We start from the raw sequence: 110860 nt of genomic DNA, 5'->3' as shown, positions 1-110860 counted from the left end.
TATTGTTTTCCAGAAGTAGAAAGAAGAGGAAAATGATGTAGGCCAGAAGAGTTTCTGCAGTAATGACCCCCACTGCTGCCAAGATGAAGGGTGTGTTTCATTTAAAAAACCGGGTCAGACTCCAGCAATATTTAGTTCATGAATTAATGTGGAACTCCAGTTAGTTTCGGCTAATAAAGCCATGACGGCGTTGCATTTGGCCTTTGTGTCGAACACATGATAGAACGCGGTCACACTTAGGACTGCCGCTTTTATGACCAGTGCAAAGAATACAAAAAAATATACATTGTACTGCAGTTACAATATATCTTCTGCTCGTGCCTCACACTACCAGAAGCAGCCTGACAAGTCAGGTGAAACACTCAACTCAACTCATAATATGCTGGCTTTGATTCACGTGTCCGTTTTGGGGGGGGGGGAGCTCGGTGATGACATTTTGCAAGAGGGGGAGACAATTCGACAAAGAGCCGTCCGTCAGCCGTAGTCGGAGCAGATGCATCCGTTTCTCAAGCTGCAATGGATGAGCTTGGAACGAGCACGGGGCTCCGTTTGACTCATTTCATTTTGCATTGATGAGCGTGATTTCACCCAACACCTCTGCCATACGCAGCGACTATATCGCAGTGGTGGAGCTCATCCAAATCTCTGTATTCTCAACAGACCCTTCTATATATATATATAAATATATAAAATGTGTTTTAGAGTGGACACATTTGAAACTTTGTATAATATGGCACTTGCATGTAAATCTGTGCGGTGGTAAAGTATGGCCAAGATTCAGTTTCAAATTTACAAGACCTTCAAAAACTCAGACGTGAAATTGAGGTCTTCAAAGTCACACATTTACGACATCACCGATGCATTGCAGTAATAAATCACTGCCCATTCTTCGCATTGCTGTGTTTTCTCGCTTTTGCGCAAAGCTTCTTTTAAGGCCAGCGCTCATGTAATGTCCTTTTCCTTAAAATCACAGCACGAATGACGTTTAAAATCAAGCACACTGCATTCCAAACATTTCACAAAAAAAAGAGGCAATTTTTTACATTTTGAAGAAAACATAAGAATACAATTTAATCTTAAAACAAAAATAATTATTTGCACAGAGCAAAACAAACAATCAAGTGTAGCACAACGCAGCTGATTTCTAGGCTGCAATTGAGAATGGTTCGCTCTGACGGTCGCTGACAGTAGAGGGCGCTCTAAACTGCTGCAACGTCTCGCGCGGATCTGGAGAGCTCCTTCCTGAATCCCCCTCACAACTGACTGAAAGGCATCAGACAGCCACGCGTTCGAGTGTTTTTTTTTTTTTTTTTTTTTTTTTTTTTTAATATTAGTTTTACTGTTTTGCTGCCACCAACACTTGAGCAACACGAACACGAACGCGCACAAAAATAAATCGCAACATTACAGCCACGTTCTTACAAAAAAGACCGCATCGAGAATAATCAGAATTGCAATAACGCAACGTCTGATCATAATTACCGAGTCGGAATCAGTCTTGCTCTTCAGATGCCAAATTACGTTCTCATTTATTCGTTAAAAAAACAAACAAACAAAAAAAAATTTACCGGCGATGATATAATATCAATAAATAAAGGCAAAAAGAGTCGATCAGATTCGCCGCAAGTAAACGCAGTAATTAAATCCCAGACGGCGCCGATGGCTTCGCGGGACGTACAGTGATACGTCACGTTTATCTGTTAATTAAAGTCAAACCCCTCCGCTTTTGTCTGCGTGTTGTAATGAGACCGAACACCGACGGCTCGATTCAAGTTTAATTTATTTATTTTTTTGGTGGTGGTGGTTGGGGGGGAGAGGAGGAGGAGGAGGAGGAGGAGGATTCGGCGTGATGTGTGCGTAAAGGAGGAGAAAAGAGGAGGAGGGGGGGGGGGGGGGGGGGGAGGTGGCTGGGCGAGGGGGGCGGGGTTTACTCTACTATTGCCCCCCACCCCCCACCCCCCGCCCCCTCCTCGCTCTCCACCCTCCTCCCTCCCTTCACTCCGGTTGGCTCGGAAGGCAGCCCGCAGGCCAATCTCCGACTGGTCCGCGCAGCTGCCAATCAAAAGGCGCCGTCCTCTCCGCTCCGCTCCTCGGGCTGTGTGTGTGTGGCTACCGGGAAGCGTCTCACTTCAGTCGCCGTGTGGAGGGATTTGACGGAGGAACGGCTCCCTGCGTGTGGACCCCATCACTGCGCCTTGCAATCAACGCGCACACACACACACGCACACAAGGCACGCACGCATGTAACCGCCTCGGCGAAATCTTGGATGCACACGCCGGAGAGGGAGAGAGCGCACGCACGTGAATTATTTTGATTATTTTATTCTTATTTTTTTTTTATACATACCCCCCCCCCCCTTTTTTTTTATTATTATATATATATATATATATATTTTTTACGTTTTGCATGTCTGGAGAGGAGGAACTAGTCGCCGGCTCCGCGGCTCCGTTTGTCGTTTCGCAGAGCTTCGCCCCCCCTCTATGTCACTCTAATTAATCGGAGGCATGTGGAATCGCACCAGGATTAGGACTCGCTTCCCGATAGTGTGCCTGCTGTTGACGTTATGGACGAAGGTGAGCAAGCTCTTTATTCACCCCCCTCCCCATTCTTCTCTCTCTTTCTTTTCCTTCGTTCTTTCTTGAAATCTCGAAATGAATTTTCACCCCCCCCCCCCCACCCCTCCTCCTCCTCTTCACCCTCTTTTCCCCAATTGAGCCGCGTCAAAAGTTGGCGGACGCGCAACATTGTGTAGTGCATTTTTTTTTAGCCTCGGTTGCATCACATTGATTGATTAATGAACGGCGTTGCCCGATTTGAATGAATCGAATCCGGGAGGGGGTTTCTAGTCGTTATTCGGGAAGGGTGGTGGTTGGGTTGAGGTGGTGGCGGCTCACATCTACGACTGTTTGTGTCGCCTATTTCTTATTTTTTCTTCTTCAAATAATTAATTTCCCTGAGGCCTAAACGAAGTAGTTGGAAGTTGCATTGCATCAACTGCCTGCAGCGGCGGCGGGTTGATTCGCACCTTTCTCTCTGTGTGTGTGTGTGTGTGTGTGTGTGTGTGTGTGTGTGTGTGTGTGTGTGTGTGTGTGTGTGTGTGTGTGTGTGTCAGCCCGGGCAGCTGTGTTCACGTGTTCCGCTCCTCATGCGCAACAAATCATTTTTGCCTACCGGATCTGCGCAAAATCTAACGACCCCCCCCCCCCCCCCCGCGCGATTGAGACCCCCATTAGCCCCCGCCTGGTTACGCCCCTGATTTTTGGAGCATCCCCGAGGATCCCCCCCCTCCCTCCTTCACCCCCCGGTAACCGAGGGAGGCCCCGTGTTGTGCGCCCGTGTGTGTGTGTCTGTGTCTCTCTCTCTCTCTGTGTATGACGCCGCTGTTTTTGTGTGTTTGTTTTGCTGCGCCAGGTGTCCCAGTCGAGCGGCTACTTCGAGCTGCAGCTCGTCTCCGTGGTGAACGAAAACGGCGAGCGGGCGGACGGCGAGTGCTGCGACGGCCCGCGCAACCCGCAGGACCGCCGCTGCACGCGCGACGAGTGCGACACCTACCTCCGCGCGTGCCTCAAGGAGTACCAGACCGAGGTGGCCCCCCGCGGCGACTGCAACTTCGGCAGCGGAACTACGCCAGTTCTCGGTGGGAATACCCTCTCTTTCCAGGGCGCCAAGGGCGGCAAGATAGTCATCCCCTTCAAGTTCGCCTGGCCGGTGAGTGTCCCGGTTCCGGTTTTCGTGCGTGTGGTTTCCGGTCAAGGCAACGGGGCTTCGGTTTTAATCGTTCACGAAAGACCGGTGGCGGAGCTGGAAATACTTCCTTTTGGGGGGGGCACACAGGTTCAGGTATTGACTCATAATAGGTGAGGGGAAGTAAGTAGATACCCGACATGTCTACAGGACTTGGTGGGCAAACTTTTTGACTGGTAGGGGCCACGATGGGTTGTAAAATATGGATGGAGTGTGTCTCGGTGAGCCACCTCACAGGAGAAAACATACATCGTAGCACGGTAGCTAGCCCTTCATTGAAATGACTCTTAAAACACTGAACAAATGGATGAAATACAGCTATCTTATGACTTACTATTAATAGAATTTCTTCAAGTTTGACAGGCCGGACTTATCGGGCCGTAGTTTGCCTAGTGTGCTTGCACTCATTGTTACTGTAGCAGTTAGTATCTGTGAAATATTTTCATAAATACAGTCGCCCTATGAGTTGGAGAACGTTGCTCTTATTGATAAACCTACACCAGCTCGTTTCTTCTGTCCTTGGGTCAGGGTTAGTACAACGTTAGAGTTTTGCCTTGATTGTCTCGTTTCCACCGACAGCGTAATCCGGGCCAACCGTCAAGTCAGAAATACATGTGAAAAAATATCACTTGAGATGCTGTAAAGGGGGAAGTCTAAGCCGCTGGCCACCGTGTAGCTCCGCTCGTTGCCCGTCGCGCCGCACTCGCACCGCTGCTGGATGCAAGGTGGAACTCTCGGAAAGCTCTTTTCCTTTCCAACCTCACAAGATGATCTAAATCTATGTTCATCTCATTCTCTTGGAAAAAACAGAACCCCCCCCCCAAAATCATCAAACCAGCCTAAAAAGCAGATGGAACTACCTTTTGTTGGGGGGGGGGCACCTGTGCTCTAACACAGTGCCAGACGGTCGTCCAATCACGTTGTGATACACTCCCTCGCTAATAAATCCATTGATGTCTCAATGACTTGCTGCTTAAAGGCTCAGGTCAGGTGGTCCTTCCTCTCGCCGCCCCCTCCCCAAGCGGACACGCAGCCCGGCTAAACGGTGGCGTGCTCCTGGAGGATCCGGTTGCGGCGGCGCCCGGCGGTGCCATCTGGGCCGCCGTTTAAAGTCAGTTCACATATACGAGGCCTGGCTTTGTTCCAGTGGACCTCGGCTCTCGCACCTGCCCAGGCCGTGATGGGGTAATTAGACCGGGTGGAAACGCTTTGATATGTAGACCCCCCCCCCTCTCACAGCTCCAGGGAGGAGGGAAGCCTCTCATATGGGGGTGGGGGATTGAGGGGGCTTTTTTTTTTTTTTTTTTTGCTGACTCAGCGAGATGCTCGGAGGCGTTTGACTGAGAGCAGAGTGAAAACTCTCAGGATTCCTCTTCCACCACCTCCTCCTCCTCCTCCTTCCTGCCGGTCGGGTGGAAGTGGGCGGGAGCAGCTGGCGGTGGGGTACTCTGAATGCGACGCGAGGAAACGGCACCTGCATGTTGGGCAGGATGGGCCAGTGGTCGCCACCGCCGCGACGGTGAATGGGTGAGGTCAGGCCGTGCCGCGCTGCTGTTTTTCTTCTAACACCTCCCGCTGTGGGTGCCAGGTGGTCCCTTGGGGGCAGCTGAGGTCGGCTGGCTGTGCTGAGCCATACCTGATGGATTAGTCGCGAGGAATGAGGTGCGTTTGCTGTAAAAAGGAAAAGAGAACCTTGAACCCGGCAGGGCAGTTTTGTTTCATTTGTTCTATTTGATTTGGACGGGACAGTGAGCATTAATGCCCAGTACAGACAGTACAGACAAGATGTAGACAAGATGCCGTAAGTAGCAAGGATGCTAAATTTCACCCGTAGTCCCCTCATAAAATTACTAACACAAACAGATTTATAGGGTTCGAGTCATGCAGTGGCGTGTTCCTGGAAATGAGGCTCATTTTAGTGCGCTGATCAGTACGGTGCTGTGCCAACAGTTGTAATGTTGCATCTTGAGGAGCTCGGGTGGAGCGACAGAAGGAAAGTCGGAAATGCTAGATATCTGGTGTTTTTGTCAGTTGGCTAACTTAGCCGTACCTTTTTACCTTTTATCTGTTCTTTTTAGTCCAACCGTAAAATAAGACAAGTCTGTGTATGACTCGGGCAAAATCCATTCACGAAAGCACGGGTGTAGAAAATGTGTCGAATGGACAGGTTCACGCTGTTCTCTTGCTTTCATACGTAGCCTTTAGCTCATATTTTTACGCTAAAGGAGGGAAGTTTTTATTTTGCTCGGCCCGTCCACATCGTCCCCCTCGCGTCGAGCGTGCTCGCCTTCACTTCCACACTCTCAAGACGGCCCACTCTTCACCCTGGTGGGCCGACACCTCCAGGCAGTAGGTTGAAGAGGGCTATTCTGGTTGCGCCGCCCCCCCCTGCTCGCTAAGTGGCGGCGGGGCTGATAGGGCCGCGCTATTCCTGCGCCAGATGTCACGGTGGAGCCCAGCGCGGGTCAGTCGCGGCGCGGCCTCGTCTCTCTTCCTCCCCTGTGGGAAACAAAGATGCGCAGTGTGCCGTCGTCGGCTGTGTCATCTTGGCCGGCCGCCTTGTCCCTTGGAAGGAGAAAAAAAATAAATAATGTGGCGTCTTGAACGCAGCGTCTCGGGGCGGAGCGCTCAGAGAATAGCCTCCTTTTTTTTTTTTTAGATTGAAATGATGGCTAATTTTTTCTGACTCCCGAGGGATCAGTGGCTCCTTGTACGAGCAGGAAGTCGGCAGCAGTGTCGGAACTAAGAGACGCTTCATTTTTATACCAGTAACCCAGTATGTATAATTTTTAAGGAAGCCCGGTAGTTAAGGAAGCACCACCTGACCGCACGTTTCGTAATGAGGGCGCCTTCAAGATGGCAGCTAACTGGAAGCGAGAGACTTTCTCTGTGTATATTCCTATATATACAGTATACATATGTATATATGAGAAATGTTCTGAGGGTAGGAAAACCAGACGGCAGCCCGTTAAGCTTTTAACACAAATATAAAAATCATATCAATCATATCATATCAAGCCAAATTTCTTTTACACACTGGACCTTTAAACGCTCAGAAACTACCTGACTGACTTTTTTCAGCTCTCGGTTTCTTTAAGGTGCCTTCTTCAAAATGTCCTCAGAGCTCCGTATTCATCATCTCGCGGTCGTGTGCATCGCTGTCAAGCTTTGATAGTTTAAAAAAAGAAAAAAAAGAAAAAAAACTCACGCTGCGTTTCTGGGAAAGGCTTCTCCTTCTGTGACGAGTCTGAGACGGTGCTGCCACCGCAGCCTCCTCTCCTCCTGGCACACTTATCACACCAGTGTGATACAGTAGCTAATGGCTGATTTTTCTTTTCTTTTTTTTTTTTTTTCCGTGCTCAGATTGCGCGATGCTTATCCGTCCTTTTGGAAGCGTTCCAGCGATTGTCCAGCCCTGGCTTGCATTTGCCTGCCTGCCAAAAAGCGAGGATGGCAGTGCTGTTGATGTGTCTCCCACCTTCTTTGGGCTCCGGCCGACGCTCGGTGTTCCCCTGCACGTTTGCAATTCACAGTGAAAAAAAACCCCCAAAAAACACACCCTGCTTCTCCCGTATCTCTGTTCTCGTATTTTCTCGACGTCTTTCCCGCTGTGTCGCCGCAAGCCTCGGTAGCTTCAGCAGCTGTTTGACCCTGTGGAAGGCTGCTGCTGGGCCTCTCGGTGTCTGTAGCAGGATCTGAGGCTAAAGCTCCACGTTGGGTTTCTGTTTTTTTGTAGTTTTTCCAAGTCTTTGATGCGTGGAATTGTCGCCGACTGCAATGGCTGAAGACATGTTTCTCAATGCTATACGATGTCTTTACCTCGATGTGGAGGGAAGTCAAGCCAGCGGGACAGTCGAGCTGCATTGGTTTCGTAGCCATTCTGCATGTTCGTAATGGTGCCTAAGACAACTGAGTCGCTCATGTTGTGTTTGTCTGTGTTGACTTGCCTCCTCGCTTTGCAGGAACGTAGTCTAGAGTGTGGCATGAGCCAAAGCAAAGGGGTAACTATTTTACGCGCAAGATAAAAATCATGGGTGTTCCTCCTTTCTTTCCTAACCCAGTCGAGAAGAAAGTGCAAATGCCCTGCGGCGCTGCTACTTGTTCCGCTTTTAATGCTTTAAATGCCACCCAGTCATGAGAAAACCTCGGCTCTGTTGGTGAGCGCCGCTTCCTGCTTTCGTTCAAACGGCGATGGCCGACGTTTCAGAACGGAAACGGCTCCACTGGCTAGGATAGATCAGCGTGTGTGGGACCGAGGCGCGGGAAACGGGGCCGATGCCAAAGAAGCAACAGCTTTATTTTTGCCCCCAAAAAAGTACACTCTTAGTTAGGTTAAAGTTAATGGATCGGTGTCGGCGGGACGCGGACGCCACTGCTCCTCAATGAAATTAGCAGCATGGTCCGAGGGTCAGCTGACGACGACGACGAGACCTGGTTTGGCCTGATTGAGTTTCCATTTTGCCGTGCCGCACAAGCGCTTCTCGGGAGTAGAGAGGGAGGGAGGGAGCGAGGAAGTGAGACCCGTCTTACTTCCATTTGATCTGTAATGAGATTGCCGGTGAAATTTCTCTGCCTCTCTGACCAACCCACCCCACCCCCACGCCCCGGCCCGGCCCGGCTTGTACGTCCGTCTGACGCGATCCTCCTGCCCGTAACTGGATCTCCTCCGACCTCAGATGGCCGTCGGACGATCCACGAAGCCCCAGACTGCAACAGTGGATACGCACTCTGGCAAATAGTCTCATGAACGTGAGGTCGTCGGCGCTCGTCAAAGACAGCTCTGTGGCTGCAGGCTCCAGCGTATATGATTGCATGAGTGACCTGACTGGCAAAGGACCATTTGGGACTTGGTCATTTAACTTCATTTGAAACAAAAAGGCACATATATAACCTTTAACACACCTGCTAAGGAATACCTTCCCGCGTCACATGCCCAACCTGTTTGACTGTGTCCGTGAACCACCCGGGCTCCAGGTCGGACTTACCGCGGCCCCCCCCCCCCGCCAAAGCCGTCTCGAAGAAACGTTGTTGAAAGGCGAATCGCGTTTGAGTTTAACGTCCCGACGCGTTGACGGCACCTCTGCTTTAAAGGTCCTGGCCGCGTTCGTGTTGCCGTGCAGACAAGTGGACAAGGAATCCCTTGGCAGTTTAACCCCAAAGTAATGAATCTCATTCCAGAATGTCTCCATTTCATTTTATAAATGGCTCAGTCGATATAGGGTTGCACCACGTATCCTCGCCCCCCCCCCGCCCCCCCATTACACCCAATACTATTCTTTGGGATCCCAGCCAAGAACGAATTGCAAGAAGGTTGGGGTTCTGTCTACTCTGAAGTGAATCTGCGACTGTGGACTCTAGCAAAGAATCATTTGGCTTTTGATTTGACTCGGTTTGACTTGCTGCTCCCGTGCAGGTTGGGTGGGAAATCTGTCATGACCTCCTCTCTGTCGTACCAGTTTCGATCAAAACAGTTGATTAAGGGAGCTGGTGTTGAAGGAGGTCACATTTCAGGTTGTCTCCACTGTCGCTGATGAGAGGTTCACTGCGAACCTGGGCCTGTTTCTCCAAGTCCCCCGTGGTTGTGTTTTGGCTTTGCTGTGAGATTCTGATGTTCAACACACACACACACACACACACACACACACACACACACACACACACACACACTACAGCCTCACCTGATGCAAGCCTTGTCAGCAGCTGTTGCTAGGAGACGGCCGCATAGGCCTCCGGTAAACAATTACCTTTTCATGCTGCGACCCCTCCCCTCCGGTCCCAACCCCTCCACCACCACCCACTCCTCCCCTGGTCCCAGGGCTGCTGCGTGGAGAGACTCTTGCACCAGCCTCACCTGTGAGTCAGCTCGGGTCGCTGCTGGATGCGCAGTGAGCAAGTCAGATAGAAGAGAGACTGACTGCACTCTTCAAGACTGCCGTTTTCCCTCCCATGTTTTTATTTATTTATTCATTCTACAACATAGATGATGCCAGGGTTGATAATCAGTTCTGTATCTACATTTTAAGATATTTGATATATTTTATGCTCGGTAGAGGTTTGACATCTGGCCAAAAGGTCTATTATCTGTGCATTTCCAAAATGGCTAATTTAGATCCAACTTTTGAAACTTTTCGACCCATTATTGCTAGCAACTGTGTTTACCCCGCTCGTTATGGAAACATCCGGGACCCGGTCATGTGAGCTCCGAGTTCATTCAAGTTTGTCCGACAAACCTGTTTCCACAAAGCGTATTGCGTGTTAGCCCTGACTCAAATCCAGCGTGAAACTTTACCACGAGTTAAAAGCAGTACAAGAATTGTGCTCGTTTCCCAAATGTGCATTAAAAGTTTTATCGGAAATACGCTAAATATCTCGACTTGGTGTTCCAACTTTCGTGTGTATGTATGTGTGCATGCATGTATGCGTGTATGTATCTGTGTGTGTGTGTGTGTACATATGCTAAATGCTTTTGTTGTGCCTTCCGCACATGTGAGGTGGACTCTGAAGGTGGGATGAACACCTGGCCTTGGGTGTGGCCACTAACCTGGAGGAGGCATCAGGGAGGTATTAGTCACTAAGGGTATGATTCCTGGAACTGCATTCTTCAGCAAACACTCTTAAGTGGGGCAAGCGATAGAAAAATGCTTTTACTTTTCTATAGAAAGGTTGGGTAGGTTGGGTTTACCCACGTGGGTAAAGTGCATTTTGCACAAAGTGGAAAGTGTGAGAACATCGTGTCTTAAACCAACCTGCAGATGAGCATTTATTTCGAACCTAATAGTCTTTTTTTTTTTTTATTATTGTGTATTCCCCGGAGGAATGGATTTTCTCACCATCACTGGCTGCTCTGGGTGTCACTTGAGTTTACACTTCTGAGAGAGGTCAGCCAAGTGTCATTATCCAATATAATGATGTTTCATCTGATGTTGGATTTGGCTCGGCGCTGTCGTCTTGGCATTCGGGCTTGGATTTGCAGCGTGCAGAAGTGCTGCCGACAGCATCCGGCCTGTTTAAAGTGCCCACTCACTTTTCACAGTCGAGGAAACCCATGTCTTTGCTCCCTCTGCGTCCTGCATAACTCATATCGTATGCATTTTTTTTTCCTGGTCGTCTGCCATCAGCTTGTCAGACGTGCACTGCAGCCTGGAGTTCAGTCTTCAATGATTGGATCTGCTTTAATTCTTCCCCCTTGGTCGTGTTGGTGTTCATTTTATTTTCTCACTCCGTGATTTTAACTTTCCTGGTGCATGGACAACTCGTCTTCCTTTTTCCTCGTTCTAGACTTTTCTGCCTGAGTATAGATGCGCGACCTCCCCCCGGCCCTGTCCTCCTTACCCAGTTACCTGACAAAGCAGCCGCTGCAAACTCTGTTGAGAAGTTGAGCGGCTGTCCTGGCTGTGAGCATCTAATGCCTCCACCATGCGACTTTAATCTGCCCACTTTTGTTTACTTATTCATATTCTGCTGAATTGCCAATTCTTATACAAAAAAAAAATATATATCCATATAATTGTTTTAATTTTAAATATGTTTTCGGCTTCCCTACGTGGTTTCCTGGTTCTGACTTCCCTGATTGGCTCTACATGACTTGACAAGTCTTCTGTCACAAGTCGAGTGGAATAGAGTATTATCTTCAGTGCCCAGTGAAGTGACGCTCCAGGGACTCCTCTGGCACTTGCCTCTCCTTGTGGAATCAGAATCATCGTCCCGACTGGCTGCGTTCCGCTCTTGTGGCACTGCAGAGTTTTTTGAATGCACAAATAAGACGTGGTTGGATTTTGCCAGCTTGCAGCACGGCCACACTGTCTTTTTGTGTTGTTTTTTCACAAAGCAGGCCCCTGCAGCTGCCTCCATAGACTTTGTGAGTTGTGAGTTAGCTCACTAAAAATGAAAAAAAGTGATCCCTTAAAGTGCTGAAGCCCAGTTTCCAGCGCCATGACGTAACGGCAAGATGATCTCCAATCATGTCCATCGTGTCTGTGCCTGGTTTCCGAAACCTGGCTCTCCGAGGCAAGTAGGTTGCAATGCAATCTTTGGTCACAGTGTATACTGATACCTCCTGTTGAGGTCAGTGTCTCACGGCAAGCCTCTCACATGTGTTTTGCACCTGCAGCAGGTTCAGCATACGGATAAACCACTGTTGTACAATAGCAAGGCTCAAGATTGTACAAGTGTTTCTCGTAAGCGTCTTTACGGTTGGCAACAGTCATTGTTGTTTGCTTGTTGGCGTCAGTCACATGAATCATGACCTGTGTGTTTTATTTAATTTCAACTTGGTCGTGCTCTTGCGTTTTGACTTCCATTGCTTGCGCTCAAAGCATCATGCGTGGCTACATTGCCTTGTTCCTTTGTTTCGGGTGCTGGTGGTTAATTGGAAAAAAAAGTGCTGAACTTCACTGAACACAAAGCATTTTTTTTTAACTGTAAAACATAAATCTACCTGAAAACAGATTTTTTTTTTTTTTTTTTTAAACTGAATTTATTTTTTAATTTATTTTAATTGGGCTTAGGTAGCGTATGGCTCTAGTCTCAGCGGTAGCAGTATGGCAAATAATCATCAGACCAATTAGCCGGTTGGTCCTCGGGTGCTGTTTAATGCTGTCGACAAACTTTTCTACGTCGCACCCAAAAAGTCTAAGTTCTGCAGGTTTTGATTGTGTTCAGTGTGCCCCGCACTCCCCTTTTCTTCTTGTTAAAATGAATGTGGTGCAGGTGCTCGGGGCTCCTTGTGGGGCTAATTAAAGTGCGTCATTACACGGGCAGTTAAGTTGTCGCCGCGCAGTGGAACCCGTTTGAAATGGTAATGGCGCTTGGCTGAAGGCAGAGCTGTAGTGCACTCCAGTCGAGGCACCCTGTTGCTTTGGATCAGGAATTAGCCTGTTAATGTGTCTGAACCGTGTCAATGGCCTCGGGAGGTTTGGCTGACCCCAGGACCTTAGCAAACTGATATCTATAATAAATGCACCTTAAATGCTAGCCACATTTTTTTTTCTCCCCCAACTACCAAATATGTCTTCTTTGACCTTTGTTCCTTTGTTAATTGTCCATGTTGAGTGTTCAATGCAGAGTATTTGAACAGTGGTGCTAATGAATCTTTGAATTATGGCGTTGCATTCCGCACTTGTGGGACAAAATCTCACAAAGCAAATTTTGAGAAGCCCAACTGAAAGACTAGTCCGACCCTCATTGAAGGCAAAGCAATGCGGCCTTGCGTCCCGCTCTCCAATGAGGTGTCCGTCCAATCAGTCGCTGGCTACGATCCGCCCTCGTCTCCATTCAGACGTGCATGTGTTTTGCTCGCTTCACGTCAGCCTGCAACATGCTGCTGAACGGTGCCAGTAGGGGAGGGGTTTGTTGTGTTGGAAGCGCATGGGTAATGACCCTGTTGGCATAGTAGCCCTATGCTCAATGGGCCGTGTGTGTGTGTGTGTGTGTTTGTGTGCAACGCAGCTTGCCCAGCACAAGCCCGCCAAATGTCTTGCCTTTCAGTGGGACACCTCTTGGCCTGCTTTGGTGAAATGACTGCTGGGACAGGCTACTGCCTTCCTCCTCTACACCACTGCACTGCATTAGCGAACTGTTTTTCACTACTTTGATCGCGTGTCCCGTCACCTGGGTTTTTTTTAAATTTGAAATAAACATCAGAGTCGCAATTTTCCATGCTAGTTGTCTTGTGTCTTTTTGCTCATTATTTTGGCGGTTTGACATTTTGTGTCGACAGCTGATGTAAATGAGGTACTGTTCTGATAAACCAGCATAAATAGATTGTGAATCCAATAGTTGTTGTCGGCTTCGCCCTGATGCTTGTAACACAGCTCAGAAAACATTTGAAATTGCATTTTTTTTTTTTTCAAATATCTGGATTTGTTTCATCTTGTTTCCAAAAGCTCTTGCAGAAGTATTAAGTTGCAATATAACACATTGTTGGAAAAAAAAAAAAAATCATCAGACTGGATTAAAGCATATCTGTTCCATGATCTCTCCTGCTTTGAGGATATCAAGGTTCTCAGCGAGGTGTCTGTCAGTAGACTAAATGGGTAATGGTCCTTTCCTTGCACGCTGTCTAGGAGCCTTATCAGGGTCTGGTCAAGTTCTACTATCGAGGGGTGAACATGTAGGTTCTATGCTGACGTGGGTCACAACTGTTTCATGTGCATGGGTCTGCAGCCGACAGGTCCCATTGAGAGTTCAATTCATGTACAGTTGACTACACTGAAAAGTGGAGCTGCAGCCATTGATTACGTTTGCAATTGATTAATCTCATGATTATTTTATTTTATTTTTTAGAAAATGAGAAACGTGTTGTCCTTCACTCCAGAACTAGCTTAACAACTGCAGAAAGTGTACATCTGAGAGATCAATATTTTTACATTGCAACCAACTTTTCAAGCAGAAGATGTGAGGAGAAGGTAATTAACAGCTTGGACCTTCGCAAGCTCTGAACAAACCCCTTGCAAAATATTTCTCAGACAGCGCTTTTGAGGAGGGACTTACTTCAGTTCTTAGTCTCAGTGTGCTGACGGTGAACTTAAATGGAAATTGTTGAGACTTCTTGTGACTCTGCTCTTCATTCAAACTTTGAAGATTGATCCAATGATTGATTTCTGAAGAATATAGAAAATGCCTTCGATATCCATCCCTGCTTTGCATCCATTCCGGCTCAGCATCGCCCTTGCTCAAAGAGTGTAAACTCAAACCCTACTAAAAACCAAAAGCTGGGATTGACATCACAGATTAATAAAGATTACATGCAGCGATTACAGGCCACGGGGATGAATCATGATGACCTCATGTCCCACCAGAAGGCAATAAATCAGGAGACGTAAGTGGAACCACGAGCGGGGCAACTTGTCAGAAAATGAGAAGTGGGCATTTTGGTCACCCTCTTGATGACATGAGAAGTGAAAGAGGCGCATATTTCAAGGATCACACAGCTGTGACTGATTTTATTTCATGATGGCTGCAAAAAGCGAAGAAAACCCCTCCCAAAAAAAAACACTTTGAATAATTCCAAATACACCCTCAGCACTTTTCCCAAAGAGGCAGTAATGAGTCAATCAAACATCCCATCAAGAATGGACACATCACGACACACACCCCACCATTGACACTGGATTGCTGGCAGACTAGGGTCTTGCATGGGATTACGCACCATTGCTGGATCTCACATTCTTAGTATTCTTCGAATGCAAATACACGGACCGACCCACATGCAATGGGCCTGACCCCTCCTTTGAAATGGAAGCGTGTAGATCCCATGCTTAGTGACCCTAACCTGCCCCAGCTTCCACTTCCCACTGCCACCTCTCTCTGTTCTTTCGCTTCTTCATTTCAATGGCCACCTTCTACTTATCCATTCACCCAGCATGTGGCGTGGGAAACTATACCTTAGACTCTTTCCAGACAGCAGTTATGCATTCTGCACCAAAATGTAGCCTCCAAGATTTATCCTAAATCCACAAAAAAAAAAAGAGGTTTTTGGAGCATTTTGAGCCGTGCAATGCAGAGACGGCACTTCAGCGCTGTATCATTTGTACAAGGACTTATTTACTAAGTGCATGACACATAAACATCCAATTCTCAGTGCCCCCCTTCTTGACTTGAAAACTAGGATTTCTCTGAGTAAATCCTCTAATCCATTAGGGGAAGGGCTGCGTAGCGTTTTGGAGATTGGACAGACAGAGGAGTCTTCATGCTCGCAGACAAAAGTATTCCGAGCCGTCAAATGCACTCGCGGTGTAGTTGCAAGTGAACATAAATGTCAGATAAAGTCATCTGTAAATTTGGTTTACTCTTCTATGGTATAATAGTTTGCCGATTGGCGGAGATGATGTCCTTGCCAAGGACCGCAGGCGCCTTATTTTTTGACTTTGCAAATGTATCTGCTTCGCTTGGTTTGCACACATGCTGACACTAATTGTCCTCGTGCTGACTGCGTCTCTCCGTGGACAATGGTTTTGATTGGAATGGGGGTGAGTTATGGTGTTGGGACAAGGGTCTTTGTTCAGTAGTTCCCCCGCCACACACACACACACACACACACACACACACACACGCACGCACACACACACACACACACACACACTCCTCCCCTTTATCCCCCTGCCCATCCATCTATCTTGTTCCAACCATTTTAGGCAGCTGTCACTTAATCCAGCTAATCACAGACTGGGATGGTCTGTGGGAAACCAGACTAGGCTCTAGTCAACCCCACTGTGCACTTGCTCAAGGAGCTATTCCCCCCCAGCATTGACACTCTTTAAGCACATAAGCAAGACCCACTACTTTGGTATGCTTTACTGGTTTACCAAAACTGGCTAAGAAAGTAAGGCGCAGTATTGGCTCTTCGTACCGTATGATTTGGATCTTTTGCGATGCCTAAATTCAAATATCTAAAACTTGCAATACCTAAATTCAGTGCCAACTGGCCATGGATTAATTTTGCCTTGCTTCCCACACCTACTCTGTGTATGCACACGCCCACCAACCCACTTGGCTGTCCGCTGGTACGGCGAGCCCTTTTGAGGGTGGGGGGAGGGGCAACGGGAACGGGTGGAAAGGTCAGAAGCCGAGCGGCATGTCGCGGGATGATCCACGTTCATGTCTAATAATCCATCTTTGAGGGCTGCATCTGTTATGCGTCTGAGGTTGGCAAGAGCTTCTAGGAGTGTCGAGTGTTGCCCTTCAGCCGCGAACTCCTTTTCCCACCGTGCTGCTACGACCACTCCGTCGCCCCCTCGCTTTGAGCTCTTCTTCTCACCGCTCACCCGGCGGGGTTTTTCGGGGGTCCCTCACAGCTGTACCGCTGCTCGTGCCCAAACTCTGACCCGAGCCCTTTAGCTCACCCCTGTCCCTTCATCTTTCGTCCCCTTCGCCCGTCACCCGTGGTCTTTCACAATAACACTCCCTCCCCTTCCTCTCGCCACCACCCACAGCCAGACAAGCTTACTTAATCCCACAGCCCCGCTGTAACCAGCCTACCAGCTTGCTGGTTCCCCCCAGATCAACAACACAGGCAGACGCGCACACACACACGCACTCACACTCACACACACACACTCCTCTCTCTTTCCCGCTTCAGTGAAGCCCACTGCATGTACCTCGAATGCATGCCGTCTGCTTTTTTTTTTTTTTTTTTTTTACTGTGCCGTCCCTCCCACCGACGTCCTGACAGTGACATTACAGTAGAGGTCACAGCAGTCACACTGTGGCTTCTACAACTGTCACCAGTGGTGACGTAATGAATGTTATTTAGGTCAGCTGGTTGCCTAGCAGTGTGGCCCTGCAACACACCAGCCAGATTACTCGAGTGTTGCTGGTTTGCACGGTTATTGTGCGAGTGTCTGCGCGCGTTTGTGCGCTTGTTTGGATCCCGCTTTGCTCAATATTGGCCACGCAGTGCACTTTTGAATGTTACAGTGGCTGCTTGTTTCAGATCAATGCAGCAAATATCCATTGTGTTTGTTTCAAAGTGATTATAAAAGTGACAAAAAATTCAATTTCTACATTCAAATGGTTAAATTTGGGAAACTAAGTCCTTCGCAAAAGGTTTTTTTTTTTTTTTTTTTTTAAGGTAAAACTGAACACATTTGACCGCAAGACCAGTATTAAAAGCAAAATGCGTATAATTCTATCAGCTTTAAATATAAATAATAATTATATAATGATGTTTAAAAAGGTTAAAGCTTCCAATTATCTATACAACTAGTCCACTAGTACTCCTAGCTGTAAACCATAACTTAGTGTTCAACAAGTTAATCCCCTTAGCTGCTGATTTGCCTCACTGTCTGACATCCAAGGACAAAGCTAGGCAGATTTTGTCTCGCACAAGCTAATATTGGCAAAGTGACCTTCTTATTGGACATCACACCCACTCGGGCTTTAATTTTGCTGAAAACAGGGTGGACCCCCCCTGCGTTGTCTAATACTTCTTATTTGATGAATAAATTAGGATAAGATGAGGTCGGAAATCATGTATTTAAAATGTGGCTTTTTGAAACTATGAGGTATAGTCAGTGAATCCGGGGTAAGCCAATATGTCTGGGTTTTAGCTCGCTTTAGGGTGTCTACTGATATACTATACTACCACTATACTATACTTTTACAGTAGGACAGTAGTTAGCATTCAATGTCTCCGCAATCCCTGGGTAAATTGCTATTGATTAGTTTATTGATCCCATTATGAATTCATTAATAATTTAGCAACTCTCAAAAGTTGAATAAATAACATACTATTCAGGTGAACAATATGTCGTATGTCCACCTGATCTCCAACAAAGGCGCAAGTAGGTCTTTTTTATATTGTTAGCTAATAGTCTTAATCCTAATGGGCACCCTAGATCTCTCATAGTCCGTGGTCTGAAATCTGTTTTTGCTGATCCATTAGTGGTGTGCAATATTGCAAGATTTGCAAGAAGAGAGTAGCTGGAAATGAGGAAGGAGAGAGATGAAGAGAAGAGAAGCAAAAATTAGGAAGTGAGGAGGGGTTCAAAGTTGCTCTGATAGGACTCTGATAATATCACAGACTTGGTTGGGAATCAATAAGGAGTGTTTTAAAAAAAATACGCTGCCAGAGTTTTGAAGTTTTTTGGTTTTATTCAGTTTTTATCATTGTTCCCGTATTTGGCGTCGGCAGAGACGCTGAATTTGTGAATTGTGTGAAGGAAAACCTACCACATAAGCTGTTACGCAGACTCTATTTTTTTGTTTTGTTTTAATTGAACCAGTGTTGTTGTTACTCTCATAAAGTATTGAAATTGTAAGGCTGAGTAAATTCATGTTGGAAAGGGAGCTTTTTGTCTTTCTTTTTTTTTCTTTTACTTGCCTTCTAGTACCTGCAGGGGGATATCTTGTGTTCTGGTATCTATTATTTCATATTGTCTAATCACCTGAAGCAAATTGCAGACTCATTCACTTAATGCTCGTGGTCTCTGGTCTATTTTATTCTTGCTTCCCCACTCTGTGAAGCCTAGAACTGTTCCATTGATGTTGTTCGACACTAGCGCTACAAACTTCTTCTTGCTGCACAGTTTGTTGCCAGCTTCCCCCCCCGGCCCCCTCTACCTGCGCTGTGAAGCGAAGCCAACGGGGTTACATCCGGGTTCAAACAATCACATTTCGCAGCCAGCCAGAAGACTTTTGCTGCGGTTGTTGTTGCTCCCTTTGCCTTCTTTGCCTCCCCGCCTCTCGCTGCTCCGCGTCTTCATATTTCTTTTATCTTTGAATCATTGGGTTTCTTTGGCAGCCTGACTCCATCTCTCCTCCGGGCAACTGAGCCGAGCCGTGGACGCACAGCTGTGTAGTAGCAGTGGAATTGATTTTTGGATCATATGTCTGTATTTTACTGCGCGTTTGTGTGCGTGGAAAAATTGCCCAAGCCTTGTAAAAGCCTTGCGTGCCCATGGCTGTAATGATCCAGCTACATTACTATCTGATGAACTCATGGTGTCTTTCAGTAACACGTAACAAGTATAATGAAAGAAAAAAAAATCTTGTAAATGTTTTTTTTTTTTTTTTTGTGACGAGCAATACATAGGGCAAAACTTAAAATAAAATACACTTGGACCATTAATATGCGGAATAGAACATCATTGACTTTCTGCAGCCTAATATGAAAATGTTGAAATGAAAGTGTCCAGTCATATCTTCTCTCTGCTCATGATTGACAGCACTCTCATTGACCATGTCAACTTGTGGAATTAGAAATTAAATTCCTATCACTATTACTAGTATTTTTTTCTTATCTTTAATCTTCTTTTCGTTCCTTACAGCGAACCTACTCGTTGGTGGTGGAAGCCTGGGACTGGGACAATGGCACACGCAACAGCAGTAAGTTCTTCTTTATATTTCCAAAGCACAGTTCAAAGTCTTTTCTGTGGTGTACTGCTTCTCCAATTTGTTTAAATTTGTAAAGCATCTGAAGCCTCTGGGGCTTGTGCAGGCAAGCTACCTCAAGGTAGAGCACCTGGCATCTTGCACATTCATCTTGGAAAAAGTTCCGGAATGATTCATTTTCAAGTGGTTAGAATGTGATGCAAAACAACGAGCAGCCGAATGGACGGAAGCCACAGCGCCGCAAGAATGTACACCATATACACTACTGGTTTGTTTTTTACATTCAAAAGAAGAGGGAAAATGGTGCTAAATGCTTTTCTGCGCTTTTCTCCAACTGCTTTGGCAAAGGGCAGGCAAAGATTAACATGTGCTACTTGTGTCAGGTGTCGTCCCTCGCATTAGTTAATGGAGCTGAGCGGCTACTTTTGATATGATGTGTCGCATCAAGTTGGGTCTCCAAATGATTTTCTGTTTGGTCTATAAAGGAGATGTTGGGCTGGGTACCGAACTTTGACTGAAATGCTCTGATCCTATTGGATAACGAAAAAATGAATCCTCTTTCAGTGCCAAATTCTGAGATGATCTGATTTGATTCGATGGCCTCGTATCGACATTTTTGAAAAAAGACCAATCAATCAAATTGTTTTTGATTGTATTAAAGTATCAATTGGTATTGATTGGTATAAATGATGGGTATCATTTTGGATTGGATCAGAAATGACACCCAACTATAATGGTAAGTGCAATAAGTGTGAATGTGTAAAACATTCAAGGAAGAGCGTCTTGGTTACATCCACAAATGAGTGAATCATCATAATGATTATCAGCAACTAGGGATATTAACAATTAATCGATTATCGATTAAATGTTGATTAAGAATTTAATCGATTAAATTGAATTAGTAAGTGCAGTAAGTGTGAATGTGTAAAACGTTCAAGGAAGAGCGTCTTGGTTACATCCACAAATAAGTGAATCATCGTAATAATTATCAGCAACTTGGGATGTTAACAATTAATCGATTATCAATTAATTGTCGATTAAATGAAATTAGTCGCAATTAATTGAGCATTTTCTACATGGGTCGTTAATATTATAACAATTCACCTGTGGATACTGTGATGGCCATAATATACCTAGAACAAGTTAGTTTTAAACAACTTTTTTTTTTTTTTTTTTTAATTAAACAGTTGAAATGTGACCCATTAGAAGTCAACTTAAAGTCAGAGGATGAATGTTTAGGGCGTTTTTACTGTTCTCTAATGTAAAAATGGGTCACCCTGGTTAAATAATGTGTTCCTTGCACATTTTTCATTGTGAAATTTAGGTTCTCAGGAAAAATCGCCTCATATCAATTAATCGTTAATCGATCGATAAGGTCAATCAACTAACGATTAATGAATGAATCGATAATTTGCAGTCCTATCAGCAACCGTTCTGGGTTTAGTGTAACCATAACTACCGTGCCCAGTGAGCCAGGTTGTCGTGCTTCCTATTAGCTGAGGTTTTATCGCACAATCAGAAGCTTTTCGTTCATCGCTCTCCCGCTTTAATATTCAATGATTGTCGTGTATGCAGTCCTCAGAGCGTTCCCCTAAAAGATGCTTTGTGCAACCTGCGAGCCGCCGTTGTTCTTCGCCCGTGTTGCCTTTGGTAGTCACTCCGGACCAGCTGTATCCTGTTTTCCTTCAGTTGCGTCCGCTGGGTGGACTTCTGTACTGCCCTCCCCCCACCCCTCTTTTCCCGTCTGAGCAGTAGTCCAGTCTGGGAGGAAAAGGACCCATTGAGGGCGATTAACGTCTGCGTGTGAGGCGGCTTTGATCCGTGAAGCCTGTGGCAATTTCATGGGTCCCCAACACAATTTTTTTTGGCGCGTTACGGGACCGTTACGGCCCTATTTGTTGTTTTTAATGCTCGCTGCTCCCCCCCAGTCTAAACTCCGCGCCACTCATATAAATGAGTCGCTCACATCCTGTTTTGTCCATAACTTCAAATGCCCTTCCACTGGTGAATGCAAACAATGGAGAAGAAATAGATTTTGACATCATGCTGCTTTGATTGGGCTGCGCCGTCTTTGTCGCAGCATGTGGCGCTTACCAGTGATTGTGTACATGTTCGGCAATTAGTCCCCATGTTTCTGATGGACGGGATGCCCCGGCATACATACTGGAAATTCATATTTCTTCTCTTTTCTATTTTTTTGATCGCCAGCTGCTCCCATCGATGACTCAACCAAACTGCGTTACCGAAATAGATGTTTTTCCGGAGTGTGAGGGGTTTGCAGGACATGTGAAACGCATTGAGGCACTTCAAAATTTGCAGCTGAGGGCAGGAAGTGTTCTCTCGTCCCGTTCGGAGCCAAATGTAATTCAATAAAGGGGGAAGCCAAGCGCAGGTTTGTTTCACTTGGCCCGTGGTCGGGTGCGCGTTGTCGCAGATTTGTCAGCTGACTCCGGCCTTGGTGTCACGGGGTCCGAGCGCAAAAGCGTCTGAAACAAGGTTTCCATTGAAGATCACAAGGAGGGTCTGCCCACGGCGGCAAACTGCGGCGAGGTCACCGAGTTGTGTCGGCGATGGGCCGCTTCTCAGGGACGGTGCAGCAGGAAGACCTCACACGTCAGCCTCACCGTGGGCTAAATTTAAACCGCTGCTGCAATGCACTTGTCTCATTTTTAAAGGTCTATTTTTATTCCTCCCGATCTACACCTTATCACCAGGAAATTCAACCTGTGCTGTGTTTTTGTTTTTTGTTTTTTGAAGTGCAAAAAAAAAAAAAGTTTGACATTAATCACAATCGCACTTTGCCGAAGTTTTTGAAATACCGTTTTTATTTTGTGACAAAATGTAATGGAAAACGCTAAAACTGCTAATAATCCGGGCTAACGTGTCACTTAGTCTCTTGTTTTAGCTTCACTCTGAGCCAAAGAGCCAAAGCCTGATCCTCCTGCTCGGGTTGTGCCACGTCTAGATGTTTAGCTACTGGTCAAGCGGTGCTGAACGTCTGATTGTTGACGGAGCAGCTGTGTGTCAGTGTGTCCTGAACAATACGACTCGACCTGCGGATACTCCAGAGACATTTCACTAGTATGCCATCAGATCTCTTTTGAAGGATTTTACTAAGAGGGAAAGCTCCGGCCGGGGGAGACTGAGGGTTCTCACTGTGGTGATTTTTAGTGAGTGACGTAGCAGGAAGTGCATAGCGAGTTACCACTTTGTTATTTTACCGTTAATGTTGCATTTTCCATGAAGCCACGTTCACACTGCCGGCCAAAATCCGATTTTCAGCCCATCCAGATTGAAACCGGATGGCTCTTTTGGAGTCCGAACAGTCACAAATCACATGAAATCTGATTTTTGCTAAACGGATTGAAAACGCACCAATCAATTCTGACTGTCCGTGACGTCACTCTACGCGACGCAGGGCCCAGTGCGCCAGACCAGAGAGCGCCATTGGAGGTGCGGAGCTGTAACGTAATGGAGCAGGAAACTCATTGGCTAAAAAGCTCCATTCAAGCCAAGCTCCAGGGCATGTTTTGCAACAAGTCCATTCAGTTTTTGCCGCTGTCGCAATTACATGACGTCACACACACTGCACGCACTGGACGACGCCTCCGCTCCAATGTCGTTGCTTCAGCACCCTGTCGGATCGGCCAATAATGTGGCCAAGTCTGAACAGATCCAGATTCCATTTGGACACTTGCTAAAAACAGTGTTGGCCCTAAAAATCGGATGTGAGAAGGAATCTGATTTGAATCGGCTTCACCTGCAGTCTGAACGCAGCCTTTGATTCAGGATACTTTATTAACACGAAAGACCAGTTCACTTCTACAGCCTGTCCCATCGATGTAAATGAGTACACTGAACTGAACTAAGTAACTAACATCAGGATAGCAACGACGCTGCACGGAGGGGGAAAAAAAAACAAAACGATGGAGAATAATCGGTAAAAGAAAATTCTGGATGCGAGTACAGCTAGCACGGGTGAGACGCTGGACGTTGCCCTCAGCCTGAGTCAGCAGTCGGCCTCACGTCTGGGCCCCGATGTGCGCGTGGGCCCATCAGCCCGTCGCAGTGGTCCCTTCTCCTGCGAGCGGCCCGCCCGTCCCCCCCCCACCCGCCCCTGTGCCGTCAGGAAAGGCAGTCGGGCTGTTTTCCTTGTGTTTATCGAGCAGGAAGTGAAGTGGACTGGACGGCCGGGCCCAGTGTTTAGACACCGACGTGAGCAGAGCCCGGCCTGGGCCCACGGCCCATTGTTCTCTATCTGGCAACTACCGGGGGTTATTTCTGTTTTCGTTGCTTAATTCTGTGCGACATTGTGTCAGTTCCCCCAGCAGAGGAAGGTGTGCGTGGGCGTGCGTGCGTGTGTGTGTTTTCCCTGCTTATTCACTTGACAATATCTGTGGCGCATTGCAGCCGTGTGAAGCAGAGGAAATCGCAGAGGCCCCCCCCACCCCCCTTCTTTTTTTTTTTTATACCCGTGGAGATTGTTTGCCAGGTTCGATCCCACCGTGATAAAGATTGCTTTCTTTTCTGGAGGCTGGCGCTACGCACGCAGCCAGACGGAGACAAACATATTTAATGTGAGCGCTGCAGGCTTTAATGGAACCTGCGGACCACAGGCCCGTATTAAAGTTCGAGGGGGCCTTGATGTAGCTTGTTTTCATGCCCGATGGCCAAGGAGACTCTGGTTTGATTGGCGTTTGCAACATTCAGCTGGCTCGAGTTTTGGCCTTTTTGAATGGCACATTCTCCTCCGGGCCTGTGGTGGCGCTGCAAGCAAGGAATCACCGAAGGAGAAGACAAGTCACACCAGGACCAAGAGATGTTCTTTTATTTGGTTATTGGGGTAATGCAAAGGAACGCGCATGGATATATTATAAGAACTGGATACCAGACTGGCGATATCGTGGCACAGCGGGTTTTTTTCCCACTGGACACTTGAGGTACTGCAGCATAGCAGCCCATGCTGCCCGAAAAGCAATACAAAAAGAAGTACCTGCCCTAAAACGCTTTTCTGAACAAATCTTTGCATTTAAGATTTTGAAGTCAAAAAAAAAAAAATGTATAAAGGCCAGAAAAAAAGTTTACCTGCGTGACATCACAGTGCCGTACGTGCTGTGTCTCTGCTCATTCTCATTGGCCGGTGTATTGCGTGAGTCTCGGAAGCGTGATGGAAAGTGACACTACTGCACATGCTCTGTGGAACCACTCAATACGAAAGCGATCCGGTCCCACAATGCTCTGCGATGTAGCCCAGAGCTACATTTTGAACCACAGTTCACTTCTTTGACACGCTGCAGCCGCCATTTTTTTTTTTGCAACCAAATTAACCCCTGCCCCCTGTTTGATGGATGCTGATCGGTCCTGTCATGTTCTGATGGCCGACAAACGGTTCCGATTTGCCTGAAAGGAAAGCGGCCCAAAAATAGCGCTACAAACCAGATGCTAATCGAACAATTCATGACCGTAATAGGATTTATTTGTAGTTGCTACAGTTCAGTTCGGCTTCTTTTCACTCAACCATCATCCACTGTAGATCAATGTCAGATTCCACTAACTCCTGACCTCTGAAGATCTGCACGCAAACCTTCTTCGGTCCGATCTCCGCGCCGCTACGTCTTTTAGCAACCGCTGCCGAGCGGCTAACGGCCTCTGCCAAATTTTTTTTTTTCCCCCTCTGCAGACGAGGAGGAGCTGCTGATTGAGCGCAGCGCTCGCACGGGCATGCTGAACCCCGGCGACCCCTGGCAGACCTTCATCCACGACGGGGCGGTGGGCCACATCGTGTACAAAGTGCGGGTGCGCTGCGACGAGCACTACTACAGCAGCAAGTGCAACAAGCTGTGCGTTCCCCGCGACGACTACTTCGGCCACTACCGCTGCGAGGCCTCGGGAGCCCAGGTGTGCCTGGACGGCTGGATGGGCCCCGACTGCAGGACAGGTACGCTGACGACGCCTTCATTTATTTTCTATTCCAATAATCTTGCCTTCAGGATCATCTCCTCTAATTCCCGCACCTCAAAACGCTGGGAAAAAGAACACGTGGTTTCTGTATTCTGAGTTTTCTGAGCAACTTTCTTGTTTCTGTGAAAATGTGCAGGGAAAAGGAAAAAAAGCAACCTCTCAAGCCACGCATGTTATTGGTCGGACAATCCAAACATACTGTCAGCAAAAAGCTTTTTAAAAAAAACGCAACATCAAACAAATAATTTAGAATCAATTATAGTAAAAAAATATATATATATATTGAGAGCCAAAAATGTGATATTCATTTTCTTTTTAATTTGCTTCATTTTGGTTTTTATTTCTTGCAAAAATACGAGCTTGGCTAGACATTAAAAAACATACATTTTTTTCCACTTCGATTTGTTGCACCATCATGTCTTGCTGTTCAGTTCAGTTTTGGGGGCCTTCATCACCTGCCTCCTGCGTCCCGGAGTGTCTCCCCCCCACCCTCTCCCCCTCACTACGGGGGGGCTGGTGCTGTGTGGGTGGTGCGAGGGGTCTCCATAAATCACCCGTCTGACCTCTGAGGGCCCGGGCTGAAAAGACGAGGTGGGAGGGGCGGAGAGTGGCAGGGTTGTTTTTTTTTTTTTTGTTTTGTTTTGTTTTTGAGAAGCCGTGGCAGTCAGTGTTGGACACGCCGGGCCATAAAGTCTCCTCCGCCCCTCCACTCCTCCTCCCCGCCACTTCTTCAGACCCTTGTCTAGTTTCCGTGATTTCTGGCTTTGCGTTGCGCTCGTTAGGAAAGACACAAAACAAACGAACCAGCTCCTCCTCCTCGCCCTTCACTTCTCGCTATTTTCCAGTAATGAAAGCAAAAAAAAAAAAAAAAAAGTGTTCAACAAGTTTTCCTGCTGAATGAGTCTTTATGTTGTTGTGGATATCGGACAGTTAAACCGTCAATCTTCAGTGTTGGTTGGCAGAGCAAAATGAGCCTGAATGGAGCTCCAGGCAGGCGTTGTCCTTCATTCTATGCACCCCAATTGCTTATAATACCTATGCTGAAAACCTGCAACCGAAGCATTGCCACGCTCGCTCAACTTAAAGAAAAAAAAAAAAAAAGAATTTGGGGACTGTCCTCTGTTAGGAGATGTGGCTTCTGTGACGAAGTGAAAACAAAACGGTGCACTGTTGCAAACGTGACACTGGAGGAAACGTTTTGGTGATGTTCAAACGTGTGAACACAACAGTGTTGATGTTCAGCAATAATTCAACGTTTCTCTCTCTTGTCTTTGTGCTTCTGCCCAGCGATCTGCAAGCAAGGCTGCAACCTGTTACACGGCAGCTGCGCCGCGCCGGGGGAGTGCAAGTAAGTCTTCTCCTTCTTCCTCTTCTTCCTCCTCTTCTTCTTCTCCTTCTTCTTCGTCTTCTCCTTCCCCTTCTCCTTCCTCTTCTCCTTCTCCTCCTTCTTCTTCTTCCTCTTCCTCTTGTTCTCCTTCTTCTTCTTCTCCTTCTCCTTCTTCTCCTCCTTCTTCTTCTTCCTCTTCCTCTTGTTCTTCTTCTTCTTCTCCTTCTCCTTCTTCTCCTCCTTCTTCTTCTTCCTCTTCCTCTTGTTCTCCTTCTTCTTCCTCTTCTCCTTCTTCTTCCTCTTCCTCTTGTTCTCCTTCTTCTTCCTCTTCTTCTTCTCCTTCTCCTCCTTCTTCTTCTTCCAGTAAATACAAGGAACATTCAAGTCAATCTATATACGACAAACAAACGTTTGTTGCAGATGTGCAAGGCAGTCAGGTTGTGCAATATTTGCCACTGAGTCCAGATTCTATTCTATTCTATCACGTCCCGAGTCGAGACGGATCTCGGACGCCAAAGCGGCCCTTCCGTCCTCTCCCTTGTTCGTGACATCTGCTCTTTTTCCAAGTCGGCCGTCGCGAATCCGTCCCCTGCCGAACGCCGGCCGCCCACAGCTCGGCCCGGAAGCCGACGCTCGTGGGCGTGGGGTGAATTTTGACCAATGTAAAACGTGCGGGGAATCGCTACATCCCCTCCCCAGCCGCAATGCGGTCCTCCTCGAATCGCTCGCTGCGGGGGGGTGGCGGGTGCGGGGTAGGAAATGAATATCCCACTGTGCTATGTGCGATTCCCAAAGTGGAAATGACGGGGCCGATAAAGTGACGGCCCACGTTTCCAGGATGTGCTGCATCCTGACACGCGCACACACACACACACTCACACACACACACACGCCGGATGGAGGCGCACCGTCGAGCGCAGACAGAATTTAAAAATAAAAAAAGGGGAGTTTTGGCCAGGAGCTGAGGAATTATGGGGGCGGGGGGGTTTGGTTTTAAGAAAACCACCTTTTTTAGTCTTTTCTGCGTCCGCCTGCACCAGTCGAACCCCCCCCCCCCTTCCTCTGCAGCCGGCGGGGATGCGCCTCGCTCCGATCTGATCGCACGTTACGGCGCCGGAGGGCTTCATCTTCCTGCAGGGGCACGAATTCAATAAATCCTCGGCGTTCCGTCCTTCCCCTCCGTCTCCTTTCATTGCCATTATTTCATCACTTTTATTGGCTTCGCCCCGCTTGGCTCCGCCACGGGCTTTTCAGGTCGAACACAAAAGGCGATACGTGCCTGTTGCTACGCAGCTGCATTGAGGAGTTTTTTTTATTATTTTTTTTATTGGTTGTTGTCTGTTTTTTTTTTTTTTTCTTTGGTTGTTTGTTTTTTTTCAATCACGAGGCTTGTTCCGACATATTTGCCAGCGCCTCGCCTGCGTCCTAAGAATCACTTACGTAAGCTATCGAGCGTGACTTGTTTTTTTTTTTTCGCTTTGATAGCCCAACGCGCGTTCCAAACTCGCGCGGCCAACAGCCGCGAGGGGTTTCGCTTGCGATCCGGCTGCGGCGGCGGCGGTGAGGATTTAATTTGCCTGGTTTTCATGCCTCGGAGCGTTGGGGGGGGGGGAAGAAAAAGAAAAAAAAAAACTGAAGCCAAACTCTCCTCGCGAGCAGGTTTCTGTTTCTGCGCCGCCTTCACAAGCAGCCGCAATCCTCCGACTCCAACTACACAAACCCCCACGCCCCCTCCTTTCGCGCCCTTCCGCCTTCTCCCGAAGGCCTCGTCGCTCCCGGGGAGGCAGCGGTGCCGTCTGCAACGCACTCAAAATAGCAGGACAAGACAGCTGGCTGGCAGGACCCTCGGAATAGCCCCCCCCCCCCCCCCCCCCCCCCCCAGCCCAGGGCCAGCGCCGTCGGGAAGTCGCAGGCCTCCTTTTCGCACACAAACACGCCGCCGTCTCCAGCCGGGTGGGAGCACGGGAGCCGCTGGAAGTATTCTTAACCCCTCTTGCCCCCCGGAATGCCACCCGCCCTGCATAGATTAGTCAGCCAGAGAGTGTGTGTGGGGGGGGGGGGGGAGCGCGGGATAGGTTGATGAAAGAGCAGATGGGGGCGGCGCGAGGTGCGTTTCCACATTGGGACGTCTGGAGAGCTCTGCACGGCTCACCTTGGAATTCTTTGGAAGCGAAGGCCGACCGGCCGGACGTCTTGCGTGACCCTTGGCAAGCGGCCTTCCTGAGCAGCCGTCCTCAAAGAGCTCAGCGCTGAGCCTCAAAAGCAGAGGAAAGGTTTTTAGGAAGGCAGCAGCCACCCATTTGTGTACGAATGTCTGTGTGTGTGCATGGGTGAATGAGAGTCAGTTGCTGTAATGCGCTTTTGGGTGAGCGTGAAGGAACTGGAAAGCGCTATCCCAGTATTGTCCATTTACCATACAACAACTGGACGGTCACATTATTTTTGGAAATATTGGAGGAGAAGGTGTGGGAGCAGGTAGATTCAATATTTCAATATCATCTTACTTGGAGGTCTGTTTTACTGAAGCCCCAATTCCACTGGCCAAAAAACGTGGTCTTTTTTGGCAAATAATCTGCATTTGGTGGCGGTGGAATCTGCTCACCGAGCCGCGCTGTTCCGCAACAAAACGGGTCAAACAACCCGGCAATCGACCGTCACCAATCGCCACCACATCCGGCGACGCGTGAATACGAAAATAGTGTTTCGTTGCGCTTTTGCGATATTCTCATATATCGATATGTCTGAAAAACCAACTTCATGAGGTCGTCAAAACCTTTTAGCCATATTTGAGAGGTTTTTCGAAATTCAGCCGTTTACATTACAAGTTGTTTTTTGGTTGTTTTCTTTTGCCGATATTTAGGTTTCGCGCAATTCTAGGGCTAATGGAAACGCACCTAGACATAACTCATTTAAAACACACACGCACTAATAAAACAATACTCTGACACACTAGACAGACTACAGTGCAGGAGCACATTTCTGTAGCCATCACGCCCCTGTTGCTTGTTGTGTCTGTTGCTTGTTGTGTCTGCTGCTGTCGGGAACAACTGGGTTTCCGGCTCGGAGCCTGACGCCGGATGTTTGTGTCTCGTGCGTCACCTGACAGGTGCAGCTACGGCTGGCAGGGCCAGTTCTGCGACGACTGCATGGTCTACCCCGGCTGCGTGCACGGGACCTGCAAGGTCCCCTGGACGTGCAACTGCGAGAGGAACTGGGGAGGCCTGCTGTGCGACAAAGGTTTGTGTTGTTTTCTTTTCTTTCTTTTTTTTTCTGTCCCAGCTGCCTTCGATCTTCAAAGATAATGGATTTTTCTCTTTTTGGTGCTCATGTTTTAATGATGTTTCCTAAAGCTAGGGACGCATCAATACCACTTTTTTACAGAATGAGCGAGTAGAGTACAAGTACTTGCATTTCAATGCTCACCGATACAGATACCTAGTGCTTCATAAGGCCATTATACATTTTAGAGTTGCTTCGATTTTTTTTTCTTCTCCCCCATAGATGTCCTGTTATTAGCACATTCCTCAGCATGTCTTCCTAGAACGAGGCTACCATCACAAGTTTTACTGCAGTACAAACACAAACTTAATAAAATTATCATGTACATAGAAACACAACTGGTATCGGTGTCGTGGTATCGGCACAGATTTTACAAGTAGAGTGCTCAACCCCGGTGGCGGTACCGATACCCAAAATCGGTACCGATTAAAAATTAAACATACAAACGCTATACTTCTTTGCTCTGCTCACCAATCCTTCCACCCCCTCCTACTTCCTCCGAGAGCTCCTCTTCGCTCTTCCTCCAGGCCTCCAGCCTGCCACTCCCAACCTCGGCGTTGCGCGCACAAACGTGTGCCACATTTTACCCTTTTAAAAAGACAATGCCGTGGGGCAATTATTGAATCGGCCAAAGATAATCAATCAAACCATTTTTATTTTCAAAGCGCTAAATCGCGTCTTCGGGCGAGTTGAAATGCTTTGGAAAGAGAACCCGAGTGATCCCTCCAGGGCAGGCATGAAGCAGCGGCGGTGGTGTGAAGGAAGGCAAACCCTAATAAAAATGTCACATTAAAAAAAAGCTTTTCAGTTATGCAAGTTAATATTAATGATTTATCAATTGTAATTATAATGATCAATTATTATCATTTGGAAAAAGCAAACACAACATGGAAACTGGAAATGCTGTGGAACGACAAGGTGCCCAGCGTAATGAAAATAAGTGGCAATGCCAATTTAGGTTTTCATTTTCATACCTGAAGACACATTAAGCATTTTGAAGTAATGAGTTTTTGCTTTTTAAGCATTTTGTCTTCGATTCTTCAAAGTTGAATCGATCAGTCATTCTCTAAATCATAGGTAAAACCACCAGCATAAAACCAATTACGATTACGACTGGAATCAGACGTGGTTCCTGGTACTTTGCCGCTCGGTTGTTGCGTCGGGCCGGGTCTGCCCTTTGTGCGACGTACGTCCGCGTTCCCCGAGCGAGAGGACGGCAGCTGGCTACTTTTACTGGCGGAGAGATCCGAGTGGCGGCGGCGACACCCGATCCCCTCCCGCTCCTCCGTCACGAGGGCTCTTTGGGGGATGAGGACCAGGTCCTAGGATGTCCGGTGGAGACAGATCCTCTGCTCTTTTATTTATTTATTTATCAGCTTTTCGCTCGCCTTGGACGCGCGGGGGAGGGGTTGGTTCACATCGCAGGGGTCGAAAGTGTAGCGGTTGCATCTGTATGACGAATAGAATAGAATAAATCTTTATTGTCGACGAGGCTGGAAAATTATCTTTAACAATGTTAATAAATGATAGTTTATTGTTGACTTTTTTCTTTTTTTTTTTTTAATCTTTATTAGGATTGTGCAAGAGACCAAGTGTGCCACAATCTTCTCAAAGTCAAAAAGTCAAAGTCAATGTATCTTGTATTGTTTCCTATTGGAGAATTTCGTCTTGGATAAAAGGGCAGTGCTGCAGTACGATGAAAAAGCAAACCTATAACATAAGAAACCTAGAACACTCCGAGACGGATGGTAAATACAATGACAACAATGTGACCGATGTGCAAAATCAACACATGTGAAAACACATTTGACGTACACAACATGCACACAAATTAGCTCCACCTCGTTTGCCTCTTTCTTCTCTTTTCCTTCCTCCTGAGCTTCTCATTTCTGAATTGCCTTAATGGGAGTGGAGGTGCATTTACCTGATATAATGGGGGAAAAAATAGATATATAGATATAGATATACTGTAGATATAGATTTATGCCTCTCACAAAAACGACTTATGTTGAAATTTGAGACGTTTACGCTGGTTTTACGTCATAAAATAGGAACATTTAAATAGAAGCACGCACGGGTGAAATTCTTCATTTGAAGTTCATTTCTTAGAAAATGGTCGGGATTATCCGGGCACGTGTGAAGGCAGCGACCGGGAGCTCCTGCGGCGGAAAGCGCGAAGTCAGGTCCGCTGTGGCCGCGCGCTGTCACGTCGCTCGGCGCTAATGCAAAGCAGCATAGCGGCTGAGAAAACACTGTGCGCCTCCCTGTCAAAGCTGACAGCCGGCGCTCTGTACCGACCGACGGTTCCTACGAGCTTTCCTCGCGAAAGGCTCCCGGCGCCGGTCGAGATGAAACGGTGAAGCGGGCGCAGAGGGCCGTCTCGCAGGCGCGAACCACTTAGCGGCGTCTGACGCCGCAGATGTGACTGACAGTGAGAGTCTCCCCCCCCCCCCCCCCCCCCCCCCCGAGGTCTCAGATGTGGAGAATGGAGAAGTTAAACTTGGGGTTGCGCCAAGGAACATTTCCCTTTTGAGGCTAAATAGAACAAAAAATGAAAAAAAAAAAAAAATAGTGGTGATTTGGTCTGTAATACGAAAAAGTCAGTTAAATTTTCCGTTAGATACAAATACTAACTAGTTAGTGATGCTCCGATATCACTTTTTGCAGAACAAGTATTGGACTAGTATTTGCATTTCACTACACACCAATACCAAAAACTAGAAACTTGTAGAATTACTTGGATTTTTTTTTTTTTTTTTCATTTTTCCACAGATGTCCTGTTATTTGATTGACATTCTCAAGATTGTTTTTTTCTAGAACAAGAGGTGAATGTCACAATTTTCACTGCAGTACACACAAATTTAACAAAATTGACATTTATATACGTACCTGTATCGGTGTCGTAGTATCGGTACCGATACCTGATAATGGTATCTGTGTCGGTGCATCCCTAATATTGACAGTAGGCACTTGTTTTTCAGACAACAAAGTACTTTACACTCACTTCCAGGCCGTGTTTTATCCGTTTTCCCAGTGTGGATTTTGCATTTGTTTCGGACGATTCAAAAAGCATGTAATAAGTGGAGACTGTATCGTAAAGCATTTATCCTTGCTGCCTCTCCCTGAACTAATGAATTCCTCCTGCTTCCAGATCTGAACTACTGCGGCCGCCACCAGCCGTGCGTCAATGGTGGAACCTGCATGAACACGGAGCCCGACGAGTACCACTGTGCCTGTCCGCAGGGATACTCCGGCAAGACCTGCCACATTGGTGAGACAGCATTCTTCTTCTTCAGCGTTCTCGGTGCTCGAAAGTCTTTCATTTTTTCCGTTGCCCAGAATGGAGAAACTTCAAACTTCTTACTCAACGGACGGATAATCACTTTAGGCCCGTACCTGCCCTAAATATGCCGGAATTGGTTAATGCTGCCTCCCCCGACTTTAAATGTCAAATTCACAAAAGCCCCTCTGTCTGCATTTCATGGCTCTAAAGTGCTTTTCTGTTTTGGATTTTTTTGGTTTTACCATAAGAATTGACAATCTGTGTATCATTTTTTTCATTCATTTAATTCCCCAAAATAAAACCAAAGCCAATAATACAATATCTTAAATAAAATCCTAAATCCTAAATATAATAATAATAATATATAAAATCCCAATTTTTGTGCTCCGTTGGAAAATGGACAAAACTGAGAATGGCAGCGCAAAATCGGAACTCGGAAAAACAATTTGTTATCCAATTTTTCCGTCTCAGTTGTCCAAACAGACGTTGAAAAAAAGAACAGTCATGTTTTTTTTGTGGTTTTTTTTGTGTTTTTTTTTTAAAAACGAATGAACTGAGGCTGCATGGATTCTTGACCTTCCACGGTTGCCGTGCATTTAATTTAGAGATTGTTATGAAGAGAGATGATTAAAACTTGGGCGCCCTGGGGGCCTCTGCTTTGACAGTCGACCATGCGTGCGTTTCCAACCCGTGCGCCAACGGTGGGACCTGCCACGAGGTTCCTGGAGGGTTCGAGTGCCAGTGTCTGCCAGGCTGGGAGGGTCCGACTTGTGCCGACAGTGAGTCGCTTCACACCACGCTTGTCTTTTGCTGCAGCCGTCAGTCCGATGCCACCCGCACACTATGGTTTCAAAGGTGTGGCTTCACTGACTCCTTTCTGCACTCCATTATAAAAAGCTTGATGAAATAATTTACTGGAATGCTCGAAGAACCTTACTAGTGCAGGAAAATCAGCGAGGATGTGTGAACACATTATGGGATGGCTTTGACGGTTGTTGCCTTGAAGGTCTCGTTGAATAGGATTTTCCAGAATGAATATCAAGCAAAACTTAGTTTTGTGTGCTAAACCATGATGGAGTAGCCAAAGCATCATGGTTTATGTTTTTAGACTCCTTAAAACTACTTTTGGTGTGTTCACACAGAATTTTGCCCACTTGGAGTCACTCGTAATTAGACACTGGAAATGAATTTCTTTAAACACTAAAATGTTCTCACACTTGTTCAACGCATCTTGACTGAATTTCGTGCACTCATGATGATCACACAGCACTCCACATCATTATTGTTTGGATTATGATGGAGTCTGTGGAGATTCATTTATCCAGGTAGAAAGTTCTTCTAAGAAGGATTTCATTCCCATCTTCTCTGGCTTACACATTGGGCTGTCATGTGACCTCAGTCACGTGACCCTTATGGGTCTATGATAGGGGTGGGAATCTTTAAGTCCCTGATGATTCAATTCGATTCTGATTCAGACGGCTACGACGCAATTAATCGGGAATCGCAATTTATCACGATTAAAAAAAATATATATATTTATACATATATATATACATATACATATACATTTGTGAATTGATTCTTAATTGGCAGAGCTACTTCCTGTAGTGTAGACCAAACAGACCAAACTGATGAAGGTGTTTGGACGAACACCGAAACGCCTTCTGGTTTCTTTGTTCTTTACATCCAGTGTTTCAAAAATAAAATAAAATCCTCTTCAGAAGATGGTTACAATGGAGTTCAATGCAGAAATGAGTCAGTGAGCCTATGCACTTTTAAACACTAGTGTGCATCCTAAGATGGGCGCTACGGGAGCTCAGGCGTCTTTTCCTCCCCAGACCTGGACGAGTGCGCCTCCTCCCCCTGCGCCCAGGGTGGGACCTGCCTGGACCTGGAGGGCGGCTTCCAGTGCGTGTGCCCTCCTCAGTGGGAGGGAAAGACCTGCCAGATAGGTACGGCCTTCAGCTTTGGTGTTCGTGAGGGGGAGAGAAATGTTTTCTTTCCTGACTCCTGCTCGGTGTCCTCATTCAAACAAACAGCCCAGAGAGAGAGAGAGAGAGAGAGGCAGAGAGAGCTGGCTGGGCATTAAAAAAAGTTTTGTCAGACTCAAGGCCGCGGCGCGAGGTGTCATTATGCGGGACGCCGTGGCTGCTCAGCGGCTCTTCCTCTTCCCTCCGCCGTCGGTGCCTTAATGAGTCTGCGGCGGCGTGTGTGCGTGCGTGCGTCTATATCCGGCTGTTTATTTGTCGCTCCTTTTGTCGTTTCCGTCCCGAGCCGGGCGGACGTGACCGGCGCGAAGCTGGGTAATGGATTGCAAGCGGTAAACATGCAGCAGGGAGGGGAAGGGAGGAGGAGGGGGGGCAGGGGCGGAGTTCTCTGTCGGAAAGAGATCCTAAGAGTTCGGTGTCGCCTTACCGAGCTCACGTCTCGGCTTACAGGCGGCCACCGGCCTTCTGTCTTACCTGGAGATTGCGTGGGTGTGCGCGGAGGGTTCGGGTTTCACAGAGAAGAGGACAGGTGTGCGTGTGTGAGAGAGATAGAGAGGGGGGGGGGGGAGAGCGCGCTGCGGGATTATTCCAGTGTGGTTGAGAGGCTGCGTTTTCCTTCGTTGCGAGCGTTTGACACCATTATTTGAGACTCGGTATGAACTTTTTTCTTTTTTTTTTAATTGCTCTTTATTGAACCAGATTAAAAAAAGACATTGAAGTCGAGACCTCTTTCGCAAGGGCGACCTGGCCAAGAAAGGCAGCGACACACGTCGAGCTAGACGAGACAGCCAGACGACAACAAACATGAGAAAAAAAAACAAAGTGCAGGAGCAAGTTTTCACAGTAACAGTTTGAGTACATAAGCGCACAGCACACAACTTTGTCGGGGCGGCAGCGACGGCAGCCCGGGGGGGGGGGGCATACAACAATGTAGAAAGAAAACTACACTTTATACACAACAAGCAGTGAGATGAATTTGAAGGCCCTCAGAGTGCAGTGGTGCACATCGTAAATGAAGTGCAGGCTCAACTCAATGGCAACCTGTGCAATGTGGCGCTATCAGGAATAAGGGCTAACAAAAAAATAAAATAATAATAATAATAATAATGTTGCACATGATTTGGCTTTTGGACAGATGTTGCAAAACTGCATTTATTGATCCAGTAAAGTGAACCAGGCTAAAACCAATGTCCACTTCCTGCTCAACACCCCCCCCCCCCCTCCCAAACGAAAGCAACAAAGCGACTGCAGTCATTACAAATCGACAGGTTCTGATCAACGTTTTCCAGGCCGGCCGCGCGTTCAAGAACCGCACGCGGCGCGCCGGCCTGCAAGTGTTTGAAGCTGTGAAGGCCGATCCTGTGCTTGGTTCCAGCGGACTGACGCTCTCAGTCTCCCTCTGCATGCTGCCCTTTTTTCCAGATGCGAACGAGTGCGCGAAAAAGCCCTGCGTGAACGCTCGTGCGTGCAAAAACTTGATTGGTGGATATCACTGCAGCTGTGTCCGGGGATGGGCCGGACGGAACTGTGAACGCAGTCAGTATCCCTTCCCCAAAAAAACGGCCTCCTCCTCTTCTTCCTCCTCCTCCTCCTCCTCCTCCTCCGGCCTCCTCTCACTCCCGGTGGCACGCCAACATCGGTGCACTTTTAGCTTCACTGACTTTTTCCTACATGTGGTAACCCGTTGTTTTTTTTTGTTTTGTTTTGTTTTTTCCACTCTCTCACCTTGGCTGAGATGAAGCTGCGGCACTCCGCCGTCGTGACTCGACTTGCATGAAGCGTTCCGGGTTCGAGCCACCGTTAGCTTGGCCCTCGCTTCTCTTTTTTTCCCAGCCTTAATCCGAGCACACACGCCCCCCCCGCCCCCCCCTGCGTAGACTGCACCTCACCATGGATAGAATCGCTTCGGAATTATTCTCTATGCGTGTCCAAAAAGACGACGATTGAAACTAACCCAATCTTGTCGTCCTCAGACCTCAAACGCTGCCACGGCCAGTGCAAGAACGGAGCCACGTGCAAGGTTGGGATGCCGCCAATCGAAATCCCACCGACTTAGCCAACCGCTGCAGCCGCAGTCTCCCGCTGACTCGTCGCGTGGCTGTTTTCTCTCCGCAGGAGGGCCCGCGGGGCTCCCACTGCCTGTGCCCCGAGGGCTTCGTCGGCACGCACTGCGAGATCCAGAGGAACAAGTGCGCCAGCGGACCCTGCCGGAACGGCGGCCAGTGTCACACGGTGTTGGACGGCTTCGTGTGTCAGTGCCCGCCAGAGTTTGCGGGGCAGCTGTGCGAGGTGAGCTGGTTTTTGTTTTTGTTTTTTCACGGTCGACGCTTGACGCGATGCTCGAAATTGTGTTATCGGGGGGGGCGGGGGGATGGTATCGGCTTCGATAGCTGCGTTTCAAAATAAAAGCGATATTTCTAAAATTTCGACAAAGTACACTTGTGATTTGCAGGTGTTTTCCATTGAATGGTGTGAAGCGCTTAAGCTGCAATTCTCGTAAAATCCCGTCCCGCGGGACGTTCCACACAACGTGCGATTTTCACTTGAAGTGAACTGGTCACGTGACCACCGTACGTCGCGTCCAGCAACGTGTAAATGCGAAAAAAGTGCTTCCATGATCGATACGTCGGAAAAACAACCTCATGAGAGCGTAAAAACCATCTTGCGATGTTTGAGAGGATTTTTGAAGTTTCGGTGTTTCCATTACCCGTTTTTTATTGTGATATTTTAGGTTTTGCGCAATTCTAAGGGTAATGTAAACTCAACTAATGACTCGATTGTACTGTAGTGTGCGATTGTTCGCAGCTTTGACAAGCACCTTGCTGAAGTCTCAGGTCATTTTTCTTCATTACTTTGTACAGCTCTAGAGATGCATTTGGAAAGCAAAGTTCTTGTTTTCACTCGGGTATTGCTGAAGTTGGCTCTGCCCTCTTCTGGGTGAGCAGGTGGATTCTCCAAGTGTGACCCCATGTAATTGGTATCCATTATAACAGGAAATGAAGACCTTTGGTGCAACCTAGTCTAAGGGTCAAATGCCCAAACATAAACCCACCAGCCACTTTACCGTGTCCAACGTTCAGTTGCTCGTTAATGCAAATATCTAATGATCTGCCAACCACCAACTGAAAGCATTTGGCCTTGTGAGGCGTGGTGAAAGCGACTTGCTAAAGTTTCACAGTGAGCATCGTAATGGATTTCAGCCACAGCGCTCGCATCTCTAGGTTTTACAGAGAAGGCTTCCGCTTTGACACTTGTACAGAGGGAATGTCCTTGTTGAAGCATCCCAGAAGCTCAACCTTGCACTAGATCCACACACTGGCCACTTTATTAGGAACCAGGTGCCGGTGAGGCGCACCTTAATGAGCGGCCGGTGCGTGTCTCATCTTGAGGCTGGGCCGTCACGGTTTAGCGCGCATCGGAGGACGTTCCCCGTCACGCGATCTCGAAGGGCTCTCGTCCAGCGAAATTCCTTTCGCCTGAAAGGAATTTTGACTTCAGGGAATGCAAACAAACAAACAACAGTCCGGAGCAGCGTGGGAGGAGCGGGAACGCCGCAGTGAATCTGCATCTTTTCGCCGCGAACCGCAGTCCTCTGGATTCATTATTGGGGCACAGAGTTCCGAGCGGGTCTCCGCAGCCAATGTAGGTTAGTTGTGAGGAAACCGACACTGCGCCGCATCTCTCGGGCCCTGAATGGAGGACATTGCTGGTCAGGAGCCAGTCCGCTTTTAGATTCTACTCTATAAATACGAGCGTCGCTCGATGAGGTGACGCTGGACCTCTGCCTGCATACCTCCAGAGCTCCACCTTTATGCCTGCGAGGGCACGGCGTGCTCGCTGGCCGCGCACGATGTTTGTCAAACTGCAGCATTGCTGTGATTGTTGCCCGGTTTCCCGAGAAGATCTTCGAATCAAAAGGGGTGGAACTGGGCCATTTGCAGGTCAGCACAGCACAGCAAGTTTTGTATGTTTAATAGCCCCCATATGTTCTGACTAAATCAAGCTTGTCGGCTTATCATATTATATTTTCCCTCATCACATTCTCAACCGCTGTGTTTTTCCAACGTTCACTTATTGGCACTCTGATCTGCTTTTGAGAGCCTCAAGTAACGAGAGAAAAAAAACAATCTCACTGCTGGTTTATTTGTAATGGTCATCCAAAAAAACTGAGTTCGCCAAGACGCTGGTGAACAAAAATTAGAACGGCCCGCATGAAAATGCCAAACTCCTGATCCGCGGCTGATGTTGATGAAGTCGTGTGACGCCGGGAGCTCCGTGACGGCCGCTGAAGGGGACGCCAGGGTGCTGCAACAGTCGAAGATTAAAAATTCCGTCTGCGTTTTCCATAGATTGGGTACTTACATACGGTGATTTCCACACTGTCCACGTGACAGCTGAGAAGTGAGCACAAAGGTTCCAAATCCCGAAATTCACTAACTTCACCCAAAATCAGAAGACTACATCCCGTTTGGGAAATTTAAATTAAAAACAAAACAAAACACATCAACATAAATAATTCTGAAATTTCAAATAAATCAAAAATCGGAATATTTTTTAACGGACCGTCAGCCTGTCGCGGTAACGTGCGAGAGGATTGATGGCCTCACTTGCCCTTGGACACTGTTCATTATCAGTATAAAGCAAAATGCGACACTTGTGCCGAAGATTTAGCGGAAGATCTAACTTGATTTGGAGGACAATCATGTTTTGAATCGCCAGCAAAATGGAAAATCAAAGTTTTGTGCTGTGATGGCCGTGCAAAAAATTGGTTATAAAACATCTGGTATTGAAAAAAGGTATTGGACAAAATTGGTACTGTATAAGTACTCCCCTTGATGAGCTTAGTGGGAAGGTTTCTTTGTCCGCTCCACCTTTCAGACTTGTTCCGTGAAGCCCAGACTAAGCCACTCTCCTGCGTGGGCTGGAGGTTCGAGCGTCGACGGTTGTCGGCAAGAGCGTTTTTGTTTTTTCTGCGATCTTCCAGAGATTCGCGAACGATTGCGACGTCAAAATCCTGCCAGCGTCGCTGTGTCATAAGGCGTCATCGTTCCTCATCCGCTACTTCCTGTCTCAGTCCATTGATACAAAGTCAGCTAAAATAATGTACACACACTTTCGAAAAAGAAAAACCTGCATGAATATTCAATTTGTACGACATTGAAAGAAATTGAAAACCACATGTGCAGCAATCCCATTGGACTCTTTGGCCAACGTTACCCAAGCAGTAGTTCACATCAATGTCTGCAGGCCAATGCAATGGAATTCCAATTCCAATGCTTGGAATTAGGGATGTTTACAATTAATCGATAATTGATTAATTGTCGATTAAGAATTTAATCGACTAAATGACATCAGTCACAATAAAAAAAAAATTTAAATTACACTGGGTTTTTTGTTAAATGGCGTGGTGTATACCTGTATACCGAGAACAAGTTACTTTTAAACAACTGAAATGTGACCCATTAGAAGTCAGCTTAGTCAGAGGATAAGTGTTTCGGGTGTTTTTGTGTTCTGTTATGTAAAAAATTGGTCACATTGGATCCTCAACATTATTTAAGGGTTAAATATTGTGTTCCTTGGACATTTTCCATTGTGAAATTTAGGTTCTCAGGTTCTAGGTTCTCCCTACCTGTAATTCTAGAGGCCAAAGGGAACTTGTGTTAATCTTGCGATGAAATGAATTTATGCAGGTTTTTCTTTTCCTCGTGTGTGTACACATTATTTTGGCTGACTCCTTAGTACTGACGCCTTTTAACTTTGGTATGTGTTGTTATTGTTGGTGTTTCGCGTTGTTTCGCACAAGCTTCAGCTTCCAACTGAACTGTAACTGAACCGCAAAGCCGACACACAGAAAAGCAGGAAGCGGTGAGAAGATGCTGAAATGTTCCACAGGGGATTTATTTTTTTTTATTTATTTTTTTTAAACTGGCTCCAACCTACTCAAACTGATCCATTTGATCTGTAATTATCGCCACTCCTCTAAATCCTCTCTCCTCCCTGCAATCTCAGATCTCCAGCTGGTCGCCCTCGGACACTTGCGAGCCGAACCCCTGCGAGAACGGGGCCACGTGCCACGGCATGGAACACGACTTCTACTGCGCCTGCCCCGAAGGCTACAAGGGCAAGACGTGCGAAAGGCTCCGAGTGGACTGCAAAGCCACACCATGCCAAGGTGATTTTTTATTCGGAATAATACACTAGCACTGAGCAAACACACACATTATAGAGTGGTGATTGCTTAAAGTTGCTTTGTTGTTCTGTCTTGCAGTGATCGACAGCTGCACGATCGCGGTGGCAAGCAACGACTCGGCGGAAGTGCGCCACATCTCCTCCAACGTCTGCGGTCCTAGGGGGCGCTGTGTCAGCCTGCCGGACGGCAACTTCAGCTGCGCGTGCGACCCGGGCTTCAGCGGCGTCTACTGTCACGAAAGTACGCATGGATCGAGCCTGTCGCTTCCGTCATGGTCTTTAAGATGAAATAGAAACGGCTGAAACAGAGTTTTATTTTTTTGTGTTAGTGACCCTTTGGAAATTTGTTTTTCACAGTGTTGTTGGAAAATGGAATCTTACTTAGACTACTTTGAGTTTTTTTGTTTTTTGGGGGGGGAGTTTTTGGATTTTGAAATTTCAAATTTCAAATCTTTTTCTGATTTTATGGTATAATAGCAGTTGTAGACTTCACTGACAATGCAGAGGTCACCAGTCAATCTTAAAATCCAGTTAATCTTTCGGCTCGTTGAAAGAAAAGATTATTTTTACATACTTTTGTTCATGTGATAACTATAACTGCCACATATTTAATATTTAATTATGGTATGAAATATCTAAAATTGCAATTTATGATCTAAAGTCTTGCGGTGGGGAGGTTGGTCTTAAATGTTATCTTGATAATCTACTGGTAAAATCTTGGTATGGCTGCATATACACAAGCAATAGAGTTAATATATATGTGTATATGTATATTTTTTTCTTGTTATAGTCAACAAGAAAAGAAATACCCAAACTAAGTTGGTGTACTTGCCCTGAATGAGTCAACGGGTTATTATCTCTCCCTGAGACATCCAGCCCTGACCTGGCAGTGTGGGTTGTGGGTGACTGGACTCAAAGAAAGCATTCAGTGATTCATAATGTGATATATAACAAATAATAAAGTTGTCCACCAACGCATCATTTCTCCAGTTCCCCCAGACAAGCACGTTGTGACTTTGTGCACGTCTCATTTACTCAGTCACTCAAACTCTGCATTGATCCCCACTTTGTCCCCACTAAAGACATCAATGACTGCGCCAGCGACCCCTGCGGCAACGGAGGGACCTGCATCGACGGACTCAACTCCTACCAGTGCATCTGTCCCGACGGCTGGGAGGGCCGACTGTGCCACATCAGTGAGTTCCTGCTCCTCGTCCTCAGAACCCAGCAGAGCCGCCTCCTCACCGGCCCTCGCTCCTGAACCGGGCTTCTGTCTTTAACCTGCCCTCCTCCCTCAGACGTGGACGAGTGCGAACACAACCCCTGCAAGAACGGCGGCCGCTGCATCGACCTGGTCAACGACTTCTACTGCGAGTGCGCCGACAACTGGAAGGGCAAGACCTGCCACTCCCGTGAGTTGTGGCAGCCATTAGCTTAGCACTAAACTTGTCGAAACGGTTGAGAATGTACATCAAAATTTTGGAAAGTAATCAAAATCTAATCAAATCTAATTAGTTACATTACTTTGATAAAGTAACTGGAATTTGAATTGAGTAACTTGTAATTGTAACCCGTTACATTCATAGAGTAATGTTCCCAACACTGCGCTTGCAGTAGCTCTCGGGGAACCAGGGGGCGACGTCGGCGTCATTTCAGGACCTCCATATAATAGCAGAATGTTTTTTCCCGTTTGACAGACATGAGAGGAAACAAAGTACAAATACTTTGTTACCGTACTTGAGTAGATTTTCCAGGCACTTTACTTGAGTATTTATTTTTCTGAGGTTTTACTTTTGCTCCCTGCATTTGATGCAGATGTCTGTACGTTGAAATTCTGTCATTGAAAAACATGCCTGTCACTTTTGCGTTTAAAAGATACAAATTCTGTCAAAAGTAATGTGGTGTTGTTGCTTGAAGTGGAAATATTTGAACTGCTTTTCAACAGAAAAGCGGATCAAATTACATTTATATGTTTAAATAGATGATTCTGACTATTTCGGCTTTGGGATCACTCTGTTCAGTTCAGTTCTGATTATTCTGTCACAACTTTTTCATTTTTGCTAAAATGATCAATGAATGTTTTGTATTTTAGACTATTCCTTTTACACGAGTATCCTTACTTTTACTCTAGTACTGAAAGTGAATACTTTTGCTACCTCTGGCCCCCGCTAGGCGAGAGCCAGTGTGACGCCAACACCTGCAGTAACGGAGGCACCTGCTACGACCACGGCGACGCCTTCCGCTGTGCCTGCCCACCAGGGTGGGGAGGAAACACCTGCAACACGGGTGAGGCCTTGGTTTTTACTTCAGCTGGTGCTAACACAATGAAGTATGTAGATATTCATGGTCATCTATTTTGTTGGCTGTTCGATTCATGTAGACAAAAAACAGAGAAGAACGGGCTTGAGACTGGTTTTCTTGTTCTTTTATATTTCTTTTGTTTACTTGTCAACCTTTTATTTATCATTATTTATCATTTGTTTGTTTGGTTTTGTTCTGATTTCACTGTAGATAAAGATTTATAATAATGATGTTATACGAAAATATACCAACATAAAATCACCAACAAATGAGCTCAGAAATGACAAATATTTTCACATTCGGCTTCCGGAGCCCAACCTCACTTTTGTCCCATTGCAAATATTCGAATGGTCAAACAAAGTGGTTATTTCAGTTTTAACCAGGAAGCTAAAACTCGAGTTTCATTTAAAATAACTAATTCTGCGATGCTGCTCCATCTCCATCCTTCTTCTCCATCCTAAAGCCAAGAACAGCACCTGTGCCTCCAATCCTTGTTCCAATGGCGGGACCTGCGTGGGGGGAGGAGACACCTTCACCTGCATCTGCAAAGAGGGCTGGGAGGGCCCCACCTGCGGACAGAGTCAGTTCACCCGCTTATTCAGTGTAACTTCTAATGGCCAGTGAATGTGTGTTGCAGTGCTACAGTAGGGTCCAGTGGTGACTCTTAACTCGTGACTTGTTAACTGAAAAATCATTAGTTCTGCAGTTTATCAATAAGCAACCTCACGGCAGCGACCTTTCTCTGATTTCCAAACGGTTTGAGGAGGAGAGGATGACCTCTGTTTAAGTGTGACAAGCAAGTAAATACATTGAGCTAACAAAGAAATTAGAATATTTGAACTGCTTGATTTTCAACTTGTGACATACATACATACATACATACAGCATATATATGTACGTATGAATATATATATATATATATACTGATACTCATAACTCGGAAGTGCTTCTTCCTCAGCCTAAACAATACATGTGTATTTATGACAATGATGCCAAACAATGACAAGTGTGGCTCATTACCAACTGAACACCAAAACATCTCTGGTCTTGTTTTTCTCTCCAACAGACGTCAACGACTGCAACCCTCACCCCTGGTATGTTGGCATTTCTACACCCCCACACACCCCACACGCTTTGCGTGGCGAGTTCAAACCTTGCCGTCCTCCTCCCGCCTCCCTGATCCTCACACTTCACACAGAACTTGGAGGCTGGAGGGGGTGATGGGCCTCTTAAAGAAGAAAAAAAAGCGGTGGAAGTTGCCCTTAAATCAAGCCTCAAAGGGGGAATTTCTTAAGGGGAAGGGGGTTTGGATGTTGAATGGCATGAGGGAGGGGTTGGGGAGTGGCGTGGGAGGGGGTCCATTCTTTGTATGCAACCTGGGCAGGCGGGGAGGAAAAGGGCCTTAGGGGGCAGGGACTGAAGAAGAGGCACGGTGAGGAGAGGGAAGGACTGGACACGGCAATTAGCATCTGAAAGGTGAAGGCTTGTATTGATGAGTTGAATCGAGCCCCTGTGACCCCCACCGCCACACACACACACACTAAGCACCGTGTGCTTTGTTGCAGGTGGGAGGGACGCCTCTGCCATGCAGGCCTTGTCTTATTTTTATAATTGTTTGTTTTTTCTTCACCCCTGTCCTCTCCCAGTTACAACGGCGGGATCTGCGTGGACGGGGTCAACTGGTTTCGCTGCGAGTGCGCACCTGGCTTCGCCGGACCTGACTGCAGAATCAGTGAGTGCCGTGGCCGCGACACCCACTGCTTGTTTTTTTTTGTAACAGCAGAATAGAATGAATCCCAATCGTACCACCGGGGATAGGAAGTCACACAGTTACAATGTGAATGTATGTATATGTACGTGTGTGTGTATGTATGTATATGTATGTACGTGTGTGCGCATGTACAGTATGTGCATATATATACATATATGTATGTGTATATATACATACATATACACGTGTATGTCTGTGTATATATATATATATATATACATATATACACACACATATATACATATATACACACACATATATATACATATATACACACACACATATATATATATATATATATATATATATATATATATATATATATATATATATATATATATATATATACACATATATATACACATATATATACATATATATGTGTATATATATGTATATATGTTTTTATATATCCATATTTATTAGAGCTGTCAGTTGATTAAAAAAATTAATCCGATTAATCGCATGGTTTTCCATAGTTAACTCACGATTAATCGCAAATTAATCGCATATTTTTTTATCTGCTCTAAATCTACCGTAAACTGATATTTTTCCCTTTTTTTTAAATAATCATATCAACATGGGAGTAGGCAAATACTTGCTTTCTGCAAATGCAGCATGTTTATTCGTGTTGGAGCAATGACAAGTACTACTAACAAAACAAAAGATGCACAGGTTTGTGTCATTCAGTTGTGTGTGTGTGTATTTGTTTAATCTCTCTCGCACTCTGATACAATGTACTGACAAATATAACATACAAATATGATCGAATTTGTCATTCGGTTTTTATTTTGAAATTAGTTTATTTTGAAAATTCACCAGATCTTCTTCTTGTTGTTGTTTTTTTTTGTTTTTTTTGTAGCGACTTCCTCTACTATTGACGAGGATCGCTCGCGCACAAAATAGAGCAGACGCCGAAACGACAACTGCATGGCGCGAACCGCCGGCTTGTCTAGTGTGAACCACCACATTGATTAACGTGGGCGCCGAATGGAAGCGCTCGGCGGCGCTTCGCTTCCACGTCCTGTGAACTGACGTTAAATGCATGGCGCGATCCGCGAGGGGAGCCGCGCGCCTGTTCGCGTCTGGTGTGAACGACTACATTGATTAACATGGGCGCCGAATGGAAGAGCTCGTTACAGTAAATGCATATCACTGGCAGGGTTTTGAAGTGGAACTTTCCATTTACAATTGACGCCTTAACCATGTTAGTCTACGCTCAGTGTCTTTTTCTTTTTTTGTTGTGTTTACAAGCTGGCTGCAAGCGTGTGACTGTGTGCTGAGTCAATTCATTTCCTGTTTCCACAATCTACGGAGCGGCCAAAGGTTCAAAAAGCACCGTTGTGCGTTAATCCCTTAATATTTATATATATATACATATATGTGTCTATATAGGTGTGCATGTGCATGTCTAAATTCACTTTTGCAAGTGAACCGAGACCTACGTTCAGCAGGGCCAGACTAATTTATTTGCCCATTGGACCAAATTTTCAATAGAACAGAACAGACCTACTTTATTGATTCCAAATTGGGAAGCGGCAACAATCTGCAGACATCAAAACAAACTTCTGATCCGAACCCAAACTGCGACAGCGTGAAAGCGCCTCTTCTCGTACGGGGTTCCGACACAAACACGCGACTGCCTGGGGCTTGCAGCACCAGTGCGGTCCGACGACGACGACAACAACAACAGGCGTCAACACAATAGCGGGAAGCGATGGACAAGGAGCGAGAGGCTTGGCCGCTCATTGACACCTACATGGGAAACCGCAGCTCCGCCCTCTCCCCTTTTTTCTCTCCGTCCTTCAGCCCCTCGGGGGTCAGAGGTCATCCCTCCTCCACACTCTGGCAGCCGCACAGGGCACACACAGGGGAGGCCGATCGCCCAGTGACCCAGAAATTCTCCCCCGCCTCCCCTCCTTTGTTTTGGCCGGATAGCGTTCGCCTTTCCCGTGTCGGGCCCTACTATTTTTTTTAGGGAATTCTCGTCCGAACTGTGTTGATGTGGGATCAGGATGACAAAAGGGTCCGTGGTCCTGGTGTTCTGGGTTTACGAGTGGCGTGTCGCCCATTAGGATTTTTTTCAGTAGCAAACGGGAAAGAAAGAAGCAATTAAATTGTTTCCGCTTAAATGTAATAAATCAAACTATTTCGCTTTATTTAACTTTGATTTGTGTTTTTTTTTTTTCATCCTCCAGTGAGAGGCTGTTTTTCAAGTGAGACTGATGTTGTTTTTCTTTCGCTCTTAACATGCCTCTGCGATAAACTATTCCTAATGAGCAAAGGAACTTTAAGCAATCATTTCGTCATGTTTTTACTTATTTTATTATTGAGTTTATTTGTCACATGAACAAAGCTCGTGGGTTCTCATTCTAGTGGCTGCAAGCTTGATGCAACCTATCATCCGAGTTGGAATTGCGGCAAAGGGACATGCTAGAATCAATTATGTTTAGTTATGCTTTGTAAAAACACATTTAGGAAAGTGTTTGTGAGGCATCTGTGAGCAATAATCTCATTGGATTTAGCCTTCGCAGAGCCATAGGCTTCTTCTTCATGTTTAGAACTGAGACCATTCAAGGTGCTCGACGCCTGCGGAGATCCCACTCGCTGCCATTCAGCTTGAATGGATGTATATTGCAGCTAATAATATCAAGCACCCTTGAAGGTCTCATATTGTCATTAATCAGCTAAGCTAGCGTCTATCCAAAAATGTTCTGTTGAGAAGACAAGGCGTTTAGCCCTCTGTTTACAGCCTCTCTCAGAAACGCTCGGTTTTGGCTTCTGAAATGAAAGAAGTGAGAAGGAGAAGTGAGGCATTGTTGGACCTTCCACGCGTTTGTCAGGGTTTTTGAAGCAACATCTGACTCGTGTCGGTGTTGCTCACTTTGGAGGGCTACCAATGCCCTTTGTGATGTCAGCAAAGGGCTGATTTCCAGAGCTGTGTGGGTTTATTTTTTATTTCGACTTGTCATTTCTCGGAGGTTTTGCTGCAAGTCAAGAGTTCTTTTAACAGGCAAAATGACAACGGGACCTTGAAGATAACGTTCGTCGTCAGAAGTCACATGTTACCTGCACGATAAAGCAGCGTCTGGTGTTCCATTGACCTCCGAGACTTTTTATTTTTCCTCCCCACAGACATCAACGAGTGCCAGTCGTCACCCTGTGCCTACGGCGCCACCTGCGTGGACGAGATCAACGGTTTCCGCTGCGTCTGTCCGACCGGCCGAACGGGGGCGCGATGCCAAGAGTGTAATTGTCGCCTTTGATTTTGTATATCGGTAGTCACCGGAGATAAGACCGCTTTTGACGGTGGCATTTCCGCGGCACGTCTGAAGCTGAGCTGCTCCCTTTTGTCTGTTTTTAGTCGTCGGCGTCGGAAAGACTTGCCACTATTCCGGGCTTCAGTTTCCCCACGGCAGCCGCTGGGAAGAGGAGTGCAACAGCTGCCGCTGCACCGACGGCAAAGTGGAGTGCACAAAGGTAAAACAAGCCGTCTAAAAGTAGTGCCGCCGCATTCCTGCGGCTCCTCACTTTCAAGCGCGGCCGCGTGGCGGAGCTCCGGCCCGGGCCGAAATTTAGAAACGGCAAATATTTCGGTGGCCTTGCGACCGCTCGCTTCCCCCGTTTTGCTTCCGGGAATCTTGGAAAAAGTGACTTTTCGCGGCGCGAAATGCGTTTAAGACGGGTTGGATGCTCCTCCGCTTCCAGGTGGTGTGCGGCCGTCGTCCCTGCCGGCTCCGCCCACCGGGACGGGACCAGAGGTGGCAGTCCTGCCCGGCCGGCAAGGCGTGCCTGGAGCACAACTACCTGCCGTGTTTCTCCCCGCCCTGCGACGACTCGGGGGTGTGCGCCATGGCCGGACCCTCGCCTCGGCAAACCACCGCCACCAAGTGCCAGCCCAACAGCGGCCACCTGGACAACAGCTGCGGCCGCGTGACGCTCGTCTTCAACAGGGACAAAGTGCCACCGGTGAGGCTTCGTCTTCACCTCCAAAGTCCAGGGTGGGAAATTTCTAAAGAAGCTCACCTGACAGCGTAATTTCCTTGTATGGGGCACTGTCAGGTGAGCTTCCTTAAAAATAAAATACGGTGGTGCCAGATGACGGCGAGACTAGAAGCAAGACCAGGGCAAACTTTTTGATTTTTGAATCAAGCCAAATATTCAAGGTTTCTCTATTTGTACCCGACAGGTAAATTTGATGTGCAACACACAGGAAACTCAGCAGTCCCAATCGGTGTACAGCATCGTAGTTCAGAGTCTTCCAATAGAATGACATACAATACAATAACATCAGTAATGGCATCCCTTCAAGTTCTCACTATCAACTAGAATCTTCATCTCGTGGTTTTACCATCCAGCCTTCCGATTGGCTAAGGGTCCAAAGCTGCTTCCTGCACTGCTCCCGGGGTTCTTTCAATCGTGTTTCTCCCCCCTGTGCAGGGAACCACGGTGGAGAACATCTGTTTTGAGCTGAGGTATCTCAACGACACGCGCGGCCTGGCCAAGGACCACGCGCTCCTCCTGCTCTGCGACCTCTCCCACTCCAACCCGGACGCTGTGGATGTGGCAATTGTAAGTTTGAAGGTCCACGAACCGAGGCGAGACAACTGGTTCCACTGACGCGGCGTATTTTTGGTTTCATCATGAGTCCTTTCACAAAGAATGCAGCGATAAGAATTAATTTTTTTCCCTTTTGGCTTAATGCAAAAATGTCATGTTGCACGGAAACAAACTCATTTGCATGGAACGACATGGAGTAACCCTGTCTCTCACCGCTCTGTTGTTGACCAACGATGGGAAGGCAATCAAATGACGGACAAACGAGTTAATGCGAGTTAATCCAAAGCATTAACTGGGCTATCAGGACAGTGAGGTACATGTTTTCAATGCAGTAGAGTTGGTAATAAGACGACAGTGGCGCAGCAGTGTTGACCACTACTGCTCATATAATACCTAAACTATGATGTGTACTATGTCTTTGTTCAAAAAGAAAGACAACAAAAAAATTGTACGCTTCATCTCCACAAAAAATGGAAAACCTTTAGTAAATATATTCGTTCTTGCTAAAATGCAAGTGCATGACGACTTGAGTGTTTCAATCTCCTCGACAGGAAGCAAATGTGGAAACTGTCTTTCCCATTTCCCAGTTTATCTGTCTTGTCGTGACTTGTACGCAGAGGTGGGAAGTAACAAAGTACAAATATTTGTCACTGTACTTGAGTAGATTTTTCAGATATCTGTAATTTACTTGAGTATTTCGTTTTCTGCTGACTTTTTACTTTTACTTCCTACATTTGTACACAAATATCTGTACAATCTACGAGACCTTACACTGGAAAAAACACGTTTGTTACTTTTTGTGTTTAAAAAATACAAATTATTAAGTATTATTATTAAGTATTTCAGTTATTATTTATGATAGTTGTTGCTTGAAGTGGAGCTACTTGAACTCTGCTGTTGTGTACTTCCAAACAAAGGTGGACAATATTTTAAAGGGAACCCATGTTATTGTTTACTTTTTACTTAAGTACATTTCAGAACCTGTACATTTTTCTTCTGCTAAAGTAAAGGAGTCGAATTAGTACTTTTATCACATTATTTTTTTTTCACACAAATATCCATACTTTCACTACAGAATATATTTGCCACCTCTGCTTGTTCGCACCTCCTAATTCGAGAATTCCTGAATTCCTGATTATTCGTCTCCCTTCTTCTTTTTGTTGTTGGCTTTCAGTCTTTTCACCCGGAAGACTTACCCGACCACCGCCTGATTCAGGAAGCGGCGAGTGCCATTGTGGGCTCCCTGTCCAAGAGGCACAACAGCAGCGTCATGCTGGCCGTCATCGAGGTCAAAGTGGAGACGCAGCTCACGCCTCCCTCAGTGGGTGAGTGGCGCTAACAAAAAAGGGCGTCCCGCAAGGCTGCGCCCTCGGCCCCGTGGGGTTCCGCCCGCTCTGGTTTCTCACCGACCCCCCGCCCTTTTTCTCCCCCCCCCCTCCTTGCAGATTATCTGGTGCCTCTGCTCTGCGCCCTCGTCTGCCTGCTCGCCCTCACCTGCGTGGCAGTGTGCGCGTGGTGGACGCGCAAGCGGAGAAAAGAGCGCGAGAGGGGCGCGCGCTCGCCGTCCCGCGATAACGTCAACAACCAGTGGGAGCCGCTGCGCCTCGTCGTGGGCCAGGCCGCGCCGGCGGCGACCCAGCAGCAGCAGCAGCAGCTGAAAGAAAGCAACAGGGAGGCGGAGCAGGAGCGCAGAAAGCTCATGGGCCCCTCCTGTCGGACGTGTGACGATGAGGAGGAGGAGGAGGAAGGAGAGTTTGAGCTGGAGGAAGAGGAGGAGGAGGAGGAGTGTTGCGGAGGGGAGACGGGGAAGATCCCCAAGTACTGTAAGACTGCGGGGCAGCCCGGTGGTGGCGGCGGCGGCGGCATGGGGGTGATCTGCACCCTGCGCAGCTCCAGCTCCCCCCTCAAAGCGCCCCACCGGACGGCCGACTACAGCCCCAAAGACAACCGCTGGAAAAATGTCAGCGCCGCCTTGACGGGTCGCAAAGACCTCAGAGACCACTGTATATAAGAAGAAATTTCCCAAAACGACCACGGACTCGCAGCTTTGGACGCGAGCGAAGCTGCGAGGCAGCGACAAAAATGTTTTTTTTTTGTTTTTTTTTCTCGTTTTTTTTTTGTTTTTTTTTTTTTCGTTTTTTCGGACTACTTTTGAGAGGAAGAACTCACGAGGCTTCGCGGTTTAAAGGAGCCCGTCTTTGCTTTTTTTTTTTTCTTCAAGTTTTTCGTCACTGTCACCTGAGGCGTTTTTTTGGTTTGTCCGTTCGTTTTTTTCGTTGCGTTTCAGGAGGCTAAAGCACAGTGAACATCCTAGTTTTTTTCTACCTTTTCAGTTTTGCTTAATTTCCTTTGGTTGTGTACAGAAAATCGAGCTGACGTGCGACGGTTCACGTAACAGGAGGCGAAAGAGGCTCTCTCCGCTTTATTTTTGTTTGCTTATGGGACGTCGAAAGAAACCATGCATCACCAATATGGAAACGACCTGTCATAGAGACTTTTTATTTTATTTTATTTCATTTTTTCAGTTTTGTTGACAGAGGATTTTTTTTTTTTTTTTTTTTTTTTTTTTTGATGATGATGACGATGATGACGCTGGACTTTCAGTGGGTTCCTGAGTCTGGGGAGGGCGGGCACGAAAGATTCCCAAGGGGGAACGGACTGCTGCGGCCACGGTGGCTCTCTGGCTCCGCCCACCAGCCCAGCTGCGGCCATCACGGGCCAGCCTTACCAAAAACACTCGGCCTGGAGGGGAGGAGCGGGGCGGAAACCCCAGTGCCTAATACGTGGCCTTGCATTGTGTTTGTTTTCTCCTGTTTGCCAGTTTGTCTTGGCTGAAAGCTCCGTTCAAAGTTGTTGTTCTCGGTCGGTTTTCGTTTCGTTTTCCCTTCTCTCCGTTGTTGTTGGTTTGTTTGTTTGTTTGTTTGTTTTCTCGCAGTATTTGAGTTGGTAGCAAGTGCCTTTCGCAGAGCCGCGCCGGGGGCTCCAAGTCGCGCTGCCCACTTTGACCTCCTTGTTCTGAAATCTCAAAGGGATCTTAGTGTATATTTGAATTTCACAGCAACACCATCCAAGGTATTTGATCAGAACAGAAATGAATACTCTGTACATATGTGTAAATACTAAAGGAGTCGCTGTGTATATTTGAAATAAGTAACTTAAAGACAAGTCACACTTTTATTATTATTACTATTATTATTATTATTATTATTATTATTATGAGTAATATTATTTTTATTTTTTTTTTACAATGCCATTCCTTTTATTTATGCCAGTCAAATTAGGCGCGTTTTATCACACTTCTGTCCAGAGTCCCACAGTCGAGAATCTTTACAATGAGGTGACACCGATGAAGGAATTTCTGAAGGGTTTATACATGGTTTGCAAGGAGAATACGTCTTTTGTTTGTGAGGATTTGTCCAGGCTGGTGGTCCAACAAATGAGCTCATAAGTTTTAGTTTTTTTTTTACGCCCTGTAGATGCAGTCCAAATCCAGTTTCTTTCCAGTGCACTTACTTTGTTTTCCTGAACTCGCTGCACCGTCGTGCAAATGATTTTGTCATTATTTAATAACAAAATTTTATTTTTTTTTTTCAATCCGTAAGTAATACTAAAGGAAAATAATGTTTTTTTTTTCTCCCAGTTAACCTATTTAATCGAATGACAGTTTGAGTTAAATCCAGATTTTGTTAAAACAAGATATGTATATGTTTTTTTTTGTTTGTTTTTTTTGTTTTTTTTGCAGGGAGTGTTGCGTAGCTGCTAATGTATAGCCTTAAAATTCTCCAAACCATTTCTAAACCCGTCACAAACCCCTTTTGTTGCAGGTGCCTTAATGTAATGAGTAACGCATCGTTTGTGTATTCTGTGGTCAACTTTTTACTTTGTCGCTTTGTTTTCTCTATTAAGGAAAGTAACTCCTTCACATATTGTGTGGTGTACAGTGGCATGTTTTATTCGCCGGGGTAAAGTGCTCTCCTCGTCTCACTTTGCTATCATGGAGATTTGTGACATCAAACACTCGTTGGAGGATTGGGCGGGGAGGGGGAATAAAAAAAAAAAAAAAGAACAAAAAAAAAATAAAAAGAACAAAACTAGAGCAGCGGTCCAGCACGGCTCTACTAGAGTGATGTGGTTGTCTTTAGGTCAGAAGTGGAACTCTCGCTTTAGCTTCACGTTTGGTTGAAAGGCTTTAATGAAGGGAGCAATATTTGCAGATGCAGCTATATTTTTTTTTTTGTTTTTTTTTGTTACCACACAGATGTGTTTTAATTTTCCTACTTGGTTCACAACGACCTTTGTTTTGTTCTTTTGTTCTTTTTCATATCATGTTCGCGTCTCGAAAATGCCACCGTATCTTCTGTAAATGGGACAGCAAAATAAAAGAATAAAAAAAAAAAGATGCATCACCGCTGGTGTTACAAGCTGAATATGCATATTGTATACATTTTGCTCTACAAGGGTTGGAAAAAGCGCTAATTTTATACAAAGTGGCTAAAAGAATTCCATTATTGGAGTGGATGTTTCACTGTTCTCAATAATCTTCCCAGTTATTTATTAAAGCGGTTTTGACAAATCTTTATCGTGCCTCTAGTATTTGGTTCGCACCACTTGATGCTGAGTCTCTGACAGTCCAACCCAGGTCGAGGCCATCCTAGTGGTTGAAATGAACCACTCATCATCATTTGGCCCCCACCACATGGAAAATACATTAGCGTATCTAACAAACGTAACACATGATTGCTTTATCCTTGTAAAAAAAAAAAAAACAAGTTTAGTTTGAAGTCATCTTGTAACAGCTGTGTTCACCATTTTTAGGACATAATAGTCAGAGTGCAACACAAGCAGATTGAGCAAATTCAGAACCCGGCACTGGAATTCATCTCATTTGAAACGGAATAACTCATTCATTCATTCATTCATTCATCTTCTATACCCGTTTATTCCTATTCAGAGTCACGGGGGTCTGCTTGAGCCTATCCCGGCTGTCTTAGGGCGAAGGCAGGGTGACACCCTGGACAAGTCGCCAGTTCATCGCAGGGCCCCATAGAGACAAACAACCATTCACACTCACATGCATACCTATGGACAATTTAGAATGTTCAGTTGACCTCACGTGCATGTTTTTGGACTGTGGGAGGAAGCCGGAGAGAACCCACGCAGACACGGGGAGAACATGCAAACTCCACACAGAAAGGTCCCGGGCCCCGGAATCGAACCCACGACCTTCTTGCTGTGAGGCGGCAGCGCTAACCACTGCGCCACCATGGCGCCCTACGGAATAACTCGTCTTTCCTTTTCTGGTGCAATTATGTCATCGCAGGCTTAAAGCCTTGACTTGACCCGCTGCATGTTCAACACCTGATTGCTGGCATTTCTCAAATGATAAAACTCTAAAGGTCCAGTGAGTAAAATATGACTTGTATTTCTTCTGCGGAGATGGCAGCTAACTCGACGCAAGACTGTATGTATGTTCTTATATATCGTTAGCCTAATAGCACAGTCGCCTAAGTCATATCTAAACTTTTTGGAAAACAAGAAAAAACACATTTTTTTTAGCACACACATTAGTATTTGTTTTTTTGTTTTTTTTTCAGATTTCACAATTTGGCCAAAAAATGACATGGGTAATTATGCTAATAGGCTAACGATATATGAGAACAATTCTAAGGGTAGAAAAACCAAATGACTTTATTGTACTGTGAGTATACACTTTTTTTCAAATGTATTCATGGGGAGCATATTAAGGTGAATCCTAAATAGAATCATAAATCAAGCCAAATTTTACACACTAAGGAAGCCCTCCTGACAGTGCCCAAAATACTGTATGACATAAGCTGTCAGCCGGGCTTCCTTAAAGATGAGACTCCCCAAATTTTTTTTTACATCCTGGACCTGGAAAGTGCAACTGTTTCCCGTTGCTTTTCTTATGATCAGGGCGTCACAATTTATACTTTTCCAGGCATCTGAAATGGGATTATTAATACCATCAGTGCAAATAGTTGATCTTAACTGTTATCTGTAAATACTTAACCATTATCCCTGTAAGCATTTTGAAATAGACAGGATAATGTAATGCACAAATACGTTGCAATCACATTAGGAAGCCTGTCGCTAAAACCTTGCTGATTTTTTACAGAAATTGTCTGTTAAGGTCGACAAAAATGTCAAATGTGGCGGCAGCCAAATGCTTCCAGTTGATGCATCTTGGTTGGTGGATGTTGGTGCCCATCGGTGCAACGCTGCCTTGCCGCGTGTGTTTGCCAGCTCTCGCCAAAGGGAAAAGCCTTTTAGTGTTGTTTTCTGCTCCTCTTTTAATGAGGAAATCTTGTCCACTTCCACAGCCACCATTGTTTCCAAGCTTGCAGTAGCTTCCTGTTTTTGTCACATCTAAACCTTGGTCATAGCAATCATCCCTTTGTGTCCAAAGCACGCTGATTAACGCCGGTGACATTCCAACGGGCTGAATGCAATTCAGATGGGAGCGTTTTAAGATGAATCAGTCCAACATTCCAGCTGCTTTGGAAGGTTAGATTACAGGGTTCATTGGAAGTCGGTGTGTTTAATGAATTTCCTGAAATTGGTTGGACGGTCTTTGATGGTCGACAAAACTGGACTGCTGCCACAAAATCCTGAAAAAGGAGCCTCTCACTACAGGAGTCGACAGTTAGTTTTGATTCGTTATCATGAAATGACGTAAAAATGTATTTAGGCAGCAATACACTTATGGCAGCAATACACTTCTGCACAAACTGACCCACGAGACAAATCAAACCAAACCAAACCCGATAAGCTTACCACACTAACTAATGGAAAAAAAAAACCAGGAGACAACAGATTATACAGAAGTGGCAGCGCACCCCTCACAGGTTCAAATAGCTACGAAGAAAAATTCAATTTGGGAAGATAAGACACCACTCGAAGCAGGTGGTTGCTGGCCAGAACTAGGACCATATCGGCCAGTCATTGTTGAGCAAGACGGTTAACAAGCCAGACACTTGTCAGAGAAACTGACCATTACATGGTGTGAAGCCCCACTTTGAGGAGGATGGCGGTACAAAACGTTTTGCGATGAATCTGCATTTCAATGTTGTTTGCTGTCAGATATACCTCGATATCAATTTGTCTGGAAAACCACCTCGTGACAACGTAAAAAAATGGAGGTGGCAGGGGGAAGAGATGGAGGCGATATTTAACCTAATAGTCAATCACGTCAGCATAAGGGCATTGGTGGGTTTTTTTTTCTTTTCCTCTATTAGTTGCACTTTTCATTTTCATTTTCAGTTCATCTTAATTCTTTTCCATTTAAATGTGTATGAAACTCGATATAAAGACACACCAAGTTCGACTATCCCGTGAGATTCAAACTTTTTATTTCCTTTTAGCTCAAACGCAGCAGTTTCACTTCGTCCCTTCTTGCCCTTGTCTGTGTGGGCCGAGGACGAGCCCGAGCCGATCGATCCGACTTCCTCAGCGTCCTGCCATCGCTCTCGCTGCCGCCACGCCAATAGAGCCCCGTCTCCTGTTCTGGGCCGATCCACCCTCCGCCAATAGGAGGGCGGCACAATCGTTCTGGCCACACGGATGATGTGAATGTTTCATGAGTAATGTTATGATGCTGAGCCGAGGGCCGGGTTTGGGCGGGGACACTTCATTTATTCCCAATTCCCATGGGCGTCTCGGGCTGGCACTAATAGGGCCTTCCTGTGTCGGAAAGGCCGGATCGACTTACAGACTCAGCTCGGTGGAAGTGTAGTCAGAGGAAGAGATGGGAAGAGCAATAGACTTCAACGATCCAGCGATGACGATGTGTTTGTGTGCAATTATGCCTGCGCCCCGCTTGTGACTTAGCAAAAAACAATCCTACATTCATTGGTCGGAGCAGAGCATGTGATGGTAGCGCCACCAGGCTGAGGTAACGTCATAGGAACTGAAGCGGAATCTTTCATTTAAATGAGATTTTTACCTTTAAATGAAGTTTCATTGAAACTTTCAAATTCATGTTATTATTTGGAAATGCACCAAAGTTGAGGCTGAATTTAGCGTTTGGGTGGCGCACAGAAATTCTCCAAAATACGGTTGCGGCCAATTCACTCTATTTATTGATTAGATGTCACCAAAATAAAATAAAAATAAAAAACAAGTCCTGGATGGAGAGTTTTTTTTTTTCCTTGACTTATTGTAGATTCGATACAAGGACTAGGTTGTACAAATCCCCCGGGACCATGCACGGCAGGGGCCTCCTCCCTGACCGCATACCTGGGTGAAAAGGAGCTGCTGCTTTAAGACTTTGCTTAGCCACTGGGACACATCGTCAGTTGTGTCCTCAGAATGACAGGACGTTTCGGCCAATTATCACAAGACGCCCTCAGCTGAGGCAGGCCCACCACAGGTTGATCACTCCAGTGTGTGCGTCCCAGGGCCAAGCCTTTGCCCCAGCGGCCCAGATGGTGTCATTCCTCTTCAACCACGGCCAATGGCTCGTCCTCTCGGCGGTGTTGGCCAGCTCTTTTAGTGCCTGTCTGTGAGCCTGTCCCCTGACTCCAACCTCCCTGGTCCAACTGGCCACAAAACCCCTACACCCCACCTCCACCGGGCGCACCCTCGCCTTCCAGCCTCTGTCCTTTGCTGCAGCCGCTAGGTCAGAGTAACGCAGTTTCTTGCGTTTGTGCGCTTCTTCGACGGCCTCCTCCCAAGGGACTGGGAGTTCAATGATGTAGACGAGCTTGGATGTATTGGACCATAGGACGAGGTCTGGTCGTTGTGATATCCGGGGGGGAAAATGAGCTTCAGATCCAAGTCGACCTGCATCTGCCAGTCCCTGGCTGCATCCAGTGGGCCCAGGTCAGGGTGTAAGGGCCTTGACCTCTGCTTTTCCCCCTCCCGAACAAACGGTGGGTGTTGGAATTGGTCCATTGCTGAGGTGGAACCACTCGCCTGTCAGTTGGCCTTTAACGATGGAAATGCTGTGTGACTTGCTTGGTTTGAAGTCCATTCGCGCCCACTGAATGTTTTCCTGGAGCTTCTGCAGCAAGCGTCGAGTGCATGGTTTGGTGGTTGTTATGACGGTCATGTCGTCCATATAGGCGCTAATAGGTGGAAGACGCAGGCCACTCTTGATCCTCTCGCCTCCCACTACCCAGCGGGATGCCCGTATAACCAGCTTCCATTGCCATGACGAATGCCAGAGGGGAAATTGTGCAGCCCGCCACGATGCCGATTTCCAGGTGCTGCCAGGCGGTGGTGTTGCCCTCAGTTGTTACGCAAAACTGGAGATCCTGGAAGTAGCTCTTGCTCTAAAATTTTGAAATTGACTTCAGCCAAGAAAATTAGAGTTGTACCGATACTGATACCAGTATTGGATATCGGTACCGATACCGGGGTTGACTACTCTGCCCATGCTCATTAAATATATGCTGATACCACAACACCAGAGCCGTTTCTTGCTATAGGCGAACTCGGCGAATGCTAGGCCCCCAAGCCACTGGCCCCCCGGTGGGAATGATTGACAGCTACCATTTGTTCCCGTTAGCAAGAGGATTAAAAACAAACAAACACCATAATGGCATCATTATGGTGTTTGTTTGTTTTTGTTCTGCTAGCCAGCTAGCTAGCATCGGATAAATGTTAGCTGGCTGGCTATTGTTTGTTCATCATGAACTCAGCTTTTTTTGTTTGTTTTATGAAAGTTGGCCATGTCCTGCCAAGTTGTAGTCAGTGCTCTGGCATTGTTCAGTGGAAGTTGTCTCTCACATATTTGACACTTTACGTTATTTTAGCCTTACTTCGGATTAATTTACAAAGCTTAGTGTGTATTTTATTGGCCCCGAATTAGAAGTGTGCTACTGTTTTATAATTCAAAGAAATATTTTATGGAAATATTTTATTAGGCATGGCGTTGACTATTTTAAACTATTGTGACAGTGGATAATTTATCTTGGTCTTATTACTTTAACTAAAAACTCAAAGACAATTTAGTAATTGGGTAAAAGCTTTAAAGGGACACTGCAATCACAATGTTTAATATAAAAACAAATGCATTTTAATTTTCTTGTATTACTGCAACATCACTGTAATAACAAAATAGGAATACACACTCGTGATCTATTTTGCTTGATGATCCAATGAGCTTTGTCTTTGCAGGAGCAATTCTAAAATATTTTGGAGCTCCAGACATTGAGCATCCTGACCAGGAAGGCCCAGGACCATCACGTTCCTCAGAACCTCCTTTACCTGTAGCCTGTTGTGCTCATGAAGTGTAATAGATTGTGGCATCTTAGTAGACCATCTAAAGGGATAGGAATCTCTTCATCACAGTTTGACAAACTAGAGGCCCCCAAACAGCATCTTGCCTAGGACTCCACGAAGCTGGAAACGGCCCTGCACAACACTGATACCAGTTGTTTATATATATGTATGACAATTTTGTTAAATTTGTGTTTGTGCTGCAGTGAAACTTGTGACAGTCGCTCATCAGGTTCTAGAAAGACATTGTGAGGAATGTTGTTCAAATAATAGAACATCTGTGGGGAAAAAATCAGAAAGTCATTCTGTAATGTGTAATGGTCTCATCAAGTCTTCAGTATCAATATCTGTGAGTACTGAAATGCAACAACTGGTACTCCACTCGTACCGTAAAGAAAAATGGTATTGTTGCATCGCGACAGAAAATGTTTTCGTTCAGCATCGATGCCGCCTTAAAGTTCTATTGCGCAGATGCTGGCTGCCCCTTCGCTCCACGTCCTTCGCGTTGAAGCGAGAAGAAAATGTGCAACCAAAGGCTTTTCGTTGGCTGCACAACACTCACCTGGTAGCTTCATCTCGAGGGAAATGAAAAGTTGACACAACATAAAACTAATGTTCTAGCGTTAAAAAAAAAATAAAAAATAAAATAAAAAATCGATTCAGTCCTTCATTGGTGCGCGTGCATAATGCATCTGCTATTTACACACACACACACACACACACACACACAGCTCTGAGAGTGTTTCAGTAAACCCGACACCAGATTCCAAAAGTGTCTGCTTGCAGGAGCCAAGGACGTCTCAGCGTGCCGCATTTGTAAACACGTAGTACTACTGCACCGGGGTTCAAAATGGCAGAGAGCGTTCGCACAGAGGAAGAAACGCAGAAGGAAAACCAACAGCTTTGTCAAATCTCAAAAAAACCGAGACAGGTTGCAGCTTCACTTAGACACGCCCCCCCCACACACACACACACACACCCTCCCCTCCTCCTCCTCCGGCAGGCTGCTTTGGGATTGGCCGCGGCCGGTATTGTGTGCGCTCGCTCTGGATCCGTGTCGCCGGCTCTGTACATTTGTGGATGTGGGTCTTTGGGACCATCTGACTCGTGGAAGCAGCTGGGCGCCAGGATTTTAGGCTAAGCCCCGCCATCCATTTAAACACACACAGACGCACACACACATACACACACACACACGCACGCACGCACGGCCGTAAACCAAACACGATCTTTTTGTGGGACATCAGGCCAGGCGGGCACGCGCTGGCGGCCAGTCGGTCTGCGGTGCCAGCTGCACGCTGAGGAACCATGGGACCTCAGTGTCTGGCCGTGTGTGTGTGTGTGTGTGTGTGTGTGTGTGGGTATGTGTTTCCATGAATGTGTTTGTGTACTGTGTAGTAGGCACTGCAGGTCTGTCCTCTACCACTGCAGTAAAACTTGGATGTGACCTCAGTAGTAAAAAGAGTAGGTGTGTGTGTGTGTGTGTGTGTGTGTGTGTGTGTGTGTGTGTGTGTGTGTCAGAGAGAGACAGAGAGACGGAGATTGAAAGAGAGAGAGAGAGAGAGAGAGAGAGAGAGAGAGTGTGCATGCGTGAACTAGAACATCCTAAAATCTAAATACGATATCAAGGAAATTTGTCCCGGACTGAGGAGCTACACACAGGAAAATGCCTCCACATCAGCACAAAAATCCCTGGATGAATTACAAATTAGTGAAATGAATGTTGAAAAGTGCATTGCATATTGTGCATAACACATATTCCTGGCTATGCCATGCTACGTCGCTAGCTCCTAGACGAGCGTAAACTCTGCACAGCCTTCAAGCAGCAATGTTGCTTAACGGCGACCTCAAACGAATGAGTTTTTCCTTACAGCTGACTTCACAGTGGGAGACTTGGTGTTGTCTGTTTGGCTGTCGCCTGGTAGCAACTTGGAAACTGAATCAGACAGAAAATGTATTTGTATTGCGGACATCAATAAAAAAAAGAAGCAGTTTGGAGGTTTGGTATTCCAAATGTTTCTGTGCTCGACCTTCATGAACGAGCTTGCTTCGCCGCCCTCGTGCACAGGTCACAGCCTCGGCTGAGCACAGCACACGGCGGGGTTTTTGCGGGGGGGGGGGCGGAGGGAAAGGTCAAAGGTCGGAGGAGGGTAAGTAAACTGTCAAGAGTGCGCCTGCCGCGCAGACAGAGACACAGTCGTGAAATGGCACAATTGCGAGTTCTGTCTGATATGTGTTGTCCACAACTGCTGCTAATTATATGCGACCCTTAAATATTTAATCAAATTAGTCGTACGCACCAACTTCCTGTCGTTGACATGAAGAGAAACACTCTGAATGCACATTTTTCTGAGCTTTTTCCTTGTTTATGAAGTTTTGATGTTGACCGGATGGTCGACTTAGGTTTCCCTCTCACATTCGTCCCTGCGTGCTCCACGCACGTCGGCTTTGCGCACGTCGGCAGGGGTCAGCGCGCCGTGCAACCCGACACCCGGCGCTGCGATATGCAAGGTCAATTTGCACCTCTTCCAAACGGAGCCACATCAAGGGGTGCAAAATGCACCGCAGAGCTGCGGTTAGCGTGGTCCAAAAGTAGCGCGTCGAGAATCGCAATTAGCAGACATGCATTCAGTAGCTCTGGAAGTGCACAGCCGCGGACACTGATGCATTTGTAACATGTTGCATCTTAAGTCTCGAAGCTGCTGTTTTGGATGTGTATGTATATGTTTCAACCGAAAGTAACGCAAGAAAAACAAGTTGCATGAACAGCGTTACAGAAAACAGCGTTAATACTTCATACTGAAAACTGAGATTGCGTCAAATTTGAAGGGTCTCCAAAATGTGGAGGGGGCGGGGAGGCTGCTAAAAGCGCACGTCGTCGCCATCTGTTCCAAACTTTCTTCCCCTTCATCTTTATTTTGTCTTCCCCCGCCGACACCTGCCGCCCGTTACACATTTAATTGTCCCAGGCGAGGAACAGAAGCCAAAACGAGAACGTTTTAAACCGCGCAAGAGCTTGAAAGACGATCTGAGCGATGCTGAACAAGACCTCGGGACATGAGGTAAAAACCTTCTGTTTGTCACAGAGTCTAGCTGTGCCAATCAGATTATTCATTTATTTATTTATTCTTGCACTGCCAAGCAGCTTCAATCATGCCCGCGCACCACGTCCATTAACATCCATCTTTTACCTCAAAGCCTTCTGAATTGGCTGATCGGCTTTGAAAAAAAAAAAGAAAACTCTTCGGGTTGGAGCTTTTCAAGCACGGCCCTCTGACGATCCGCCGTCGAGGTCTCATCGGTTCAGCTGCCTTGCGAGGGTGCGAGGGAGCGCGAGCTTGTTGCATCTTGTTTTGTGTGGCGTCGCAGGGCTGAAAATCGCAGCGGCTTTTACGATGACTTGCGCTCGTTCGGTGCACCGCAGAAACGCCTCTTTACATAACCCAAAGTAAACTATTACTCTTAACTGCTGGTTTTTCATCACAGCCGACCTTTTGCTTTAAAAAAAAACAAAAACAGACGCTCCGTTTGCCCGAGTTCAGCTTCATACTTTGTTTAGGCAGTTTAACTCTTTGTGGGACACGCAAGGAAATATTTAGACATTCAAACCTGCCGTGTCAACAGGAGATATCAGGAGATAGCGAGCAAGACCCAGTCAAGACCAAGAATCGACAAGGCACTGAGCTGTAGAACAAAGCATTATCTGGAGGCTCAGCTGTACAGCATAAAATTAAATTAGCTGAAATTTTTACGAACTAATTTGTTAAGCAGATGGCTGGTGTCATTGAAATATCAGATAATGAAATTTTTTTTACGTACACATAAAAATGTTCAGAAAATTGCGTAAAATCTTCGCACAATTAATATTCTGAGGGTATTCCGTCAATAGTGATGAGGGAGTTTGCACACTGGTCAAAATATCCCACGCATGCAACAGTGTCGAAACAGTTTCAGCAAGCCGCACAGGGCCAGGTGACTCAAAACCAGCAGCAAGATAACAGTGAGTGTCATTATATTATTGGTATTATTGCTCTGGCTCGTAATAACGAGACTGCAGAAGTGACGGGAGGCAAAGAATTCAAACCACTGCTGTGCTTTTAGGTTAAAAGCAAAGAAATAAAACAGAACATGTTTGCCACTTACGCCCCCCAATTAATAAGGGGAGTAAAAAGGCAATAATTAGTTTCTGTAGCATCCTCCGAGTTAGCATCACCCGAGCTCTGCTAATGGAAAAGCACAGGTATTCAGGTATTCAGAGAGGGCAATAGCCATCCACCGCGCTTTGAGTTCAGTTTTTTTTTTTTTTTTCTTTTCACGCCGACGCGGCCCGCGCGTGACTCAGCCCTGACTCACCGGGATCATAATGAGTAAAAGACAAATAATGAAAGAGTTATTTTGTAATATGGCGCATTCCGCCGCTCAGTTCGGGCAAGTCGCAGAAATGCGTGGCCCCGAGCCACGTCGGCCGCGTCTGATGCCAGTGTTTGAGGAAGAATGGCGCGGGGGAAGGGATTTGGCGCAGGAAACGCGCTGAAAGCCCTGATCCGCAACGCAAACATTTACAGTAAGCGGGGCGTTCGCCTCATTGAGCGCCAGTGATCAAGTGTTTTACACCTTTCTTTACGTAAAATCATTTCCATCCATCAGCGGGCCGGCTCAGACATTATCAAGGAATGAAGCGCAGCGTGCAGAGGCTTGACGCCTCGTCGAGGGCGTTTTTTTTTTTTACGGGTAATTAGCAGAGTGCTGTCACGAGCCCCGGAGTGAGCGCTCTTAGTGGTAAAACTGCACTCGGACGGCTGAATTCAATATCTGGTTTTCTCCGTGCTGAAAATGGACTGACCTGTGACCCCTAGAGCAGAGCGACTCTAAAATACGATCCAGTTCAAACCAGTTAGTTCAAAATGACTCCACTTCAAGCAACAGCAACTACGGTAAATAATAAGCGAATGACTTTAGTGTAGCAGTAGTAGTAAATAGAAAGGACTGATACAAATGCAGGGAGTAAAAGCAAAAAGTTGTCGAAAAAAGAAATACTCAAGTACAAGTACAGAAACCTGAAAAATCGACCTTGTTCCTAGAGATGTCAGTTCAGCACAGTTTGGGAAGTTGGGAAGATTACTTTGCACATGTAATTGGTTGTAATTAGAAGTTAGCCTATTGAAAATTAATAGTAGTGTAACTATTTCAATTGCTTTATCAAAGTAATGTAACTAATTACATTTGATTACATTCCGATTACTCTTCTAAATTTTGAGTGAAATGTTCTAAACTGTTTAGGCCTGTTTAGTGCGAAGCATCCAGCAGTACTCCAAACAACAACATCATCGACAGAATGCAATGTCCATGACAAGGTCAAACTCCACCTAGTGACCATTAGTGACAATGATGTATGTGTATTTTTTTTTTTTTTAGCTTTTTAAAAAGATATAAGTACTTTTAGGGGGTCTTTTAGTGGGCCTGACCCTCCTGGATGCCCCCGTATTTCACACACTCAGAGGAGAACCAATCAGAATCATCACAAAAGTATCAAACATTTGTCTGTGGACGGAAAAAAAAAAAGGACGGCGCTCGTGCCGTCCTTTTTTATTTAACATTAAGCCCTGTTTTGTTTTGTTTTTTAAAAAAGTAAAATTTCATCAAAATTCTACAATTAATTGTAACTTTTTTTCCCCACAGTAATGTAACTGATCATTTTACGTAAGCAACGTTGCTTGTAACCCATTACTCGCCCGCACTGGGTAAGCACAAGGTCCCGGGTTCCTTTGACAGATGCGGTCACCAGCTGCGGGGGGATTGATCCACGTTTAAATGTTCCTCCTCCGAGTGTCGATGGGTAATTGGCGAAAGTGACACCGGGAGAAAGGAAAACCCCAATTCATCAGGAGCCCGCTCGATGCCTCAGTCAATTCCTCCGAGGCGGCTGCGGACGGGCACGACCTCGACCGACCGATCGGAGGTCAACTCCATCCGCGGCTCAATCAATCCCATCGGATTGTCCGCAGGATAATTGAGAGTTAAGGGGGCGGGGGGGGGGGGGGGGGGGGGAGTCCGGAGCGAAGGATAATAGATTGGTACCTGTGCTCGGCCTGATTTCTTTTCGTCGGAGTTGGGCGACATTTGATCGCTCCCATGAACTCGCATCAGTCATCATCATCATCATCATCATCGTCATCGTCATCGTCATCATCATCATCATCATCATCATCAACAATCTGACTGATGCTGAGGCAGTTGAGAGTCACGACTGGCAAATGCAGATATTCAAGCAAAGGGTCATTTGTAAAGTCACTACTCTTTTTATTACCTTTTTTTTTTTTTTTGAAATTAAGATCAAAACAACAAGGACGTGGACATGGACTAGAAGAACAAGAGGAGGCAAAACCAGAAATGAAGAGGGGCTACAGGGTTGGTAGAAAATATTACAGTGAAGCTGTACAAAAAAAAAATTCGTAATATACAGAAAAAAAATCGTAATATACAGATCGAATAAAATTCCAGGGATCGTGACGTTCATCAAGAATGATATCATCTTGGTAAATTAGAGCAATTTGTTCCATCGATGGCAAACCTGTAAAGTTCTTCTACCAGTTTTCAATGTTTTTGATGACGTGAACAACATTGGATATTGAATTTATTCCCTGTTTTTTTTTTTTCACCTGATCGGTCTTGGTCTGCCATGGCAACGCTCGCGCCGGCTGGACGCTGATAAGCCGCCGCCAAATCCCCAGTTGGTCGCGATGAGACGGATATTAAAACTGAGGTTACCTGAGGTCGCGCTGGGACTCGGAGCCGAGCGCCGGGAGCGATGAGATCGCTAGCCGGACGGACGAGTCGTCTGGCGCGGTGCCCAGTGTGACAGCCGACTGCGCGGGGAAGGACCTTCCATCCTGGGGATGAGCGCGAGGCCGACTGGGCCGAACGGGAGTCGTCTCCGCCCAGTCGAGGGACCCGCCTTCCTTCCCGAAGAGTCGAGGCCGATTGCTTCGTTCTGTCGCTGTTGTTTCAGGGACATCGTGGAGGTGAATTAGAATGAACGCAATACCCCAGTAATAACTCATACTCCTCTTCTTTTTTCTTGTACATTGCTGAATATTTACCAGTGGAAGAGTCTGACTGCTGCAGTTCTCACTGTGTTTCTGCTTCGCCTCGATGCTTTTTCGCGGCCGTTTGCGTCCGGCCGTGCGTTGAAGTGCAGGCATTTATCCTCACACGCTGCCCCCCCAGGGTGGGGGGGGCAAATCAAAGCAGACAATGTCCAGCACAATCCAATTGAAATCCTCCCTGCTAACCTTGCACTGCTCCCGCTCTGATGTCTCGCTCATCCATCTTACCAACATGTAATGGACGGCGTTTAAAATCAAGTTAAAATGATTGTCAGCGGATTCCGTGTAGTACCTGCACAGTCTACAGTAGTATCTACAGCAGTCTACAGTACTATTGATCTTGTCTTCAGAGCTTTAGAATGAGTTTTTTTGCTCAAGCAATCTATTTTTTTCTCCTTCGTAAGGATTCCTTACTGTAGAGTAGATTTTTCCAGTATCTGTACTTGAGTATTTCTTTTTTTCATGACTTTTGCGTTTGCTCCCTACATTTGTGCACAAATATGTGCGTTCTACTTCTTACATTGGGAAATAATGCTTATTAGTTTAGTGTTTAAAGTGTTTTTTTAAAAGATAGAAATTCTGTTCAATTTGATTATAATTGTTGCTACTTGAAGTGACTCGACCTCGCCTTAGGGGTCACAGCTCAGTACATTTTCAGTACAGACAAAAATAAACATGTAGAAAATGACATTGGTTATTGTTCTTAGAAGTGTATATATATATATATCCACTAATGGCTCACTGGTCAGAACTATTACTGATTCCAGTTTAATTGTGCTGCAGTTAAAAAAGAAAAAAAAAATACTAAAGGGACGCATATTTTCCTCCTAACTTTCATAATCTATCCGTTCGAAGCCGAAACGAGGGCACCCACCCCGGCCAGACAGGAGTGAGACGCCCCTCCAGCCCGACTGTTGTCTGTTCCTCTTCCCCAGAGACATCGTCCACGCCGTCCACCGGAGACGGTGTGAGAAGGGACGCGCTCGCTTTGTTTTCAGAGACATTAGAGGCAGACAGCGCGGATGCTACCGTTGCGGCTGTGTCGCGTTTGATAGGGAAATTGGATCTGGACTTGAGAGGGGCCACCTTAATGCAGTTAAAGCCATCATGAAAAGCTCGGCGTAACAGGATTTCACCCTCTGCTGAGCCCTGACTGACTGCTGCCGTGAGGCAAGTCATTAGGGAAAACACAGTGGATGAGTGTGTCAGTCTGCCTCCGGTTGGAAAATGCCGTATTTTAAGAGGCCCTTGCAACCCGTCGCGGCGCATGTGGGCGCATATTTCACCTGGTAGCCGTGTTGAAACAGATGTTAGGCTATGGCATGTTGCGGAGGAAACTGTGATGCATGAGAGTGCATGAGGGTAGGCAAAGAAACCCTACAGTGTACGATGTAAACAGCTGAGCCATTTCAGTGTCAATAAGGACAACAGAAACAGTCTCAAAACCTGTGCAAAACAGATAAATGCAGTCAATCTCAAATTCCATTGCGGAAAATTCTCGAATTAGTACCGGAGATGCTGACCAACGGAATTTTCTTTCTTTTTTTTTTGTTAAATAAGAAATAACGAAATCCTGGTTCTCGCCCTGGATGGGTGTCAAAGACCATTGCCTTGCTGTGAACATTCAACTATGACCTGGACGGAACGGTGCGCGTGACGTGCAGGAGGGAGAATGTGGGTTTGTGAGCGACTGGACCAAAAGAAATTGCACTTGGAAACATCATGCATTATACAACAATGCAAAGCAGCTTTTTATATAGGAGATACTAATTATTATTCTTAAGAGGCTTTAATAATGCTAAGAATTAGTAGCTTAGACATACAGTAGGGTTTTTGCCAGTTTAGAAAAAAGGTCCTGGTTCACTTGACAACGTGATATTTGCTACGTTATGTCAATCCTGTGTGATGTCAGTGACAAAAACAAGTAACCTATTTATTTATTAAGTATCAGAATTGGGATGAATGCACTGCTGTAGAGCGCTCTCTGTGGCAATCTTTTCTCACAGCACAGCACAGCTAGCTAGCATCAGTTGCCGTGAGTGAGGTGCGTGCTAGCTTCCAGGTATCTCTGCCTCCATTCTGATAATGACGCCAGGGCGGCTGGCTGAATGTTGTCTTGATTGAGACTGTGGTCGATGTGTGTGTGGACATTAGCAACAGCGGCGAACGAGCTCTCAAACTGGGGCTTTGCGCTAGTCCGCTAATAAAGAACTGGACCAAAGAACGTTCATTTGCAGCGTTCGCTGCAATCATTTCAGTTCTTTCGGCGCAAAGTCGGAGGCCTTTCACTGAAGCACGATTTTCCGCACACAGAGTTTTTTTGGTTATTATTATTTTATGTGTGTGTGTACCATGGCGACGGCACCGTATACGTGTGCTCGCCTCAGAACATTTTTTAATAGCTTCGCGCCAAGGTCAGCGCCTTCGCTCTGCTATGCGCGGAATGAGCGAGGGCCTTCGCTCGCAGCGACTTCAGCCGACTCCAGAGAGTCGCGCTCATTGTGTGGCTGCCGAGGGGGAACAAAAGGCATTTCCACCGGAGGAACTTTGGGTTCCTGTCGATAAGGAGGCCAAGCGTCGTGGAGCCCGGGGTCGTGTTTATACGCTTGTGTACAGCGGGGATGTGTATGCGGCGCAGCGGCGGAGTCTTGCACTTTTCCAGACAACAAGTGGTGGCTGTATAAATAGTCGCGCTTGGAGAAACATCAAAGCCGTGGGGGTGGGGGGGGAGAAAATTCCACCCCTCTGATCAAGATTGTCAGCTAGAGCGACATGCGTGTTTACCGAGGATTACAGCATGGATGGAGGAATATTTTGAAACAAATCCTGGATTCCAATCTGACATTTGAACCCCTCGGAATCAGTCACCCGTTAATGTCGGCCTGGTGGCAGTTTGATCAACTTAATGTCAGTCAGGTTAAAGTCTTTCAGAGTGCCCTCCTACCTCCAACCCCCACTCCCACTCAGCCTCGTGCCAATCATTCAAACAAACCACTTACTTTAATGGTCTCATATGCAAATTAATTTTGCTGGTGTCTCTGGGCCATCAGTGAACTCCTCTGAAATTCAACCTTTTTTTTTTTTTTAAATAGCTAAAATGTAATCAAATCAGAATTTGTGATGTCACAGAGGGCGCCCATAACACTCCCAGCCAGGCATTCGTTTGTGATTCTTGATGCAATAGATGTCACTTAATAGAAATCACTTAGATAAACTCTTTCTTACCACTGTAGAAGATAAGGAAACGTTACGTGGTCTGATTTCTGTCACAACGTTCCGACAGAGAAGCAAACGATTGTTTTGAGAATCACCATAGATTACAAAAAAAAAATAAAATAAAAAAATTTTGCGGGATATTGATGTTGATTTTGCTTTTAAGGCTTGGCTGCTGTTGTTGATGTCTGTTGGTACCGGTTTTGCTAATACATCAGGCAATAACTTTGACATTTAAAGTCATTTCGAACGTCTTCACGACCCCTAATCGGGCTCCTCATCCGGCAGGTTAGAAATGTGACCTCACTTGTTTTACGACGTGAACTCCGCCTCAGGCATCGCAATGACGGTGCGTTGACTGTGTATATAAATCACCCCTCAGATTTCTCCATCAAAATACATTGATGTCAGCAGACCTCATAAATTTCTTTTACGAAGACTGGTGACATCATCATCACCAACATCATCACCATTAAACTTTTGGACGACTTCCTCCACACTATAACCAAAAAACATGACAGAGCTTCTTCCTGTTCCTCACACATGAGAGCTTTCCACAGGTTTCCAATGGGGGATCGTTCAATGTCATCATTTCAATTCCAACTTCCTTGTTACTGATGAATTACCCTAGATAACATTATTTTCTGACAAAGTCGCCGTGATTGTGACTTGGGAAGTCGGAGCACAAAATTTCCATCCAAGTTTTTAAGCAAATAAATCTGACTTGCCCGTGGGTTCAAGGCATTTTTCCGACTCGTTTTTCATTCCGTTTGGAGACCAACATCTGAACTTTTTTTGTACTTGAATGTGACAGAACCTGGGTGGGTGATTTGCATTAAGCCAAAGTTACCTCTTAAATCACTGACATGATACAGAAAAATGTTTCATGCTCTGTTCAATTTACAAATTCGACAACATTTTCATCCCAAGTGAAATTATAATATTTTGAAAGAATACGCGAGAAAAAAAAATACACATGAAAAGAAGAATTAAGAGCTGAGAGAACTGAGACTCTCCTGGTGTTGCTAGCGTGCCAAGACATTAGCTCTGCTGGGAGCTCGGCGTACTTTCACCCATGCCTCTGGTGGCATTCACACGCTGTGTCTGTCTGCTGTCCTTCCCCTGCCAACTGCAGGGGCTAATTGCCGGTAATGTCAAGGAGACAACGTTGCGTCTCAGCCGGTTCATTCACTTATCCCGCCGTCCACACGCGAGCTTTCATGTCCCATGTTTCCCACGCTGGTGCTCGGGGACTTTCCAAAGCCCGCAGTCCAGTCGGTTCTCAGGGGAGCCACGCCGACGGGCCAGTGGCTGAATTAGGGAGGTATGTCACATGACGTGATTCCAGCTTTTCCCTGGAATTCAATTTCAATTTGGAATCGAATTTGAAATCTGACACTGCAGTGATGAGCATCGATGCTCATCGGCTCATAGATAACAATGTTCTTTTATCCAGGTACCGTATTCTAAACAAGTGGTTGCGGCTGGTTTAGTTTGCTTGTGTTCTCATACAATGAGGCATAAACGACACAAACTGCACCATCTCTTATCAAAGACATGATCTTACAACATGAAATATCTTAGAGCCTTGGACTCAACTGCTTTGCTTGATGCAGCGTGTGGTCGTTTTGTCCTGGCCTAAGATTGGTCCAGAGTGGCAGCAGGATAGGCTGATCAAATACTGCTGATCCAGATCAATAATTTGGAGAAGGGTGAGTAAAAGGTTAAATTACGTAAATACATTTGAATGTGAAAAGTGGATACAAGTGGGTATATTCAACTCTTTCCACTACAAATAATAATAACAATAAATTGCAATATGTGGGGCACAAAGACCTAAAGATGAAAAACTTGCCCTAATCATTTTTGAGTACTTCGGCATTCTGAGAAGAAAGGTAGAATTAGTGAACAGACATGACAAGGGACCAATGTATAGCATTTATAGTATTGAATCAGTATTTGAGAACAGTGTATCAATAGCCTACCGACAAATTCTACCCATATGACATTCAATATCATGCAGATTAATGACTCGCCGACCTGTGTGGAAAACACTATGTGAAATCGGTGACAAAAAAAAAAACCCGCAAAGCCTGGTTGATGCAGGTTTTAGTGAAACGTGGCCACATGCTACCCTATGGTGATGATGCTGTGATGTGCATTCTGCTGTTTGCTGGGCGAGACAGCGGAGCAGCGGTGAAACGAGGGGAAACGGACGGGGCGTCACTGACACCAGACTCCAGGTCTGACACCTGATAAGGAACTGGAGCACGGACACATGAACACAGGCAGGCGCGGAGCCAAAGATACCCGGCGGGGGGAAGGGTGGGAGGCCACAGGGCTGGACGGCGTTGTTGACGAGGGCCCGGTATGATGAGAGGAGTGAGAGGAGTGAGAGGAGTGAGAGGAGTGAGAGGGGTGAGCGTTGGGCCTGTCAGACGCTTCCTGTGTGTGTCGAGTGTGTGACTGCGCGTGTTCCAGAGGTGGCGGAAGTATTTGCATTTTACTTAAGTAAAAGTACGGATACTCGTGTAAAAAAAAAAAATACTCAGTAACACGACTCATTTACTCAAGTAAAAGTAAGCAAGTATGGATTCTGAAACTTCCTTAAGTTAAAAGTAAAAATGATTTTTTTTTACCATCTATGAAACATCAATATTGTTGATAATTTTGATAAAATGAAATCACTTTGGTGCTATCAAGGCTATCAAACTGCAACACAACCCAACTGTTATCAGTAATACTTATAACCAGTGAGCCATTATGCTTTTATTAACGATGACCAATGCTATTTTCTACACATTTATTTTTCTCTGTATTGGAAGCGTACTGAACAGTGACCCCAAATTGCCTGTCTCAAATATTATATATAATATTATTATAATATTGTCTTACTTTTATACCGAACTACGCAAGATCAGAGATCAAAAAGCTCCACTTCAAGCAACACAACAACTGGAATTCACAATTCGAACAGAATTAGGATCTTTTAAACATAAAACTAAGAAGTATGTTTTTCCGATCTAAGGAGTGGAAAGTACAGATATATGAGAACAAATGTAGTGTCAGTGACAGATGATACTAAGAAATCTACTTAAGCGCAGTAACAAAAAATATTTGTACTGCGTTGCTTCCCACCTATGGCGTGTTCACATTCAAAGACGTGCCTTTTCTAAATGTCGTGTTTCGCTTCGAGCTAAAAATAAATAAATACAAAAAAAAAATGCAGCGCAGACGATGAGGATACAAGGAGATCTTTGTGCAAATGAGGTTCCCTGCTCGCTAAATCCTCCGCCGAAGGTTTTACAGCGCTGCTAATACTCCCTCCTCTCCTCCGGTGGCTGTTTTGACCCCTGCTTATTGATTTTTTCCTTCTTCTTCTCCACGGAAGGAGTCAATGCCGAGATGAGCACCACTGCTGCGGCAGAGAGGGTCAGTAAGTTTACAGTCGAGAGAGGAGGAGGAGGGAAGGAATCATACCACACGCTCACACACACACACACACACACACACACACACACACACACACACACACACACACACACACACACAGGAAGAGACAAGAAGCGAGGTTGTTTCTCTCTGGTGTAGCTGTTTTATTTTTAAACTATGGCCTGAGATCGAGTTTTAACATATGATCATGTCTGTGATGTGGAATTAAGTAGGTTGCTGCCCCCTGGACATTTTTCATATATATATATATATATATATATAAAATTTATTACACCCTCGAGCAAAAGAGAAGCTAAACCTTTTCTGATGTCAGAGTCAGATCGTGTTAACTGCCGCCCTGTGAGCGCTTTGGTTGACATCGATTGAATTTTTTTTTTTTTCCTCTGTAAGAAGAGATACGCACAACAAAAAAAAAAAACAAGTTGCGAAGTACGTAATGCACGCTGCAGTGACAGGCGGCTCGACGGTACACAGAGCACACGCTATAAGAAACAAACAAACAAATGTTTTTTGAGTCATTTGTGCGTCACATGAAAGATTTTGACGAATAAATAGCGACACTGAGTTTCTGCAGTGGGAGGGTTAACAAAGTGCTGCAAGTGAGAGCAGAGGTGAGCTTATCAATTAGAGGAAGCACTGAAATTGGCATCTAAATAATAAAAAAAACAATAATAATTTTAGTTCTTTTTCTTAGTTTTTTTTTTTTTTTTCAAAAGCAGGTAAACGTGTCACTCACACACACACACACACACGCACACACAGTAGCAAAGGTTACATGCAGCACGTGTAGGCAAATTCCCCCCCGAGGGTTTTTTTTTCTTAGAAGAGTTTTGAATACGAGCCCTAATGAGCTTTAATAACAGAGTGACAGCTCGCAGGGCGGCGAACGTCCCGTCGGAGCGCGGCTGAGATCACAGATAACATTCTGCCGCAGTCAGTCGGGGGGGCAGAGGGTCGCGGCGGCGGTGACAGATTCACTCCAGTACAGTAGCAGGTACATTCTTGACTGGTTTGTACCTCGGGGGAGGAGTACTGTGTAGTTCCCACGACCTCATTGTACTTTCACTTCTTCACGTGACGCTCTGTGTTTGCCTCTCCACACGAGTCCCACAAGAGCAAGGCCACCAAATCCACCGTGTTTCAGCAACAACAAAAAAAAAACGGTCCGACAGGCTGTTTCTGCCTGTCGTTGAGGTTTTGTAGGTGAAGCCGGAGAGGCCAGACTTGACTCGAGGGAGTGGAAATATCACCGGAAGGATGCGGGCTGACGTTGGGAGTGAAAGGCCTGGAGGAAGGAGGAAGAGCAGGGAAGGGAGATTTATGACGGCGGGAGGTCAAAGTTAGCTGGCGCGAGACAGGACGCGGCAGGTGATTGGCTGCGGCCGCTGGCCAACTCTGAGGCCAGTGGAGCAGCCCGGAAGAAGGAGAAGAAGTCCTCATACCACCTGCTGGGAGCGACGGTGTTGGCAGCCGTGTGATCTCCGTCTCCAGCGAGCGAATCAGAGACACTGAGTATGTTTATACTGACCTCTACTGTTGCAAAATGATCCGCACAAGTCGCCAGCTCTCACGCTCCAGCAAGTCGGGGATTTTGGATTTCGCTTGGTGACTTGATCATGCTGACACTGAAGCTTTTGGTTTGCCTTTGGCATGGCAATCCACGTCCAGGCCAGCATTCAAATATAAACAAAATATTGCAGATTGTGACGCAGCATCACCAGTGACTCTTTTTGTTTCTTCACGTGCACAAATCTTCGATTGTGTTGTTGTCATTTCACACGGAATCGTCATTGAAAGGTTCAATTGTGTGCAAAATTCACTCAAACTCTGCAGGAATGCGAGGGTTACAGCCTGTTTCGCTGGCTTACGTCGCTTTTCAAAAACATGCAGGTTGGGGAGTTAATCCCTTTGTGATGTCACAAAGGGCTGCAGCACCTCATTGATACCCCCATCCGGATCAGAGGTCACCCGGAGCACCTTCCCCTCTCTCAGTCGAGGTCAAAACATCATTTTCAGCAGGAAGTCGAACCTGGTCACTTCGGTGGGTGACTCTAAACAGAGGGCTAAGTATAGATCGAGAAAAGCCAGTTTGGGGCTTCCGGAGTGAGAAATAAAGACGTGACGAAGGTCCTTTTAGGATCCAGTCTGCTAACTTGTAACGACTCACAAATCAAAGCTTGACTGTTTCCGCTTTATTCTTGCAAACGATCGCCGCCGGGGTACCAAAATCAATTTGGCAGAAACCTCCAAAGTCAAGAGACCACGTCTGGCACCTTTTGTTTGCGTGCGGCGCCGTAGATGCTCAACCGCGAGCGGCGCTTCCACGCAAAAAGGCCGCAGCAAAGCGTCTAATTAATGGAGCGCGCGGCATTCCTGCCTTTTATCTGGCAGCACAAAGAGACTCTTTGCCGCGACTCGGCAATAAATCAGCGCCTTCGCTCGCCCCCCCCTCCCGCCCCGGTGACGCGAGCGGCACAATGCAGCCGCGACGTTGCCGCACACATACATGACCCCCGCGCCCCCCCCCCCCAGGTATTGTTGCGCCAAAAATGGAGCGTGAAGTGGAGGTTAACTGTTAACCAGCAGCAGAGTCGCTGGTCAATCAGTCAGCAGCTGGAAGCCGACGGTGTCTTCATTTAACCGTGTTGGGACTGATGCACGAGTGTGGGCGGACAACTTTTTCTTCTTCCCACACACACTAAAGCATCTTCTTCTCTTTGATGACTGTGATGACACTAAACTTCACGTAGCAGCGCTGAAAGACGGAATCCTAACACACTGAAATGTCTAAAAAGAATTAATTCTCTGCTTTATATACATTTACGTGGTAGCTCTGCAGCGGCGGTGAAAAAACAAAATTTCTCGTCCCTTTGAATTTCACACAATCTCATCACATCATTGTGAAATATTTGCAGGAAATTCTTATTGTATTTCTACATAGGTGCGGCTGCATAGACATACAGTACAAATGCAATTGTATGAAAACGAACTAAGTTCTCCTCCACTTACCCTTGATGCACGTCAAGGGTCGCTATCTTGCTGCATCATCAAGTTCCAACCCGGACAGAACCAGCAGAAGGCAGCAAGTGTGTTTTAGGTGACTTAAAGAAATAAGCTTGTGAAGACCTAAGAGTGCTTTCTTAATGCAATATATCACATAGACACTTCATTAATATCAAGACTGCCCCACTTTTTTTCTTTTTTTTTCGACCGCTGCACCTCACTTTCCTGAAAAGCTGGCCTTATCAATAGGATTTGTGAAACATTGATGAAAGCCATTAACAGCATTAGACTGGACCTCCTCTGTTATTGTTGTCACCGAGGAGCCCCCGTGACAGAAATTGCATTTGTCTCTCAGGACTGTGGGAAACAGTCAACACATTTTTCATTGTTGACGTCATTTCGAGCAAATCGTTCATTAAATCGTTCATTGTCGGCCTAATAAATAATCTGACTCGATCTGCTTATATAGGAGTGTGGACACTGCAAATTGGGAAAAGAGCAAGAAAAAAATATGTGGCACAAGAAAATTGCTTATATGCTGCCAGCCCTTCTCCTCAACTCAAAGCCTGCAATAAAAGTAACAATGTGCACTGTGATATTTGTTGTTAAATAGCTCCCATTGTACTATAGACTATGCTAATAATATTAAAACTAGTGTACCGGAACAACAACAACAACAACGATAATAATAATAATAATGATAATAATACCTGCATTAGTACAAGCTAATATTCCAGGATATTCTGGGTCCTGTCGTCAAAGAGAAATTCATTTAGGTCAGAATAAACCACATATAATCTCAGCGGAAGCAGCATGATCTTTTTTTTGTGTGTGTCTATGAACAGCAGCAGATGTGAGGAGAGAGCAGAGAAAGAGGGGCAGGATTTTGGGGGAGGAGGTGGGTGTGACAGACAGCAGTCATTTCCATCAGCCTCATTAGTTAATTATATTGTCCGGGATCCCATTAGTGCTTTTACGGTTCACTGAACTTCTCCCTTTGTATCAACATCTAGTGTGTGTCTGTGTGTGTGTGTGTGTCTGAGAGGTAGACAATAAAGACGTCTACCCACCACATGGGCGCCCACATTAGAAAAAATATCTTTCTTTTTCTATCTCTGACTTTAATTTTTTTTTTTTTTTTTTTTTTTTTTTTTTTTTCAATCGACACCATCTCTCATTTCGATCGCTTCAATAGAAATGAGAGGACGGATGAATTTTGACCAGGGCCTCTTGGTGCGTGTGTGCACGGCTGCTGGTCACTGATTTTGGGGGAGGGGATCTTTTGTGTACCAATTCAGTTCAGAACCAGTTATCCTGTTGTTCCGAAGGGCCCGCCATCAGGCTGAATGGGGATCATCATCAAAGATATTTTCAAAAAAAAAATAAAAAAAAAATTGTTTAGTAATCAAACAATTACTGCCAGCAAATGCAAAAAAATCTAGAAACAAAATCTATATAATAGATAAATAGATATTAATACAGTGTTTACATATTGCAACATGTATCCTTTACTGTGTATGCCTAAACGCTGCGATGAACTGGCGACTTGTCCAGGGTGTCACCCTGCCCTCGCCCTCTGACAGCTGGCAGAGACTCCAGCAGACCCCTGCAACCTTGAGTTCAGGAAGAAGCGAGTTCGGAAAATGGATGCATGGATGGATGCTGTCAGAAAGGGCGCGTGGAGGCTGGACCCAAATGCGGCCGACTCAGGGTTTTGCAGACAAAAAAAAAAAGGTTTATTTTAAACTATTAACAAAATTCACACCCAGAGACTTAACGCAATAAAAGACAAGGCGGGTACAAAAGAAAGTCATAACTAGTAACTAAGGGGAAAAACCAACAACAACAGCCCTAAAAGCAACTAAACACTATGGCGCGAACATTAACAGCATGACTCAAAGCCAGACAGAAAACAACGGTCCAACAAAGACAAAGGGAGAGAAGGGCTATTAATACACAGGGGCAGGGGAGCACAGGTGTGAGCAATCAAGGCTGACAACGAGACACAGGTGACAGACGTCAAGAAATTAACACAAGAAGTAAAACTAAGGACGCTGACAACAGACTAAACAGATTTCAAAATAAAACAGGAAACGCACAGAACGTGACAAATACTTCATTTAAACACATCGTGCTGTTAGCACGTGTTTAAATTAGCCACATTTTTGGTCATCAGACTTTTCTTCATTTCATAGTTTTTTTGTCGAACTAGCAGCCAAACGCTAAATATCCGGATGAAATTTTATTTGGTTAATGGTGTCTCAAAATATTTCATACAAACTACTGATCAAACTACAATATCACGACTGTCTGTCATGATCTTGGCTGCCCTACAATGGCGGTGCAAGTGAGCAAAACGGCCACTAGGGGGCATGGTCGCTCTATGCTAAAAAAAAAAAAAAAAAATAGATTTAAAACGCTGCCTATTAATGACGTACACCCTCTGTGGACAGTGAGCGATGGCGCCAGAGCAAAGTAGAAAGTGATTGTGTTGCATGTGCGCTGTCATGCTATTCCTGCTGTTTGTTTGCAATGCTTTGTAAGATCTACTCTGAGTGAGAATGATATGAGGATAATCATACATTGAAAGGATGAAAGGACATCCGTCATCTCTTGAACATTCAGACATTAGTGACGAGGGAATAAACCAAACCATCTCATCCTTGACGCGGTGATAAACGATCTCTGCACGTCGCTGCATGGAGCCAAAAGAGAAGTGACTGTAAGCAGTAGCAAGAAAACCGACAGATATATATATATATTTTGACAATATTATTGTGTGTAATGATATGCTTATGGAAATGGCCAATTTAAGGTTCCACACATATCAAAAGGCTACTTTGAATTGCTGCTGCAGCAGCAGCTTTTTTGACATTTTAGACTAACTTTTACTTGTCTTCACCAGCCATACGTTTGACTATAGGAGCAGACTTGCATCTGCTACCCCCAAGTGGCCAAAGAGGGAATTTTGAGGATTTTTCTCTTTTTTACGTTTGAACTATATCCTTCTCGTGGACATACAGAGGTGGGTTTTCTATTTTTGTCTTAATAACAATAAACAACAACATAATTCCCATTTGATTGTGTGCCTCCGATGCAGTCAAATCTTTAAAAAATAAATAAATAAATAAATAAATAAATAAATGAAAATAAAATTCTATGGAAACCATTGGGATGATTGGGAGTGAAATTGTAAGGGTTTCCGAAAACCTTTTTTCTCCTACGGTCTAACCATCTGCGTGTTGTCTCTTCCAGATGTCATAAACTCAAGTTGAGTCTCCCTCCTACACAAAACTGCACAAGGGTTTGTCTGATTTATCTCCTTGTAGTTAAACCTGTCTTAAACAAGTCTTTCAGCCTGTATTTATTCAACTTTGATTAAAAAGAGAGCAAAGTACAATCAGGAGACTTTTTTTTAATGTGTGGGAAGGATGTCAACTGGCGTTGACTTGCGAAGGAGGGAATGCTCAAGTAAAACATTTTTTTCATTCTTTCTGAAGGTCACACTATGCTCATTTAAACGAGTGACTTATTAAACCAAACCATTTCAACCAAAGAAAACATATTTCAAGGTTTGGTGATAAACCAGGCTTTTAAAAAAAAGAAAGACAGAAAGAAAAAGGAAAAAAAAAACATTTATCAGCTCATTATCTGCATTGCAGAAGATGGATGGATGTGGATGGATGGATGGATGGAGTCGACAATGAGGGGGCTGAACCTGTTTCTGCAGAGCCACGTAGTTTTTCCAATCGTTTAATTTTATTTTTCCTCCACAACCGCTCATCTCCACATCTTTTGTTCGGTTTAATTCTGAATATTCTTTCCCACTTGCATTACTCCCTCTCCCCCTTAATAGGCTGAGACTGGGCGTCTCTCTGTTCTCTACTTACCAATCGCCCGAGTTTGCAGTGATGATTTAAGCACGGTGTCTGCAGCCCCATAAGCAATTCTCTCTGCACTTCTTAACTGTGATACGAATTGGACAGAGCAAACCTGAGTGTTGGCCAAAGAATGGTAATTTAAAGAAAACAGTACTAGAGTGAAACAAACCTGAACTCATGAATAGGGAGCCAGTTTCGCCGCCAAAGATCAAGATTGAATGAAGCTCATAAAAGTTGCACTAAATCAGACGTTCAAAGGGTAATTGAAGGCAGAACTTCCAAAACCTTCCAAAAGGTGTGTGGATTTTATGTTCTAACTCTGGATCGCCGGGCAATTTTGGGAAAGTAGTAAAGCAGACTTTGGCACAGCTTTAAAGTTGTCATGTTAAACTCATTTTCTAATAAGGGTAGTAAGAGGGTAACTCTTACTACCAGCAATTCACTTCCTGCTGAAACCAATGCTTTGGTGGAACTTGCATGTGTCTGAAAGTGATCAAAACCAGCTGGCAGTATTGAACAGTTACCAGATTGTCTGAAAAGTAAAGCAAGCTCATGAAATCAAGGTATGAACTGTCATCACGTACTTCATCAACGATCATTCGGAAAGTGAAAAAACACTGAGGTCAGTCAATAGGTGTTGCGTGAAAAAATGCAAAAGTCCAAAAACAGCTAAATCTGCAGATTCCCTTATCTTGTAACCATCAAGATCAACAGTTCCCACCCTGGACCGCGTTTCTGACCAGCCACCAAAAATAGCCAGCAGCGCCCTCAGTGTCACCTCATGTGCCATTTTGGCACAATACGAGCAACAACTTCCCACTCTCACTTCTACAAAGCTGCCACCATGTGACTTGTGCCCTGTCCATCGCCCACGGAGGTCAACATGAACCTCTGACCCGGGCAAAACCCCAGCAGGCCCGGGAGGTCGGGCGGTTTTGATTCCTTGTTTTCATGCTCGGCTTTGGGTAAAACATCATGGATGTAAATGTTTGCGCCACGTTGCCGACTCGCCGTTTGCAAAGTTGACGGAAGGAAAGGAGCTCGGTTGGAGAGTTTTCTGGTGAAGTTGTGCCCTCAGCTATCTGTCAGGTGAAAGACCGGACCAGGCCGTGGATTGTGTAAGGAGCTTGTTTATCTCATCAAAAAAAAAGGGGGGGGGGGGGGAAGGCAGAAGAGGCCAGCTCCCGGAGGTTATGAATTTTGAACCAGCTGTGTTCCTCTTACTGATGGATGCAGAGGCACGCTGGACTTCTCTTTTCTCTGTGCCAGCTGTTTCCGCACCAAAAAAAATCGCCAACATTATACCGTGAAACATCAACAAGGTTGAGTTGCCCGCTGAAGGAGCAGTCCCTCCTTTTAGCTTTTCTTTGGCCTCTCAGTGTCGTCACCGGCTCCAAACACATAAAAGTTCACGACGCAGATGCATAGCTCAAGATGGGACCAGATTTTGCCATTGGATTCAGACACACGACCAAGACCTCAGTGCGTGGCATAGGACAGAAGTTAGCATTTTTAGCATATAGCATATGAGTTCATTCATTAGTTTTGTTGCCTCCAGTGTGAATGTACAAGGTAAACACTCATGAAAGTGAATGAAAACCATTGAATAAGAAGTGGTGTCCAAACTTTTGATCGGTAGCCATTGGTGGGAAGTATTGAAGTACAAATACCTTGTTACTGTACTCTCATTTTTATAGGTATTTGTACTTTAGTATTTCTTTTTCTGACAACTTTTTACTTTCACCGGCTTGTACACAAACATCTGTACTTTCTACTCCTTACACTGGAAAAACATGCTTGATACTTTTGTGTTTAAAACTGTTTAAAAGATACAAATTCTGTTAAAAAATAATTTAACTATTATGACGTTGTGGACAAATAAGTGGAGTTATTTGAACTATGCTGTTGTGTATTTAAATATAAAACTGGATCATATTTTGGAGGGAGGTTATTTTATAGAGAACCTCAGCTTTGGGGTCACTGTTCAGTTTGCTAGTCAGAGATGGCGCTCATTTCGGGTTGGACTTCTGTCGGCACAGACAGAAGCTGAGAATTTCCACACAGGCAGACGGTACAAGCCGATTGCAATCACAGCTGTTTGGCAAATACGTGGTCTTCAGCTGGAATGAAGGAGCAGATGTTACTGCCAGCGCGGCCCGTCCTCGTGTGCCTAGATTGTCGAGGTGTTGTCCGAAGCCATTCTCACAAATTATTCCAAACAGGAAGGGCTCTTTGATTTCCTTTTTCTTTGGTGTCGTCTTGCTCTCAGGCGTGAAAATTGTGTGAAAATGTTAACAGCGCGACGAGGAGGACGGTTTAAATACAAGCTGTCACTGGATCTGACATGTGTTTGTGATTTTCGTGGTGAATCACCTTGTCAGAGCGGCACGTTATGCAATAGATGGAATAGATGCAATGGATCGAGGTCATAGTGCATTTTAGGTGCGCTCTGAAATCACTTTTTTATGAGTAGTCTAATAAAATTCTGTACCCAAGCCATTGTTTGAATAGACAAGTGTGACCCCTTCCTAAAGTCCCGCTTCTGCACAGAAAAAAGGCTGAAGAAACACCCTTCATTTGATAGGTTGAGGGAATTTTCTCACTTACTCTCACTGTCACACATTGCGTTTCACTTACAGTTTAAAACTCATCTTTGGCTTCATCCCAGAATTTATGGATGTGACATTTTCTTATCTTTCAAAGACATGTGTATATTTCTACCCTCAGGGAGTTGCATGAAAAAGTTATTTTTATTATAGTAACAAAGTCCATGCTTTGGCTGCTAAGTGAGAAAATATTGCGCACCCCTCAACAGTACTGCAGCCAACCACCAGGGGGCAGAATAATGCACTTAGGGGTTGTAAGGTTTTAAAATGCACAACGCTTCAATGCTGTTGTTGCAAACAGAGATAAACTCTTGTCAGAACCAAACAATATCTGGATCAGATGGTCAAACTCACCCTTAAAACACTTTAATCCGTTATTTTTGGATGTTGTTATGAAGTAGAATTAGAAGAAGAAGAAGAACTAGCAGGTTTTTTTGGCATTTAACCTGCCAGGTTAGAGTGACGTTAGATTAGTTCATCAGCCACCGACTCAACAAATTAAAGAAATGAGTCACCAAGTGATTTCTAAAAGACCTTTCCTTGAAAGGTTTGGTCGTAAATCCAAAACAGAAGCAGTATGTCTTAAGAAGGAGAGAAAAAAGTCACCTCTGCTGACAGTTACTTTTTTGTCGCAGCGGGAAGGTGGCTGGTTATGGAACCGCTGGGTACAAGGTGGAGCGTTGTTCATTTGTCATGTGCTGCCATTACAACCGGGGGTTAAAAGCCCAAATTTGCTGGGGGGGAAAATTGCCCTGCGATTCCCCGTAAACCAAATGGAAGAAAGAAGGGCGAAGCCGGCAGACGCATCTTTTGGCGCAATTCGCACCTTGCAACCCTGTCGCGCGTTCACCTACGTTTGGTCAGAATGTGGAGACGGTGGTCCATTACCGTCGGTGTCAAATGAGCCTCCAGCTGCGCCGACACAAAATGTAATCACTGAAATTGCATGTTAAGAGGTTAGAAATGAGGCCGTCCTAATTCTACATGATTATCTCGCCAGGTGCCTTGGTGGTCCATGACAGGGGGAGGGATTTTAATCTCAACCCCACCCCACCCCAACAACCCCACACCCCAAGGAAAATTGCCAGGTTAAAAATGCTTCTCCAAACTTACATAGTCTCTCCCTGAGAGCAGGTGTGGTGCGGAAATTGAAATTTCAAGTATTCCAGGTGCTCGAGCTCAAAAATTGCTTTGTATTATGCATCTATATTAAATCTCTAATTGAAATAGTAAGCTCTCTTTCATTTTCATATTTTTTCCTGCAATGCTGGACAGACTGAGATATATGTCATTGTGGCACCCAAGCATGGACTGGTCGCCTTGTGAACTAAATGCAAGATCCCAAGATAAGCTGTAAATTCGCGTTCAATCAGCTTTGTTTGAGGGGAATGAGGTTGAAGTTATGGGTGGAGTTTACTTGCTAAAGGAGAGCAAAAAGCCGAGGAAGCCAATGGGAACGGTTGCACTTTTGAACTTCTAAAGTGGAAGTGTGGATGTTTTATCCAATCGCCTTTCAGGTTTCCTAATGAAAGGACCGCCCCTTTCCCACTATTGTTTCCTCGAAACTTTCTATCAAGCGTCTCTGGTTTTCAGCCTTTATTACCACACAGAAAGAATATCTATAAAACATATCTTTGAGGGTGTCTGTATGTCTGTCTGGGTAACTCTTCTGGTGGAAAAACAGTATTACGCAACACAGTTTACTAGAATTACTTTTGCATCATCCCACTTGATGCACCAAAGAATGGGTGCAGCATTGTTTGTTTTCCTCCACACGTCGCGGCCTGATTGCTGCCCTTGGCTGCAAAATTGTAAGCAGTTTCCTCTCTGGATTCTCTGCTAATGAGCTCAGTGGAAGATAAAGGTCAGGATTCTGCTTTTAAAGGGACATTTCACCGGAAATCAAAATCATTTTAGATTTAGATTTCAGATCTTTCCGTTCATTTGAGGGTTTTGCGATGTGCTGAGCTGGCTCATTGGCTCTGTTGTATAGCCTTGTTTTTTTTTTCCTAGTGTTCATGTTCGTTGAGTAAACAACTTATCCAGATGTCTGTAAGCCTCTACATACTGACCAATCCACATTTCTCAACGATTGTCAGTGCCAATAATAACACAAAGAGTTTTCAGTGTTTCCTTCGCTAAACGTAGTTGAATAGCTGAATTAATTCATTGAAAATTAAACATCATTCATGTTTGTATTGTCACTTACTGTAAGTATGGACATTTTTACAAGTTACCTTATGTTTTGTAAGCCTATTTTAGAGCCAACAGAAATGTTAAAGGCGCATTGTGTCTCCTCTCTGACTTGCTGTGCTGTGAAACACGACAAATATAATTCAAGGATTCTGTGTTTACCTCTCAGACATTTTATTGAAACTGAGAATGCAGCCTCTGAAATGTGAGAGCAAGAAACCAAGAAACAAACAACAAAAAACATTTTTCTTTAACCTATACTTCATAGAGCAACTTTGTATTTTTACGTACAGTAACTAAAATAGCAACTGATGTGTGGTGCCACAGTACCAGATAAAGTGTCGTTTTCCTCTGACGTCTTCGGGCAACTTTTCCCTGAACAACATCAAGTTCATGAAGCAATGAAAAAACGAAACAAAAAAAAAACGTATTGAGTTTTCATTCAAAATAAAAGCGCAGGGTAAAACGCAAGCTAGTATGTGAAACCAACAGGGCAGCGGTGGACTTTACCAGCCAGGAGAACTCAGTTTTCGTTACATGGAGTCTTTGGTTTAAATTATTGCCTTCTGAGTGAACGGCAGGGTTTATTAGAAGAAAAAAATAAAAATAAAATCTTCACATTGACACAAACTTTGCTCTACTTTTCCGTTTTTTGTTTTTTGGTCCATAGTATTTACGTTCAAAGCCAATGGCCTTTGTTTTTTTTCCAATGAATGGTTTGAACTGTGTTTTTTTTTGCAATTCCTCTCTCATTTGCATGTAAGGGCAGAACTTTTTGTTTCTTTTCCCGCCTTCACAAAGGCTCATATGCTCTCTCTAGCCATTAAAATAAATCAACCAAATTAATATTACTTTAAAATCAAGTGGAAAACCGGTTCAAAGCAGGATTACATCGTTACATCATACATAATGTAGTTCCTTAAAGTTAGTGTAATTTTAATCTAAAATAATACAAATTGATTGGATTATTTCATTTACAGATCTCGTTATGTTATTTATGTCATGTCATGTTGTGTTGCATTACGTTTAACCATACACCAGTTGATTAAATATTACATTATATCAAAATTATGGTCTCAGTTTAGTTGCCACCCGAACACTGCATTGAGCGTAAATTACGGTTTTGTGTCACTTCTTCCGAGGTGACGATGGAAAACAAGAAGAGAAAACATCGTGCATATGTACTGTGTATGTATTTAGGCCAGACTCGAACCTGGCGGTGTACCGTGGGACGGCGTTTAATTTTGAAGGGGCGGACCGGATCTTGTTCGTCCAATACTGTACAATTTGACGTCATTTCCATGAGCCGTCGGTGTGTTCCCCGCCCGGGCAGGAGGCGGGCGGAGTGTGTTCAGAACGGCCGTGCGACTCGGAGCTGAGCTCAGTCGGTGTTCGGTGTGCGTGACGTCCACGACGGCGCTTGTCAAACAGTTTTAGTCCCACTTCAGCGGCACATGACCGCCCTGCCGGACACAAACCTCGTCTCGCAAACTACCTTTTTTTTTGTTTTCCTATTTTTTAACGGCAGCTGGCGCCAACCGGAACAAGAGGTAAGGATTTTTTTTCTCCCCCTTCACAGCAAACAAGTTGCAACTTATGAACGTGTTTTATTAGGGGGAGTTCGGGGAGGGTCGAGGCGGACGTGCTTCTCCACAGGCGTCGCTGGGCTCAGTGCTGTTTGTTTTGACTGTTGAATGATAAACAAGGGCTGCAAGGAGACGAGCGAGAGGGCCTCGGACCGAAGCAACACATTCGTCCGCAATTGTGTTTTGTTTTGTTTTTTGACGATGAATCCAAACCAACAGGTGGCATATTTGTCAAGCGCCTCCCGGTCGATGAATCTCAACCCATTCAAATTTAGTTCACATTAAAAAAAAAAAACAACAAAAAAACAACAGCTTTCTGAGTTACTTGCATTAAAAAAAAAAAATAAATAAATCACAGTGTCATACTTGAAATATGAAATTTGATTATGCAGAATAAACAGCCCGTCTTAAAGGCGTTCTACCACAGTTCCAAGTGCATCCGCGGTCATATCGGGGTGGCGGTTTTTTGTTTTGTTTGTTTTTTTTTTCTCAAGGTCCATCAGATTGTGTTTGGAAGCTTAAAGAGGTTTTATGAAATGCTCTATTAGACAGGCTCCATGTGGACATATCCTGCTTCAGAAAAAAGTACTTATCGCTGTGTAAACAAGCTACCGCTATCGGCCAGCTGCAGTGATGCAAGGCGAGCTCACAGGAAGAGATAGGTCCTGCCTTGCTCAGTGGAAATCACACTGCATGACTTTTGGTACAAATGTAGTTCTTCCACTATCTTGCCATGTTTATTTGTCGTATGTTTTTCAATAGTCAAATGATAGCTAACAACTCTAAAATTAATTAAAGCTGCAAGCAGCGTTTGCGGGACTGAGCCGTCGTGGCCGACGCGACCCCTGATGACCCCCGATGATGCCCGACCCCTGCAATTGACCCCCGTCCTCTGCCGACGCCCGGCGACAACTGCTGAAAGAAGTCTATGCAAATGATGCAGATTTCTCACCTCCATATTTTTTTTTTTTTGGAAGATGCTGTCAAATGTAAAATATAGGCCTTGATGAGACAAACACGTAGGTCTTTGAATGACGTCTGTAGCACTTTTCTAAAGGAAACGGCAGATATTTATGTATGTGTTGACCAAGAGGGAGAAGAGGTCTAATTAATCATCATAAGCCTGTGTATGCAAATGATGCATATTTTTGACCTGCATTTTTTTTTGAAGAGGTTGACAAATGTAAAATATAGGCCTTGATGAGACAAACACATGGATGTTTGAATGATGTCTGTATCACTTTTGTAAAGGAAACTGCAGCCATTTATATGTGTGTGAAACAGAGGGAGAGAAACACAGGCGTTAGGGCTCCCAACCTGCAGCAGCAGCAGAGTTAGCGCCTCTAGCTCCGCTTTTGCAACCTTGGACATCTAAGCTTAGAACTCAGCCATTTCGGCGTCTACACGAAAGATATTGGTATCATCTTTCAGCTAAGGGCTTGTGAATAACGGTGTAGGCGTGGTCAGTGAAAAAACTGAGTGTACGCGACGTAGAGCTTGATGAGACAAACGCGTGGGTTTTTGTTGTATGAATTTTCAATGTTCCTAGAGGGCGCAAGGTGCATTTTTCGTTTTCCTATGTGTTTTTTCATTGAGTTCAATTTTCACATCCATCAACTTTAAAGGGCTATAAAATGAAAACGGTGCAACGCATCCGGACCATTCTTTTTACGTTGACCTTCTGACAGTCTAGTCTGTGTAATACAAAAGGTTTGAACTTTGCAGCATTCACGGTTGTTGAGTTCTGTGATTGTGGATTATTTCAAACAAGAGAAAATAGCTAACTTCCGGTTTGTCAGGGGTCAAAGGTCAGCCTGTCAGAGTGTAGGTCTCGATCCAAGGAACGCGTGGGTTTTTGTCCCATGTCGTTTCGACCTTCCTAGAGGAGGCTAGAGGCATTTTAATTTTTGCAACGGGATTTTTCGCGATTTTTGGTCAATTTTCAATGTGCGACGACTTTGCCGTTGTACGAAAACTGTTTGAAAATTTCCAATTTTTTTTGATAATTCTTTGGATTGAAGGTCCAGTCAATACTGAATTTTCAAGCCCGTCGGACTTGTGCTTTCTGAGCCTTGTGTTTTCCCTCTATTCCAAAGAAGTGATGATAGCTCACTTCCGGTTTGTCTGGGGTCAAAGGTCAGCATATCAACAAATAGCACCCAATTGCCCGCACGCGTAGGTGTTGGCCCCATGTCTCTACGACCTTCCTAGAAGAAAATTTTACGCCAGTTAAAATGTTTGGACGCCTCTAGGGGGTGCTAGAGAGTGGAATTTTCCCTTTTACTCTTCATTTTATCAAATTTTTCACTAGTTTCTACTTACGTGCTAGATTTGGTGACTTTTGGAGTATGTTAAGGGGGTCAAAATGGGGTTCGAAGCCGGTTGTTAATAATAATAATGAAGAAGAAACGTTACAAATACAATCGAGTCCTGCTCAGATCTGAGCAGGACTTCGCTGAGGCTCAGCCCCGAATAAGCAAAAAAAATATATAAACCACCAACTGTTAATGGGACACACACAGAAATGTCTCTTCTTAGTGCAGAAAATCTTTGAAGAAATTTTTTGAAATGAGAGATTATTTATTTGAGATTATTCAGTCGTCCATTCAGTCCATTCTTTTATGAGTTTATTTGTTTGTTTTTAATGGATCCCCCCCCCTCCGGCCACATTAAAAACCCGGGTCGATGTATCCCACTGCAGGTTTTGTACTCGTGTGATTGTTTCCAGCTTTTGGCACAGGGGAGCCCCTCGCGCAGAAGGGTGCTGCAGTCTGACAGCCTTTGGATTGCAATCTGAAGAAGAAGGAAAATTCCGCTTCAAAAGTTTGCGATCGCCGCGACGCTTTAGGCAAATACCGTGACCTTTGTTGTTTTTTTTTCCCCCCAGCATGGATTCCCCGCTTTCACGCGAGGACTTTTTTACAATAAGTGGCGGTGGGGCCGCTTCGCGCTCGTTCCGTCGCGTTTTTTGGGGAGGCAGGTTTGGGAACGCAGCGTGGCCTTGAGCCTTTGGAAGGAAGAGGCATGCACTTCTGGCTAATGACCAGCTCTATCTCCTCAGGATTTTCTTCGTTTGGCTTTGACCTTCGGATCTGCCACTCCTCTCAGGGAATGCACGTTAAATGCTCGTGTGAGTGCACTAATTGGTGACCGTGACTCCACGCTTGCATTTTTCAACTCATTTAGTAGCTGGCATTTGCCCAAACGCCAGGTAAAGCAAACAGGTGGCGCTAAGTAGCCTTCAGGTGTGCGGAAGTGTGAACGGTTGTTTGTCTCCCTATTTCTAAACCTCTAGAACTTGACGCTGTATGCATCAGTTTAGTTTTTAAAAGTCTTGTTTGACTTTTAAACTTAGATTTTTAACTTTAAATTGCACCAAAAAAAAAAACAGTAGTTCAATACATTTTGAGAACGAGATACAAGAGTTTGATTTCCTTCCAGTCGTTCCCAATAAATAACAGCAAGAACAATTTACAACCCACTGGCTTTTTATTTCTTTTTTCTTATTTAGATTAGCGACTGTGCATGATGAAGAGTTGTACATTGGTACATGCAAATATGCCAGGTTATAGCCCATTGCTTATTTCCATCTGTTGTCCCCAGGTAGTTTGATGTACTAATAAAGAGCGGAAGCAAACAGAACAGAGGAGGTATGTATATTTATATAATAAAAAACATAGACCTACACTTGCAAAGACCATGGAAAACAGAGCAATTATTGGCCAATCATATTTTTCTACAGGCTCTGTGCGATTTGTAGCTCTAGACCCCGGCTTTAGTTTAGTTTTACTTTTTAGCTTAGTCACTTTTATTTCAAATATGTAAATTAGGGATGCAATTATCGGTTACTTCATTAATCATTAGTTGATTGACCTCATCGATCGATTAACGATTAATTTTTGAGCAGCGATTTTCTTTTCCTGAGGACCTAAGTTTCACAATGAAGAATGCAGAAGGAACACATTATTTAACCCTTAAATAATGTTACGTGTCCAATGTGACCAATTTTTACATAAGAGAGCAGTAAAAACACCCTAAACTTGTATCCTCTGACTTTAAGATGACTTCTGTGTCACATTTCAACTTTTTTTTAAAAGTGGTTTAAAAGTTACTTGTTCTAGGTATACAGGTGTACACCACGCCATTTAACAATAAAAAAAAATGTTTAAAAAAAAAAAATCAATTAATTGTGACTAATTTCATTTAATCGATTAAATTCTTAATTGACAATGAATCGATGAATTGTTAATATCCCTCATGTCAATAAAATCAAACAATTCTGCAGTTTGAAATCATAGAAAGACATACAGAATGAATGAATTAAACAGATTGAAACAGCAGAAAGAAGCAAAAGCAAAACAGAATCTAAACTCAAGCTTTTAACTCAAGCTCCACTTTGCCTTCAGTTTAAATGCATTTTACATAAAATGAAATCCAGTTGTTTTTTTGTTTTTTTTAATGCTCATACAATAAGGCAGTGCAAATTATTTTCATAATTCCTATTACATGAAACTCGTACACTCTGAAACTCTTACATGCTCTCAGCCTCTGACGCGCCGTCCGCATTTACTCTCGCGAAATGAAGCCCAAAAAGCAAAGTGCAGCACTCAATGAAGCTGGCGGCGCTAAATTAGATCGCCGCTGTGTCTGTTTGCGAGGCTTCGAAACTCGTATCTGGAAATGGACAACGTGGTTTGCGGCGAAGGTCTCAGGATTTGCTGCTGGCTGAGGGCGAGCGGCCCAGCAGAGCGGAGGATCCTGGGAGGTTTTCTCTCACCCTCAGTTTGCCAGCTGCTCACGACTGAGACGCTGAGGAGGCTAAGGGGGAGGGGGGTAGAAGGTTGAGGCTTCAAAGCAAGGCAGCATCTCTTCCATATTTGCTTTTGCACTCCCCCCCCCGCCCCTCAAAAAGCTCATTAAAAAGTAGCTGAATCATCCTCCTTCCCTGCTGTGTTCCTCTATAAGTGACTCATCGGGTTGTAGGAGACGTCTAATTGGCTGTAGACACAAGGTCGGCGAAACCGCTTTGTCCTCGAGATTTTTCAAAAATGTTTTTTCCATCAGCGTTTGCCCCCCTCCACCCCCCACCACAACCTCCCTCCCCACACGCACACGCACACACACACCTGTTTGCCATCACTGACTGTTTGTGTCTCAGTGAACCGCAGTCCATCAATTGTCAGTCCCACGCTTCAGTCGGAAGGCAATAAAAAAAACTGGCAAGTCCATTAAACATCAAAAATAACTCAAACATTTCACTTCCTGGCATTTCATCAGGGGCGGAGGCATGAGGTGATAAGACGCCACCAGCGACACTGTCCGCCGGATCATTTGTCCGGCGTCATCTTGAAGACGACAGATTCGCTAAACGACGAGAGGAACCTTTTGAAAAAACGCTTTTGGAATTTTAAGTAGAGTTAAAAAAAACAAAAAAACAGTGGATTAAAAATGTGTGCACGCAAACCATCTCCTGGAGATCAATACACACATTTCTCCTGTCTGTCTGTGAAAAACAAGTCAACGAGGATGTGCTACTGATCATTCGTACTGGCAACACTTCGTCTTATCCACGTAATTCCATGTTACTATGCAAAAAACCCGGAAGCTAGGGTGGATTTATGATGTTGTTTAAACTTTGGCCATAAGAGCGACTGGCAGTCGGTGTTCTTTTGGATGGAGACCTGACTTTTGTGTTGAGCTTAAATCAACAAAAAGGGGAACTTTGTGGCAGCGGATCTGCAGAATCTAATTAGCTTTAGTTATTCCGATTGTTGTTGGCAACTCTGTAGGGGGAAGGGAGTGTTTGACAAGCTTTGTAAAAAAGCAGGCTCAAGTTGTTGCATCTATATTTTGTCTTAATATCCAAGATGGAACTTTCGAATTCTTGCAAAAAAAAAAAAAAATATTTGTGGACTTCTGGATATTTAGAGCAAGGAAGCGCTCTAGTTTTTTTCTTTCTTTTTGTAATTTACTTAACTTTGTATTATTGTGTTGTTCGTTTTGAGGAGGCTGTTTTGAAGCCATTCCAAGTCATGTGCCGTCCAAGTTGGCTGTAAATTGCAATTTAATTGTCGCTAGCTTGGCTGTAGGAGAGGGGGAATAAAATGGATGAGATACTACTGACACACAATGCGGTGCGCAGCGCTTCTCAGCTCATTTGTTTTTCCTCGGCCGCATGAGGGATTTCTCCTGTCGTCTCTTTAACCCTAAACCATCACTGAATCGGAACATTTGCCTCGGCGCCCTCCGCTGCTGTAATGAATAGGTTCGCGTCGAGTTCGCCTGCTGCCAGATTCCACATCCCCCCCCCCCCCCTTTTTTTTTTTCATGCCTCGTATAGGCTCAGAAGAGTTCTGGCGAGCCAAGGTTGCAGTTCTTTCCCAACCTCCACTCTGGATTTAACGAAGCCTTTTGGGACGGAGAGCTTCCAGGGGAGAGTTCAGTGCCAGGCATGAGGGCGGCGTGGACCCAGTTCCACTCTTGACATCATGCTCCCCACAAATGATTAACCCGACCGGTTCACAAACCTGCACGTCCTTAGACGGACAGACTGCGTGCGTCTGTGTGTGCACTGAGCTCGTTGACCCGCTTCGGAATGAGAATACATTTAGTTGAATTGTTGGTCTTGAATTTTGGATCTTTGACTCCCGTAAAGCACTTGAATCGCGGGCATACGGTTCATTTTTTTTTTATCCAAATCATGATTTGCTTTTGTGGAAAAATTCATTCCAATTCCAATTCCAATTGCTAGAAGCTAAGAAGACAAAAAATGTAATGCCTGCAAAGCTTGGGACCACTGGGCTACAGCAAACAATGCTAGTTACTGTAAAATATTTGTAAGCTAGCTGGGTATTTCTTTTAAAAGCAGTGTAAGATGACAGTATTTTCATTTTCTTTCGTCATTGTTTCATTTTCCAACTTATCTTAAAAAAAAAAAGGTCAAAAACTGTTATTTATGTGCGACAAAAACAGTGGAGTGGTGAAATGACTAATCTTACAGTCGGGAATCTGGGAAGTATCAGCGTGTGTGGCCTCTCCTCCTCCAGGTGTAACCACTTCCTTGCTGTCGAATGGCTGCGCTGACACTCGGCAGCCTCGCCCCTCCAGGGTAAAGAGCCCGCGGTCCCCCCCCCCCCCCCGCGTTTGCCGTCCGTTTCGGATCTTCCGCGCTACCGGATCATGTGACCTAACCCGGAGTTGAATCAAGGTCAGTCAGGAGTTTGATTGAGAATTGACGGTGTGAGCTGGAGGCTGTGTGTCCCGTGGAGGGTTCAGATCAGCTGTTCTGAGTGTTCTTTTCTCCCCCCCCCCCCACCCCCCATTCCACGGGCTTACTCAGAAATAAGGACGGCACCTTGACGAAGCAGCCACCGGGAGGGAGAATGGCTCGGCCCCGCCTCTGTTCCTCTGCGCTGATCATGTGGTAAATCCAGAGTTCCCCGAGACGACTCGCAGCTGCCATGGCCGGTGTCGCCTCCCCCTCAGACAGGGACCAGACCGTCCTCCAGCTCCAGAAGGTGGACTCCAGCCGATCTGGCCTTCGCATCATCTCGCCCATCCTCAGCCCGGCGCCGGACTCCAGCCCCATCTGCATCCCCTCCCCGTACACCGACCTCGGCCACGACTTCCCCTCCATCCCTTTCTACGCTCCCGGCATCTTCGGCTACGGCGGCGCGGGCTTACCGGACCGCTCGGCCGCCCACCGCTCGCTGAGTCCCAACCTGTGCTGGTCCGGCCACGGCCACGGCCACGTGGGGCCCCACGTCGCACTGCACCATGCGCCCGCTCGACCCCAACATGGACCGTCCATCCAAAGCCCGTGGATGGAGCTGTCGCCGCTGGACAGCGTGTTGACAAGCAGGTAGGAGGCTGCGTCGTCACTTTAGGGTTCAGTTGCTGTCTAGCCTGGCAAAGCAAGTCTAACTGACGGAGACCACAACGTGTATCATTGATTGTATAATGATAGGCGGAGTCATCTTGATGTCACCCGTTGTTGTTTTGTTTTGTTTTGTTTTGAATACCCGTTGTGAAGCCGTAGAGATTTGTTTTCGCAGTCAGCGCTATCTTGACCTTCTGTTTAGAAATTGGACGACTCCATGGTATTTGGATGTGTCGCCCTGAACCTAATTTGCACCAGATTGGACAAAATTGATTAGATTTACTGCTCCTTTCAGCATCATTTTTTTTCTCTTCTTTTTGCAACCGTTTTGGCGGCCCCTGCTGGCGAGACGATACAATGCAGGTTTTTGGCACATCCACACCGGCCACCTTCCAGAAAACTTGGTGCTCCATACATTATAAAATCCATACAATATAAAATCATTGTCTAGAATCCAGCTGCAACAGCCTGGTGACTCGTACTGAGGATTTCAGTATCCTGTGCAAACACAGAAGAGAAACAAAAGTAAAACCAACTTATCAGCTTCAGAAAACATCCAAGGTGCTTGTGTTTTTGTGTCCGTGCCAAGGTATCGGCTACATGTCCGAGGTCCAGGCAGGGTAACAACAAAAAAAAAAAAAATAGAATCCACAGGACTCACATTTCTCAAACGTTTCTTGAAATATTTCCACATGAATTACCGCAAGAGCGCTGAGTGTGAAAGAACCAGCACTCTTGCTAACAGTCTGTTGGCAAAACAGCGCACTGTTAAAGTCTTTCCAAGCTCTGAAAGGTCTGAAAAGTAAAGTTAACGATGAACATTTGTCTTAAACCTGCCGAGACTGATCATGACTCGTCCAAGAAAGCACTTCAATTATTGACAATGACATTGTTCTAAAGTTCTGCTGATTGAACTGAACATTTAGCAGACGTCACACAGTTGGCCATATTTTTTTCTTTTTCGTTTTGCTAGCAAAAAAAAAAAAAAAAAAGGGTTGGGAGAGGAATTGTTTTTCCAAAAAGAGAAACCACTTCTGTTCCCGCTGCCGTTCACTGTTGCCGTTATTTTTTTTCTGCGAACCGTCCCGCTGAAAGACAGCTGAATTTGCGTCAGAGTAGCCCTCGGCTACAACAACAGCAGACTGTAGAGCTGCCACTACAAAAAGTATCAATCGCTTGCGTCAGCGGTGGGCCATTGTGAAGCAAAACTGAGAAAAAAAAAATCCAGCTGTCTGCTTTTAACACACGAAAAACACTGAAACAAGTGTGCGCGTTGCTAGCCAGCTGCTAGCCAGCCAGCTAGCTTCTTTTATTCTAGCCACAATGACTCTGCTCATTCAAAATAATTTGAATAATAATTTGAACTAATGGCACCCTGTCTGTTAGTAAGAGTGCTGGGAGGCGGCACCAGGACAGCGAGGAGGGCGTGGTCTCGTCGGCCGGGAAGGCCGACCTCCACTACTGCGCCGTGTGCAACGACTACGCCTCGGGCTACCACTACGGCGTCTGGTCATGTGAGGGCTGCAAGGCGTTCTTCAAGAGGAGCATCCAAAGTGAGACGCACACAACATGTTGAGTCGTAGTGAAATATAAAAGAAAGTAATCCAGTTCCTGAACGTGTGCGGTTCGATGAAACGCTCATCCGTGGACCGTCTTTTCTCCCTCGTCTCTAATTTGTCCGTCGTTTCTTTGCTTCAGCAGGACAAAATGATTACATCTGCCCGGCGACCAACCAGTGCACCATCGACAAGAACCGCCGCAAGAGCTGCCAGTCGTGTCGCCTTCGCAAGTGCTACGAAGTCGGCATGAGCAAGTGCGGTGAGCGCGTCCGGCCACGCCCGTCCCTCCCTCCTCACTCTGCCTTCCTCGCTGCTTTAACGCCGACTGAATGTCTTCTTTTTCACTGTATAAAGAACTTGGTCATTTCACAGTGTTGCTTTTCTTGTCTTTCTTGTCGGGAATTTTGTGTAAATGCAAACTGAAGCAAAGAATTTGGTTACAAAGTTGTTTTTTTCACTGGCACCTGTCGCCTGACAGTAAGAAGGTTGCGGGTCCGACTCCCGGGCCCGGAGCCTCACAGGGCGGAGTTGTAATTTTCTCCAGTGGCACAACACTCAGGGCAAATAAAATGCACATTAGCGATGCAAATGATCAATTTATTCATTATTTGTTATTTGATTGACCTCATCGATCGATTTACGATTAATTGATAAGCGGCGATTTTTCCTGAGAACCTAAATTTCACAATGGAAAATGTGTAGGGAAGACATTATTTAACCCCTAAAAAATGTTGAGGGTCCAATGTGACCCATTTTTCCAATAGAGAACAGTAAAAACACCCTAAACATTTATCCCCTGACTTTAGGTTGACTTCTAATGGGTCACAATTCAACTTTTATTTTATTTTATTTTTAAAGTTGTTGCTCTTTGCTGCCACTACACTGTTATAATAACTAATTCAATTTAATCGATTAAATTCCTAATTGACAATTAATCAATAATCGATTGATTGTGAGACTCATTTACGAATTCATAACTTTTTTATAACTTATTTGTGAGCATGAGTGTGGATGGTTCTTTATCTCTGTGACTAACTGGTGACTTATCCAGGTTTTCAATAATAAGCAGGTATTGAAAATGAATGCATCGATGGTAATAACAATAATAATAATAATAATAATAATAATAATAATAATAATAAATTGCAAATCTAGAAGTGCTACTGAATTTAAAAGAACAGGCATAAACAGAAAGGACATAACAAACCAACAGGCACTTGGAAAAAAAAAAAGCAACTGGATTGGCAATAAATGGATGGACAGTCAACTGTCCATCCATTTAGGGCAGAAGATACGTGCATATAATTTTTTTCCTTGTGTTTTCGTCACTCTAGGAATGCGTAAGGAGCGCGGCAACCACAGAAACCCCCAGATGCGACGGGCGACCCGTCTGTCCTCGGCCTCGGAGAGGCACGGCGGACCGGGCTCGCTGGGCGGCCCGGCGGCGGGCCCCCCGGGTTCGTCCAGCCCTTTGGAGCTGACCCCGGAGCAGCTGATCGGCCGGATCATGGAGGCCGAGCCCCCGGAGATCTACCTCATGAAGGACATGAAGCGGCCGCTGACGGAGGCCAACGTCATGATGTCGCTCACCAACCTGGCCGACAAGGAGCTGGTGCACATGATCAGCTGGGCCAAGAAGATCCCAGGTACGCTGCCGTTTGTCTTCGTCTTCTCGGAGGGCAAAGTCGTCACGTAAAAGCCCCCTTCTTTAAAAAATAAAATGGATAAAAATCCAAATTTTATTGATGCCTCTCATGGTCTTTTATATATGGAACTGCCATTGCTGCCCTACATTAACAGAAATACAATGCCACGGTGCTTTGACTAAACTGATATTTTTAATGCTAAAATCTAAAAAAAAAAAAAAAAAATACTATTATTATTGTTTGCTATGAATTTTTCTATTGTAAGTTTATAGTTATTTCCTTGCCTTCCTTCAGAGTAAAATGAATTCCGGTGGTTGAATGCGATGCTTGATTGATGTATGACGTCTCATAGAAGCCCAGTGAGCATTTTGGGGGAATTTTATTTGCCAAATAAATAGCAAGAATATTTTTATTTTTGCAGTTTTTTTTTTCTTTTCTTTTATTGCTAAAGTATTTCTGCTTTCTCAATAGTTATGACAGACGGTCCGACCGGTGTGTTTTATAGCTCCGTTTATTTGCCTCCTGGCCTACAGCTCTGTGTCTGGTTAACATCTCAGCAGAAGACAGACAGACGGACAGACGGACACAATAACCGTCTGCCGTGCAGCGCAAGTTAAATCTGGCAGAACCAAGCGGCCCCTCGCTGGCAAGCGGAGATGCACAGCGAGCTGTGACGACACTTTCATTATTGCACATCTCGACTGATTAAAGAGCGGCGCTCCATCCAAATGGTGTTTTTCCGGGCAAGATAAAAACCCATCCGTCAGACGGAAACTTTGCCGCTCGGAACCGTTGGAATCCCCCATCCGCGACATCCCACATTAATGTGGTCAACTTATTGCTCAGCTGAGGTAGAATGACCTGCTCTTGACCTGCTAGCACACTGTCAATAAAGAGAGAGAGAGAGAGAGAGAGAGAGAGAGAGAGAGAGAGAGAGAGAGAGAGAGAGAAATGATTGAAACAACTGCAACTGTCTGTAACCTGAAACAATACACCATGAACCACATCATCTGTTTAGCTTGACTACCAGACTAAGTTAGTGTGATAAATTGCCAAATGTATACACACATTAGGAAGAAAACAAAACATGCATAAATATTTAGCTTAGTTGCTAAGTACTTCTATAATAAAGAACCAATGGCCTCCACTTTGAGCACTTCCTGTGATTGTAGAGGCCAAAGGTAACTTATATTAATCTCATGATGTCTGAATAAATTTGGTATTGTAATATTTACACAAGTTTTTCTTTTCCTGGCGTGTGTATGCATTATTTTAACTTTTAGCTGTACTCACGTGTGTATACTGTAGAAATGATCTGACGTGTGATTTGACCCTGCAGTCAGTATGTTTGTGCCAGGCGGAACTGTAAGATGGTGAGACTTTATTCTGCTGGAAGGAGGACTTAGTGTCCGCAGCGGTGAAACACAACAACTCCCCACTACAACTATCAGGCTTTTTGTTTTCGATTCCAGAGTTGCGTCGATAGGAGAAGCACGTTTGAGGCTCAGCATCGTCGTTCTCATTACCGTGAATGAATGAATGAATGAATGAATTAATTAATGAATTAATGTATGTATGTTTTGGTAGCAACAAAGCAGAAATTAAAAGGAAAGGTTTAACATAAAAGATCACCATATGTAACCATAACAGGAGTAGACTGAAGCCTTAAGGCTTATTTCTGCCTCTCCTGTGCCATCCAAAAACCTACACAGGTAACCCACAACATTTATGATATGAAAAAATTGAATTGCACTGACATTCACCTTTTTAAAATTTCATTTACATTCAGTTTGCCATGCAGTCTTTCGTAATTTTTTTAGATTTTTTGTTTGAGTCCATTCCACAATCTCACTCCCAACACTGACACACATCTGTGTTGGTTGAAAACCTCAGCAAATCCCCTTCAATTATATTATATACCTTCCCGCAACTTAAACGTTTCTTGAACAACCACCGGAATGTTCTTGTTCGCTGTACGGTACATTCAGTAGGTACCGTATACATCTGGAAAAACAATGCAAAAAATACAAAGCCTTAGATTTGAATGAACGATCCACTTGCGTTGCCGTGTGCCCCCCCCCCTTCCCCACAAGGCTTCGTGGAGATCAGCCTCCTGGACCAGGTGCACCTGCTGGAGTGCTGCTGGCTGGAGGTGCTGATGATCGGCCTGATGTGGAGGTCAGTGGACCACCCAGGGAAACTCATCTTCTCCCCTGACCTCAGCCTGAGCAGGTACCGCCACCCGACACCTTCCTTCCCAATGCTTCCACCTTTAACAGTAGAACAGAAACTAACACTCATGGTTTGATTGTGATCACGCCAGTGAACGGTTCATTGGCTCAATTCTGAGAACAATGTTAAATTGCAATTTCATTGGTGGGGGGAGAAAAAAAAAAAAGTCTTTGGACGCCTCATGCATTTAGAATCAGAATCAGTCTTGAGTCTCCCAGTGCAGTTTATTTCAGTGCAGTCACCAACATTGACCCACATGCTGCATACGCACAGTTCCGTCCAGCTCAGAACTGGATGTTTCAGCAAGACTTGTCTCTTGGAACACATCCAGAGTACAAGAACTACAAACCCCTCCAAACACACGCACAAACATTCTTTCAAATTTAATGACAGCAACTGGGATTGAATACAATTTTAAAGGTGTTCCAAAAAATGTTTTTCTCCCACTGTCCGCTTGTGCGCTTAAAAATCCAGACCATAGCAACAAGTGACTGTGGGTGTAAAAATAGACAACCAGCGGTTTCCAATGTCCATTTTTGCTTCGTATGTTCTGAGCTCGCATGTCAATTGAACAATATCAGTAGAGCACCGGCACCCTGCTGCTGCTGAAACTCTACTAACCTCTCCCACAGTGGACACCATGTTCACTTTAAGCAGAGCACAACTTGTTTTTTGTTTTTTTATGGTTGTTTTGGACGTGATGTGCTGCAGTCCCGTGATCAAACTGGCCGGCCAGGTGGCCAAGATGATTTATCGGTTTTATTTTTGGCGCTAAATAAATACATTTTTTCAACGTTAGAATTGGCAGGCATCCTTTTCCTGGACAGGACGCTGTTCATTTGGATAAATAAATAAATGCTTAAATCACTACAGACCGATAAAGAAAAAAATTGAAAAATAATTTGTGAAAGAAATAAACACTGCTGTTGAAAGGTTTGGGGTCACTTGACGCATTGAACTCCATTAGAAGCAGCTTCTTCAAATCTACTGGAATGCTCTGAGAACATTACTAGTGGGGCTGGAAAAAAAATAGATTCTTAGATTAATCATGATTAATCAGGAATCCATTTTTTTAGATATATAAAATTGTGATTCCTGATTAATCGTGATTAATTGCATCGTCGCCCTCTGAATCGGAATCAGATTGAGTCGTCAGGCGATTCCGACCCCTAATGACTAGTGCAGGAAAACCAGTGAGGATGCACTGAACACATTATGGGATGGCTTTGACACTTGTTGCTCTCGAATGTCTGATTGAATGTGATTTTAGAGAATGACTGTCAAGTGTGCAATATGCGCCCATCATTACACAAGTTGAAGGCTTTAAAATTGCTAAAACAGAGTTTGTATTATTACGACAGTTTTTAGCTGTGTGTGCGAGAAAAGAATAAACAAAGCATCACGGTTCATATTTTAGCCTACTTTTAGTTTGTTCACACAGAATTCTGCACACTTGGAATTCTCTCAATCACTTTTAATGAGATATAGGAATCATTATGTGACTCCAAAACGGATTAACGGCAGTGTGAGCTTTAAATAAGTGACGATAAAGTGGATCTTTTCCACTGTTCCACTTTGCACCCCACCACACATTATCCACGCCCATCGCTGTCCCACTGCAATAAATCGACCGAGCGACACCTGACTGGTGGTTCCACCTCTTTGCTCTCTGTGCGGCAGGGAGGAAGGGAGCTGCGTCCAGGGCTTCGCGGAGATCTTCGACATGCTGATCGCCGCCACCTCCCGGGTGCGAGAGCTCAAGCTGCAGCGGGAGGAGTACGTCTGCCTCAAGGCCATGATCCTCCTCAACTCCAGTGAGTGGAGCCTGCGTCACGTTAAAGCACTGTCCCAGGCGGGCGGCCCCGCTCGGTTTCCCAGCCCGCCGTCCTCTCCCAGGGTGGCCTCTCTGGCAGCCTGCTTCACAGCTCCATGAAGCAGGCTGAGGGAAAAACAAATCTCTGTGGGAACAGCGCGTGCAGCCGCGGCCTCTCTCGCGCACTGGCTGAGCTTAACGTCGGCTTTAATGAATGTTTTTCTGCTGCTGCTGTGCTGCGTTGGGATGTCTGAGTCGCTGTAAATACCGTAGACTCGCACTATTTGACGCTTAGGGACTTGGAGAGTGAAAATAAGCTCATTTGAGATGATAAAACTGTTTTTTGTTAGAGGGTTTTGAGTGTCTCTTCAACTCTTAGATCAAGAGTTACAGTGTTTGGTGGAAAGGTCTTAGTCAGGGGTGGACAAACTTTTGGACTTGTGGGCCACAGTGGCTTCTACAATGTGACAGAGGGGCCGGAGCAGCAGCAGCAAATGGATGGGGTGTTTTGGTGACCCACCTTATAGGAGAAAGAAATATATCATGGGTTATGTAGAAAACATGTGTTTTATTGTCAATTGAAAATGACCAAAAGCAAAGTCACAACAAACTACGTGTCTTTGAAGCCCCACAGTATTCAGTTCTTTATTGAAATGACTCTTAAAACACTGAAATATGAAATACAACTATTTTTTTTTACTGACCTACTATTAATATAATTTATTCAAGTTTGGTGGGCCAGATTAAAAAGCTGAGCGGGCCACATGTGGCCCCCGGGTCGTAGTTTGCCCTTGCCTGGTCTAAGTCACAGGGGTCAAACTCTGGCCAGTGGGTCAAATTTGGCCCGCAGTGCAATTATATTTGACCCTGAGGCAACACAAAATCACTACTAGAACTGTTCCACAGCTATTATACAGCACATGTGCCGCTGGTACCACAAATCCCAGAATGCTCTGCTGGTATTTTGGCACATCAATCAAGACTGAGCGTTCAGTGAAGGATACTATTATTATTATGGCTTAATCGTTTTATTGTTATTATTTTACTTTTAAATTTATTATTAGCCCATAGAAAAACGGTTATCATTGAAATTTAAATCTGAAGGCTGCAAATAAAAATATATTTTTAGTATATGTAGGTATAGATATTTTTATGATTTTTTTTTTTTTTTTTGAAATTCAATTTTGCACGTGTGCAATGTTAAGTTATTTCTTGTATAGTATTAAACTTGGCTTGTTCCATGTTCAGGTTGAAGCAAAACTTGTTTGGGGTCCATATGAAAAAGGTTCACTGTTGAATGTCAGTGTTGGGCTGCGACATTGTCCAAGTTTGAAATTTCGGTCCTCTGCGTATTTGAGTTTGACACCCCTGCTCCAAGTCATTGTTGTCTTACCGTGGCAGGCATTTCAAAGTATGAGCTTTACTTTACCCCTTTGTCTTTATTAGTCTTTTTATTTTAACTATGGCGCTGTAGCTAGGTTGCCATGTGATGCCAGGAGGTTTTAATAGATCTAAGAGAGGTGGTAGCCGTTGCACTTTTATCGCACTTCAAGTTCATCTTGCAAGTGTGAATAGAATATCTTTGAACAATGTAGCTGAACAAACCGCTTTTTCATGCGGAAAGAATTCATCGCCGCTTTGTGAATTCGCTGATTCATCGCTTTATCTTAGCGACCGTTCCCACTCCCTGCTTTCATCTCTGACCCGTGGCCCTGAGAACTGAGTTACCGGCAGTGGGGAGTCACTGGCACTCTTGTCTTTTTCACTGGTTGTCAGTTTGACAGACGTCACTGGGGTTGGAGTAGTGTCAAGGTGATTGTTTGTGTGGATTGACAATGAAATGAAGCCACCTCTGTGTCATTAACTACTTCTGGAAGTTAATGACACGCATGAACTACCGATGAGCCAGGGGAGACGGTAGTTGTACAGAGTAGATGTACAGTTGTACTTGATCCTAAATATTGCAATTAAATATTGGTTGGAGCATTTCTTTGTGTTTCTAAAGGTTTGGCTGCATCAGAGGCACACAGAGAAATGGTAATTATTTCTGTTGTTCATGGTTAATAAGACGAAAGTAGAAGATTGACTTCTTGTAGTTCTTGTAGTCTGGATGGGTTCCAAGGGAACAAGTCATCTTGTTGAAAACGTCCAGGTCTGAGCTGGACGGAACAGTGCACGTGTACCAGGTGGGTAGGTGTAGACTTAAAACTGATTCTTAAGCAAAACAGTACATCACAAATGCATGTGGTGTCAAAAAAAAACGAAAAAAAAAAAAACCTTTTTCCACCACTGTACACTCAGTGGACAGGACTAATGTCGAGCCCTGGTGAGAAAAACACTAGGGACCTTGAAGGCAACATTTGAAAAAATAAAAATATAGGGCTGTCAGCGTTAACGCATTAATCGCGATTAGTTAAATACAACGTCATAATGCGCTAATTTTATTTAATCGTATTTTCAAACGTAAAACCGGGTTCACACCGGAAGCGGATGCGCTGCAGAACGGAGCCCGCTTCCTTTCGGCACCCTCGTTAACCGTTAACCCTCCACGGCCGGCTCGCGGCGTGCTGCGATCGTTTGTTTCAGCGTCTGGTCTATTTTGTGCGCGATCCGCGTCAAGGTGGACAGGAAGTCACTCAAAGAAAGACGGGAAAATCCTGTAAATTTTCAAAAGAAAAGCTATTTTCAAAGTTTTAAATTTTCAAAATAAAATTCCAAGATTGACAAATGCAACCATATTTGTGTTTTTACATTTGGCAGTGTCTAAACAGAGTGCAAGAGAAATTAAAACAAACAAACACTCGCACACGAAAGAGAGCAACAGAGTGGGCTGGCTGCAGGGGCTGGGGGTGGGGTTTTGGGTTTCCAAACACACAAACAGGGAACGAGCGAGAGAGAGAGAGAGAGGCAGAGAGGAGTTGTTGTCAAGTCAAGATGGACAATGTAAAATTGATCTTGATGGAAAAAAATAGCTCTGAATGGGAGTAAACAACAGCTGGGCAGAAGCACTTGTCGACCCTCGCAGAGAAAAGGTGTAAACAGGAGGGCTGCGGCTCGCGCACGGTTTCTGTGAGTCCGGTGTGAACCCAGCGTAAGCCTTTATGTCCCTTTTACCAACCCGTAGTTTACATTATGGGGTTAAAACAGCCTTGAAATGCAAAATAATAATTAGATGAATAATAAGAATTTTACACATGCAATTCAAACTGCGATTAATCGCAGTTAACTATGAAGGTTCTGCGATTAATCGCGATTAAAAAAAATAATCGTTTGACAGCACTAGTATTTTTTTTTTTTATATATATATAAAAAAAATAAAAAGGAAAAAAAAAAAACAACCAAACAATCCTTTTGCAATGAACTGATTAGAGGCTGCAATGTGCTCCGCCAGACATGTGCGTCGGCTCCTCGGTGGGAGGCGAGGAGCTGCAGAGCCGCGCCCGGCTGCTGCGTCTCCTGGACGGCGTGACGGACGCCCTGGTGTGGGCCATCGGCAAAACGGGCTTCACCTTCCGCCAGCAGTACACCCGCCTCGCCCACCTGCTCATGCTGCTCTCCCACATCCGACATCTAAGGTAAGAAAAAAAGGAAACCACACGCGCAGCAACACAAACCCTCATCAGTGTCGCTAACTCACTCCCATCCCCCACCCGACCCCCCGACCCCCTCCCGTCATGCGCAGCAACAAAGGCATGGACCACCTGCACTGCATGAAAATGAAGAACATGGTGCCTCTGTACGACCTGCTGCTGGAGATGCTGGACGCCCACATCATGCACAGCTCCCGCCTGTCCCGCGGGGCCTCCCAGCCGGAGTCCCCCGACCAGAGGGAGGCGCCGGCTCGGCCCCGCAGCCCCTCGGACACTTGGACTCCCCGCGGTGCCGGAGGAGAAGAAGTTAGAGGTGAAGACGCGTCGCAGTTTTAAAGGCTTTTTTTGTTTGTTTGTTTTTTTTTTTCCCCCGCGGGGGATCGCTCCTCGGACTGTTCCGCGTTCGGCAAACTCCTCCGAATCCGCGGTGTTGGCTCCCAGGAGCCGAGGCGCTCACGGCCTTACGATCATGTACAGCACGCGTCCAATCAAGCAGGGACGAGGGAGGGAGGAGCCGCCTACTTCAGTGTGCAAACACCTTGAGCCGCGACTCGCTCAGGCCGGATCCCTTCGGTCGTCAGAGGCCTTGTTCACGCACAGCTGTTGCAACTCTTTTAGTGCTTTTTTTTTTGCCGTGCAGTTAAAAAAAAAACAACTCGTTTTTAAATGAACGTCATGCGCATGAAACCACACATGCAAAGCAGGGCTGATATAACGTCTAAGATTAATTCATGTCTGGTAATCGGCAGACAGACAACAATTAGAGCGCATTGGCGTCGCAACGCCATTGCTTCTGATTGTCACGCTGAAATACAAAATGTAAGAAAATGCAACCTGATGCCTCTCATCCGCTGGGAGGCGCAGGTGCAGGATTTGCATCCATCCGGACGGAGATGTATGAGGGTCAATATTCAAATGATTTGCTCGCAATCTCGGCAACGCTCACAGTTGATCCCCCGCAGCAAAGCAGACGAGGATATGGTGTAAAAAAAACAAAAACAAAACAGCAAAAACGGTTCCTTGTACACAATGTAATGTTGCTTTTCTGAAAATCTCCAATCTGAAATGAATCATTGAACGTTGCATTTCAGTGGAGAGAAATAAAATGTTCTGCGATCAACGATCAGCAGACCTTGATACGTCAGAAGGTGAACCTATGGGAATATGGATTAGTAGCTTCGGCTGTTTATATTATTATATATTATATTAACCCATTAACCCCACTTCATATCAATGGCCATTTGATACAAAGTGCAAAAAGACTGGCCAGTGCCAGCTGTGAAAGGCACTCTGTGGGAAGATTTTGTGCGCAAGCCAAGTTGAACATGTGTGAGAAATGAAGTGAGACCCTCACAAACAAGTCGGTGATAAGCTAATTTGAGCCGTACAGTTTGGCAAGCTGGGCTTTGCTGAAGTGCCCCTCAAATTTCAGGACTTCAGGGGGTCTGAGAATCCGACTTTGAGCCCTGATGAGTGTCACGGTCTGTCCTGCAGAACCGAGAACACGCAGCCACCACATTCTTTTCTTTTAAAGTATTCAAAATACATTAAAAAGATGCTGAGATGAAGTACACAGCTATTTTCTTAAACTGTTCTCAGATTACTCTCACTAATTGTTCTGTCCTGCCAAGAACAGGAAATGATTATCTCGTTCGAGAACAGCATTGATAACTGCACAAAATAGCACAACTCAATATACAGGATGGCACAGTAGAAATGTACATAGTTCCAGACAAGCCTCCATTCTGTCTCTGTTCCACACACGCAATCATTTCAATGATGTTACCATGCTATTTCATCCAGCTCGACTGTTATCCTGTCATGAAAAGAAACGTCTGATCAAGTGTTTGTCCCAGACCAATCAAGCTGCCTACCAACACAAGTTAAGTCCTGGCAGAGCCAATCAGTGTTCATGTGATCCAGCCAATCTAAATTCTTCTTTAACGTCTAGCTGACCACTAAAAGGGCACCTCACGTGACACACAACTGAAAATTTTCTTCAGTTCACTTTTTAAAACTGTTTCTATGTTGTTGTTAAGTTTCAGTTGCTGTTAAGCTGAGCGGTTTTGTTTTTTTTGTTTTCTGTGAATCGTAACCACTGAGACCGTGTTGCACTCGATCCTTGGAAGTGCATTATTTTTGTATCTTTTGAACTCAGTTTTGCAGCCGTCATGTTCAGAGTGGAGTTGTGGCGCCGCTTCAGTCAGACAGTCAGTTGCAGAGCAAAAAGGGTTCACAAAATATGCAGCAAACACACCTGTGAACTCTCTTTAGCCATCTATTACAAACTGTTCTGTTATTATACTGTATACACGTTCTTTGTATTCTTTGTTCTTTGTATAGTTACTGTGCATTATGACAATAAAAGTTGGTCATGATGTACCTGCGTAATTTCAAGTTTTGTTTTTATTTTTCAGTTTTTCTTATTTGGAAGGGATGGAATAGAATAGAAGAATGTATTCTATATATTTATACTGTGTATATATATATATATAATATATATATATATATATATATATATATATATATATGTATATGTGTATATATATGTATATGTGTGTATATATGTATATATATTTGTATATATATGTATATGTCTATGTATATATATATGTATATATATATGTATATATATGTATATATATATGTGTGTATGTGTATATATGTATATATATATGTATATATATATATATATGTATATATATGTATGTATGTGTATATATATGTATGTATGTATGTGTATATGTATGTATATATATATGTATATGTATATATACATACATGTATGGATGTATGTTTACATGTTTGTATATATGTGTGTGTATATATATATATATATATATATATATATATATATAAATATATATATACACATATATATATACAGTATGTATGTATATATATTTGATGCCGTGTGTGTGTGTGTGTGTGTGGGGAGGAAGAAGTAATTGACTCTACAGTATGTTATAGAGGAAAAAAAAAACATAAATCCAGTGGTAGTTATAAATAAGTATTATATTATGATGTTCTGCACATGCACATTTAGTCGACTGACTCTACAGTGTTTCATCAGTTCATTGTCTGCTCACAATCTACCACAGATGAAAGGGCTCCTAGAAAAGAAGGACAAATATAAGATTCTGTGTATAAAACTGTCATATCTTGGCACGTAGGGCCTAATGAAGGTTTGTGATCAAGTATTGGTAGAACACAGCACACATGGATCTGGGCGTAACACAAGCGTGATGATGTACATGGACAGGGGTACATTTGTATAAAGCAACGTTTGATACATACAAAAAAAACAAAAAATCAGCCACTATTACATAGTGTTTGGATGACGTTTAGACCTGAAAATTCAGCTTTTAAGCCGCATTATTTTTAGTGTTCATGGAGAGTTTTGCATTGTTCAACCCAAAACATAAACGTTTTTTCTTTCTTTTCCCATATTTTTCCGCATTCAGAGTCCTTTTGGTTCAGACGTGCGTTTCCAAACACTTGGAACACAACAATTTAACTTGCTTTGTTCAGTCCATTGTGTTTTCTTCTGTGGTTCAAGTGCTACCAAAAGGAGCCTAAGGCGTCCGGTCTTCCAGCGGCGGTCCGATCATGTGGGCGGCGGCCCGTTGGTGTAGCGCAGCATGGGGTAGAAGGAGCGGGCGAAGTTGTTGGCGCCGGTGCAGCCGGGCGCGTTCTCCGCCAGCGGGATCAGACAAGGCAGCAGGAGGAGGAAGAGCAGGAGGAGCTGCAGAGGGAAGGCGGCGCGGAGCACCCGATAGAAGAAGGAGCGAGGAGGTGGGGAGTCCTTCTTCTCTCTGCAGGAGGCGCGAGGAGAGATTTGGGAGAAGGCACAAGGTTTAAAAGCAGCGTTGCAGGGGTGGAATAAACTTATAAACTGAAAGAAATACATGAACGCCTCTGTGTCTCGGTTACCTCTTGGGAGCTGAGCCTTTGCTGGAGCAGTCGGCCTCTGCCGAGGCAGTCGGGGCTGACGCCGAGTCACAACCCTGGATTTGAGACATGAGAGTTCATCAGTGTTCTGTTGGACTAAATGACATCATCAATCGCAGTTTCACACTTTTGTCACTGTTCTGATAAACGCTCGAGTGTGATCGTCCCGAGCTTTTGCTGGTTGCTCCCATCGACTGCGCGTGAAGATGGACGGAGCCGTCGTGACGTCACCCACTGGTCTGAGAATGAACCACTCGCCGTGTCCTCTACTTGCTGCAGTACATCAGAGGTGTCAAACTCTGGCCCGCGGGCCAAATTTGTATTTATTTTGATGAGTTTTATTCTATTTTAAAGTCAATTTTGCGCAATAAGAAGTTTTTTTTATTCTATAGTAATAAGATTTGCTCGTTCTATATTCAAAAAATATTTGAAACAGTCAGTGAAAGTTCGGATTTTGCAGATTTTCCACTTCTTTCCCCATTTACCGTAATTTTTTTTAGTCTTCTTGCAACCGTTTTTGGCGGTCCCTGATGGCCAAATGATAGAATGCAGGTTTTTTTTAGCACTTCGGATCCCGCATGCTCCGCTCGTCTTTACATACACAGCGGCTGCCCCCCCCTTCGACACTCACCACCAGCCGCTGCTCCAGTACGCCCAGGTCCTGGTCCACCT

At 45.1% G+C, this 110860-nt stretch overlaps 3 protein-coding genes across 6 annotated transcripts in view; 2 read left to right on the top strand and 1 right to left on the bottom strand.

The window, feature by feature from the left end:
• The first annotated feature begins 2082 nt into the window (after positions 1-2082).
• Positions 2083-54814, top strand: jag2b (jagged canonical Notch ligand 2b). 2 transcript variants are annotated; one of them, XM_076037519.1, is made up of 26 exons: positions 2083-2574; positions 3413-3709; positions 19513-19570; positions 25257-25514; positions 26825-26885; positions 29971-30101; positions 33295-33414; positions 34092-34205; positions 35265-35378; positions 36837-36950; positions 37388-37434; positions 37530-37703; positions 41424-41586; positions 41683-41844; positions 42686-42799; positions 42902-43015; positions 43776-43889; positions 44368-44484; positions 44971-44998; positions 45551-45636; positions 48811-48924; positions 49040-49155; positions 49384-49644; positions 50116-50247; positions 51410-51560; positions 51681-54814. In XM_076037519.1, the coding sequence occupies exons 1-26, from the start codon at positions 2506-2508 to the stop codon at positions 52244-52246; spliced, it is 3795 nt and encodes a 1264-aa protein (XP_075893634.1). In that variant the 5' UTR covers positions 2083-2505; the 3' UTR covers positions 52247-54814. The 2 variants fall into 2 exon arrangements, with proteins under 2 accessions (XP_075893634.1, XP_075893635.1); XM_076037520.1 differs by lacking the exon at positions 36837-36950 and having other exon boundaries at positions 2084-2574.
• A 39774-nt stretch (positions 54815-94588) lies between these two features.
• Positions 94589-108628, top strand: esr2a (estrogen receptor 2a). Of its 3 annotated transcripts, none has more exons than XM_076037526.1 (9): positions 94591-94725; positions 94858-95379; positions 96784-96950; positions 97099-97215; positions 98291-98602; positions 100696-100834; positions 102515-102648; positions 106039-106222; positions 106330-108628. In XM_076037526.1, exons 2-9 carry the CDS (start codon positions 94979-94981, stop codon positions 106571-106573), a joined length of 1698 nt encoding a protein of 565 aa, XP_075893641.1. In that variant the 5' UTR covers positions 94591-94725; positions 94858-94978; the 3' UTR covers positions 106574-108628. The 3 variants fall into 3 exon arrangements, with proteins under 3 accessions (XP_075893642.1, XP_075893641.1, XP_075893640.1); XM_076037525.1 differs by having other exon boundaries at positions 94592-94725; positions 97096-97215; XM_076037527.1 differs by lacking the exon at positions 102515-102648 and having other exon boundaries at positions 94589-94725; positions 97096-97215.
• Positions 108629-109236: 608 nt separating this feature from the next.
• Positions 109237-110860, bottom strand: part of syne2a (spectrin repeat containing, nuclear envelope 2a) — a 93857-nt gene continuing 92233 nt past the window's right edge. The window contains exons 109-111 of the mRNA XM_076037467.1: positions 110820-110860; positions 110171-110244; positions 109237-110052 (exon numbers count right to left, since the gene is read on the bottom strand). The exon at positions 110820-110860 is cut by the window's right edge and continues 154 nt beyond it. Of these exons, the coding sequence (XP_075893582.1) occupies positions 109845-110052; positions 110171-110244; positions 110820-110860 (323 nt within the window). The 3' untranslated portion in view covers positions 109237-109844. The remainder of the gene's footprint in view (positions 110053-110170; positions 110245-110819) is intronic.

This window comes from Nelusetta ayraudi, unplaced genomic scaffold, assembly GCF_046127955.1.
Source record: "Nelusetta ayraudi isolate G7.1 ecotype Tasmania unplaced genomic scaffold, CSIRO-AGI_Nayr_v1 ptg000052l, whole genome shotgun sequence".
Taxonomy (NCBI): Eukaryota; Metazoa; Chordata; class Actinopteri; order Tetraodontiformes; family Monacanthidae; genus Nelusetta; species Nelusetta ayraudi.
Note: the sequence above shows the minus strand (reverse complement) of the source record. Positions and strands in the feature narration are given on the sequence as shown.

Coding starts and splice junctions, on each gene's coding strand:
- esr2a (XM_076037525.1), top strand. CDS start 94,979: ATGGCCGGTGTCGCCTCCCCCTCAGACAGGGACCAGACCGTCCTCCAG. Junction 95,380..96,783: donor GACAGCGTGTTGACAAGCAG/GTAGGAGGCTGC, acceptor CCTGTCTGTTAG/TAAGAGTGCTGGGAGGCGGC. Junction 96,951..97,095: donor CTTCAAGAGGAGCATCCAAA/GTGAGACGCACA, acceptor TCTTTGCTTCAG/CAGGACAAAATGATTACATC.
- jag2b (XM_076037519.1), top strand. CDS start 2,506: ATGTGGAATCGCACCAGGATTAGGACTCGCTTCCCGATAGTGTGCCTG. Junction 2,575..3,412: donor TGTTGACGTTATGGACGAAG/GTGAGCAAGCTC, acceptor TTGCTGCGCCAG/GTGTCCCAGTCGAGCGGCTA. Junction 36,951..37,387: donor CGGACGGAACTGTGAACGCA/GTCAGTATCCCT, acceptor TGTCGTCCTCAG/ACCTCAAACGCTGCCACGGC.